The sequence below is a fragment of the Desmodus rotundus genome, chromosome 7 (genome assembly GCF_022682495.2).
Source record: "Desmodus rotundus isolate HL8 chromosome 7, HLdesRot8A.1, whole genome shotgun sequence".
Taxonomy (NCBI): domain Eukaryota; kingdom Metazoa; phylum Chordata; class Mammalia; order Chiroptera; family Phyllostomidae; genus Desmodus; species Desmodus rotundus.
Window position 1 is genome coordinate 71,674,342 of NC_071393.1, and position 144,179 is coordinate 71,818,520.

Consider the following 144,179-nt stretch of genomic DNA (forward strand, 5'->3'; position numbering starts at 1 on the left):
AAATAGACAGGGGAAGGTTGAGGATAGTATAGAAAATGTAGAAGCCAAGGATCCTATATGAGCGACACATGGACATGAACTAAATGGGGAGGAATGCTGGTCAGAGGAGGGTGCAGGGAGGAGGAGGATTAAGAGGAGAAAAAAATGGGACAACTGTAATAGCACAATCAATAAAATATAATTAAAATAAATAAATAAAATCATTAATAAAAAGAGAGACCCTAATGTAGCTATTTTTTAAAAAGCAAGCTGCCAACGTAAGCTGTTTATAGGAGATACACCCGAAACAAAATGACAAAGGGAAACTATAACTAAAGGAATGGAAAGAATATATTTCTGTTTTATAATTTAAAAAGTTACTATAGCAATATTGATCTCATTAACATAAATTTAAAGTATATGTATTAACTGAGAATAAATAAATTTTATATTTATAAAAAAGATAATATATTGAGAATTAAAATATCCATAGGTCTTTTGTATCTAAAACCTATCTTTAAACATGCAAAACATTTGCATGAGAGAGTAGAGCAACAAGGTTGAGATACATTAACACATACATAATGTTGGTGGGAAACTTTAGCAAAGTTAGGAACCAACACAAGAAAAAAAAACTGTATAGATATTTGAAAAATAACACACACTCCTTTAAACACAAACATTTGAAACATACATAGTAATTGACAAATTTTAGCTGATATGCACAGTGAACCCTGTAGTTTGTTCAATGCATCATGACGACAAAGCATTTATCTGTGGAATGCAACAAAGGAGAACCTAAAAATGTGAATTACATATGTAACTTCTTATGGTATAAAATTATATAACATCACAGAATTTAATAAATGTTAACATTTATTTATAATTGTAAAAATGACAGTTGATAAACTATAAATCAAAAAGAATATTCTTGACTTAATAAAAGTTATGAAGGAAAACCCTGGGCAATCACTATACTTAAAGCGGAGACATTACAAGTCTTCCAATTAGAGTCAGAAATGAGATCAGGATGCTTTCATCACTACTCTTACTGCATTACTATTTTTTACAAAACTAGATGCTCTAGTCCACAAGTATGATAAGAAAAAATTAGATAAAATATGAAAGGGAAGAAATGAGATTGATGTTATGTGTAAGATGTGCAATTACCTAACATAGAAAATTAAAGAGCCTCAGTTATGAACAACTAAGACTCACATGTAGTTAGGTGACTGGATATAAGATTACATATAAAAACAAATGGCTTGCCTATATTCCAAGACAAAAGTTAACCAAACACAATCAAACCAAAGCAAAATGCACTGTCGTGGCCGTGGTAATAGAGGTGATTTCAGAAACTATATTATTAAGTAAGTATGGCAAACAGAAGAAAAAATGACATGGCTTCCAAGACCATAATAACAAAATGAGATTATAATGTTTTTTTAAGAAAATATATATATTAAAGAAAACTTAGTTAACTCACTGTTGAATCATTAGCATTAGTTCATAGTTTTTGTGCTATTATTAATTTTCACAATAATACTTTAACCTGTGAGCTTTTTGTTGCTTTTAAACTAGACCACATAAACAGCCATATGTGCAAAACAGGAGTTACTATCAATTTTATTAAAATTGGGAGAATTTGTATATTCTACTGCAGTCAGAAACTTGAAGAAAATGGATTTGTTTTCAATACACTATTTTAACCCCCTTGAAATTTAGCTGGAAGTTGATTTCTATTTCTGGAGAAAAAATGCATACTACTGATCTTGTATCATCTTTATAATGAGGAGTTTCTGATATGGACTAAATATTTGTTTCCCCCAAATACATATGTTGAAATCCTAACCCCCAAGTGGTAGTATTGAAGCTGGGTCTGCTTAGGTGATTAGGTCCTGAGGGTAGAGACCTCATAAATGGCATTAATGTCCTTATAAAAGAGACCCCAGAGAGTTCTCTTGCTTATTCTACCCTGTAAAGACACAGCCAGAAGATGGCTGCTTTCTATGAACAAGGAAGCAGGTCGTCACCAGATCCCAAGCCTGACTGTGCCTTGATCTTGGCCTTTCCAGCCTCCAGGACTGTAGGAATTAAATGTCTGCTCTTGAAGCAGCCCCAATCTACAGTATTTTTGTTATTGCAGCCTGAAAAGACTAAGAGAGTTTCCACATCTTTCTTTCCAACCATCAATAACCATTTTGAATATATAACACAAATTCTACTCTATAGAGTAACAAAAATTATAAAGTACCTGGGAATAATGTGTAAAACTTTTATAGAGAAAACAATATATTTTTACTGAAGAACATAAAAGAAGATTAAGGGAAAATGCCTCTGCCATTAAGTAAATATTTTATATTTCAAAATGTCAGCTTTTCTCCAATTCAATCTGTGAATTCAATACATTCCGAAATAATATTGTGTATGTGTGTATATGTAATACATAGAAAAAAATAACTGGATAGGAATTAGAATTAAATAAGATGATTCTGGTGGACTTTAACCTTACCTTTCATAATTTAATTGTATACAGAAAGGAGATGTTCAGATAGTAAGTGTGTAATTAATTACTAATTTAAAAATGACTTGAAAGATACTTTGTCCATTGTTAACAGCATCTCTCCTTGAGCATTTTTATTTTCCTATTTTCTTTTTATCCATCCCTTTTTATAGTTCTTACAATAAACATGCAATGCTTTTATAATTACATATACCATTTTAAAATAGATATCATGACACCACGGACAATAAGAAATACTGGCACCATCAGATATACCCAGTCATATGGCTCTTTCATTACTATGGCAAAATAATAACAAATCAAAATCAAATGTGTAGTGTCCAAGATGGTAAATTTTTAATAATTTCAGTGCACACTTATGTTAGACAGATTTTTTAAAAGCATATTCCTGAGTCATTTGAAAAATTGTTGTGGTAATAGCTCAGTAAATCCAATAAGAAAATTATGACCAAGCTGTATCAAATATGAGAAATACCAGTCATATATAGAAATGTATTAATCATATTATAGAAACCACTTAAACTTGTCAAAATATTGAATATAACTTTGAAATGCTTCAAAATAAGTTCTCTTTATAGAACTCAAGTCCTGAAATATTTAGTTGTTAAAGAAAAACACAGTCCTTTAAGACTGGAGAGGGGACAGACTGATAATTTGACCCTTATTTAAAATGCTATTATTTGCTTCATTTTGTCCCTTTATATACTTATTTCAGAACTGTGGGCTTTGGCCATACTTCCTGAAAAGATTCTTATAGATAATCCAAAGGAAGCAGTGATAGTGTGGGTGCAATACACAAATTATCCAGCAAAAACCAGACAAAATTGCCACCTTACTGACACAATGAGGAGTTTCCACAAGCAGCTACTATATTTACCAAATTAGTTTTAAGAAAAACCAAAGACAATGATGGAACCTGAAAGAGGAACTCCTGGTAGTATTCTACTGGACAACATAACATGTTGAATTACCAGTTTCTATCAAAATCTTGTTTAGTAATAATTTGAAATAATTTTCTTTTGTCAGCTATAAAATTAGTCAAATATATGCAAAATATGGAATGTCAAATTATTGGAAAAACTATATTTAAGATACAGGCTTTGTTGTAAAGGAAAAAAAATGTTTAACAGAAAGGAAAAAATTAAACTGTACTTCCATAGTTGCTAGAAGTCCTTGATGCAGACATTCAAACAACTTCCCACCAGAATGTCTACAAAAAACAAAACAAAACAATAACCCTCACATCAACACCTGAATCAAACCCTAAGAGATAAATTAATGTTAGCATATAGAAGAAATTTACCCTAATGATACGACGGACAAAATAAAGAAAGCCTGCTCAGTGTGAAAAAAGAAAATATAAGAGAGCTTCCTTTATCCCTACCATCTGGCTGAGATAATAGGTAACTCTCAGAATCACTGAGCTTCTTTCTTTACTGGATCTATGTTGTTTTGTCATAACCAAAGTAGGTTTTCATCTTCCTATTCACAGCCCCAGTCTCCCAATAAAGTGCGGAGAAAGAAGCTCATAATTGTTGAGGAACTGAATGAATGACTCTGTGTTTTCTTTCAGAACAAGATAGTCATAGAAGTTGGAAAAGGACTGGTTTTGGCTCAATGTTTCTGTAAGGTGTGGCTCCAACTGAAAAAGATTTAGAACTAGAGGACCAGGGACAGCAAGTATTATTAGAGATGTGGAAATGAGCATTAGGGAGTGTCCTCCTGCAGTGGTCCATGGAGGCACACCAGAGAAACAACCACCAGACCGTGGATACTGGGAACTGTGTTCTGAGCTCCTGAACCTACCTGTTCTCCTGCCCCAGTGTTGGAAAGATTTTACCTGCACCCAAGAAGACAGTGAGTAGAGCCAAAGAACAGCCTTATACCTTGGGTGTTGACAAATAATGGGAACACAGAGGTCTTCTTTACCCTGGATAAGAAAATTAAAAGAAAACCAACAATATGGAGTCCATGAAAATACAATCATGATAAAGGAACTGTCACCCTGAAGACCCACAGATGAACTCTCTTCTGAAAAGAATCTGGTATGAAAACTAGAAGAAACTTGGAAAAAGGGCATCTAGCATCTTCAATAGCTTACAAAAGCCATGAGGAAACAAACAGCTGAAACAAAAAAACAGGATGAGATGCAAAAACAATAAATTATATCACAAGGTGATGAACTGCAAAAATACAATTAATTATAAGCCACAATGGAAGTAAATGAGAGATTGGATCAAGATGCTAAACTCTGTCACATGCCTCCCTTCTCTCCTGTCACAAGTTCCATGAGTACCACACACAAAATAAGATTTGTTTTCAAATAATTGATTTTTAACAGCACAGTAAAAAAATCTGTAAGATGGAAAAAAGACTTCTAGATTTATGAAAAATTAAACCTGAAAGAAATTATAACTCCAACACTGTATGGAAATAGATCATTATGGAGTGCTATTTGGGAGAAAGGAGTTTCAAAAGCAACAGTGAGTGGATACAAGGGGCCTTGCAATTTTCATTACAGAGAAAGTTGCATTTGTAGAAGCTAAACAAGTAGAGACCTATCCTCACCCAACCCATCCTTTGACAACACTCAACATTTATGCTCTTCTAAGTAAATACAGCAGCAGGTAGAAGCACTAGAGGCAGACACCTGTAACATTAGAAGTAACATTAAAAATCCTACACACATAAAATGTTAATAAGGCAAACAATATAAATTGTTCATAATTTTCCTTAATAATCTCAGAAAAATTCAAGACTATGTTCATAAATGGTTAAAAGTAAGCAACAGGTCATTTTTAAATGAGATTTTATTATAAAATATATTAAACATTTTCCAAAAAAGAAGGAATGATATAACCAATGCCCATGTTCCTCTCAACCACCTTACAATTACTAGCAGCTCATTGCTGCTCATATTTCATCTATACTCCCACTTATTGCTCCACACTGAGTTATTTTAAAGAAGTCTTCTGTGTGATAGCCTTTCACTTATAAATAGTTCAGGGAAATTTTTGTTAATTAAAATTTTAAGTAACAAACTAAAAAGTTCCATTGATTGGCAAAATTACCAAATGGACACAGCCAAAGATAAAACTGAGTGACCTGAGAGATGGAACTAAGAAATTCTCCAAGAACAAAGTGCAAAAACAATAAAGAGACTACAAGATTCTGTAGAAGCAGAACCTGAGACAAGGGTTCAAGAGAAGTCATTTACTAAGGAAAACACTCTTAGGAAAAACTTTCAAGGGAGGAGAGAAACAGGAAAAAGGAAGAAGCAAGAATGTGAGTTCAGCTAAGGTCTAATCTCATCCAGTTTCATGGAACACTGTATAAAAAATTGAACCAGAGTGTTTCTCACCTTGAGGCAAAGGACTGGGCTTCCATATCACCACATTGGTAGCCATTGGCTACAGGCTCTCCCTAAGCAAGTGCCAAAGGAAAGTTCTCCAAAGAAAATGGCAAGTGTGAGTTGTCAGCAGCAATTAGATAGCAGTTAGGGAATGTGCTCAACAAACCAAAGTGATTCTTGCAATCTGGGTGGGGCATTGACAACACCAGCCTCAGATGGAAAGTAAAATCTGTAAGTTAAGTGACATGGAAAATATAAAACTTTCAATATTTTCTGATAGAAGTCACATAAACATAGAAGAATAGGAGAAAATAAACAATGAAATAACAAAAGGTGAAATTCTTGATTAAAAAGATCCACCAATTGCCAAGCAGGAAAAATATTCATAATTGAACATTGTTGTTCTAAAACCTTAAAATAGCACAGTGAGAAAATTCTGTAAGTTTCCAGAGACGGAAGCAGTTAGCTACTATGGCGAAGATTAATTTTATGATTTATGCTCACCTTAAAGGACACCAAAAAGAACAGTCACCCACAAGCATGAATGAGCAGAATAAATTATAGGTTTACTAGTATGTATTGTATCTTGTAGACTGTAGAGTTGTATGTGTGTTGCTGAACTCAGTATATTGAGTTCAGTACACTGAGTGATATTAAGCTATCTATACACCAGTATGTCTCATACCTAAGGAAAGGATGGCAGCCACGATTTGAGGGGTGGGTTCCCCAGACTTTTGCATTTGATGAAGACTCACTTCTTATAGGTCTCTTTGTCAAAGGCCTGCTTGCTAGCAGATCCCTGGAGGACTGATGGAAATCAAAGCAGCTGCTCTCAGCAACTGTTGATTGCCCAATATCCTTTCTGTGCTCTGCTGCCATAACTCTATATCTACGTCCTGAGCTATATCAACTTTGCTTATGGTAATGATTCATGTAGGAAATCTAATTTCCTACATGAGCATGCAGCCCATTAACCAGACTAGTACTGATCCAATATATCTACGAAGAAAAAAAATCATGTCAGAGTCAGACATCTCACCTATCACATTGGATGTTAAAACACAATGGAGCAATAACTTTAAAATCATAAAGTAAGGCAGAGTGGTGGGGGAAAATGGACACAACTGTACTTGAACAATAATAAAAAATCATAAAGTAAAAAGATTTAACCTCTAATTTATATACAATAAACCATCATTTGAGTGTGAGGTCTAAATAAAAGTAATTATAAAGCAGGAAAAATCAGAAAAGGTGTGAAATACAAGGAACAGTATGGAATATCATAGTTTAGACTAAGCAAATGCTCACTTACAGAGTTGAAATGTAATAACTGCCAGATCCCAGGTGATCTTAACAAGAGGCTGTTATGGAGGAGTTGGGGAGGTAAAAAAAGGAAATAAATGGAAGTATGTAAGGTTTCTCTCTTGCTTTGGGGAAAGCTGTATATACTAATTCAATTTAGACTTTAAGAGAAAAACATAAATGTAAAAAGTATGTTTTAAGATGTAAGAATAACCACTATAAGAGTAGGAAAAAAGGTATGACTGTCAGTCACCAGGAAGGAAGAAATAAAATAACAAGTTCAATCAACCCCAAGAAGACACAAAAGGAAAACAAAGAACAAAAAGCAGAACAAATAGAAAACACAAAATAAACTGTCAGAGGTAAGTACAAATATATAATTATCCAATGCAAATATAACTACTAAATACCCATATTAAAAGAGACAGCATCAGAAAAATAGATATTAGGTGAAAATCTAGAAATATTTCAGAGCTACTTGACATTGTAAAATGTACAACCTCCAAAAAACAATCTAAAAATGTGTTGAAATAGGTAAAGGGAAAAAAAGATGGTTAAGATTCAAGAAGGTATATGGCAAACCCAGAGTACTGTGGGAAGTATACCTACCTTATCAGCAAACAAGAAATGAAGTAGATCTTCCTCTGAGTATTCATACCAAAAAATGAAATGAAAACACTAACTCAAAAAGATATATGTACCCCTATGTTCATTGCAGCATTATTTACAATAGCCAAGATAGGGGAACAACCAAAGTGTCCATCAATGGATGAAAAATAAAGATGATGTAATGTATGTATATACATGATGGAGTACTGCTGGGCAATAAAAAAAAAAAAAAGAAGGAAATCCTTACCATTTGTGAAAACATGGATGGATCTTGAAGATATTATGCTAAGTGAAATAAGTCAGACAGAGAAAGACAAATACCATATTATTTCACTTACATGCTGAATCTAAAAATGAAAACAAATGAACAAACCAAACAAAACAAAGCTCACTCATACAGAGAACAGATTGGTAGTTACCAGAGAAAAGGGTGGTTGGGGATAAGAAAAATGGTGAAGGAGATCAAGAGGTTCAAACTTCCAGTTATAAAGTGAATAAATCATTACATAGTAATACACAATAATATTGTGGTGCATATTTGAGAATTGTTTGGAGATTGGGTCTTGAAGTTTATCATCACAAGAAAAAATTCTTATAACTTTGTACAGCAATCAGTGGTAACTAGAATGTAGCAGTGATCATTTTACAGTGTATATAAATAACAAATCATTATGTTGTTCATCCTGAAACTAATAGAATCTTATATGTCAATTATACTTCAATAAAAAACACAATGAAAAAAGAAAATGAAATAAGCTAAAAGTGGCTAAGCATCAATGGGTGAAGTTTCCTTGCCCCTCATTGTCCTTTTTGCTTCTCTTCTCCTCCCTTTCTAAACTCATGAAGTTCTTGATTAGATATAAAGATGGAGCTATAAATAGAGATATGTAGAGAAAAATGATACATATATAGGGAGACGGAGAAGGAGTGAGGGGGGAGAGAGATTTTATTAGTATAATAATGCATTGAAATTATTTTGTGCAAAATAGTTTTATTAAGAAAAATAGTTATTTGTATTGTGTAGGTAATTCATTGTGAAGCCTGCATTGAGTGGGATTTTAAGGTGTAATAACCCCTCTCCACTTCCCAAATGGTCCTTAAATTTTTGGTAAAATATTAGAAAAAATATTTAGGGAGTTATGAAGAAGGAAATAGGAAGTGATCCAAGAGAAAAGAACTGTTAGCTTCCCAGTCACAAAAACTCTCAGTGGATGGATGTACCTGGACCAGTCTGGACACACCCACCTCTGCCCATCCCCCAACACACACACAATTTATTACATATTTATAGGCTAACTAAGAGGAGTTAGAAAATACCTAGTTTCAGGAAGTATCAAGAAATGTATAAAAAATCATTATAGGTGACAATAGGTAAAGTTAAGAAATATTTTACATCATTCTGTGGAGTATGGGAGTATGTGTGGAAGGTAGATATTAAAATATTTTTGAAATATTCTCTAAATTATTGTTAGCCTAACCAAAGTGATATAAATATCCTAAGAATTTAAATAACATTTATCAAGCATGTTTTACATTTTATCTTTAATATCATGTGAGATGTATATGTGCTATATGATATATTAAGTATTATAGATAAGAGGCAATATGCATTATTTTGAAAGACATATTGAATATATATCCCCCCAAAAAAACTAATTACTTACTAATTGTGAATTAGAATCCTTCTCATTAAAGTCCGATACTAGTACAAGGAATATTTCTATCACTGCTACTACCCAATATCATTCTTGCAGTCGTAATCACTATTATAAGAAATATAAATAATAAATATAGATATAGAAAAAGAAACTAATCATATTTTGTAAATTGTGTGACTAAGAGAATTCACTAAACATCTACTATAACTTGTAGGAACAGAGTCATTACATTGGAGGAATAAAATATTAGCATACAAAAATCAATAGTTTCCTTTAGAACAATAACTAATAAAAAAGGAGCTCCTACCCTTTACGACAGCATGGATGGAACTGCAGAGCATTATGCTAAGTGAAATAAGCCAGATGGTGAAAGACAAACATCATATGATTTCACCTATAAGTGGAACCTAATCAACAAAACAAATGAGCAAAATAGAACCAGAGACATGGAAATAAAGAACACACTGACAGTAACCAGAGGGGAGGAGGGTAGGGAACTACCAGGGAAAGAAGGGGAAGCATCAAGTCAAGGAACATGTATCAAGGGCCCAAGGACAAAGACAACGGCAGTAGTGGGAACTGAATGTGGGAGGTAGGGGGTGGGTAGGACAGGGGAGAGTAATGGGGGGAAAATGGGGACAACTGTAATTGAACAATAGTAGAAATTTTTTTTAAAATAAATAAAAATAATGAAATAACAATAAAAAGAAAATATAATAGAAAATAGAAAACCTTATTCACAGAATAAAAGCCACCTACAATAACTCTCAAATGAACCTAACAGGAAATAATCATGACCTACATAAAGAAAACTATAAAACTTGACAGACTAACTTAAAAGAAAACTAAAATAAATGGAAAGATGTACTATTCATTCCTGGATGGGAAGACCTAATTTTATAAATGTCATTTCTTCCCCATGTGAATTCAATGTTTTTGCAATTAAAATCCCAATAGTATGTTTTAAAGAATTTTTTAATTGATTCTAGAATTTACATATAGAGAAATGTTCAAAACTAGGCAAGAAAATTTTGAAAAAAAATAATACATTCATTCAAAGTTATTAAGTGTTATCCATTTTCTAGACATTGTTTTAGATTCTGAAGAAAAAACTATAAATAAATACTACAATCTAATTTTATGTCAAAACATGGCAAAATCAATTACATAGCATTCAATGATAGAAAAGGCTTAATACACTTAATATTTTTCCTATTGAGCCCTGGAGGGTGTGGCTCAGCGGACTGAGTGTCAACCTGCAAACCAAAATGTTGTGGGTTGGATTCCCAGCCAGGGCACAGGCCTGGGTTGCAGGCCAGGTCCCCAGTGGAGGGTGTGTGAGAGGCAACCGATTGATGGATCTCTTGCACATTGATGTTTCTGTCCCTCTCTTTTTCCCTCCCTTCTCCTCTCTAAAAATAAAATGTTTTTAAAATTTTTTTCCTATTGATTTTGAAGAGTTCATTTATATTAACTAGCAATAAAAAAGGGATACAAGTAATTAAAAGTCAATTCACATAGGAATCCAATAACATTTGACATGTTTTGAGCACTGTCGTGGCTGGTGTGCCTCTGTTGATTTGCGTGTCATCCTGTAAAATGAAAGGTCATGGGTCTGGTACCTGGCTGGGGTGTGTACAGAAGGCCACAAATCCACGTTTCTCTCTCACATTGATATTTCTTTCCCCTCTTTCTCCCTCCCTTCTCCTCTTTCTAAAATCAGTAAGCATGTCCTTGGGTGAGATAGATAGATATCATATATATATATATATATATATATATATATATATATATATATATATGGCACTTACCACATTAGGCACCAAGTTATGTGCATAAAGTTAACGCTATTACTACTTACATTGGAGGCAACTTAGCTTTAAGACTCATACTTTAGCTTTGCTCAAGTGATAAAGTTTGAAAATAAACTAAAAATTCATTTATTTTTAGAGCTCAAGAATTTTATCAATATGTTCTATAAAGACCATAATTATTATATGTTCAGCCAAACTATTAATGGAAAAAAATAGCTACTAAAGCAGCAGCGATCAACTATCAAGGGGATTGTGATTTAAAAAAATATATTTGAAATTGACCGGGGTACAATGTGGACATGTAAAATTTTACAGCCTTTCAGGAAAGCATTATGGCAAAGATTCTGTGAGACTTTGATGCAATGTTTCCACTTCTAAGAATTTCTCTTGAAGAAATAGTCAAAAATATAAATATAATTTTACATAGCAGGATGTGTACCTCAGTGTCATTGATAATAGCAAAATATTTGCACTCAACTAAATGATAAAAAACATTATGGCATCTTCACTAGAAAAATAACTATATAACGTATTAAAAACCAAGTTCAAAGAGAGTATTTAACCACATAGGACATGATAATTATACAACATTAATTAAAAAGAACTGGATACACAACATTTAATATATAAACTCGTTGGCAAATTTTGTATGAAAAAATACATTTACTAGTATGTATATATAAAATTATTTACATATAAACAAAATATTTATAAATAGATGGTATGTATATAAAACAATAGTTATTTATGTATTTTTAAAAGACCAAAATAATAAGAGGGATTATGAAATTAGTGAATAAATTTAGTAGAGAGGTTTCAAGAATTTTATTCTTGAAACTTTTCTATAATTCCTTAATTTTCTAAAGGTGAATATGTATTACTTGGTTAATATAAATAGATTACTATAAATAAATGAAAAATAAACTGGGTAAGAATAATCCCATTGTCTTTCAAATGGAATCCAATTAAAACTGCTAACTATACTAAAGTGGTGTTGGTAAGCCTTCACCTGCTTTTCCTAATAGAGGGAAAATGCTAATTAACTTATAGGTAATATTTAAAGTTTACTTTATGTAATATGTCAGCAGATGCAGTTAAAAGAGAAAAGTGTGTTTTATGGACCTATGGAAGGTAATAAATGTCAGACACATGTAGATACAGTTATAAGTTTATGAACACCTAGGGTAACGTGCACAAGGAAAACCTTACACAAACACCGAATGAAAAGACACGTTTTCGAAGCACAGTCAGGGGACTGTTTTTAACTCCGTGTGTAATATAGGTGAGATGGAGGGTTAAGGACAGCAGTGCCGTGGTCTGACAAAAACCTCCCTGCAAGTGTGTGGTTTGATGGGGTGTTAATTGAGTAGCAGGTGAACATAAATAGAAAGCACCAAGGGTGTGTAGGGGGGAGTCTTTCTGTTGATGAGGAAACATAAAAACACTGAGCTCTGTAATAAGAAATAAAGACAATCTGGGGTTTATTTCTCTGGCTTCATTCGAACACCACAGTATGGGCCTCTCTAGTTGAAAATGCTTGCTAGGGAATAATAATATGGCTTTTTAAATGTGTGGGTAACTATAGAAGAAGGCAGTTTCCTGCAGCTTATACAAATGTAGGGATTTGTTTCTGCTTGTTTGTTTAGAGTTAGATGCAATGTTTTGTGTGATATTTGCTGCTTCTTGACATTTTTGGCTCAGAGTGTCTCCAGACATGTAGTACAGTGGCTGGGCCACTCAGCATCTAAAGTGAAAATTCATCAGGATTTCTCAGGACAGATGCATCAAAAATATTTTTAAAAGAGTGGACAGAAACGTGAGCAGTGACTCAATCTTTCTGAAATTCAATATTTTTTTAAGAAAAGGCTTTTTTGTATATTTCATCTAGAAGGGTTCTATGAGTCTATGCAAGTAAATCCTTGACTAAGCTATTTTTAAGTTCCAATGTTAGTATTTCACTTTTTCCAGGTGATCACCATACATTACGGTGTTATGGTGTTAACACATACATTACAACCATCTTATTGAGGATTTCCCTTTCTCTGAGAACTATCTTTAGCAACCTTTAGGATGGTGAAGCACCTTTCCCACAGTTGTATAACTAATTAGTTGTTAAGCAAGTTTTGAACCCAAGAAAACTAACTCAGAAACAGAGCACAAATCCTAAATTGTTGTACTCTCTCTTTCCATTAACTCTTTCATGTTCCTGTAGAATATTCACTGAAAGAATACTTTGGTATACTAGAGAATCTTGCTATTGTAAGAGAGTCAACATACAGTCAGTAAAAGTTTACTTTCTAACATGATCTAGAGCAGTGATTCTCAAACTTGAATGTTCAGTCGAATCACCTCGGGATCTCGTTAAAATGCAGTTATTGATTCTAAAAGTCTGAGGCAGGGCCTGAGAGTCTGCATCTAACCATCTCCCAGGTGATGTCCCTGTGGCTGCTGCAGAACACTCTTTGAGAGCAAGTAGAGAGGCTTTTTTTGATGGGTGGAAGAAACAGGAGTAAAGCTCCAGTTGTTTTTCTGTGACCCTCTTTCCATTCCCTAATATCTATGAAGTCACAATCTAGTTCAGAAAATCAAACCCAACATCCTGCCTCTTTCTACTTCTATCTTATTCTTTTATAAACACAAAGAAGAAAACTGGAATGCTAATACAAACGTTAGGCTGTATCAGAATTCTGGCGGATAGCCAGTTCAGATATATATTAAGGAAAAATGATCTTGTGCCTTCTGCGTACTATTCTATGGGTTACAGACTATTTTTATAGAAGCTGTGAAGTAACACACATAATTGAATCCTACATATCGCTAAGCTCACAGGGCACAGTCACACAAACAAGCATCTCTAAAACACTGTCCTAAGAAGCATCGGAACAATTCAGCAACAACTAGAGCCACACAAAGTAAAAGGGGTACTATTTCAGGAGCCAAGATACTACCCTGAAACCTAAGACTCATCTTAGGTTTACCTTTCACACAACCACATCCTTGTAAATGCAAACGTTAACCATGCCCTGTAAATTGAACCTAACAAACAGCATCTCTTCCATCTACTACTGCCTTGGTTTAGTCCATCATCACTTCTCACTTTACCACAGTTACCTAACATGGGGAGAAGGCAGGGTTCCTGTCTACCCTATGGACCACTTCAAGACCATTCTCTATACTGTTGCCACAGAAACCTTTCTGAATTATTAATCTAGTGTCACTTCCTTGCCTTACATCCTTCACCAGCTACATATAACATTAAAGTTCTGACTTCCTGGTTCAGCACACATGGCCCTTTGTAATCTGTCTCTGAGGTTGATTCCTTCCATTACCTCACATGAACCCCTTGCTAGAGACTCACTGAGCCAGAACACAGCTCTGATATTGCATCATGTTGTTTGACACCTTCCTGCTTTCCCATGTGCTATTTTTATTTGGAAGCCCTCCCCTTTCTCTCCTGCCCTCTCCTTTCTAGCCTTCTCTCCTGCATGCCTAGCCAATTTGTGAATATTCAGTTCAAGGAGTGTGCTGGAATCATCACATTAAAATAGAGCAACTGTGTTAGGAAAAACAAGACACCATAGATTGCATCTACAATATCACTGAGTCACAGGATATACCTACAAACCCAGGATATGATTGGGAGGGGCTCAGTTACCAAAAACTATAAGACCTGTTTGGTATCAAAAACTATATGGGAGAAATTGAAGGAAAGATGGAGGAACTAGTGATAACCCTGAGAACTGGAAATCCCAATTCATTATCCGGTATTCACTGGAAAGCATGGTGGGCCTTTCTAAAAGCAGCAGTAGAAAATGGGAGAGGATTTTGAGAGTCCCAAATCAAGGGTGGGTACAAGAAGTTCAAAGTGTGGCTTGGTGATCCTAGAGAGTTTTGGGGTCTGGAGCCTATAAGCTCTCAAAACTAACAAACAAAACAACCCTTACATCACTAAACTTAGCACTAAGGAGAAGCTTATAGGATTCTGTGGGCAAAGACAAGAGGAGAAAAAAAATAAGAGTAGAACAGGAGGAACAGCTAACAAAGTGTAGATCTATTTCTTCACTGAAGTGGCAAGAGGTAGCTATCCTGGTCTACCCTACTCATGAAAGTACAGAAGTCATTTTACTTTAAAATGGACAGGAACCAGGATCACTACATAATCCCACATGAAATTAGTATAAAAATGAGAGAATAAGGAATGAAATAAATCCCTCAGATACTTAAAGTGTATCAGAAAAGTATGTCCACAAAGCAGATAAAGAACCCAATGTTTCAAATGAGCTAACAAAATTCAAGAAATGACAGACCCCATAAAGAACAACATAAATTAGAATTTGAAACTCAGAGGTGAGATCATTGGAGAAAAAGAAGATTTAAAAAGAGAGGTAAGAAAATTCAGGAAAGAATGAAAAATTTTTAAAAAACTATTTTTTCAAAGGTAAAAAAAACTCAAAAGCAAATATACACAAGATAGTATGCTTCAAGAGAAATAAAATATGAAAAAGAGGAAAGTTTTATATATAACAGAAATTAAAGAAGAGATTTTCAAAAATGTATTCAAGAGTAAGTGATGGATGTAGAAGACAGGCAAAGTTCCTATCTAAATGTAATAGTAGCCCCTGAAGAAGAAAAACAAAGCAAGGAATAGAATTAAAACTATACTTGAGGGAAATTTCTGAAATAATAAAAAATATTAATTGAAAAAGCATATCACATAACTGGGAAATCAGTTTGTCATAGCAAACACTAACATATATTTTACTAAATTATTAGACTTTAAAGAAAAAAATGAATATATATAATGATAGAAAAAAAGACCAAGTCACTTGTAAGAGAAACAAATCAGATTTTCATCAGATTTTTCAGCAAAAAATCTGTTCCACAGACATAATGATACAAGAGGAGATCCCCAAAATGGAATTTACTTATAAAACTTGTGTATTAAGTCTACATATTTAAACTTCAGTCACCTTGAAAGTACTCTCCATTTGATGCAATACACCCATCGAGACATTTTTTCCACTGTTCACAACAGTTTTGAACTTGTTGATTTTGATGCATCTTAATACTTCTGCCATTTTTTGTTTCACCTCTTTCACATTGGCAAAATGTTTCCCTCTGAGGACTTCTTTCATCCAAGGAAGCAAATAAAAAAAGTCATTTGGGGCAAGATAGGTTGAATGGGGAGGGTGGGGCATGGAGGTCATGCCACGTTTGATCAAAAACTGCTAAATGCTCAGCATGGTGTGGGCAGGTGTACTGGTAAATCCCACAGCATGAAATGGGAGAAGGCATTGAAAGAGTCTTCAAACAAAATTCACTGAAGCAAATGAAGCCTCTCACAACAATGCCCTAAGAGACTAACACTGGTAGAGGTGGGTTCCTAGAATACTCATCTAGCAGGGGAAGCCTGTTCTTCAAGGGGCCCACCTTATGGAAGATAATTCTGGTCTTTTACGGGGGTCCCCCCTCACTGATTATATTTAAGTTACTCAATAAAAAGCATGAGCAAGGATACAAACTGAACTTCATGTAGAAAAGCTGAAAAACATTATGAACATGCAAGTGCTCAAAGGATGTCATTACCTTGAACTCTTCCTGAAGAATCTATCAGTGAGTGAGCATCACACAGCAAAGTTAACTTGATAGGCCTTGAGAGGTTAGCATGAAAATATTTTTTTCTGTAGAACTACGGCTAACAGTAGTAAGAATAAAATGGCTGCATACCCTAAGCAATATCAATATGGTACAAGTATCAAAAACTGAAAAGTAAAATAAACTCAATGATTGTTTAACAGCTATTTATTGGGTCTACAAGGATATAACATCAACAATTGCTAGATGAGAAGGAGAAAAGAAGAATGAATAGGTCACTATCTGATTTCATTATTGCTCATAGTAGGAATCAATAGTCAACAGACAAAAAGGGAAAAGGGGAGGTGAATATATAAAGGTATTAGTGCAAAGGTAATCATTGAAACAAAAATACAAACCTTCCTAAATGCCAGAAGATATTTTTAAATATTTTAAATTTAGTCGTGGGGGAAAGAAAAAACTAGAGGGACATAATCAGAGAGAAAAGCTAGACTTCTTTGATTATACATTCCTTCAAAGATTTAATTTTGTAGATATTTTATATAATAAAACAAATTTAATTTACTGAAATATAAAACTTTAAAAATTAAAATAAAAGTATAAAAATGACCTAACTATAACTAGTGGAGGCCATAGTTCAAGTGACTAAAACATGGTAATTTGATTGTGCATCCTTGGTGAGATGTACCCTAAGGATTAAAAGCATAATAAAACAACAATAACAACAAAATTAAAAACAAAAAATAAAATGTTTTTGGAAATCAAATTATTAATAGACATGTTGGTATTGTTTTTCTAAAATTAAGTGATTAATAATGGGATAAGCAAATGAGAATTATATTGGTGTTATTAAAAGCAGGCTATTCAGAACTCTGGCTGGTGTAGCTCAGTGGATTGAGTGTGGGCTGTGAACCAGGGGGTCACTGGTTCGATTCCCAGTCAGGGCACATGCCTGGGTTGCAGGCCTGGTCCCCAGTGGGGCCCACATGAGAGGCAACCACACACTGATGTTTCTCTCCCTCCTTCTCCCTCCCTTCCCCTCTCTATAAAATAAATAAATAAAATCTTAAAAAAAAAAAAAGCCAGCTATTCAGAGAAAGAGAAAGGACATACTATCATAACATAGGTAAAGTTAAGTAAAAACTTTGTATTCTTGAATTTGAATTGGAAGTATCAATATGAACTCATGATTTATTTTTAAATGTATGTTTCTTAATTCTATCCTCCAAGATATCTAGAACCAATAGCAAACTCAGCTTAAATAAATGCCCCTAGGCCTCAGGGTATGGGCTCTAAATAGGATATCTCACTAACAAGAACCAGGAATCCTCAGAGAAATTGCTAATTCCAAGCCTGGGGTGGGAAGTGTTCAAGATGAGCTTTGAACCCCCGACGAACTGCAAAGCTCATAGTGAGGTCCACCAGGGAACTTACTAGGAATGTACATTCTATGTCTCACCTCAGACACACTGAATTAGAGACTCTTGGGGGGGGTCCCAGCAGTCTGAGTTTAACCAGCCTTCCGAGTGACATCGATGAATGCTGAAGTTTGAAAACCACTGGCCAGGAGCAATGAGTATCAATGGCTCTTATCATCAAAAAATGAGAAGCAAGCAGGTATCATATACCTTGTGACAGAAGTACATATTGGTACATATTGCCAACATATGCAGTAATCTTCCCCTCCACCAAAAAAATAAAATAAAATAAAAAAAGCAACCTGAGTCAGATTAAGCTCTAGTTATGAGAAATGGAGAGGAATGTGTAACATGTTAAAAAATACAGGAATGCAAATTGATAAACTCCAGACTGAGGGACATTGTCTAGGTCAAATAACAGTTTTCCAACAAAGAAATTGCAAAGGAAATACATATATGTGGAGAAAAAAAAACCTATAAATTAAAAGAGAACAATTATAATAATGTATACCTTATCTGATCTCAACTCAAATAAATAAACTGGCAAAAAAGAGAACATTTATAGTACAATTAGATCATTTTGAACACTATTCAATTATATTGTGGTTTTATTGTTGGATTTTTTTAGAGGTTGATATTATGCTTATGTCTTGGAGATACATTCAGAAATATTTACAGATAAAATAATCCTAGGGAAGTGGTGGAGAAGTGGATCAGGTAAATAAAATTGGACTAAATTAGATGGAATTGATGATTGTTAAAACAGAGTGATGTTACTTAGTGTATTATAACATTTTTCTATTTTTATATATTTGAATTTTTCAATAATAAAAACATATATCAAGCAACCTCTCTTAAAAAAAATCTTTCCTTAGCACCACTCCCAACTTGATTTAGATAATCACCATTTCCATGCTTCCCCATCACTCTGTCTTAGCTGTGATCAGTTCCTTGAGGAGAGGTCTGGGATTTACTTGCTTTTATAACCCTAAGTGGCTACTGTGGTGCCTGAACACAGTCTCTTTTTCAGTTCAGACTCCTCATGAGAAACAAAGCACATTCACATAGGGTGATTGAAGAGAGTTCAATAAAAGAATTATTTGCAAGGATGTAATCTGGGTTAAGAGAAACAACAATGGATGGCAAAGCACTTGCTCCAACGCCCCAGTGGGCACGGGGCTAGGAGATCTACCTGCAACCTAGTGATCATCATTGCTTTAGGGAAGGGCTCCTGAGAGGAGCTGCAGCCTTCTTTAGAGGAGCAGACCTAGAGTCCTACAGGGAAGTTGTTGGGGAAATAGTTAGTGCCTCAAGGTCATTCCAACATCTTGTTGGTATTTCCCACTGGTTGAGACAAGAGAGCTGGTAATGCAGTCAACAGGGAGAAGGCAGAAAGTGGATCTTGAGAGTGAGAAGCAATGTCACAGAGGCAAGAGACTTCTAATCATCCTTAAAGATTTAGAAGGTCTCCAAGTCATGATCTCAAACTATTTGGTGTGTATGCACACATAAGTAAGTGCCCACATAGGTGTGGATGTGCGTGTGTGTGTGTGTGTGTGTGGAGGGAGGGGCATTTGATGACAACTTTCTCAGATGGATTCTCTTACTTTTAGTCCACACAGCACAGATTTAGAAAAAAATCAGATCATTGTGTCAGGTTATTAAAATAGCTAAAGATATTTTGATTGATCATTTTAAAGAAACATTCTTTGTCAGTTCTGCTAGGTTTTCCTCTCTAATAAAGAAAATTATTTGGATGCATATTGTATCACCTCCAGTTGCATTTCTAAGCAATGTGCTAATATCAGACTATCAGTGTAAATACACCTGCAATTGTCAGTTAACCTCATGCTATTATTCTTACACTGCCTGCGGCAGTGTATCAGTACTGTCAGAAGAAAAAAAAATAACACAGAATAAGGCATTTCCACATTCTTTTCCACAAGCCAAGGCACAAAATGGGCTCATTATCAACATGTGGTTGCCTAGGTTCAGTTTGAATATATCTGTAGCTCTCCAGTAACTGCTCTGGACTAGTGTAATTCAGCAAATGTAAACATGTGTTCCCTCAGGAATGATAGGTTGTCAGGCAAATGAGACTTCTCCTCCCAATTCTCCCTTGAAATAACCTAATCAAGGCTGAAGATTACAGGGTACAATTCTGGAGAAAAAAATATATTATTTTTTTTTGAAAATCACAATGTTGCTTCTACCCCATCAGTTCAAGTCAATAGCCTTGTTAAATACCCAAGGCTTGAAAGTACTCATGTAAAAAAGATTATTTTCCTTGTCCTACATTCTACCCACTGGAATGAAAACAAAATCTCTAATCCTGAAAAATATATGTTTCTATGCTTTCAATGATATTTGCAACCATATCCCAAAGCACCTCTACTTAGCTGGTAACAGGGACTTGGATTTGGAATATTTAACCTATAGTACTAGCTTTGCAAATGCAAGTTTTGAAGCATCTCAACAGAGGACAATAAAAATGTCCTAGCCTTCATGTGCAAAGATGGTTTAGGTCTCTACCAGTAACATGGAGAATGTACATTTTTATTCTAGTAATGGTAATGGATTTGTATCATATGCACAGATACTTTCTCCTTGAAACTGAAGAACACTCAATTTTCTTATAATTGACTGTGGCTTTCACTCTAAATAGCCATCAAAATACACGAGAATCAAACCTATGATTTCAGCTATGCAGACCACAGAGTTCCACCAGCTAAGTTTCCTAATGCATCTGAGTCATTTTAAAAGGACTATAAAGTAGGGTAGGATGGTTAGATGAGCACAGGAGCTCGTCCAGAAGACATGTTGTTTGAGTTCTTCTACCACTTGTAAGCCCTGTGAATGTGGGCAAGCCACTAAACATCTGAATCTTAGTTGTCTTGTTTATAAACTATTTATGATCACTTCTGCATTATAACTCTGTTACAAGGATCAAATAATATAATGCATGGGAAAGAACTTTATAAATTCCTAAGTGCCGTATAAGGTAGTTAATTCACCAGCCTCTGATTTTTTAAACTGATTATTTAACATTATCTGAGATTAGGTAACAGTATTTCTACTTTTAGTTCTTTGTTCAGTTCTTTCCTTTTATCCTCCCTTCCTAGTCTCCTTTCCATTCTCCTTTAACTTAAAATATTAATTCCCAATAAAAATATCAAATCAAAGTACTGTGGAGAATATATTTTGGGAAATTACTCTCATCTACCACCTTTAAAAGTGACTCTATTTCGCCATGGCCAGGAAGCTCAGCTGCTTAGAGTATCTTCCTGATGTGCCAAGGTTGCAGGTTCCAGCTCCAGTCAGGGTGCACACAAGAATCAACCAATGAGTGCATAGATAAGTGGAACAACAAATTGATGTTTCTCCTTCCTCTCCTCTTTCTCTAAAATCAATACATTAAAAAAAAGTGAATCTATTTCTAACTCAGCCACAGGGATTGAAGCCTTAGAGACACAAATGTAAGGCCATGTCAAGAAACAGACTCAGGATTAAGGACCCAAAGAGGCTCTGGGTTAGGGACCCAAAGAGTCTGATGAAGGAAAAAAGTCCAGCCCCAAACAGCCAACAAATAGGGATGGTTTTGCCTAGAAGAGATGTGAGCCCACGGCGTTAACGAATTGGGAGAGCTCAACACTTTATGCAAAAAGATGCCAGAAAGAAGAAAAAGTCATTTTAGAATGTTTTGGTTCACTCTCAATTTCTGTGGCCAGTTGCAGTTAGCATGGAATTAAGACTGCCTAACTGCTTTATCAGGAAATGCATTTGACTAATATGGCAAGAACTAGGTTTCATTTTCTGTTTTGTTCCACAAGACTTCTTTGCTCCAAAAGAGCGAGTCATTTGTCCTATGTGGGCTTCAGGTTTTCCAACTGTAACAAACCCAGATTATTTATAAATTCTCTTCAAGCTCTGAAAGGCTGCAGTAGTCATAACTAATTTACTTCTGTTTTCACTATGTAAAACAAAGTCCACTTGCCAAAAAATAAATAGTTTTTTTAAAACAGTATAATGACTAAAATTAGTTGTTAATAGGGTTTTGAGGTGTTCCCATTTATGTGGGAAAATTTAAGGACACTGTATAAGAGCGTTCAATAAGAGTCAAAGAGATACCATTTGCAACTACCTCTTCAAGATCATCCCTTAACAGGAATTCTAACACACAATAACAGTTTTTGCCTGTTGCAACCAATCAAAATGTATTATTAGGTAACATTTTCACATAATCTCACATCAATAAATCTTTGGTATGTGGAATTTGTAACTTTCACATATAGAGAAAATTATAATCCTTGTAATATGAAAGATGGTAATTAAAAACTCCTACTGTGCCTCATTCCAGGGTTCTTGCTGGTTCTGCCACATTAGCCACAGAAGAGGAAAGCCCCTGTCCACTCTAGAAATGTCCTTCACTTAGTGTAAAACTTTAAACTGAGCCTCACACCTTCTCATCTGGAGAGGCTCTCTCTCCTCCCCATAGCATCTCTTTTCATCTTCTTTATCCTCTTTCTTCTACCCACAAAAAACTGCCAGAGTTTTCATAGTTATAAACTATTGAAGAGGTAATAGCAGATAAGAACCCTTTTTTAACTTTATTTAGATGTTATTGTAATCCTTAAAAATATTAAATTGAGATAGTGAAAAGTGAGAAGAATGAATCTAACCCGATGAAGGGGGAGATGTTAAACCAATGATTTGTCATGCATTGGGGAGTCATACATATTTTATGTTGATAAAATCAGGAGCAAGTAAGCTAATACATATGAATGCATTTAGTTAGCCATAAAGTGCTGTAAAATATACATTACTGTTAGCATTATTTTAAGCAGACAGAAAAATGGAAAGGAGACTGAAAGATTACTAAAGGAAGAGATTCTTGCTAATTGTTACTGCTGCCCCCACCACAGATGTGTTCAGGGCTAGAAGTCTATCCTTTGATGCTATAACTCCTGCTTTCTTGATCTTTTCTTTCCCCACCCACATTGTATTGATGCCTAGATAATATCAGTCTCAGCCACACACTCACTTCAATTTTTTGATTCACAGTGAATAGACTCTTATAAACTCACTGAAAGAACTTCATGTCCAGGCAAATATACAAGAAATCACATAGACACATCTTCTTTCAGCATTTGTACATAAATGGTGTTTTTAGCTCAGACTTTGCGGAGCTCTGTCAGAAAGCACAGATTTCACATTCCCCAGTTCCAGTTCCTGGAGTTCTTTAGAGGCTAAGGCTACGAATGTAAACCCTTCAGCTCTCTCTGACCCTTGGCCACAGACTTTTGCACAGCCTTGGCCATTCATCTTGCAAGTATGTATGCTTGGTCTCCATAGACACTGGTGAGAGGCTGTGTGCACAGGAAAAAATGCACCATCCCAGCTGGCTAAAAATATAGAAAATCAAAAAAACATTTGCTAGAGACAGAGGTCGAGCAGTATCACCTCCCTATGTGTAGGACAGTTCATCCATTACCCAAGATAGGAGAGCAGACTCTGCACTGGTGCTTCCTCCATTGCTATTCAGCCAACTAATTCTGCTGTAACTACTATTAAAATAAAAAATTTAAATGTTGAATGTTGGTCCCAGAAAGCTCAGCCTTTCAGAATTTTTCTTCTCTTTAAGTAGCCTTCTTGCCATGTCTGCAAACAAAGGATTAAAAGGACTCGCAGGTTCCCAGAAATCCCTCCCTAACTGCATGGACCACCTTTAAATGTTAAGAGCTATTGAATCTCTTTCTCCATAACTTGATGCTTCAAAAACACAGCCATATTGTTCTTAAGCCCAGAAAGAACACAGTCCTGCTGTTGAGAATAGTTGATGATTTTCCCCAGTTGGAGACTACTGGGATTGAGGGAGACAGGGGGGGACAAATAGAGAAAACCTCCCAGGGTTGCAACAACAAATCCATGCCCCTTGGAGGGGAGACAGTTCCAACTGTCTGAGTTCACTGTTAGGCTCTGAATAGAATTACCTACATGTCAGTCAGTCAAAGTAGTTTAAAATACCTGTGCTCCTAAAGCCAGGGTGTCATTACAGATTTAGCAGTACTAGCAGCGTTCTCTTTGTCATACAATGAAGCAATATGGCTAATTAACGCTCACTGGGGAGCCTGAAATAATGATGCCTCTTGCTTCCTAGAGCCAATTACCCCAAATATTCAGATTACCTACCTACTGTTTCACTGAAAGAAGTGTCTGGGATTTTTTTTTTTATTTAATTCAGGCATTATGTATCATGTAACGTCACATTATGTGATGTTGTGTCACAGCCTGACAGCTTACAACGACGGATATGCTGAATATATTGGGTAGTTAATACCTGCCTGAATTAACAAGACAACCAACTTTCCAAAGAAAGAAAGTCTGAGAAATATCTGCTATACCTCCTGGGATATCTGGAGGGAATACATATCTGATTCACTCAATCAACCACTGAGTGTCACTGTTGCTTCTTGTAAAGACACAGGAAAGAGTATTTGTCCGTAGAGATGGCACACACATCTACATGTAAACTACAGATGGGTTTGTAAGAATCCTTAATGGATACTCATTCATAGACATTCTACTTCAACACTGTTTAAATGATAGTAGCCATCTAGGAATTAATTATCAAAGGGCAGGATAATATAATGGAAAGGGTGCTGATGGGCTTGGGGTCAAGCAAACCAACTGAGAAACTGATATATGACCTGTATTTACTTATCCATTTCTTCAACACATATTTACTGCATACCTATTCTATAGGTTTTCTGTTAAAAGAAGATGGAACATATTCCAGCTCCATTTTCTTTCCCAAACAAGAGAAGCATGATCCTGCCTCAGGTCCTTTGCATTGGCTCATACTACTCCTTGGGATGTCTTTCCCCAAGATATCTTCATGACTCATTCCCTTACACCCTTAGAAGTTTTCCAGATGTCAGCTTCTTTAAGAGACTTTCCTGACCAACCTATTTAAAATCCATACCATTTTCTTCCTAGTATACCTGGTTCTATTTTTCTGGCATGGATGAAGAAATTCAGACAACATTGTCAGAGAAATCTCTTAGAAGAGACAACATAAAGGTAGAAAAATAAATGAGAGATACCAGCTCCAAGAAAAATGGAAAGAAAAGATGGATCACTTTCCTCCTCTGCCAACCAAGAATAAATACCACCCATCTAGTAAGGAGAAGAGTAAAAGATAGTATCTGCAAAGTACCTAGAAGTATTCAATACTTTCTAAATATTGTAATGATTCCACTTACCTATTCAAAATTTTTAGTGTTTTCTCATTTTCTTCTGAACAAAATTAAAACTTTTAGATCAATACTAGAAGTTCCATTACCCACTCTCCCAGCCCCAGTTTCCCTTTCAAGACTATTCCTTTCATCATCAAACTTTCTGAACTTCCACCAACACACACACACACTTTCTTTCATCCAGCTATATTTATTTAACTTCTTATAATACCCAAGCACCAACATCTTCTTTTGATGCTCCCCTGGGTGTCCCTCCACAGAATAGGCAGTCTCCCCTGAACAAGCCTCTCTTTAACATTCCACCATCCTGTGTGTCTTCCTCCATTATGGCACCATTGTGTCATATTGAAACTGGTAGTTTTATTACCCTTCTCCCAAGGACCACTGAGAGTACAGCTGAATCTTTTTCATCTTTCTAGCTCTTGATTTGGAACCAAGGACATAGTAGACCCACAATACATACATTTGAATCAGCAGCTGAATTCATCCAATAGATGAGCACCAACTAGATCAGTGCTTACAACATAGTTTCTTCATAATAAATGTTGACACCAAAATGATATTGAATGTAAACTGTAAATGAAAAATGAAATTAAATAAAACAGTTTACACAAACATAGCTTTTTCTCTGTCCCTTTTGAATTATTTCCTTAGGACAAGTTTCCACAACTATACCACATGCATAACACACAGGTCTCTCCCAATCTTCTTTTCCTTTCACTTCAAGCCAGCAAAATCTATGTACTTCAGTGCCTTCTTGACATCTGTTTTACTCTTAGTTTGTCTTCCAACATCTCAATATGCCACATTCTTTATAACAGCCCCCAATAATTTGCAGCAATTGCTTTAAAAACTTTATGACACATTCTCAAGACAAGATCTCAGTGGTTCAGCCAGTACTTTGAGAACAGTTTCAAGCCACTGTGGTAATCTTGTTCCCAAAACCTCATCAATGTAAGCCAACTCTGTCCAAGTGTAGTAAGAGTAAAACATAATGAAACGCTTGATTTGTTGGAGTAAATCCATTACACTACTATGCTATTAACATATAAAGACATGAATTGCTAAGAGTCAGGTTTAGAACTGGGATTTGCAAGTTTGCCTATTTCTGTTGACAGCATAATAGAAGTGTAGAAGTCATAAATAGTATTTTTGCCTTTCATAAAACTTGTTCAATCCAGCAAAAATATCTCTATGCCTTCTAGTTACTGTAAATGTAGCCTCTCACATTCTAAGGGGCTAATCAGTACATATGGAAAGTTATTCTTATTTTCATTGGCTACAGTGAAAATCTGGGACAGGCATATCCATCTTTAGTGTTGATTCTGATGAAGGTTTTCAGCTTTAAACATAGATTTCATGTAAACCCAAGAAAATTTTGCTAAATACCTTACCTCTGCATGTTAAATCAATCTGTTAAAAAATGATATTCAATATCTTTTGAGTTTCTTTGTTATTGGTTCATCAGAATTGTACTTTATTTTTTAATATCTGGTGAAATTTGCTTTTGCAAAGCTTTCTAATTACTCTTTTTAAAAAGACTAAATAGGAAATTATATTTTTCCAAGAGTAAATTAAAGGATTCAATTTAGTTCAACATTCTAAATCCAAAACATTTGAGAGATCTCACAAACTGTCACAGCATGTTTCATTGACCTTAAAGGAAGAAGATGATCCTGGGCGAGATGCAGCTAAGATTTCATCTGCAGCAGCATCTCTTCAGCACAGAAAGTAACCTGAAGATCATCCTGGCTCACTCCCAACACACTCCTTGGGCCTTTTTGTTATCTCTTGCCTTGCCTACATGTACTATACTCTCAAAAAAATGTTTGTTGAATGAAATATGAAAGCATCCAGGAAAGATATGAGGATGGGACTTTCAAATTTGTCCAGAACTTGAGAACATTTGTGTTCCTTTTGAATTGTCATCCAAGAACATCCATTGTAAAGAAGCAAGTGCCCTAGAGTAAGATTTCATCAAAACTTTCTCTCAATAGGCTTTTCCCTAAAACTATCCAAGGGCTAGTTCAAGGCACCCATGAACAAATTGGCCATGGTGCCAGAGCTCGATGTTATCCACCCATTCAACCACAAGGATTTATCCTTCTCAAAACTGTTCTGGAAACACATAATTACCCTGTCTTCCAACAGCAGAAATCAATACTAAGACTCCAATATGGCACTAGTTCCTACTAATTGACAACACTGGACTCATCCTCCAAAGAGGGGGTTGAAATTATTCCTCATTGTAAGGGAACAGAGAGGATTTGCCTTCCTTGCCTGACCTGCATTTACAAGCCTAGCATCCATGGTTACTTCATGACATACTCATCAAAACAGTATCTTTTCATTGTAATAAAAGAAGTCACTATACAGGAAAAGAAAGTGAAGCAGAGTGGGTTAATACCCATGGGACTCACTGGTCTTTCCATGTACTCCATCACTGGGAGCAGCTGCACTTATAGAATTGCGGAATTGGACTACTGAAGACTTAATTGTGGTACCAGCTAGAGAATGACAAATTACAAGCTTGATGCTAGCCTTTATGATGCCCATATGATGTAGAATATGCTCTAAATCTGTGACATGATAACTTTCCCAAAAAAACTAGAATGCACCAATTTGGGAACCAAAACGTAGAAATAGGTCTGTGATTTCTTTCATGATGACTCCTAATGAGCCACTTGCACATTTTTTTTTTTTTTTTTTTGCTGCTCGTCACCACAACTTTGTGCTTTGCTTGTTTATAGGTAGCAGTTTCTAAGGGAAGAACACTTCCACTAAAGGAGACATATAAAAATGAACTGGATGTTGACAGCGTCATTTGCATTTCTTCTTGTCACTGAACCAATAGGCAAAAGGTAATTCTAATCAAAAAGGACAAATATGACAAACCATGGGTCAAGGAAGCTTGTGTCCATATTCAAGTGATTATTTGAGGATGCCCCTAATACTTCTCTGTCCACTGGGCTGATCACTGGGCTCCAGCTATGGCAGTGGATTCCTGAACTCAAGTTCCCATGATTTTTTCTTGATTCTCAACAATCACAACTATAGCACAGGTAGTAGCTTTTCTAGCATGTCTTTTCAGCAGTCTTGCTCCAGAAGTTATTCTTCGATGCTCAGCATAGAGTCTGTTTCTCTAGTAATTGCTATAAATTTATGGTAGCTGATTCTGCATATTAAAATATTTTTGCTTAAGCTAGCTGAACTAGATTTTGGGTGTTACAACTGAATCTTAATGGAACCCAACCTACAATTAGCAAAAAGGAACCCTCTGTCTTATACAAAAGAATGTTTACTGTGGAAGGTAACACACACATGGTCTTTCAGGTTATCTTCTTTCAAACCTGATCCCTAATCCTACTTCAGTAATTTCCAACAGTAGCACCACCATTATTCTAGCAATCCAACCTAACATCTTGGTATCACCACCCTTGACTTCTTTCTTTATTTTTTCCATCTAAATCCTGTAAAATCTTCCTTTGAAAACATCCATTACCATTACTGCTCTGATCCAAATCCTCTTCACTTCACATATTATTTCTATTATCACCTTCTAACCAGTTGCCTTGTGTCCAGTATTCTCTCACCAATAAAACAAAGGCAAAATCAAGTGGAAACTCCTCATTAAAAGTAGAAAATTTAGCATTCATATTTTCCTACAACTCTTTCTAAATCCTACAAAAAAATAGAGTAAAGGAATGTTTAAGGTGGAAATCCCAACAAAGATACTGGGTTAAGAGGCAATAGCAACAAAATGTTGAAAGCCAGAAAGGAAATAGAAGGGTGGCAAATGTCAGAGAAGACATAAAAAGGCTGAATTCTTATTCAGAATTAGGGAAGCCAAAAAGCAACCTACTTAACACTGCAGAACTCTCAAAATGGTCAGCATTTCATAGTACAAATTTCCTTTCAGAGTGAGCTGAAGGTGGAGCCTGATTCGTGAGAGTTGATTTAAAATTTAGCTAAGTAAAACATTTGGTCTAGATCTCCTCCATCACTCTGCACAACTGGGCCACTGCCCTCCCTAATCCTGGAGGAGAACTGTTGTGAACGTATGTTTGTGATACTGTATTTCCTATAAGCCAGGCTTCAGTCCCCACTCAGATTATCTGACCAGGGCCTTAAGAACCGAAAGCACCAAGCTGCCTGTACAACCACCAGTCCTACAGAAGACAATGGCACCAAGAAATAACAAGGAGCCAACACAGGTGACTATTCACTCAAATTTTATTAACACAGGTTTGCTCACCTTTTATTAATGCAGATTTAATCCAAATTCATACTAACCGAGTAACAATACTAATCACTCAGAAGGAATTAGTAATAATATCACATGAAAGAATTAGGCAATAACGAAGCCAAGCCCCAGAGTCTCAGTCTTCAGGTCCAGGAAACAGTATGGTGGGTAAGGGAGCTGTCAGCATCTTGCACGGAAGAATCTCCAGAGCTAGGTAGTCAGCATGGCAGACAACTTCCTCAGTCCAGCAGTGCAGAGCCTCTGGCAGCAGATGCCAAGGAGATCAGCATGGCGTGGAGCAGCACTCTGGTGTGTGGAGCTCAGCTGTCTCAGCAATGGCCTAAAGCCTGCCTCAGTTATACCATTGAGAGTGGTGTACTCCATCCTGCTGGGTCTCTTCATAAGTGTCTTGGCACCCCTGATGGCAAGTGGAGAATTTCCCCAGGAGCCTATCTATGGGTGGTCCCACTCTACAGACACAGCTCTTCTGTTCACCTGTGCAGATATCTTAGATGTGTCTCCTTGTCAAATGTGTCTAGCGTAACTTTAGTAGTTTCCCTCTTGAACCAAAGTGTCATGGCTGACTGGCAGTCATCTTGGTTGACATGAGTCACTCCATTTTCTTTTATGTAATTTATGCTATCTTGACTAGACCAATGCCATTTTATTGGTCCTACTCTCCACAAGAACTAAAGATTTATTTCATTTAAAAAAATTTTTTGGACAAAAGAACTAACTATTTTGGCTGGGAATTCGAGGTATATCAGAAAGAAATTGGGAAGATTAAGACAGTGTATACCCTGAAGGTGGAGGCTCCTACCTTTGTCCGATCTGAGGGTGTGTCAGCCAGACTTACACAGGGACCATGAGGTCAAAAGAGTCCTCTTTTCTGAGGCCTAAGAGGAAAGACCTAGAGAAACTGAGCTCAGGTGTAACCTAACAAAGTAGCCCAGTCCGATGACCCTAAAGTGAAGATCCAGAGGATAAGCCTTGCCTAGGAGCATAGACTTAGCACTGAAATTTTGTTTTTCTCCTTCTTAAATCTGAGTCAACTGTGAAAGGATTTAAGAAAAGCCTCTAAAGGGAAAGCTGGAGACCAGGGCAAATAGGAAACGGCTATATGTGACAGCACCTTGGTGGAGAACTTCACAACTGTTATTAATACCTCCATAGGTAAGAAAAGATGTTACAGCTATGAAAGAAGAAAAGGATGTTATCTAACAAGGAAGTTTGAGAATAAATAAAAGCTTTTAGAAATTAAAAGCAAGAGAGCAGAAATGTGTTTGGGTGTGGGGAGGAAGAAAACAGTTGGAAAGATCAAAGATAAAGCCACAGGAATCTCCCAGAAAGCAGAAGAAAAGGACAAAACATGTAAAATAGGCATGAAAAAAATAAGAAAATTAAAGGAACATTCCAAATAACACAAAGACCCAAGAAGAGAGAAAATAGAAGGAGGAAGTCATTAAATACATAATTATTGCATGTTTTCCAGAAGTGAAGTTCATGTGATTCCAGTTTAAATGTGTTACCAAGGGCTTAGCACAGTGTACAAAAATAGACCCACACCAAGACATATCTCTGTGAAAATTCAAAACACCAGAGCAAATAGAAAAGCTTGGAGAAAAAAAATAGGTTCAAATAACTACATTGGAAGGATAGAAAGACAGGAAGTGGGTGTCTGAAAAATCAGGACATAGCACTATACAAGTAACATGTTATTTAGAGTAGGTAAACAAAAACAATCTGAAGTTAACAGTATGAACATGTTTTTTTTTCTCCAACAAGCAAAACAGCAGAAAGAGGTCTAGCAGATTACTGTTTTTTGTAAAATGACTTGTAGATAATTTGCCACTTTAAAGTATGCCCGTGTATAATTTTGATGAAATTAAAAACTAAATTTAAAAAAAAGAGAGAGAGAAAATCCTCTTGTACAAATCCTGCATATCCTGCTTTTGTTAAAATACCACTTTTAACATTTTGTCCCCTATTTTCAAGCTTTCAATAACTCCCACTTAGAATCATTTTGCTAACATTTAAAGTCACTGAAAATGTGATTTTATAGTTCCTTTTCTTGTTTCTGAATCATATGTTCTAGTAAAATTGGTCTTATTAACTCTTAAATGTAAGAAGGTTTGTATCTTCCATTATTCTCTCATCACAACATGAATAGCCTTTGCATTTTTCTCTTTGCTACTGACATTCAAAACATGTTATTAGCTCTCTTCTTTGAATTCCTCTGAATTTATAATTTAATGTGATTTATTACATCACTCTCTAATTCTCACATGTATTAGTTCTGCTCATTACTGCCAGGTGAATATAGACTCCTTCTGCATCCAAACAGGATTCAAAAACTACACAAATTATAAATGCCAAAGCATTGTTCATGAATCAAGAATAAATGAATGAATACATACATGCATGCAAGAAGCTGATAAACAGAAAGTAAATGTTTGACTTAAACCTGAATTTAAAAAACATGATATACATTTTTACCTTTAAAGGAAGAATATGTTACCCCTGAATTGCTTATGTATATTCCAGAGTCTTTCTTTTAGATGGAGAAGACATTCCTAAGAATGTGTAAACAACTTTCAGGGACTGTAAGTCGTAGAAAATGAGGAGTCAGCATCCAATTGAAACTTCTGAAAGCATCTTAGTCCACAGTAATGAGCCACAAAAATCTTAAAAATCTTATGACCATGAGTGATTTCTGTAATATTTTATAATTTTTTTCCTAGAATAAAATTTGCAATTGAGAAATAATTTTAAATGCCATAACAAGTCATTTTCTAACTGAGAAAGAAAATTACAAGTAAACCAAGAGACTGACAACACCCACTCATTAGAGTGCACCCAAAAGTGACTTCTGAAGGGGCTGCTTGCCAGTGTGAATAGTTCACTTAGCCTTGGTGACAAGCTGGTATCTTTTTCTTTATTATTTTCTTCCTTAGCCAAACCACAAATATCCAAGCTCAATTACATGTGTAGTCTTAGCCAATGATCATACTCCTCCACCCACAACACTCACACAAAGAAACTAAAATGTCATTCTTTCCAATGCTCTGAAATTATGTAAAACTCTCATCTGTATTTTCTGTCATCTTCAATTTGCTTTATTTTAATGTGAGGGTAAAAATTAGGCCCTTGTAGTCACCAAAATTAGCAGGAACTAGGATCAATGAATATGAAGGATGCACAAAAATAATTAAAGCAGATTGGCAAGAACGTACAGCAAGATGAAACTAACACATCCCAGCCACACACACCTTTGGTCCTGAAAGCCTGTTTCTTGTGCAGATGTGGTGCACCTCAGAGACTTGGCCCCTTGTCAACCGCTGTGTCTCTTCAGAGTCCCGTGTGAACCCCAGACCCAAATTCTTTAGTGCAAATATAATTCAATTATTTGAGAAATAATAACTACCATCTATGCTGTCTACTTTCATTGACTAAAAACTTTTCTAAGTGATGAATATTTTTTCTAATTCTTACAACTAACCTGAGAGATTATTCCACTTTGCAAATGAGGAAAATGAGACTCGGGTAAGTTCAGCCATTTCTCCAAATTTATGCAGCCTTGCTTGAGTAGAAGAGTCAGAAATTCTGCTCAGTCTGCTTTAACCCCACTCTATGTTAAAAGTATAGATAGAAAAAAGGCTTTTAAAGATTTTAAACACAATATCATACTTTATTCTCAAAACCATGAAACAATTTTTGAATGGGTTCATCAGAATTTTCATATCCATTTCACTAATAGATTGTGATTTGCCCAAAGGCAATGGTTAACTAAGATGATAGCTTACATCATTTAACTTTTAGTGAAAAACAATTGCTTCCAAAATGCTCACCACCAGAGCTTAAAGATTACTTAAATCAGCACTCTCATGACAAATGGGTAAGAAACTAAAGACTTCAGAGTAGAAAGCACGTCCTTAAGGTCACACAAAGCCAGCAATGGCCTGAATGCCAGCCAGCATCCTAACAGTCCAGTGTATTCTCCCCTGGAGGGGGCACTGCCTCCCGCTGTTTCCCCCACACTCATTCCTGCCCCCCTGATAGTGCTAACATGCAGGGTCTCTGACTAATAGGGAAATACTTCTTTTCAAGCTCAGAGGAGGAAATAGCACGACCATTTCTCCTTTTAACTTTTCACTGTGCACAGCACAACAAAGGATCGGACAGAGATTGACCGTGGCAGACCGCCACAAGGACACCGATCTGTTAAGGACAAGATCAGAAAAAGCCCAAAATATAAATATTCGGGATTTTCTGCTTCTAAGTGGTACTTCTAACATGCCACTGATGAGAAATCTACCTCTTCTCCCCGTCATCGGCCCTTCCCATGTGTCTCTCATGCCATTACCATAGTTTACCTTTCATTCTAAATTTCCAAAGCAAAAAAATATGTGCAGTATTTAACATTTTAGCTGAGGCAACTACAATCATATAAATAGAAGTTAGGGAAGGAGAAAAGAAGGTGGAACCTTTGTTCATGGTAACAACAAAACCACATCCTTCAGTGGTTTTGTTTTTACCAATTCTTTCCGTGACATCACTCCACTGTCACAGTCAGTTTAGGGATCATGGTCTTAGCTACCGGGACACAGCAAGCCCTGAGGTAAAACTCCGCAGTCCCAATAGCCAAACAGCTTAGAGTGACCTTAAGGTGGACAAAAAGAAAAAAAAAAAATGCTTCGGTCAGCCCAAACCTCCAGACGCGGCACACCAGAACTCTATTCAGTCCAACGGTTCATGTAAATTTAGTCCTGGAAGAAAGATAGATGATGCCAATCTCATGTTACCCACACAGGGAAACTGAGGCTGACAGGGGTTAACGGTTGGCCCAAGAATCACAGAGAAAGTATCAAAGCCAGGAAAAAACCCAGGTTTCTACATCCTACTAGAACCAGGATGTTATTTTAAAGAAAACTTGAGAATAGTTAGGATCCATTGCTTTTCTTTCTGAAAAATATATATGCATATATACTTATATATGTATATAAAAATATATATATATATACCAACATAGATTTTCTTTTTTTTTTCCTGCTATTCTGCAGTTTTACCAAGGTCTTCATATCTGTCTTGGGATCCTGTGGGCTTTTTAATCTGAGAATTCATGCCATTTTCTCTGTCTTCTCCTTCTGAGTATTTCATACATTTTTAAAACTGTACTCAATGTCTCTGAATCTCCCCATTTAATCATTCATTTAATCACTGGCTGCATTCCACATGCTTTCTTAGATTTCTTTTCCAGTTTATTAGCTCTCTCTTTAGGTGTGTGTCTTAAAATCATCCACTGAGATTTTAATTTCAATGGCTATATATTAAATTATAGAAAGTTATATTTGGCTCTCTTTTAAATCTGCCTGCTTATTTTCACAGTATCTTGTTTTTTAAAGAAAAATCAAGGTCTTTGTTCCTTTTCAAATTATTTTCAGCATAAATTTTATAGTTTTTCCAGATTATTCTCTTGTCAGAGGAGTTCTCTTCCAGACTATTTATAGAACTCTAATTTTCCCATATGATTTGCTTTCTAGCTCTCCCTCAGGATTCTTTTGTTTTTTCAATCCAAATAGTACATGTATAAGCACACTTGAGAGAGTTTATAAGCTTTTTTCATTAAAATGTTTATGTACACACCATTTTACATTAAAAATGAGATCACAAAACTCACTAAATTATTTTAAAAATATTTCCCACTTGCTTTATCAACTTTGTTAAAGTTGACACTAAAAAAACAAAAATATGTAACATTTACATTATTTATTTTGCATATGACTAATAGTTTTTATAGCTTGCATACAAATTGTTTGCTAAAAAGACATACAATTGGTTAATCAAAAATGAAAGAATTTGAATACTCTTTATTGTACCATTAACTAGTTTTGTGAAGGGTTGAACTAGATGCTCTCTGAGGTCCCTTGAAACTATAACACTCTATGAGATTAGGAATTACTCACTTTTATGGTACACTCAAATTGTCTAATGTCACAGAGCAATCACTAACCGAAAGGGGAAATAATAAAAGAGATAAAGAGTAAATAATAAAATGTTCACTTTTTATCTCTTTGAGGTGCTCAAAATGTTCTAGAAAACCTTACATTAATTTTAGTAGGAAAAAATATAATGAAGGGCTCACTCCAACAGCCAATCAGCATTAGCACTGAGATCAGTTTAGCAAAGGGGTGGATAGTATCGTCATTCTGTTATTATTTCACAAAGTTTAAGTAAAGCTACATGAGATCATCACTTTTGAAGCTTTTTATTGTCTTCTTTCGCATACTCTCCCCAACACTAGTTGATCAATAAATATATAACAAAAAAGCAAATACTGCATATACCTTACCACATTTGTTTCTTTTTAATTATTTTTTTATCCTCACCCTAAAACATTTTTCCATTGATTTTTAGAGAGATAGAAAGGGAGAAAGGAAGAGGGAGGGAGAAACAATGATGAAAGGGAGAAGCATCAATTAGTTGCCTCCTATATGCCCGCAACCCAGGTGAATGCCCCACCCAGGAATTGAACTTGCAAACTTTTGGCCATGGAGCAATACTCTAACCAATTGAGCCACACTGGCCCGGGCTACCCACCACTTTTAATGTAACATTCTTCATTTTGAAATACAAAACATATGAAAGTTATCATTGCTTTTTATATACATTTTTATTTAAAAAATGAAAATATTAACAATGACAAAGACATATAATGCCATTTATGATCCTGCCAATCACTCCATTATCTGCATTATTTTTGTATATTTAATAATGAACAATGTTAATCTACAGTTGACCCTTGAACAGCACAGGTTTGAATTGTGCTGGTCTGCTTAAACATAGATTTTTTTTTTTAAATAAATGTACAGTCAGCCCTCTGTATTCCTGGATTTTGCATCCACAGAATCAACCAACCACACATCACAAACAGCATTTTCCATCCACAGGTGGGAACCCACAGATGAGGAGCATTGATTGTACGCATTAGTCGAGGTCATTTTCTGTAAAGGACGCGACCATAAAAATATATGCTATTTAAATCCTACTACTCCCCATCCCAACTCCTCCAAATAATACCAAGTTAACACTAACATTCTGCACTATGTCTTAAAGTAATATATTTTATAAATGCATGATTGATTTTTTCCTTATATTTTATTAAATGATACTCTAGTTTGCCATTTACTGCTTTGGTGGTACCCTGAGAAATTGTCACTAAGAAGCACGAACTTCACAGTGTGAGGCAAATCTTTACCTTGATGTTGACTTGGAGAGAGGTCACTTATGTCAGCTCTTATTTCTTCACCTCCTGGGTGCTTGCAATACTCCAGCACTCACGTCTAATTTTGAGCTGCAATGGCTGTGGGATCTGTAAATGGCTGTGCATTTCACACTCCCCACAAAACAACTTTTCCCGAACTGATGTATGTCTTGTATATTTAGATCTTTATCAAAGTATACATTACTCACACCCTCCTCGTCTGATGACAGAAACTAAAGAAGCAGCTTATCCAAGGATCTCAGTCAGGTTCTCCTCCCCTATAATGGATACAAACACACTTGTCTGTCAGAAAAACCAGCACTCCGTGACCTTAATGCTGAGGCTCAATCAGATCAAGTCTCACTGGGTAAGTGCCAGAATCAAATATTCACATGCAGCTCAAGTACCACTTTATGGAGTTTCCCCCACATACCTCCTGCAGAAGAATGAAGGGTTAGAGAACAAAGTGGCCCACCGAAAATGAAAGTTTTTTGAAGATTAATGTTTTTTAAAAAAAATCAAATTACATATTAACTATAATGTACCTATTGTTAACATTTAAATAATGTTTTAAATTATCACCAGGAAAAAAATTGGTAATTTTTTCAAGAGTTAGTTGGTAAAATGATGTGGTCTTGAGTTTATCAGTTTAGGATAACTGGGTTGAGATAGAGCATGCTGGCACCATTCATCCAAATACTGCTTCTTCTCTGACCTTATGTCATACTGTTCTGAGATCTCAGACTCATAAATATGTGAAAACATGCAATGGTTTCCTTAATGTTTTTTTAACTATTTCAGGGAAAATCACCATAGTGTTATGCCCATAATCCTGCGAAATAGATGGCACAGTGTTTGATACTCAGTAGGAATTTAAATAGCTGTATCTTACTGGAAGGTCAGATCATATTTATTTAATTATGAATTATAATTTAGGTGGTACATTCTTTTCTACCTCCAGGAAATATTTATCAAAGGCCTTTTTTTCCAATAAAGTAAAAAACTCCCATGTATGTTCTATAATTGAAGCTAATTATGAAATTTTCATCAGGTGCAGGTGAATTAGATTTTGTAAAACTCTTAGGCCCTACATCAACATTCTTCATTCAACTTTTAAATTTCAATTTCAGTTCAACTATATTAGGTAATGTACACATTTAGAATCCTACTATACGGATGTTAATGGCAAAAGTCAGCTAAATAAGTTAATGTGTTCAGCTACTTTTTTATTATTAGGGTAATAAATATATTCATTCTCTCCAGGTTTTTATGCTTTACTATGATATCTTCCTTCCTTCACATTAACACACATGTACATAGGTGTACACACACACATGACAGGTTACTCTCTCCGTGCCAAGTCAATATGATAATAATGATAATAATAGCAGCTAACATTTATGGCATATTTACTATGAGCTTGTGATGTGTATTTTTTTACATAGATTATCTACTTAATACTTTAAACAATTCAATTTCATTGATAATATGATTTTGCAAAAGAAAACAAAATGAAGTTCTCATGGGTAGAAACAGAATTCTATCTCAAGCTCTCTAAAGCTCAAACTGTAACCTTGCTACATTGCATCCATTTGGAAGAACACACTTTCAAAGTTACCTCTCAGTGCATTCCAAATTTGAAAGGATAAAAATGATTAATGCCTGAGTGTTCTAAGCCTTTCCTCTTTCCCCTTTCCCTGCCAGTGAGTAGGATTTCTAACTCTGTTTGCTTTAGCTTCTGACTCACTTCTTCCCTTGCAGGAGTTCCTCAATCCAATTCTTCTAAACTGATCGACTCAAGGCTACATCACAGGCATTTGTGAATGAGGGAGAAGGGAGAAGGAAGGAAGAGACAGCATGAGGTTCAGAGATGAGTGCTGGAAGGCTGTCTCTAGAAATGTTGAGGAAAGAAGAAAATGAGTAACAGCGATTTATGAGGGAAGTTATTCATAAGAAATGGCTAAACTACATGGCTTCATTTTGTTCAATAAGCACAAGAAATATTATTTTGAAATTTGGTTGGGGTGACTGAGTTCTTTGGACCACTGGGATCCAACTGTGAGTGTTGATATTTTATAAGAATTTTTTCAAAAAAGAAAATTATTTACACCATCGCTTTAAACAATGGTTTAAATGACTGAGCACCGCATTGTACACACCAAGAAAATCAAGAGGCCAGTCCTCGGCGTGGTGTTCTGAGTGAGCCTGTGACGGCTGCCGCTGGGGAGAGAGCAGTGTCGCCTTCACAGCCGGGTGTTTATATTTTGAGTTTTGCCCCATCTGGGCTCAGTCATATGCCATCAACATTGTGATTGTGAAAATGTTTATTGGCCGAGCACTTTTCTAACACTTGTAATGCTAAACACTTTTCAAATTAGCATGTCTTCATGTATGCTATCATTATAAAGTACGGCATAAGGATGAATATTAATATAAGCTTTCATGCCACATATTAAAGAACTAGATTAACCTTGGTATTTTCAATAGTTGTCCAGGAATACATTTGGACCATAATAAAATGCATCGTTGAAACATTCAATAAGAGTAACTCTTTCAGTCTGGCTGTTTCTTTGTGATCTAAAACAAATTTGACCAGACTTACAGCATAGAGTATCACCCAATTCTTAACTTTTACTTTGGGTGGTAATTCTACAATGGACCTTGTAGGAAGCTTTAAACAGTTTGTTGTTGTTGTTGTTTACCATGAAATTAATTCTAGCTGAGCCGTGGATGCCCTCCCTCCTCCACCCTCTGGGCATATGTCTCTCTACGTGGAAGGCTGCTTACTGGGAACACCTGCAAGCCCTGCCTGAGCTCTCTCCTCTGATACTGTGGGAGCTCAGTCAGGGAGGAGCAGGACAAGCTGCAAGTGCCTCCAGGTGGGCAGAGATTCAAAAACGACAGACCCTTCAGTCATGACGGACCCCTCAGTCATGTTATCTCCGAGATGTGTTCTGTACCATATATCAGTTTCCCAGTGGCACTGAGCCCAAATTGCCTAAACTCAATAATTGGCTTTAATCACATTCTCTTTCCCTTCATTAGTTTCCTTCACTTCCCTGACTCATTTCCCCACTTCCCCGCAATATGTCTGGGATCACCTCTCAACTAAACCACTTGCACTCACCTATTTGTCTTAGCCTGGGTTTCAGAAGGAACCAAGATTGAGATGCTACTCATGTTATTATTTTTATAAACCAAAAGATGGTTGATTGATCATTGATTAATTGCAATTGCAGAAAGAAGATAAAGAGATTTGCAGGAGCCAGTGATGTGTCATGTAATGAAAATGATTTTAAGTATTGTTTTGTAACGGGATTAACTCAGTTTTCACTAATCAAGGAGAATATGTATTTAACTGTTTGGACTTCTGCAGGGCTGGTGAAAAATTACACACTGACACTCAAATATGTGTTACTTGGTCAGAAAAGCCTGACTGGCACAAGCCAGTGACCTCAGCACGATCTCTTTTTACCAAGTGTTTCATCCTGCTCACGAGGACGCCTCTGCGGTAGCAACAGCACCCAATGCCCCCAAACCAACGAAGCACCACGTCTTCATTTACTTACTACATGAATGTTTTCTTTTTCTTTTTTTTATGTTTTTTTATTTTTTTTAATTTATTTATTTTTATTCAGTTACAATTGTCTGCATTTTCTCCCCTTCCCTCCACCCCACCCCAGCCAGTCCCACCTCCCTCCCCCACCTCTACCCTCCCCCTTGAATCTTTGAAATGTTTCATTGCATGCATGTGAGAGCGAAAGTAGAATCCCAATGACGAAAACATTCTTCATTCAGAACACCTCCTTCTGATCTCTAGTAAAACTGACACTCAAAGGAGATGCGTGGTTTTCACTGTGGCAGCTGGCATTGCCGAACGTCATTGGGTGCCCCTGGGCACTGTGCACACACCAGCTTAGAGCCCCGACCTGGGACAGTCCCTGTGGTTCCCCTCAGAGTGCTGCTGGTCTGCGTCCCCATAATCTTCAAAAAGCCAAAAGCTTTCAAAAGTTTTGTGTGGGTAGCTGGAAATTGTATTTACAATAGTTTTTCTATATGTTGAGCATATTTCTTTGATTTACTAGTCCAGTAAAATAGAAAATATCACCCTTATGCCAAACAAAAGCAGTGTCAGTTACTAATAAAACTAGTAAGCACATCTGTATTAATCTTCACTATTCCTTATAACCGTCCTACTCTTGCCCCGACCCACTCCTCCCTGTGTTGAGTTCTGTGACAGATGGAATTGTTTAGATGATCAACAGGAGGCCTCACCACTGACCGACCCTCCCAGGGAGTGCAGTCCGCGTGTGAGCACATGCTGGGCGCCGTCCTTCCACGCAGGCCTTGACAGCTAAGAAAGACTGCAGTGGGCAGACTCCCCACGACAGCGGGAAACTGACACAAATCCACTGACACTGAAGAATGTTGCAGTAGATTTACTTGCAGTTCTGTACTTTTTATTAAACCTTAAATCCTGCTCATTTCAAGAAGCTGATTGGATTTGTAAAATGTTTTGATAATACTGCTTTAACTGCAATTTCATTATGAGGAAAGAGGTAGAATAACTCAGATTAGGTTAATAAAATATTGTCCCAAACAGAATCTTAGGGAACCACTGTAATGAACAGATAAGAATTATCTGTTTATTTTTATACAAAACACTTGTGGACACTTAAAAAATGCTCCCTCTCTTCATAAAAGTCAATTTAATTCCTGTTTACTTTGTTAATTTATATTTACAAAATAAATAAATAAGTAATAAGATCCGAAGCATTCCCTTGGGTTTTTTTTTTTGTTTGTTTGTTCAATAAAAATGTTTCTCCCTTCAGTGGCTTCTAAAATGATGAGACTTACTAAACTGAAAATTAAAGGGAATTAAAATTCCTTCTTATAGGTTTAATACTGTCCCCCTCAAATTCACAGGCTGAAGTCCTAATCCCCATTACTACAGATGTGGCTGATTTGGAATATGATATTTACAGAGGCAATCAAGTTGAAATGAGGTCATTGAGGTCAGTCCTAGTCTAATGTAACACATGTCTTTGTAAAAGAGGAAACACTGGGGACAGATCACACAGGAGTGATACATCAGTACGCCAAGGTATGTCCAAAATTGCCAGCAAACCACCAAAAGAGGGTGGCATGGGACAGATTCTCCCTCACAGTCTTCAGAAGGAACCAACCCTGGTGATACCTAGAACTGAGACTTCCAGCCTCCAGAACTGTGAGACAATAAATTACTGCCATTTAAGCCACCCAGTTCATGGGCCCTAGCAATCAATGAAGCCTCCACATAGGCTCTCCTACCTCTCTCCTCAGAGCGAACAGAAAGTGAGAACAAATACTAGCTGAGACATCTAGTGTTATTAAGCCAGTTTTATCAATGACTAACTATACAACTTTGAATATATCATTCAGTTGCTTTAGGTCTCAGTGTCTTTGAAAGATGGGTGTACCATCTAACTCTAAAAATTATAAAGTGCAAAAATCAGCACCAATTTTTTGAAGAGAGTATTTGTATATTCAATTGTGCTTCATCTGCTCTGCAGAAATACACACATACAAAATAGCTCATTGATGAGTACACATATTGCAAAAGAGGTTCTTCCCATTAAGACTAGATTAAATACAATTTTCTTCAATGGTGGGATTCCTGTCTCCTTTAAAGCTCAATTCTGTTTACTAAAATTCAATTTATGTAAACCTTTCCTAAATATCTGTTACAGTGAGTGATAAATGCATGTAGCAGTAAAATTTTTCCCATTACTTTTATAGGTAGTATTGTGCTACAGGATTAGCTATAAAATATCTATTTCCCAAGAGAATTTGGCCATGATTTTCCAGATGAGTAATGGTAGGTGCTTTAAAAAAAAAAAAGTGACGGAGACAATGGTTTCCCTGGAAAAGTTTCCCCATATCCAATCATCTTTACCATATGTGCCAATTTCACCCTCTTTTAGTCTGGGAATATTTATAATCTGAGCCCAGGGTATGGAACTAGTACTGACTCAGATATCCTGAGCCAACTTTGAAGATGGCTTGAAGTGGACCACACAACCTTTAGCTGCTACAGTTGAATGATTAAGAGAAGGACATCTGACTTAATGTAATGGATCTGCCGCTGAAATGACCAGAAGGAAGAAGTTTTTCATCTTCAATCTCAGCATCATTTGCTAAGCACTCACAGACATATATGAAGTGGGGAGAGTCATTATTTTCTTTTCAAGCTCAAAAAACAGCCTCCATTACCCCATTACAGTGAAGAAGAGACCTTGATGAGAGTGTGGAACTTTTTTTCTTTCTGAGAACTCAGTTCTCTCCTTCAAGAAATAAAAAGCAGGCCTCTTATAATATATAATCCTCATTAAAGTAAAACTGAAACCCATTTTTATTACAACTGCACATTAATTAGAACCTCTTTAAGAGGAAAAAATTAAATTTAGGTGAGTACAATCATAAAATGGTTCCTAAACGGCCAGGCAAATAAAGCCTCACTTTCTTTCTAGTTGTGACTTGTCTGGCGAAGGGCCGCATATATTTGACTCAGGTAACCACTTCAGCTAGACTGATACAGTTGTTGTTTCAGTGTTTGGCCAAATAGCCTTTTACGTTGCAATCAAGTAATAGATATGAGATTGACAAGTAAGGAAGAAAAAGAGCTTTCAGTCAACACAGACTAAAATCCATTATTGCGCTGTGCACACTGTGCCAGGGACCTGTAAACACACCTTCATTGATCCTGCAGAGAGATAGAAATGCCTTGCATGGCTCAATCAAGGCCCTTTTCACAAAGGTGAAGTGCAAACAATATTGAAGGAGCAGAAAGAGACTGACATTATAGTCAAACAGTAAATAATGGTTGAGCTTAGGAAACCTATCTATAACATTTCAAATTCCTGTCAGCTCAAATGAAATGCATAACCTCTCTCTTGCAACCTCAGAAAAATCAGGACATGGGGGCCTGTGCATTCCTCTTATCATCCTCCTCTTACCAACTGAACAAATCAATAAGGGAAAAAATCTCATTTACACTCTTGCATTTTCATACGTATTTCAGTGGATTAGCCTCTGAAAAAGATTTCGTCTGTGAAGATCAATAATTCACCCTCTTCTCCCTCCCTCAAATTGGGATCTGCTGACTTTCATATGAACAAATTTTGTTGATTATAATGTAGGAAAAAATCATAGGCAGTGGAAGCAGAATGGGTCTTCCTGCCAAATTGAAGTTTTATTGGAATTGCCCACTGCATCAATTCTAAACTTCCACTTTCATTTACGTTTAAATACTTATAATTAGGAGAAGCTATTTGGGAGCAGTAGACACCAATAAATAGTTTGTACGGATTTCTAAAAAGGTTGGCACAATGGTGGGAAGCTCAGCATGGTTTATAAACAGATTCATCTGTTATGTAAATCTCCATCCATAATCATTATTTATCCATTACGGCTAATCAGCATTCCAGAAAGGAAAACTGAAAAGAATTGGTAATGTCTTAAAAACAATTGCTCCTAAACCTGCAGATTCCTTAAATTTAGACATCAACCCACCAGACATTTAATCTTTTGTTCTTCTCTTTTAAAGGTGCCTAAGAAAAATCAATACTTCACATTTAAAAACAATGTTCTCATTTAGATAAAGAATAGGCAAATCAGAAACAAATTGGATTACCCTTTTATATCACTTATTATCTTGCCTCTTTCTTTCCCTCCTTTCCTCTCAAATATAAAATTCCAAAGAAAACAAAGTCTCATTTAACTCAGGATGAGGTATAAGCTGTGTGCCTAGTGTAGGGAACATCCACAACGTGATCTTTCCAATACCTGAGATTCATACGTGGAGAGCGTTAATGAGGTGCTAACACAGCTCAAGGTGTGATCCTTTGATGTAGGCATGTAATCAGAGTCCCAAGCAAATATCCAGCATAAGGCAATGCACAATTCTATCTTCAGGACCCCAGGAAGAACTTTATTAGAACAAAACCAAACCCCGTAATGAGGAAACCAAATCCTCACCCCAGTGTTCCATGCCTTTCCTCACATTTCAGAGCAGGGTTCAGAACTTGGTGTTTCTTTAACAAACAGAGGCTTACCGGTCTACTGCGTGTTAACCATGGTGCCGTCTGTGGTCAGCTTGTATTGGAGAGCACCAGCTAGCATGCTTGCACAAACGTAAGTTCCTCTCTGAAATGTGGGTGAATAATCTTTTTTCCAAGACCCAGGACCAATGAAAACAAACATTTACATTTCAGAATTTATACACACTCACCTGAAATTTGTGGTAAAACTGTACAAATAAATACTGTATTTATTATCCACTTTTTTCTGACTCCCTGACATTTTTCTTTTCTAGGTGAACATATTCCTACCCTTCATTCTCCTCAGCCCTTTTGGGCCAAATTTCAAAGTCCAACCATCTCCCAAGCCCTGTGGAAAAGGCTGTCCCCTCCACAGTTTCTTTCCATAATTCTTCAGCCAGAAATGTTCTCTCCTCAACAACCCATCATGACCTGTTTCTGCCTTCAACGACCTACTTACCATATCTGTTATTGAGCAAGTTTATTTTGGCTCAAGTTCACCTTCCCTATGTGGCAGGAGCTGTGTTGTATTTTCTTTTATGCCTATCCACAGCACTTAATAAGGCACCTGAAGCATAGTAATTGTAAAATTAATACCCACTGAACTGAAGCATACATGTGTGATTCAATGCTAAAACAAAAATTTAAGAGACTTTGATTTTAACTAAAGCTCTAAAGCAGTAGCTCAAAAAGATTTCTCTGAACGATTACATCAATAATAGTAGTTTTTTAAATAGGAAATAAGCAAATTCACCCTATTTGTTCTCAGATTTTCTAGCCAGAGTCTAATTCTGGATGAACCTGAACTGAACTCTGAGATTTAAAATTCTCTAATTTCAGCCATTTGTAATTTGTGATGGTTTTTATCATGACAAGACATAAATAACTCTTTACAGAAATATTTATTACCCATATGTATATATGTGTCATGGTTGAGAATCTAGCTCCATCCAAATTTGTCCTGGAGAATGGGATGCATTTCACTCACTAGTGAGGCCTAAATGATTCCAGTATCAGAGAGAGTAGGAATCCAGCAGCCAGAAACTGTGTAGAGCCTCAAAACATAAATCCTATTTCATCATTTTTCTTCTACATGCAGTATAAATAAATCTCTCATCCAACTACTGTCTCATTTCTCTCTTCCATGCCAACTTGTATGCCCTGAATGGCAACCCAGGTCTGAAACACCCAGCCAGTTTCTTTCCCTCAATCAAAAGCTATTTTAAAGACCATCTCTAAGAAGCTTATTTAATGAACTAGGTGGCCAACCACTAAAGATGATTTACGGCACCTATTTCCTGGACTAGTAATACTTAAGATCTACAAATTAAAAAGGATATAAACAGGTGATGGGTTGGTTAACTCTCTCCAGGACATAGTAAAGAGTGCGGTGACATACACTGCTCTGTCATCCAGAAGAGAGGGCACTTTGGGGTTACCTGGTGTTCCAGTTACAGACTAGGCTTCTCTGAGTAATATTAAATTAATCAAGTGTAAATTCAAAGACTAACTGGGCTTAATTTTTTGTTGGATTTTTTTTTGGGGGGGGTTCTTTCTTTTTTATTTCTCCCCAAAACTCCAAGCCTTAAGCTGTTCAGGAAACAATAGCCCCAAATAATATAAAACTTTGGCATTCATGTATTTAGTAGTCAAGGTTTCAACTATCTGTGAGAAACCCCAAAGACCCATGCCCTGCAGAAATATGTAACTTTGCTAAAGACTATAGTGTGGGAATTAATTCCCTGGCTAGCAAGTGAATCTAGCTGACTTTTCAGCAGCTTCATTTGTCTTCATGTCACTAGTTGTCTACTCTTTTTTTTTTTCCAGAATTTATAGAGCATATTTTATTTCACATTTTTGGTGTGATTTGGGGAAATAATTTTATTGCATAAAAGTTGCTCATTTCCTATATACACGTTTAACAAAAGATCTGATAAAATGTATAATCTGCCAGGAAGACATGTGTCCTAGACTCCCTTAATCCCTTAGTATGAATGCCATGGACAACATTCTCGGTCTTTTCTCCTATCTACCAGATGACTGCAAACCCTGTCTTCGGGACAAAAGCCCAGCCACAGACCTGTTCCAGACAGTTGAAACCTGACCTCCTGTCTTACTTCCTGCTAGTACCTTTTATCTGGAATTAGAAGCTGCTTCCAGTATTTCTCATATTAAACTCAATGATGTTCCCCTTAAAAACTTGCATGATAAGAGTAAAGAACTTCAACTTCTCGACACAATGGAGTAACAGAATAATAGGAGCTAGATTTATGCTCCCATCTGAAACAAGAACAGAAAAAAAAAGAGCAAAATACATAAAAGAATGGTTTTCAGACATTGTATACCAGGCAGCACAGAACAAAAGATCCAAATAAATGATGTGACCCTATGATTGTCCTAGGCTACTACTTGGATGGAATTTCCAGCCTACTACAGTGAATGAGACACAGAACTACACAGAGCCTCGCCTAGTACTCAGGAGTTTAGACAGAGCTGGGAATGTACAAAGTCCAAAGCAACTGGAGCACACAGGACAGAGTGCAAGAGAAAAGAGAGCTCCACAGATTGCATTTCAAATCTGCAGAGGGTCTTTCTCAAGTCTTCAACTGAGTACTGATTAGTAAGTATATGATATGAAGGAACTAAGTACCTAATCTGGGAAAAGATGGACCCAAACAGAAGGGAAAATCACAGAGATCACACAGAACCAGGAACAGTTCACTTCACCACAAGGCAGAGTAGCAAAACCCTGAAATCACAAGGCATCAGGTAGAGAGTACTCAAAGGGTATTGGCTCAGTACAGGACAAAATTAGCCTCAGATTGAAGGCTGTTCTGGATGGGCCTTGAAAAGCTTAAAAACAAGCCTCCAAAAAATTTTTAATAATTTGAGTAATTTAACTGCATCCCGTAACAATGTATATGACTATTTAGAGAAATACAAAAATATCTAGCACCCAACAATATAAAACTTACAATGTCTGGCATTCAATCAAAGTTTACCAGCCATACAAAAAAGCAAGATATATAACCCATAATAAACCCAAATAAATCAACACCTAACCAGAAATTGTAAATTTGCATAGCCACCATGGCAGACAATATGAAGGTCTCTAAAAAAATTAAAATTAGAGCTACCATGTGATCCAGCAATGCCACTTCTGGAAATATATCCAAAGGAAATAAAAACAGTAAACCTGCCATGTTCATAGCAGCATTTCTTATAACATCCAAGACATGGAAAGAACTTGTGTCCATCAATGGACACAAAAAACCTACCTAGAACTGACACAGATGTTAAAATGAGTAGATGAAGATATTAATATAGTTTTTATAATTATATGTAATATGTTCACAAGGGTGGAGGAAAGAATGAACATTTAAAGGAGGCATTTAAGAGAAGACAAAAATCAAACTTCAGGCAATGAAAATAACCACATATGAAATAAAAATGAATACAGTGAGTGAAATTAACAACAGGTTACATTCTGCAAAGAAAAAAATCATGAACTTGTAAAAGATATGAAAAAGGAAACAATAAAAAAGGGTAAAAGCTAAAGACAGCATTGGTAAGTTATAGAACAGCTTCAAGTGTTATTAAAGTCAGTGAAGGCCAAGATAAGGGAAAAGATAAGAAAAAAATTTTGAAGAAATAATGACCAAAATGTTTTTCTAGCTGCATTTAAGATGTTTTTCTTTATAACTTATTTTAAGAAATTTGATGATATCAAAACTCACATTTGATATCAACCAGGGTCTGAGGGAAAATACCTGGTGCAGCTGGGAAAATAGTATACTGTGCTATTGACTCACTAAACCCAAGTAGGACATGCCAAACTCCAGAGTGACCCACCCCTGGCCAGCTCAAGAATTGCCTTTCTTGTTCCAGCCCTTCCATTGAGAAATTCAAGCACAAACCTAGCATCCTTGGTGTTTAGTCCTGTAGTAAACCATTGTCAAGAAGACTTAATATCAGTGGTTCATATTGCACATAAATTCTGAATAAGCTGAAGTCTCAAATAATATCCATTTAAGAAACCCTGAGTCTTCATTTTTAAAACTCTCTGAGTAACCAAGGTTTGCTTGCCCCTTACATATATTTGAAATAATATTTAAATAAGATCCAGTGTGGTAAAATTATCATAATTACAGTAAAAAGGCAAATATTCCAGTGAATTTAGAAACACGAAGCCTCATCTTAGTATATGACTTGGGGGAAATCTGCTTGAATACAAATAAATTATTGTCTTTAGTGTAGGTTTTTCAGACACAAGGAATAGTGGCCTCCTTACTATTCCTTAAGCATCTCATGCATGCTCCGACCTCAGCAGGTTGCATGGGCCATTCTCTCTGCCTGGTTCACTCATTCATTCTTCTACTTTGTTTAAGGAAGAAGACCCTCACTTCATTCTTCATTTGATGAGGAGACTGCTCAGGGGTCACACCTTTGCAGAACCATCATATCTAAAATATTTTATATGTACTTATTCAGCTCTATGCATATTCGTTGGCCTTATGTATCTGATGGTACATGACACATCCAATTGTTTCTCTGTTATTCTAGAGCAGAGATTGGTAAAATAAGACCCATGGGCCAAATCTACAAGATGGAACAGAGGTCCTAAGTGGCTTTCAAAGCCTAAAATATTTACTATCTGATCCTTTCAGAAAGTGGTGGTTGCCACCACTGCACTGGAGTGTTAATTTCAGGGTGAGGAATTTCATCTGCTTTGTTCACTACAATTAGCTAAACTGTGCTCTCCTAAATTCATGTGTTGATGTCCTAATCCCTATAACTCAGAATGTGACTTTATTTAGAGATAAGGTCTTCAAAAATGTAAGATAAGGTCATATGGGTGGACCCTAATCCCATATGACTGATGCCCTTATAAGAAGAGAACATTTAGGCACAGTCATAGACAGAGGAAAGATCATATGAAGACAGCAAAAAGACAGCCCTCAACAGACCAGAGAGAGAAAGACCTCAGAAGAAACCAACATTGCACAAATGAGGCACTCAATATTTATTTTTGAATAAATAAATTTAGTTAAAATTAAAAATTATTTTTCTCCAAATGGCATTCTCTTTAACTCAATTCAACCATCTCTCCCTCAGAAAATCATTTTAGAACAATAAACAATTCCTCCTTTTCCATCAGGTGGGATTTTTTGACTCCTCAATTATTATTGGTGGACTAGCACTAAATTTAGAGAAAATACATTTTATTTTGACTCATCATCAAGTTACTCTGAAATACATAGGAGTTGCCTATTTACAACAATTAATTAATCTTGTCCTGTTTCCTAGGAAAGATGGGGAAGAAAGCCATTGAGAGACAAGTCTTTTTTATACTCCAGGCATTTAAATAAGTTGAAGTAGATTAAATCAAAATCATGATACACAATATATCCAAAATACCATGAGTTAGTCTTATGGCAAGAGTACTCAGCAAACCTCGGTTTTGTGTATTGCACTGTAGGGATCCCTCGGCTCATCATTAAGCACAGGTGCTTTGTGAGCTCCAGGCGGTTCCAGAACGTTTTTGTAATTGCTATGAAACCAGAGGCATGTGAAGAAATCAGAGCTTCAATACCAGATTGAATGGCTGTGGGAACGATGATATGAAATTACTTTTTCAAAAGAGTATTTCAATGCAGAGCCAAAGAGCAAGGAAAATTTACTCCTTAAAACTCAACTTGGCTAAGAGGAGAAGATACAGTTCTATAATTGACCCATTTTGAGGATACAGAAGTAAAAGTGTCACTCAACCATGGCTTTTCATCTATCTCTGCCTCTTTTTTTTAATGTTTTTATTTTTTATTTTTTTAGTCACATTACTTACTTTTTTATGTATTTTTTAACTTTTTTTTATTGTTGTTCAAGTACAGTTGTCTCCATTTCCCCCCACCACTCCCCCCGACCCTAGTCATCTCCAGTTCCCACCCTTGATCCTACCCCACTTTGGTTTTGTCCGTGTGTCCTTTATACTTGTTCCTGAAAACTTTACCCCCTCTTCCCCCCATTATCCCCTCCCACCTCCCCTCTGGTTACTGTCAGTTTGTTCTTAATTTCAATGTCTCTGGTTATATTTTGGTTGCTTGTTTGTTTTGTTGATTAGGTTCCTGTTAAAGGTGAGATCAGATGGTATTTGTCTTTCACTGCCTGGCTTATTTCACTTAGCATAATGCTCTCCAGTTCTACCCATGCTGTCGCAAAGGATAGGAGCTCCTTCTTTCTTTCTGCTTGTGTAGTATTCCATTGTGTAAATGTACCATAGTTTTTTGATCCATTCATTTACTGATGGGTGCTTAGGTTTCTTCCAGCACTTGGCTATTGTAAATTGTGCTGCTATGAACATTGGGGTGCATAGGTTCTTTTGGATTGGTGTTTCAGGATTCTTAGTATTTCACAGGTATAGAACTAACATTTCAAAAATTTATATGGAACCATAAATGACCCCAAATAACTACAATTTTGAGAAAGAACAAAGTAGGAGGGATCACAATACCTGATATCAAACTGTATTACAAGGTCACTGTAATCAAAACAGCTTAGTTCTGGCATAACAACAGACACATAGACAAATGGAACAGTATAGAGAGCCCAGAAATAAACCCAAGTTTCTATGGGCAATTAATATTCGATAAAGGAGTCAGAAGCATAAAATGGAGTTAAAATAGCCTCTTCAACAATGGTGTTGGGAGAGCTGGACAACTACATGCAAAAAAGTGAAGCTCAATCACCGCCTTACACCATACACAAAAATAAATTCAAGGTGGATAAAAGACTTAAATATCTCTGCCTCTTTTAAAATCCATAGAATTGTTTTTCAAACACTCAGGATAATTTGTTTATACTTATTAAGAAGCGGATTTTTCAAGGCAAGCCCTGCAATTTTTGTCTCCTTGTCTAACATTTATCTCACCTTCCTGAACATAGGCATAGTGCTAGGCAGCAAGTATACATTCAATCAATGAATGTCAGTTGCTCCCGTTGCCCTCAGAGGGACCCATAGCTTCTTGATACCTCTTCGCTTTCCTTAGCTATCAGTCACCTCTTGCCCTTACTTTTTCCATCAACTTAGAGTCCATGGTCCAATATGCTGCCTCACAATCTTCCTAAAGTCTCCTACCACACCAAAGATTTGTTCCACTTGCCTAGAAAACCCTCAAACTTGAATCAACTCAAATATCACCAACTCTGGTCTCCATTCACAACACTCAATGCAGCTGAATAAAAGCACAACCCAGCTACTGATTCCAATATTAACATTAGATCTTCAACCTCAGCTGGATCATCAATACCACCCGACATTCCCTGGTCAGGTGTCACTGCAGTTCTGTACAGAAGTGGTTTCAAATGTTCCCTACTCTCCTAACACTTCTAACTCCACACTAGAGAAAAGAGCAGTCCCTGAACTTTCTTTGAGCAAACCTACAGACATATCTGCAACTCTCCCTAGACTTCCTTTGTTTCCTCTTGCTGTAATGAAAGAGGGACTGTCCCTCCACCTAGTCACTGAAGCTCATTACTTTTAGTTGTCTCAGAGGCATGGTTCCGTTAACAAGCCCCTCTCTATCATCTTTATCTTCAGTCTCTCCTCTATGTCTCCTCTGGTCAGCATTTTAAACATGCTCAAATCTCTCTAGATTTAAAGTCACTGTCCCAAAGTCCCATGTCTCCTTGTGGATGTTTCAGCAAATCCCTAGCAAGAGCTGTCTACATGCTAATTTCATTTTCTAAGTTCATGTGCTCCTCAACCCACAATGCCACAGAAAGCGCTCCTGCCAATCTCACTGAGTTTGTAACTACCCTACAATTTAATGCTGTGGACATTTTAGCTCATATCCTATTGGACTATGAAGTGGCATATGGCACTGTTAACTGTTCTTGTCTTCATGAAACCTTCTTAAACTAGGCTTCTGTGATATCATTCTTTCCAGTTTTCTTTCTCCTACTATTCTGACTAGTCCTCCTCTGTCTTATTTTGGATCATTCTTCCTCTGACCATGTTTCTATTTGCATGGGTTTCCTAGGGATACCATCACAAAGTATCACAAGTATGGTTTGAAAAAACCCAAAATTTATTTTCTCACAGGTCTGGAGGTTAGAAGCCAAATATCAAGGTGTCCGCAGGGCATGCTCTTTCTGGTGGTTATAAGGGTGGACCTATCCTTGCCTCCTGGTTTCTGGTGGTTGCTGGCAATCCTAGATGCATCACTGTCATCACTGCCTCTAATACCACATGGTCTCTCCCTGTACGATTGTCTCTGTATCTCTATTTTCTTTCTATATAAGACACCAGTCATGGGGTTAGGGCCCACCCTAATTGGCTGAACTTATCCTAATGAATCACATCTACAAAGACCGTATTCCTGAACAAAATCACATTCTAAGTTCCAAGAAGACATGAATTTGGGGGAAACACTATTCACCCAATGCATGATTCTTCTCACTCTATATACTCATTGAAATGGTATCCAGCCCCATAGCTTCAATGATCTTTATCAGCTGATAATTGACAAATGCTTCTCCAGTCCAAATCTACTCTTGAACTTCAGACTCACGTATTCAACTGACTCCTAAACATGGCCACTCAGATGTTTCAGAGACATCTCAAATGCAACAGACTTCAAACTGAATTTATTTTTCCCTTCTTTAATCTTCCCCTTAATCCTCACAAACCTGTTTCACCTCCTATATTTCTATTGTAAAAAAATAAATGCATGACCATCACTCAACTGCAAACCAGAAACCTGGTATGTATTTCTAAATTAAAAATCGTATCACTTGTATGCTAAAAGTATTTCAAAGCATCTCTATTACTCTTTTGATAGAACCCAAATGCCTTATGCATTTTTTCATAATCTAGCTCCTAATGACCTTCCTAGGTTTAGATTTTACACCGTATACTCCAGTTGAACTGTCTTTAGTTCTTCAAAAATATCATGTTCTCCCTCACTTTCGGGCCTTTGCACTTGTTATTTCCTCTATCTGACATGTTCTTCACCTTTCTTTTTCACCTGGCCATCTCTCACTCATTCTCCCTCACTCAGTCACTTCTCCAGGTCATCTTTCCTGAACCCCAAGACTGGATTATGTGTCTTTCCCATGAGTTTTCATAGTAAACTTTGCTGCCCTGTGATCAAACTTACCTTAACTCTTCAATTATTTTTACCATACTGGAATATAAAATCCTCACAATGTTTATTACATTTAACCCAAAGCCCTCAATTTTGTGATTGAAAATGGTAGGTGCTCTATAAATATGTATTACATGAAAACTGCATAAATAGTAAATATGAAGTTCTGAGAAAATGAATGAAGCTCTGAACGTTATACTTATGGACTAAAGCAGATATCTTACAGACTACTTAGTAACTCACTTAACATAAATTACCTATGTGTCATTGAATAAAGGCTCCAATGTGGAAAAGGAAATATCTGCATCCTTTAGTTCCAATAACTTAACTCCCTCAATATATAGCTTACAAAACTGAAATGTTAGAGTACAAAGAATTTTTATAATCAAGCAACAAAACTTTATGCCAATATAAATAAATTATAAAAATGAGAAAAAATTAATATTTATAAGGCTTTTATCTGGAGCCCAGTCTGAAGAAGAACTTTTATAACAATGCTTTTCTCACCATGCTTTTTATTCTAATTCTTTTAACTCAGAAATGCAGTCCAGACTCACATCTCATGATCCAACAACACCATTCATTTAGTCTGAAGGGTGAAATAAAGGAGAGACATGACAGCCATCTTCAAGTAGTTTCAGCTTTGTCTTTCAAAAGAAAGAAGATTATATATATATATATACATATATATGTATATACATATATAAAGGCTTCATGTGTGTGTGTGTGTGTGTGTGTATGAAGCCTTTATCACTTCATAGGGCAGAACATAGATCAATGAATAGATATTCCAGGGAGTTAGACTTTTACTCAGTAGAGAATTCACAGCAAATATAGAACAAACTGCTTTATGATATGTTCCATATCATGAAAGATATTCAAAGAGAAGTTGCGTAGGATGAAGCAATAACAATAGTTACTATTTGCTAAGTACCTATAATGTGCCAGACACTGTGCTAGGCATTTGCATAAATATCTCATTTAACATTCACCATAACTGTGAAACCAGTGTCATTATTCCCATTTTTATAACTAGACTCAGGTTTACATAGAAAGGTCATTTGCCCAAAATCACATCATTAATAGAAAGCAGAGGTAGGATTTGAAGCCCGGTGTTTCCGAATCTAGACTCCCACACCACTACCACCACCCCAACTCTTCGCTTAAGCCCACACTCAATAGTCGAAGGAGGGGAAGGCTAAAGAAATAATCTCTAAAGCTTTCAAGCATGTTTAATACTCAACCTATTACTTCAAGATGACTAGGGCAATTCAATTATGAATGTCCCAAAGAAAGATAACCTTGTGAGCTTGAAATCTGAAGACTGAAAGGTAAATAAATACCATATTCTCTGCAACAAACATAAATCTATCAGAATCCAGCATCATAAAACTAATTCTTTGATAACTTTGTAAAAACACTGACAAAATGAGACCCATTATTTCCCATATTTTAATCACTTCTCTCTCTTTTGCGTTTCTCTACTCTTCATTTTCTTATTGTCCAGAAAAAGTAAATTTGGTTTCAGATTTCTATATGATAGGAAGATTACAAGTTGGAGAATGGATTAAACTTGAATTTGTGGTCTATTTTCAACGTATTAAAGGTAATTATTTAATCTGGAATCCACTACTGAAGCAACATGCTTCTCTAGATTATAAAAAAAGTGTGTTGGGTATTTCCCTGAGATTTGTTGGACCTCAAGGTAGGTTAGGACTCTCCTCCCCAAAAAAGCTCGGACAAAAAATAACTGATAGTAGAATTCTTCCTTTTTTCTTCTCATAGTTCTGGAGGCTAGAAGTCAAATAACAATTGGACTTTGAAAATCCAATTACATAAATATGCCCTTATTTTAGACAGAACACGGCATCCAGTCACCTTATTAACACTTCAGTTAGACTTTCCATTGACAGAGCTCCCAAGACCCCTCTATAGTCACTATTTTTAACAACCTCTCTCTTTACATTTCAATGTCTCTTTAGCCAGTGAAAAAGGAAGTATTTCTTTGTTATATTCCTTTCAATTGAAGGCATGTCCCTTCCCACTAAAAAAAAATCAGTGGATTGTTACTGACTACAAAATATTACCTGAATTTTTATGCAAAAATCCTAAGTTGGCTCTAACGTTGCCTTTATGACTCCCATTTGTGGCAGCATAGCAGACTAAGCACCCTGAGTGCCTTTCATAGATAAAACAATGAAAAGTGCTAAATCAAATGTAAAAATTAATCTTTTGATTAAATTTAGTTTAAAATTAATAAATTTTAAATTATCTTATTCCTCTAATGTATTCCTGTTTTGCAGACATAAAAACTTAAGCAAAAAGACTCACTTGGCTTAATTCTCACTGTGGATTGTGTACAAAGATAAATCCACAATGGCACTCCCTGACTTTATATCCTGCTGTATTTCCACTGAGCCAGATTTATGAAAGTAGATTTATATTCTTTCTTGCATCAAAATAAGCTCCAGTTTTTCTCAATTTATGTTATGATATTATTATGTTAATAATTTAAAAACCTATTTAGGACCAATTCTATTAAATTTATTTAGTGATTTTAGTAGTAGTAGTAGCAGTAACAGAAGTAACTAAATTGAATTGGATCTGGAAAATCTTTTGCTTGTACTTCTGGAGGGAGGCGAAGTGACACAAGCTAGGTGATAGGCACACTGGGCACTGAGAAGAGGATGACAGGGTGAGGTCCTGCTCAGGGAACCTAGATGACTTCGGTTTAAAACATAGGCTGTCAATGGGCTGAACAATAATAGAGAAGTCATTGCATGGAGGGAGAAAATGTTAAGTAAAAAAATACATAATGACAAAAAAAGACTTACAGAGGATGGAAAGCAATATTGGGGGTTAAATATGGTGAATACCTTCCAGGAAAATAAAAACATTCATTGAAAAACAATGTGGATAGTCTTACAAACATCAGGTAAATAGTCAAGTATCCTTTAATATTTCTTTCTCTTGGATAATACCAGAGCAGTTCCAAATTTTTTTAAAAAAGGAATTTTGGCACGAACAGTTTCTGTAACATGGCCTGCCCACTTAACAGGATTTAGGGTAAAAAATGTAAACCAGCTGTGATACTGAGGTTTAAGAATCATCTGTTGTCCATATTCAGTAGCTTTTCCCATGGAATTACAAAAAGAATTGCATGATGGATAGTCCACATCCTAATTATGTAATTACACACTAGAAAAGAACAGCTGAAGAGGAGTCATTTCATCCTTGTGTCCAATGTCTGATAATCTACGTCTCACATAATGGATGGAGCTCTTACCATATAGTAAACCATAATTTTATCACGAAAGAATGAAATGTTGGCTTTTTTATGGGATTAGAATATGTATGGTTAAACCAGTAGAGATAAAATTAGAATTAATCTAAAGCTTCAACCTGAACATCAACCAAATCCAAAAGAGTTATTATTAAGATTTTAATATATTTTTAGAAAAAAAAATGTTCCTGACTGAGTTCCTCTGTTCTTTTCAAGTTCCAAAGCAGGGTTATAAGAGTGTATCCCAGCAGATAAAAAGAAAGATATTAAAGGCCAATGCCAGAACTTTCCAAGTGTGAACCTAATGGAAAAATCTAAGTGCTGACTGAGCTCAGAGCAGAGAATCAACCATCTATTTTAGCAACTATTTCTGTGCCCTTGATGGCCAGAGAGGTTATGTGTGTTGTATCTCTCAGAGAAATCTTTCCTTTCCAAGTCACCAGAAAGCAGTTCTAAGTGTGGACAGTGTTATCACCGCCATTAGAGATATTCAAGAGTGGCCGAACATGAAGTCAGAAAAATAAAACCATTCACAAGTTCAGCTGCCTTAGAAAAGTGGCACAATGAAAAGTATTATGTACAAAGTGTGAGAGGAAGAGCAGATGGAGAAAAAATACAAAGGGTGCTGTCAAGCCTCACTGTGTACACCAGTAGCAGGTGACTTTTCAAGACACCTGTAGCTGATACATAGGCTGATGTTCATTCCCAATCTTTATTAAAACCACAGTGAATGAGCTCTATAGCTACCTGGGCACATAGTGAACAGAGAGGAAACAAGCCAAAATAAACAGAAGTGAAATAAGCTATGGCAAAAAACTGCCATTAATCTTACCAGGGTGAAACAGCCAGGGCCCAAGACAGAAAGAGTGCTTTTCCCTGCTCTGCTCATTTTTCCTCTTCTGTGTTTTGGCCCCTCTCCGTCATGTGGGGTGTCTGGTCAGTCGGCAATGTTCTCCTCACAAAGCCTTCGCCTTAGCTTCTCACAGCAACATGTCTTTCACTGCCACAACATGTGACATGCGTAAGCTTGGAAATGGATTTGGATTCAGTCCTGGGCCACCGATACAAACTGCAGAGAACAGCTCGCTCAACCTCTGGGGGAAAGATGCTGACTTAGAGTAATTGATAAGGTCATTCCTGCCCGAGGATCCTCTAGTGGGGGAAAGGTAGCTACTGTACTTAGCACAGAACTGGGAACATCAGTTCCAGAAAAATGGCTTTGCATTTCACATGACATGTAAGAATTATATCACTCCCTGTAGTCCACTGTATAACAAGAAGTCTGTAGCTTTCGTTCTGTAAAAATTATTAATCATTTGTGGCTGAAAAATGAATCAGTGAAGTTAACCTACATTGTCAGGTTTGATTTATCTGGAGGTAAACAACATTCTAAGAGGATTTAGTGGGCTAGTGTTCAGTGAAAGGGTATGTCCAGGTCGTGGCACAACATAGATTGAATGTCCAAACATTTAAAAGCTCCTTCATCATTGGACTGAACGTGAAAATGACAGCCATCATTTGGTGACCTTCGAATGTCCCAGCTATTTGTAACAGACTCTCAGTAGTGAATCTAACCTCCCGTCAGGCTGGGGTTAAAGAAATGCCAAGTTATTTTTCTGGATTTAAGATTAATATTGAGATGTCCTGTTATAAATATGTTGTTCTGAATAGAACATTGATTTATAATTATTTGGAGGAATATGTGAGAGAGGACAGAACAGAGAGGTGAATATTTTTTTCCTTTTCAGTTTTCTTCATTAAGTTGGAGTCTTTATACCCCACCATAAAATCTTTCTGTCAATGTAGTGATGGCTGCAACAACCACCTGTGCCAGATAAGCACCTGCCTTAAAATGCAACTTTTAGCAAAGACTTAAATTGCAAACTAGAATTCCAAGGCCCTTTGCCAAAATAAACAGACATTCTTTTTGAAGAGCGTGTTGTCTCCCAAGGAAGTTTCTCCTGGACAGTATTCTCTATTTTGACTTAATAGTAAATCTCTCTTTTTGACTCTCTAATTTTTTCTTCCTTGTCTGCTGGATCAAGATGATTTCTTCATCAAGATCTCAAACAGCAAACTGGAAGGCCCTTTTCAAATTCTAAAAATGAACTTGTCTTGATCATCATCTCACTCACATTTGAGGAGTCACTTGGCTCCCTATACACTCCTACAGCAATGGAGACTTCCAAGAGAAACTTCTGAGTGTGACAAGCCCAGCAAATGTAGAATGTCCATTTATATTTTTCAAGCTTTTATGTGTGGGGGGTGGGTCATGGACAGAGGAGTGTATTAAGGCTTATTTTATACATTGGCTCTGAAAAAGGCTAAGAAGCTTCTTCTTCCACTTCTGATGTCTTCAGGTTCCAAGGGTACACTGGTGGCCACAGAATGAGTCCAGGCTCTGGAGAGAGACCAGTTTGAATCGCTACATGGTCATAAGACGCATCAACCTACCATGCCATTTCTTTTAACCTGTTAATCAAATTAGCATTGAGAGGTGAAAATTAATTGTGACTTTTCCTAACATAAATTCTTAGAGAAACCGAAGATACCTTCATTAGTGACACAAACTTTCTGATATCTCATACTCAAATGGTTGCCAAAACACAAATGCTTTAGAAGGAAAAATGGTCAGTGGAAGCCCTAGGTAGTGTTTCTGAGAGACAAGGCAAATGCCAAGTGAGGAAATCTCATTGAATTCAGTTGTAAGGCAGACAGAAACCTTGAAGGCATGTTACAGGATTGGAGTAATCATGGTGAAGTATTCCACCATAAGACACAAACACACCAGTAGAATCTCAATAAATAGCTAACAATAAGAAAGAAATTAAAAGAGAAAACTGTCAACTTTGTGTTTCACATGGAATGGGACTAAAACCTTAAAGTATTAATGAGTCCTGTCACTTGTGATTTGCTACCTTATGACTATTAGGAGACCCTCCTCTGTGGGTCTCTTGTGTTCTTACACATCTGGCTGGGTGTCCCAAGAATGCAAGGCTCTGACTGCTGTTCACTGGGACCATTTCTTAGGCTGTGTCTGTAGCAAGCAATCTTGGAGAGATGAAGCAGTCTCTCCTCCAGGGCAAAGAGCAGGTTTGTTTATTGCCTGCTGTAAAACAGTGGGTCCCTAAACTCAACGTCCCTCAGCTGCAACAAAAACCTTGTGTGTGTGCACTGTATACCTTGCAACCTCTTGTCATTCCCCTGGGACTTGGGGGACAAAGGGAACAAGTACAAACATCATGCCACTTGCTGTGCTGTGAAAAATAAAATCCTTTGTCTCTGACTCAGGATTCTCGTTTCTCCTACAGCACCCATGAAATAGCAACAGGCTAAGTTATTAGCCCATAAGTACGTTAAAACCAAGTCCTAGACCCCAAAGCTGATGTGTTGTGTCTTCTACCTGACTGCAACTTTCTTGAGGGCAGTATTTGTGTTGGATTCCATTTTTCTATGACCCAAGCACAGTATTTTTGTGGAATAAGCACTAACAAAATTATTTGAATAGATAGTTGAAGTGGTAAAAAAATGAGAAAAATACCCAGTGACCCAACTGGGTATCAACAAATTTAATTCTTATATCTGAACTAAAGACAACACCTCACATTTAAAAAAATGATTTACACCTTCCAAATTTTTCCATATTTCTTACTTTGCACCTCAAAACACATAGGTAGGGATAGTATTATTATTCCATCAGGGCTAACAAAAGTGAGTTTGTAATATAAATCCAAGATTGTTCACCTGGTACATAGCTAAGAAAGTTCTGCAACTTAGATCTTTACTCCTCAGAGTTAGTGCTCATTCCCAAAATGAGGCATTATCCACAGTAGCTTAGTTTATCCATACGGCTTTTTCTGAAGTCTGCTGTTATGCACTAGTTAAATGTGGTAGATATAGTCTTACCAGTCTTTTCAGATATGTGTGTGTGTGGTTGTAAAGTAATATAATTTTATTATTTAATAGGTAAAACAGTGCAAATCTCAACAGCTAGCTAATAAATTCAATATTTTCTTTTGATATAAAACATAAATCCCAAAATGCAGGACCAATTAAAATTGTATAATTATTAATAGACTGATATTTTTTATTGTTGAATTTGGGAATGGGGCCAGGCTTATACCCTATTAGCACAAAAATTCTTAGTTTTAAATTCCCCAAATCCTGTTTTCCACGCTCTAAAATCAGGTGTGAACTTTTAAAGAATTGCTTTTTTTGCACTAGCTTTCCAGTTTCAAAAATCATCTTAACTTCTGATAATACATGCTATCTCATGCTAAGTGGAATAAATGGTGTAAAAGACAAGCAAAATGCACCCATGTTATAGAAATCAGAAATTACTTATATTTTCAGGTTCTTCCCAAAGAAAAACTTTAAAATACTAGTGGTTAAAGCTTTCCTCCAGCACTCTGTGTCCCACTACCCAGCACTATCTGCAGTATTTAGAATTTTTATCTGACATGTGAAAAAAAATAACCAGCATTTGAATAATTGTGTGTCTCTGTGTGCAGTGATCCAGCTGGCTGTGAAAATACTCAGTCTGACATGTCAAGATCACATTTCATAATCTCTAACTTCTATGTAATTGATAAACTCCCAAATTTTAGGACAGCAGGAATACCATACTTTCATGAGTTGTGGAGCAGGGGGAAAAGAGGAGAAAGGTCAGGGAAACTCTGCCAACAGGAGGCCACCAAATGCTCTCAATGGACCCAGTGGTGGCAGCCCATCAGTGGGCTGTTTAAAGTTCTCATTCAGTTCCAATTTGTTTTAGGAATCCCCTGCAGAAAGTCCTAAGTGACCTGAACTCACCTGTTTTTAGAAAACGCTCTCCATACAGTAATATGTACAATCAGTCAAATATCTGGTTATGTGTTTCTTTCATCATTCTTAGTTGTGTCAAACATCAAACTAAGAAATACACTATGGATTCATGTTATCTTACCCGATGTATAGACTAGAAAAAAATATTTAATAACATAAAACTGATATATGGTAGTAAATTCTCCAGAGAAAGAGAAAGAAAAAGAGAGAGAAGAAAGGGAAAAAGAGGGAAAAGGTAAAGGATTGAAGGAGTAAATAAAAGATAGAGGTTTTATTTCAACTCTTATTTGGACTATCCCCTAGTACTTGGGGAATAAAAGCAATCAGATAGTGGGCCAAATTCAATTTCAGGCTACCGCAGAATGGCTTCTAAGGTATTATCTTATATTAATAACAACATTTAACTCATATCTGAGACACAACATTTAACTGATATCTGAGATGACATAATTAACACTTGTAATTACATTGAATCAAACAAAATCCAATGGTAAGATTTTCTTAAGTGAAATAAATGTTAAAGCATCACATAAACTAGTGATTTTCAACCTTTTTCATCTCGTGGCATATAAACTAATTACTAAAATTCTACAGCACACCAAAAATATATTTTTTGCCAATCAGACAAAAAATAGATATAATTTTGATTGATTTCCAAGATGATCATGATAATAATTACCTACCCTTTTTGCTCCAAAGTGACCTTTTTAAAAACCAGGTGCCTATACTTGTATATAAGGATTTCTGGGGGCAAGAATTAATCAATCATCATACACAACCTTGTTATGCAACATGACCAGTAAGATGCAACTGTCATATGACCTATATATTTATGGTTCAAGAGAGGGCATTCACAACAATGGCTATTGTGTTGGCTTGTCACTTTGTTTTGACAATCTAAGGGAAGAGAGGTCAGTGCCCCTGACTAGGTAGACAAATACTGCATGTTTTAAAAATTATTGTGGCACACTGGTTGAAAATTGCTGGCATAAACAGTATCATCATGTAACAATGTATAGACCTCTAGAAAGGTTAAGCCTGGCCAAAAAGAAGAAGAAGAAGAAGAAGAAGAAGAAGTATTTCCTACATTAGAGAAAACTCTTCTTTAAGCATTAATTTGTCATTTACAATCTACTTAAAAGTCCACTTCTCTATTCTTAGAGAAGGATAAAGAGTTCTAAGAACATTAAATTGCATAATATGTAGCTACTCATCAACAATCTTGTATATGATAGCAAACAAGGGAGGAAGAACCAGATGAATGATGATTTTCCTCTTTCCAGGAACATAGACAAGCAGAGTTTCACATATTATCTTTCCTGTGATACTGTAGAATAGAATTGTAACTAAGCAATATGACTGCAAAGAGAGAAAAATAATGAAAATTAGTTGGTAAATTTGATGTAATTCTACTAATATCAAAAGTAAGGTAAACTCTGTTAAAGACAATGAATCCAGCATGTAACATAAATGTCCTTTTTTTGGTCTTATAAATCAGAGTTATCACCTTGGAATATTAGGTCTGTCCAGAAGGTATCCAGCCATGTAACATGAAAAATAGAGACATTTATTGAAGAAGATAAGAGAAACATTGTACATAGGACAATGGCACCTCAGTCTCCATCAAAGTAGGCACCTTGGGACCTCACACAGTTCTCCCAATCACCATCAGCTGCCCTGTCTTATTTTTCTGAATCTCATCAATCACCTGAAATCTCTTCCCTTTCAAAGGTGATTTTAGTTTGGGAAAAGCCAGAAGTCACAGAGTGCCAAATCTGGGCTGTAGAGGGGCAGAGTCACCTGGGTAATTTGATGTTTTGCCAGAAAACTCTGCTATAGACATGATGCATGAGTGGGCACATTGTTGTGATGAAGCTGCCACTCACCAATTGCCCATGGCTGTGGCTTTCCGAGTCATCCATACAGTTTCTGCTAAGGAATGGTGAAGCTTAAGATAAAATTTGATGGAGATTCGTTGCCCCACTATCTCAGTTATTTTGAATGTGACGGCCTCACAGAAAACATGCTCACTCAACAGTATCTACCGCTCCCATTGACTAGTACAAGGATGGTGTCATTGTTCACACATGTGCATTCCAGTCCACTCTCCTTGGCTGCCAGGTTACATCAATGTTGGGCAAACCATTCTAGTTACATTAACAATGGCTGGGCTTCTTCTGGATAGCCTTGTATAAATGTTAACCAAGAAACCAGAATGTATACCAGTTGTGAATCAAGATCTGAACTATAAATTATGAAAAACACAAATGAAATAAAAAGCCAGGCTTCTACTCTCAAGGAATTTATCATCTGTTTTTGTCTTTATTATCAGTCTTTGACTTCTCTGTTTAATTCTCTTCATCCTACACAGCCCTGTATGTGACTCACCCTAGCTGAGAAGTCCTCTGCTTTCTTTCTCAGAGTTCAAATAGAATCTTTTATTTCTTCAGAAACATTTAAGAAAAACTTGTTTAAGTGAATGAGGAAACACTCTCCAACTGCCATTAGCCTTTTCCAAATATTTCAGAAAACCATCCTACAACATCCTTCCCGGCTTACCTGTCCTACTTCTTGCCACTTACTATATGATCTTTGGTGAGAAAATTCTCAGGTATCCTTCTTTTTTCACCCTGCCCCAGAGGAAAAGTAGGTTTGTAGAACAGCAGCAGATTGGGGAGATCTGACCAGTCACATGTACAATACCTTCACAAGATATTTCCCCCCAGAAGTGAGTGGGATAACATGAGTTTTCCTATTCTGAGTTCTATTCGGAATCTAAGTGTACTGCTTAGTGTGTGCCGTTAAATATCCATTCTCAGGATAAACACCACACCAATGGGGATTATGATGACGTCTCATTTTTAAACCAAATATTTGCATTGTTTCAAGTCTCATGTATGACTAGAGTAAAAAGTGCTTTAGGACTCATGAGCTCTCTATTTCCTATGGCATGAGCAAATGAAACACATAATAGGTGCCCAGTAACAACATGAACCAATGAATAAACACACGGACTATTTGACTGCCTCTGTGTTCCCTTTTAAGATGTCAAGTTTGACCAGCAAACACAGTACAAGCTTTTGTAGACTTGTAACAAACTGATTAAAAGTAATGGGCACTTCTCAAAAATATAACAATAGTGTGTCAAAAATATTTATTAAAAGTTTTCATTAACGTATTTCTTTCCAGCACTCCTGAAAATTAAACAGTGCTTTAATGATAAATAAAATCAAAGTCCACAACTCCGTTTCCTAGATTTCACAATTAATAGAACAAAAAATAACACTAATTTCTGTAGGATGAGAATTGACACTTAAAAACATTCCACATTATTGATAAATTCATGGTTCATTTTCACAAATGGAGTTTGTTTCAATTCTCAGCTGTTGGATGATGATTTGACTTGGAGCAAAGGCAGCGTAAGTGGGTAACAGCTGAGATGCGCTTGTGTGAGTGGGGCTTCGAGATCCATTGCAGGGTTTCCAAGAGTGTGAATTACAATTCCAATGATATCAGAAGCAACTAATTCTGTTCTTTAGAAGTGCAGACATGAAAGAAGTTCGAGGTTTTATGATTTCAAGCTTTAATTGAGGGGTAGGTTGTAATTCATTTTCATCCCTGAGTGAGTGGTAAAAACATACACAGCAGGTAATTCACACCACCTCAAAAACTGTCGGTGCAGTAAGAAGACTAATCAGGGTAAGCTTCCAGTAGCAAATTATCAGCTACAAATTAAAACCTTGCTTCATGCTTGCTAAAAGCAACCTTCCTCTTCACCAACACACACATGTAAATATTGGTAACTGTTAGACTGCAGCCAGATGGAAAGATTAGAGATCCTACCCACCTGCATTGAAGAGAAACTTGGAAAGGTGTGAAATAAACTAGACTTCAAACAGTGGAAAATTGTTGGTTTAAAAATAAAAGTTGATAGTAATCCCAGGTGATGTGTTTATTCTGAGGATGGAAATGTAACGTCACACAAAAAGTAGTAAACTTAGATTCCGAATAGAGTTTGAAACAGTTCGCATTAAGTCCCTCTGGGTAAACATCTTCTTGAATTGCATTTCTCTAAGTAAGTACAAAGGACTGCTGACAACAATAAGAATTAATTAAATTCCTGATGGTAATTAATCTCAAAGAAACAGAAAAGGATGATAAGATAAGAAATTCTTTGATTTTTCTGGCTTTAAGCCACATCCTCAATGCAACTTGAAGGTCTATTTTTAAGCATTTAACCTTCTCTGTGATTTTTGCTTAGAGGATGTTGAAAGCTACAAAGTGGCAATGATAATACATAAAGAGCTCAAAATGGCTGCAAATATCAGATAAACATATACTCTGTATGCATAATTATGTTCTTGGCTTGAATTACCATCATTGCAACTTTTGGACTGTGGATCCAGTTTCAGTTCCATCTTTCCCCCAACAAAGCTGTTACAAGAGCAATATAGACAAAGAATAAAAATATTGCACTTTTTTAGGGCTAACTTTCTAACACCACAAATTTGGGCTCTTTTAATTCAGAAAATCAAAAGGAGAAAAACACCTTGTTATGAATTAGCCAAAGCCAACTTATCTGGGAAAAAACACCACCACCATTTTTAGAGCTAGGTGGCCCCACAGCAAACCTGTGACCTGCCCAGCACTTAGTTTTTCCATCCTGTCTCTCTCTTTAAAGGGCTCCAAAGAACTCTTTCTGGGAAACCAGATAAATTGCTCATGGGTTGCTGAGCTGATTTCCTGAATGTCAAATTTCAAGCCTAAAGTAAATATAAACACTATCATTGAAATCTCTGGAGGGGCTGAAGGAGGTGGAGAGGAAGGGCTTAAAAATGGAAATCTTAGAACAGCCCCGTGTATGGCCGCAACACCCTCACTCTAATGACCAGCCAGCAAATCTCCCTTCAGATTCAGAGCATTTTGATATATGCTGGGCTTTGCTCAGCAAATGTGTACATAGTCCTGAGTTCATCTGTATGACAAACCATTTCCTAGGACTCCACCTTGAGAATCCCTTCTAGGCAAGCACGTACTGATACATTTCTGGCTGGCTTCATCATAGAAATTTAGCCGTGTGTCTGTGTGTGAGTGTGTGTTCAGCTGAACTCATCAATATCTATTCATTTGAGACAAAACTATCATAAATGAGGAAGGGTCAGGAAGTCTTAGCTTTTTTTAAAACAGAGCTCTGTTTAACTCTTTAAGCCCTGGCTCTTTGCCCACAGTTACGCTTAAAGAACCCAGTATTTTCTAAGCACTTCCACTAAGTAGGGCAGCATGCTCTGCTGACAGAATCTCCCTGGGAAATTGGATATTTGTCAGAAGATTATGTCCGAAATCTTATCAGATTTGCAATCCCAATTTTCTCCTCCAAAGGAATTTGAGGCAGGTGGGTATCCCACCGTGACGTGTGCATGGTGGCTTCTGTGAAGTCCAACTGCCAAGCTTGGGCTTGGACTCCACTGAAAGCAGAAAACAAAACAAACCTGGGATGTTCGCCGTCCTCATTTAAAGGTCCCTGAACGTTTCTCAGAAGAGTTAAGTGATACACGATTCTCATTAAGTCACTAAGATAACTGTTTGCTGTGTTACTCAGTAGATGAAACACAAAACTGTTCTTTAAGAATCAGTTAAATTGCTTGAAGGAACAACAAATTCATACATCGGCTCATTCTTTATGTTCTAAAGTGCAATTTACAGGGCTAAACAAAAGTAAATGTCATACCTTTAATTTTGTAAAAACTTATGTACAAGTCTATTATGCCAAATAATCACATAACAGCGAACAGCTACCTCTCTGCTCAGTGGGGTGCCATTTTATAGACTTTAAAATTCACTGAGTTCAAGCAGCTTTCATTCTAAATAATACATGTACTAAATATGTCACATTAAAAGTGCTTTTGGCATGTAAATGATCCGTTTTCTCATAGAAATGCTTTTAAAAGAATCTGAGCTTTTTTTTTTTTTTTTTTTGGAAATTCTAAGTGCATTGAATTTCATTGTCCTACAGAACCACGCAGAGTTGAGCACAGTGAACTGCGGGGACAAGCCAGTCGTTGTCAACCTGTGTACTTATGTATTATTTGCACTGTCAGAAATATACAGAGTTCTATTTGCTTCAACATTATTTTCTGCTCCAATCCTGGAAAAATTTTCTCTTTCACTCTCTATTTTTCCCCCCTGGAACTAAGTGTTCATAGGCAGTTCCAGGTCTAAAAAGTTAGTGATTTACTGTTAAAACATAAGGCATGTGGATGAACAAGTCTCTTGTGTATTCATTTAATTCTTCAAACTCTCTGTTGTTTCTTCTGTTCTTTAAGGATGAACAATAAAGCTGATGTTTTATGGGTGATTTAAGGTGCTTACCCACCAAAAAACTAACTCAAAATTCTTGTGCATAATATGAATAAAATTGAAAGCATAATCTCTCACTCTTGAAGATTCATTATACTGCTGCCTAGAGAGGAGCCTTCCCAGCTGCACGTATAGCCTACTAAGGGAGAGAGCCTTCCAGAACTTCTGGACTGATTATTCCTTCTTCCGCCTTTGTAATACAATGTAGCAGGATCTGATGATATCAGCTATCTTCTGCTTTTAGAGATTTGTTGTTCTTACTTAATAACATAAAGCAATGTGAATGCAGCTTCATGTTCATTATGCAGTTTGCGGAAGTTATTTTTCATAGACTACTTAGTTTTAGAGTTCTCCTAGAATTTTAACTTTGCCATCTCTTCCCCATATCAAGGGGGGAAAATGCCTCAATAAGTAACTCTGAAATGCTATGTATAAAAAGCCTGAAATCAATTAGAAGCAAAGGAGTTGGTTTTATGGTAGGATGAATAAAAATATAACCATAAAGTGTACAAGTAAGAGTTTAGAATATGACTGGGATGGCCAGTTTTAGCAAATAAAAATGTAAGACACCCAGTCAATTTAAATTTCAGGTGAACGACAAATAATATTTTAGCGTAAGCCCCATGCAATATTTGAACATGTGTATTCTACAAAAGTATTCACTGTTTATCTGAAGTTCAAATTTAACAAGACATCCTATAATTCATTTGGCAACTCTAAATATGAACCTAGTTAAAAAGTCTAACTTAAATAATGCAATATAAGCCTTTTACATAAACATAGCTATTTATTCTGTGATTTAGGCAAGGGTTATCCACTACATCTACACATCCAACCCACTCTGAGACCAGTGCATATTTTTTACTTTTAGGAAAATGTTCCTAAAAAACAGGTTCAAATGTTTTAATTTAATATAATTAGCTGAGAATGCAGACAGGAATATTCAGTAAGATAAAAGTTGCCTTTTATTTGTTCAACTAAAATCTGAAATATTTCAAGTTTTGTCTGTGTTGTGGATATCAAAATTATTTGTGTCCTTAATTTCTTCATTTCATCACTTAAATATGTTTATACGAAAACTTGTTTCCTCTAAATGTGTGACTGGATTTCAATTTCTTGTTTAAATCAAGTATTCTTAACAAGAATTGCTTTTAGGAAGAGGGCTTACATTTACTGAGCATCTATTATGAGCCAAGTGCTTTAATTTTTTAACTTAATCATCACATGGACCCTAAAAGCTAAAAACCAATTATTATCGCCATTTACAAAGTTAGCACAAGTTACAGAGCTAGTATGGGTAGTGAGTAGTATGATTTGTAGCCAAGTGTAATTGAATGGCAAAGTCTATACTCTTTCCACTGCAAAAGGCTGCCTTTTCAGCCTCAGCAGAGTTGGCTGAAACTTACTCTTTTACAAGAGAAGATTGGATTTTGGAAAACCAAGATGGTAAAATCAGGATATGAGTCTTACATCAGTTCAACCCTGTTAGGAGGAACACTTTCTTTTCCTCTAGTTGTTCTTTCAGCATACTGAAAGTGGGCCAGCTAATGAAAAAATTTTCTATAGTCAGGTCCTTGGAATGAGAACATTTCTTCCTACATTTTTTCTGCCCTTTAGATTCATTTCCACACCATAGAATAGTAAGAATTTAATACCCGTGGAGCCCAATTTTGAAAGGAAAGTCTTTAAACACGTCTACATTAAGCCTGTAACTCATGCATAAGCCCCAGAAGCTACTTCTTTGGATCAGTCCCCTCTACAACCTCTGGGAATTATTCATTAGCATTCACAGTGCGAAAAATGTGTGAGTAACACCACTGCATTTTGCAAAATGCAATTTTTGGCAGGTTGACTAAAATCTTGGCAAACATTACCATTTTCCCAAAATGTATTTGCATATAGGCTTACTGAGTTTTATTACTCTAACTGGACTCTCTCCAAATTCTCCCCATCCCCAAACTTAAATAAAGCACTTCAGTAAAGGTTTCTTATAAATTAAAAAGCACTATTAAGAACAGGTGGAAACGTGAAACTAGCACTTTATATATTATAAAAGAAAAGCCCTAAAACACCAGAGGCATTTATTTATTGTGTTTCTAAATCTGCCTTTATACTTCATAAACTAGGAGTGTTTAACAGGTTACCAGAAAGAAAACCTTCCCAGAGAGTGATTGAAGGCGTTCTAAGAGGAGTATACAAATCCTAAGAAAGTTGTGCAGGAGATTAAAAAAATAGAGGCTCTACAATTTTTCCTTTAATATCACCATCAATCATTTAAAGATTATGGGCTAATACACACAATCCACAAAATTCATCTGAACATATATAATATAATTAATATAATATAATAAATGTAATATACAAATATTACATATATATTCAGTTTGTTATGCCACTAAGTAAACAGATGCACAAAGGAAACATTGACAAAGAGATAAATTTGCTCTTTCTCAACTATATTTACAAATGCAAACAGAACTGAAATAGAATGAAGAGACTTTAAAAAGATGATTCCAAGTCTTTTCATACAAATCTTTTGATAGTGTGGAGAGAAACAAAGAAGAAAGTCCGCCAGGATCCCAGTTTTGTTTCTCCCTCTCTGATGCTATCACAGCAGCCACCCTGGCAAGGACAGCATTTGAGCAACGTAGAGAACATTTCAGAAGCTGAATTGGATTGACGGTGCTGCTGACCTTATGGAAGGCAATGTCACAGCTATGTGTCTGAATATTTTAATTGCACAAAACAACTTTCTTTTGATATAATTTCCAGATCCATTGTGAAATGATGGAAATCTTTTTCTTTGAATAATTTTTCTTACAAAGCAGTTTTGCTAAGAGATAACAGTAGAGAATCTTTGGATTTGAAGTAATTTTGTGTGGTTTTTTTGAGCAAAAACTATACTGCTTTATAATTTGTCTTTTGAAAATATTGTCTAATTTTTTTAAATAGGCTCCTGCATAAATGTTTTCCATAATTCATTGTCTTCATTTAAAGACTCTGAGCAGGTTTATGTTTTTTAATTAAGAAAGGTAGGTATAATAATATATTTAGTATATTCTACAATGTGGATAATAATTTAAGCATAAGAAATCATGAATTTTAAGGGAGATTTTTTTTTTTTTTGCATTTCCAAATGGCTAAGTTGCTGTCGATCCCAAAAGTATCAATAGATTTGCCCTTTGAAGAAAGGGGTATGTGTACTCATAAATAAAAGTTCTATGTATAGTGTTTGTATATAAATAGAGCCTTTGTAGCCAAGAAAAAAAATAAAATGGCCTGTGGCATTAAGAACTTTGAAAACTGATATAATTTGTTTTTGTGCCACACTAAAACTATTCTAATGTATACTATCATGGTTACCAAAACCTCAGCTCTATTATTGCAAAATGCATTGCCCTTCATGAACAAGCACAGTATTTATTAAGCCATAGAATCAACATAAACTACAGCAAGAGAGACTCAAGTTAGATCTAAAGGAAAATCTCCTGACAGCATGGTTATCAGTAGGTTACTAAAGAAGTTTATAAACGTTTACCTGTAGGAAAATTTTTGTCTGGGTACCACCGAGCGGGCAATCTTATCTTTAAACTTGATGATGACCCACATTTCTTCATTAAGTTTCTTTTAAGCATATAATTCAGAAATTGTTGGGCGATAGCAATAGAAAGGAGGTATGCAAAAGATTTACCTTTTATTCCCAAGAAACACGTGGAGAGCTTAATGTCAAAAATTTTTTCACATACTTCAAAACAATAACATTTTTCACCTGATTCTACTTGATGTGCCAAAAAAATTCAAACAGAAAATAATCCTGCAACATTATTTTTTCCTTTCCTCCCTTTGAATATTTAGAAAATAATTGGTGAACCCTGAGAAACCTTCCAGGTTTTCACGAACTTATCGATAACCCACTTCTGGTTAACTAAATTACCATGTTTTTGGACCATAAGACGCACCTAGGTTTTAGAGGAGGAAAATAGAAAAAAAAAACCGCTCCACCACTGTGCCCCACCCCACAGCAAGCCAGGTAAACTACATTTGGACTATAATATGCACCCCCATTTTCCTCCCAAATTGGGGGGGCAGGAAATACAGTAGGTGCTTAAGGAAAAAGGAATGCCCACCAATTTCCAGTACTTAAGTGAATTTAAAACGTGAACTTTGTCACCTTATAGAGGATTTCAGGTCCTATTTAAGATCAAGTGCCTTTTCATTTTGAATATTACATCAGGACCATCACTGGTGTAATATTAATGGTGTAGAAAGAAATACTAAGATTTCAATGGCCCCACAGATATGAAAGCAGTAGGAACCCGAGCAAGAGCAAAAGCAAAGTGGGCATGCACTTCGAGGAAAGGCAATGTAGTGACGTGGCTGCATCCTTCCCAAGTTGTGTGGCCTTCAACATCTTATTTCATTTCACTGAGGTTCAATTTTCTAGTTAATTAAAAAGAATGTTAGAAGTTTCTGTTCTTCTTGTTTATAATTTTGTGTTTTAAAGAATTTAGTAAGAAAGTTAAGTATAGCAGGTACTCAGAAAATGTTGTTTCATTCGGTGTCACGTTGTTGTCATTTTGATGGGATGCTGTAAGACCTTAACTGGTTTATATCAATTAACCTAGGGAAAACTGGTTTTGTTATACGTCCCTTTGCTTCAAATTGCAGAACATATTGATGGCTTCAAGAGAGGACTTACTGTCAATATCTGCCCTTCATCTATAATTTGGGAATTTTCTAAACACCAAACTTTTGTTTGTAACTCACTTGGTGTCAGCACAGATCAGAGCTGACATGCATGTGCACACTTCACCGCAGGGGCATTACTAGGACCGTGGGTGCTGCCCAGAGACCACTGGAGCTCTTGGCGTTGTATAAGACATACGCTCAGTATTCGGTCTCCAAAACCCAAAAGCTGTGATTCTAAAATACATCTTGCCCCAAGGAATGTACATGCAGGGACTGTGGGTCCACGTGGCTATTAATCAACCTTTTTTTTTTTTCTTTCCTTGGCCTTTTAGGAAAATAAAATATTGAAGTCAAAGTTAAGTAACTGGTTTGAGTGGCTCGACCTAAATTCACTTAGGTCATCTGTTAAGTTCTTCATTTCAAAAGCCTTTATCATGATCAGTTATAAGGGTGGAAAAGAATAAAGTTGCTCACAAAGTATACTTACAGAGGTCTGAAAATCCAAACAGTCTAAATAAATGTTGGGCTCTGTGCCAAAAAAATTACAAGTTGTTGTAGCGGTAACGCCGGCTAGTCGTTAGCGCACACTGCTACGCTTGTCTGGGAAGAAGAAGAGCAAGGCCTGTCAAAGACAATCTCACTTCGAGTCTGACTGCAAGAGGACTTGTATTTACTTATTCACTTAAAGTCCATATCAACAAAAAGCCCTGGTCATGGACTTTTCTCCCAAAGTGCTGTTAAGGATGAATGATTATGTTTAAAGAATGGTATTAATAGCAGTAATGTCCCCATCTGTCCGGTCCTGAATAGGCTTTACCCAACTAGACAATTCCTACTTTTTAGCTAATAAGAATAACAGTACTTGGCTTGAGACAAAACACAAACCAAGGGAGGGATTAGACACTTCAGTCCCTGAGGTTGTACAACAAAGGGCAGGAGTTGCATCTCCCGAGTCCTGGCCTCATTCTTGCATTGATGATTATGTTCAGCCTCTCTATACCCCTTCTCTGCACCGCTTCATTTCTTATTCTCAACTCTTGTGTCATGAGCACCTGCCAAGTTTCTGCAAAATTCCTTTTGGATGAATTTTCAGGCAGTTTCCTAAGTATCTCCCTTTTGTGATAAGGACTCTGCAATGTATTTCAGGTGAGGCATTTAAAATCCCACTCATAATTGTTTGAAATCTTCCCTCATTCAAGCTGTCAGAGTCTGACAGCCCTGGTTCTGTTGTTATGCACTATTAAATGGGAGCTGCTCTCCAGCCTAGGGGTACCTCTCTTTTCAGTGGTGGGAAAATGGGCAAAGCTTATTGGGGATCCTTGGGGAAGGTGACACCATATAAATGGGAGTTTCAGCAAGAGGAATGAAAATAATAAGTCCCTTTCTGAAAGCTCAGACCGACAAAATTTTTAAATGTGTTGACAATGTTGCATCTTGATGCTTCCATTTCTATTTCTGAGTTTCAAAATAACTTTAAAGCATGTAATTTTATAGGTCAGAATATGAGAAAGGCACACAATGTATTAGTGTTTTAAGTTTGGGGTTTTCTTTAAAAGCCATTAAACAGTGAATGTCTTGAAGACAATAAATATTTTCTGCATTTAGGTCAAGGTGAAAGGCAGATGCAATGGCTTTTCCATCTGATTTCTATTTTTGATAAATACCGTAACGATTCTGCTGCAAGATTCAGAGGTCGTTAGAAAGCAGCATTACTAATCTAGATGGAAACAAATTTCAACCTGGGCCAGTCATATATCTTAAAGCTCGTAAACACATTGCAGCCAATTACCTTGATAAGCTTTACATGATAAGAGCAATTACAAAATATCTGGAAGAATTGATGTGCTGGAGGTAATTATTTTAATTTTTTCACACCTAGATACTGAGTCAGAATATGAGATGTATATATTTCAGTCAGCAGTTCTTTCTTCTGGAGATATATATTAATTTGTTTTCTCACTCAGTAAATAAACATATTAGTTGTATTTTTTAGATATTGTGCTAAAAGTGGGTACTATAGGACATACCAAAAAGTAAGTACCAACTCTATGCTAAAGAGTATGCACTCTAGTAGAAGAGATGAAGCTTATACATAAATAATGGTAACACAGCACAAAATGGAGTAAGTACTGTAAGAGGTGTACCAACTTCCCTTACATGTGGCCATTTGAAATGAAGAGAGCATTTCCAGTGAGAAAAAGCTCTGGAAAAATGTCAAATTGAAGCTAGATCCTCACCTTGGATAAGGGTAGCAGGGGGTAGGGAAAGAAGGCACCCTTGAGAGAAAGAAAGCAGTCCAGGCTGAGAGATGGTGTTGAAGACAAGAAGACTGGCAAGCATGGCACACACACAGGAAACACTGACAGCACAGTGTGGGCCAAAGGGAGAGAGTATACCAGTGAGGGCAGGGGAAGAAAGCTGGGAAGGCTGGCCCAGAGCCAGGTCATTCATGGGGGAAGCTTGGCAAAGAGGAAAGCTGAGGAGGTTGAACTTTATTAATAAGCACTGAACTTTAAGGTTTTGGAGAATAAAATAGCATGCAGGTATGAAGCTTAATTGGTCAGCAGTATGATGAATAGGTGGGAAAGGTGAAAGAACTGAGGCAGGAGAACCAGCGAGGCAGCCAGTGGAGGTGAGAACTAATGAAGGGATGAACTAAAGCAGAGGCAATAGGAGTGGATGGTGCAGTGGGTTTTAGAGTCTGCAACCTAAGAGTGGTGGTAGGCTGGGCAGAGAAAAGGGGTAGTGGAAAGGGAGATGCCGAAGACAAAATGCACGTGTGAGAAAATGTTGAGGAATGTCAAGTGAGGGTGAAGGCAGGGCACAGAGAGAGTAGACTGGGTTTCACAAGTACAATAGGAGTGCTGGCAACCAGCTAAGATTGAGGACAGGGAGCACAATCAGGGATTGGACAGAGAAGGAAAAAAGTTTAGAATGACCAATATGGAGAATAGATTGACCAATTAGGAAAACAATGTGCGGATTGTCAGGTGATTGAATATGCCTCATTCAAAAGCAGCATGAAGTTGCTAAAAACCATTAAGAAAAGTGCGTAAACAGGCTGTGGTAGATTAGGAATTAAAAAAAACTTTGTGGAGTAAATATAGACAGTTTCACTTAAAGCAGTAACACCCTGAAAGTCAAAAAATTAGAAAACAATTTAATCTTTTGGTATAAATGAAGTTAATTTTTATGTGAATATTTTCTTATTAAATAAGCAGTCAATGTGTATGTATATAAAATACATACACACTTCATATTATATTATTATATGTGTATGTATAAAATAGAGCAAGCTTTGCTTCACTGTTAAGTGACGTATTAAGTGACTCTTGTACACAATATACATTTTCTTTCTACATAAAACTCCCTCTTCACAAGTGAAGAGCATGGCCAGTGCACAGCAGTGATGATGCATTTATGAAAAGTTCTCTGAAACCACCTGCTCAAAATGAGGTATGGAAGGGAAACGTCTTCCTCCTCTTCATAGAGTTGGACGTTAATGAAACTCCTTTTGGCCTAGTGATTCCACTTCTGGGAATGTATCCTAAGAATCCTGAAACACCAATTCAAAAGAATATAAACAAGCACCCCTATGTTCATAGCAGCATTATTGACAATGGCCAAGATCTGGAAACAGTGTCAGAGACCATCAGGAGATGAGTGGATACAAAAGTGGTGGTACATTTACACAGTGGAATACTACACAGCAGCACACAAGGGGGAACTCTTACCTTTGAGACAGCATAGATGGACCTGGAGACTATTATGCTAAGTGAAATAAGCCAGTCAGTGAAAGATGTACATATACCATATGATCTCAATTATATGTAGAATCTAGTGAACAAAATAAACTGATGAACAAAATAAAATCAGAGGCATAGAATCACGGAATAGACTGACAGCTGTGAGAGGGGAGGGGGGACTGGTTATAAGAAAGTGAAGGGATTAACCAAAGAACATATAGGCATGACATATATGGACAATGGTGGGGGGATTGCCTGAGGGAGTGTGAGAGTAGGGGATTTGGGTGGAGGGAGGAATGGGGTGGATGAGACAACTGTAATAGTATAAACAATAAAATATTTTTTAAAATTCTTCTGCCTTTCTCTGGGAAGTAAAAGATTAGCTTAGAAGATCTGGGCTGCTCAAACCCTGCGCATTTCCAAGGTCTGCAGGCCTGGCTTTTGCTTCCCAAGGCTAGGTAAGCTTCCAGGTTGGAAACACTGCAAGTGTTGCACATGACCTTGCTAGGAGAATTCCACACCAGTTACATGGCCTCACTGGCACAGAACAACTGGAAGCTTGCTCCTAGTTCCTCCTGAGCTCTGCCCTATGCACCTTTTTCCTTTGCTAATTCTAATCTGTATTCTTTCACTATAATAAACTGTAACTGAGTATAACCAGTCTCTGAGTTCTGTGAGTCCTTCTAGTGAAACCATGAACCTGGCAGTGGTCTTACGGAGCCCCAACACACTCTAACACTTTTCATTCCACCTCCTTAATTTGGTTTTTCATCACAGCACCTAACACTACTGAAATTATTCAATTACATTGTGCATTAGAATATGCCTTATCATATTGTACATATTTTTCATATTATATCAATAGTACTCTCTTCCTGTGTCCCCTCCCCCCCACATACACAATTAAATGTAGATTTCCTTGTCCTTTTCATTGTTAATCTCTAGCACTCACAACAGTACCTAGCACATAATAGGTATTCTTGTAAGTATTTGAGGAATGAATGAAACAGAAATATATTATTAGATCGCAAAAGAAAAAGCATTATCTAGTTTACCTAGCATCATCTCTATGGCCAAATAGACCTCCACAATAGAAAAAAGTAAACCTCAGTCGCCTAACAACTTTTAGCTTGGCTGTCAGCACCTGTGGCAATTATCAGTGTACTTGATTTTCCTATTCCTGCAAGGAAAAGCCCATCCAAAGTGCTTAGGTTAAACAGAATGGGGAATGAATAGGATTAAACAAATGGCCAAAATAATTATTAAATAATTAATTAAAATGTGAGTAAAATCCCTGTTAAAAGAATAAGCCAATGAGTTAATAATTCTCCCCAGGATTCTATTATGTAGAGTTATTATAATTTCTCTCCTTCACTTGGTGAACCTCCAGTTATTGTTCAAGACCCAGCTGGAAGCTTGACCCTTCCTACCTCACTGTGGGGTCTTTTACAGCTCTTCCAAAACGTGCTTCCCTCAGTGCTCCCAAAGAGCTCCTTACATCTCACCTGACCACAAGTCACATCGTATGCACAAGGTGTGTGTTTACCTGTCCCCCTAATGTACAAGAGTCTGAGATCATCATGGTGAGGATAGTATTTAATTGATGGTTCTGGTCTGCTAGAATTCTCCTATGTCCTGGCACACAGAAGGAACTCACTAAATGTTAAATGCATAAATGAGCTAATGAATGAATAAGTAAAAGAACAGATGAATACACACAGATGTTGGGCTTAAGAAGACAATCACTAGGTAAGAGAAATTATACACAGCTCTGTTTGCAAGGTCCTTAAAAAAATTCTTCCTCTTAAGAGATTTAATGAGCAAATGTTGAAGCAAATTTAACCTATGAGAAGTCTGCATTTTTCTAGGCACCAAACCCTCATAGGACTGATATTGTGAGGGTGAATAATAACATATATTGTCTATTCCCTGGTACATGGAAGGGTAATAACAGAAAATACTCGGGTTAGCTACCATTTATAAAGCTATAGTTATCTTTCTCAAAGATATCTGGATTTTTAAATTAGGTTCTTACACCTGAAAAAACAAAAAAAAAATAGTACCCTATTTTCAAAAAATCAGAATTAACTTTTGTTATTATGTATAGTCTGAACCCAAGTAAAATTGTCAGGATGGTGGCTAGGGAGTCCAGCAGTACTAAAAATAAGAGTCAACTTCAAAATATGCAGGGATTAATCTACCAACCATCAAATCTAGGGTACCTTTACTTTCTGAAGTAGTCTTTCTAGAAGGGTTGTTTGAAAAAGGTAGTCATTTCTCTCAACCAATATTTATGAAGCATCTACATGGGAGATGCTTTGTACTAAGCTCCGTGAGGGCAACAGAGATAAATAAGCCAGGGTCACGTCTCTCAAGGAATTTTCCATAAAGCAATTTTTTTCAGATGTCAAAAAGGGAGGAACACAATCACTACACAAAGAAATAAGATAGCCTGGAACAGAGAATCACACACTAACTCTTGTTTTAGTTGTAAAAGCTATGCTCAAAGTGATTTATTTGTGAGACTCTCATTTCCATCTGAATTCCTGCTTTGAGAACCAAAGATCATTTCATGGGGAAAACCATGCACAGATATCATGTTCTCTCTAGTTTCCATCCCCCCATTATCACCAGATGATAGAAGCAGGATTTAAAAAAAAAAAAAAGAATGTGTGTCATTTATAACCCAAGTGAGCTCACCTCTGAATTGTAGTGGGGTCTTAAAAGAAGGCTGTCATGGGAAAGACAGTAAACTGGAGAGAGCTGGCTGTGGCTACTGAAACCGACAAAGCTGCAGAACGGGCCCCTGAAGGTCATGGCACAAGATTCTCCTAGCGGCAGTTCTATCCACCCCAGCTGAAGTTGAGAGTGTAGCTACAGGGAGCGGCCTGCGGACTCTAGCAGGAAGAGATGGGAGTAACACCTGAAATGTAGTATGTGTTTGCTATACCCATAGAAGTGCAGAAAAACTTAATCTTCAAAAGCATGCTCTAAAAATTGTATTTAATGGATGATAAAATGGACTTTTAGAAGTCAACTATTTTACCTAAGGTCATGTAAGTAGGAAATGGAAAGAAGTAGGAAATCATCCTCTTTGATTCTGTAACCTGTACTTCCGCCGAAGATGGAGACTTAGATGAGGGGTCAGAAACTCAAATGGGCTGATTTGCAAGGCCAGAACTCCAGTTCCGACTGATTCATAAGGTGGAAACCTTGTCACAATGGCAAGTATGGAAAAGCCAGAGAAAAACATGTTATTCACTGGGCATAAATATCTAGAACCTGTAAATTTAGGGCAAAAAAAAAAAAAAAAAGAACAATTTTAATTCCCCAGAAGTAAGTTCCAATGAAAACAGGAATAAAGGAGATAAAACTGAATACAGCATAGTATGAAAAATATTTTCCTTTAGTTGTTTAACACTGAAAAACCAGAAGTAAATACAGACTTTATCTCCTCTTTTAAACATCTTTAAAAATTAGATTCTCTTATGGAATGGTTCAGCAAAACCTATGTGGCGAAAGAGAACAGACAGGGGAGCCAATTAAGGTGCGAAACCCTGGAAATCAGTAATCTCATCAAGCTGATGAGAAGTCAAAAGAGAGACTGAACACACACACACAAGAAAACCATTAGCTTTCATTGAATCCAAGATGCTATCATAAGTCTTCATAAAGAAGCTAAATTTATAAACTGGCTTTTTTTTACCTCTTTCTTAGAAAAAAATGATAAAAGATGCACAGAGAAAAGGTATAAATATTACACAGTGGAATTTTAGTTTTAGTCCCTGTTAAACAACCACTGAGCTTTGCAAAATGGCTTCGGTTCCCAACATACTTTTCATCCACCACCTCACTTAAATCTGGGGAGAAAAAGCTACCATTTCGCCACTAGATGGCGCTGTCACAAATTGGGATAGACAGTACTCTGGGAACCCTAAACTTACAACAATTTAGAGAAAAGGCAATAAAGATTAAATATACACCAAAATACAATAAACATTAGAGTGATTCAGAGAACGGTACAACAAACAAACAAAATATACTGAAATAGTACTGTCCCACGGGGACATACATTACTAGAGATTCTATTTTATGACTAGATTCTCTCTAAATACACTAAGATATAATATCACTTGTTCAACATTTTTTGGGTCCCAATATTTTTCCTTCAAGTTATTGAAAGTCAATATTTAACAAACACATTTTCTGCCAACTTTTAACATGTTATCATCCTCTGAAGAAACAAGTCTAGAAGTAATTTGTCTTTTTGGCAATATTTATCAGGATTTTGACACAAAACCTGAATTATTATTGAAAGTAAATAGGAAATCAAGGACTCAGATGTCTTGAATTTTTTCAGGTGCTCTCAAGGTTAACATGTACTCTGTGGCAATGAGAAGGCGGATAAATAAAGGCTATCTGGTGTCACATAATCTGTAATATTTCCTATAACTGTGACTATTTCTTAAATAAAAAATTTCAGCTGACAAACTTAATTTCCCCTTTGGGTTTTGTTTATACATTGGCATCTCTGGTGTCACATAAATGAACACAAAACTAGGGACTCCAGGTCTTACTACTTCACTTTTTGACACTTGATCTGTCATTTACAGCTGTGAACTTACCATAAGATCTTTACATCATAAAAAATTATATATACATTACATACACACACATAAACACACATATATACACATACACATATACATATATGTCCACTAAAAAAATCTCAACTTGGGGAAGAAAAAAATATGGAACTAATAGAATTCCAGTCAGGAAGTTTCTGAAACACCTACTGGGACAACATGGAAGACAGCAAGTTCCATCTTCACACAGCTGGCTGTGTTTGAAAGAACCACAGGAAATGAAGCAGCTTCCAACCTGTCAGGCATTTCCAAAAGGCAAATGGAGCAAGCCCTTGCGGATTGAGGAATCTCATTTGAGGTGGCACAGCAAAGCTGAAACCTGGCTTTGGCCCAACAGCTTCAGCCTTGGGTGAATGGGTATGTATGTGTGTACGTACGTATGTGAGTATATAAAAAAGACACAGGGAGAGCCAATAGATGTGATATGAACTCCACAGACATTCTGGTCTAAATTTAAACAGGAAATAAAGTTAGGTCATTGTTGGTCAGGGCAAAGGTGACAATCACAATAATTTTGCAAAACACACTCAAATGAGGAAACAGAGGGTGACGAGGATGGACAGTCTACCAAAACAATCCAAAAAAATTGTTTGTAATAAACATCCCAGGCCCAGAGAAAGGCTGTGAAACCTAGAAAAAATGTTTCCATCCTTTAGCTACGCCTTTGTTATGGAGGTCTGGACTGTAATTAGGACTCTTCTGAACCGAAGGTGAGCAGGGCTATTTGTGAGCATCTGCTTCTGTTCTAGGGGAAATGGCCCGGTCAGTCACTGAGAGTCTGACTTCTTCCAGAGCGTTACCATTTCTCCACAGTTGTTTGTTCTGAGAATACAGATGGACCAAGGAAAATGTGAAACCCCACAGAAGCATTCCTTTCACAATGAGCCTCTACACTGAAGCATATAATATTTGACAGCCTTTTGTGAGTAGCAGAGTCCATGGATTTTTTTTTTCTCCGGCAGTGATATCCTTTCACCTCATTATAAAATATAACCTGTCAAAGCTAAATTGAGGAGTTTTTTCAATGGGGCTGGAAAACTCATCTTTAATTACTGTATAGGAGAGTGCTTCTGAATTATCAACTATGCAGAAAAAGGCTGAAAGGCAATCTGATCACTGTAAGAAACAGATACTCCTTGATAAAAAAGCCATGTTGTGGAGTTTTCCGTTTCTCAGGTGGTGGTGCTTTGATACAGGTGGCTTTGAAATCCACGTGAGATGAACAACAAAAAGAAGCACTTTCACTGGTCTAGGAGTGCTGTGTGCACACTTCCCTGTCCGTGCATAGATTGCTTCCAAGGATTTTGTTAGGTCACCAGTCTTATATTGTAAATACCTAGATGTGCATTCCAAGACAATTTCTAATGGAGTTTTCCTTATATCAGCTTACTGTATTGGTTACTACTATAAATTGTGACAGACCTGGTTCCAAACTCAAGCTCTGCCACTAACCAGCTGATGACCTTTGCAATTTCTACCTCTCTCAAACTTCAGTTATCTTTCTTATCTGCAAAAGAAAGAGAATCATCACATCTACATCATATAACTTTTAAGATTAATAAGATAATGAAAGTGAAGGGTTTAGCAAAGTACTTAGCATATTATAGCCATTCAATAAATGGTAGCTATTATTACTAAAAATATTCAGCACTGAACTTTGATGGTTTTGGCTGCAAATGAAAATTACATTGTCAGTGCCGGACTGAGTATTAGATAGAAGGGCATAGGATGAAGAAAACCTCAGGTGTATAACTTTCAGATGCATAGACAGAACAGTGGTTATAAAGGAGCCAAACGAATACACCCTTGAACATCTGACCTACTGAGTCTTATTTTACTCTAAAGTCACTTTCTTTGTTTTTTTTAAAGATTTTTTAAAAATATCTTTTAAATTTATTTTTAGAGACAGAGGAAGGGAGGGAGAAAGAGAGGGAGAGAAACATCAATCCACTGCATCTCTCACACCCCCAGCTGGGGACCTGGCCTACAACTCAGGCATATGTCCTGACCAGGACTGAACCAGAGACCTTTTGGTTCACAGGCTGGTGCTCAATCCACTGAGCCACACACCAGCCAGGGCATGAGTTCTAGTTTAATTAATGTTCTCTCAAAGTCAATATCCCCAGTCAATCAAAAAAAAAAAAAAGTTTCCCATGGACAAATGACTCTGGGCAATACCACATATATCTCAACCTTGGAAATTCACAGGGCACGTTAGCATATTAAGGGCTTTAAGAAGTCCAGCAGTGGAGAAACCATCTTTACTCCGACTGACACAGATCCCCTAAACCTACCTGATGGTGCAACTTTCTTTTTCATCTGATGACTACTGATGCACCATTAATTTATTGAGTACTATTACATGCCAGCCACAGTGCCAAGCATTCTACATGTATTAACTCATTAAATCACAATAAACACACTTGAGATAGGTACCATTATTAATTCTATTTATATGTCCAGGATTACTCAGCTAGTAGCTGACAGCAGGATTCAAACCCCAGCACTAACACCAGAGTCCCATTCTGAACCAACACTTTATACCTCTTCTCACAATGTTACAAATAACAGAAAACTAAGCAGAACTAACTGGGCCAATAAAACAGTCCCCTTTAACTAAAAAGCAGTGTGATCTTTAGGCTCTGGAGGTAGGAATTCCAGTCTCTGAACCCACTCACCTCAGCCTCGCTCCCTGCGTCGGCTTTGTCCTCACGTGGGCTGACTTGCCTCATGGTGGCCTCTCCCACGGAGTCCTCATCTACCTCCAAAGAGCAGAGGAAGCTGCCTCTCCCCAACCATCAGAAACAACTGCTGGTTTCTTGTGATTAAGTCACAAGCCCTCGTGAGCCAGGGAAATGTGGTGTGCTTCAGGTTTGGTTCTTCAGCTGATCAGGGTGTGGTAGACCAGCTGAGGCCAATCAGGGCCCATTGCTGAAGCTGAGAGGAAGACCAATTCCAGGCAAACCACATAACAGGAAAATAGGCTCCTTCTAGGAAAGAGAAAGGGGAAATGGAGTTCTCTAGTTTGTGCTTTGAATAATAGGATTCTCATTGAAATTTGATACAAGTGTTTGTGGAATACACTTTCTAAGATACCACTCCATGTTTTTAAAAATTCCTTAGCCCCCTGATGTCCAATAAAAAAAAAAAAGAGGGAAATCAAAAGGGAATTAAGGAAACTAAAATCATTGAAGAAAGACAACATACTGAAGCTGTAACTTTGCCCTGACAATTTTGGATCTTCTATTCATCAATTCTGATGGTACCTAGAATAGAAATGGACTATAGAACTACTTTGACAAATTTGGGGGGGAAAATCCGAAGCAGAACAGGCTTACTAAACTTTTCCTTGGCCAAATAGAAATGTCTATGAAATCTATTTATATAAAAATAATTAAGGATGTTCCTTAGAGCTTATGGCAATATAGAGAATAAAAGTAAAGTCACCAGCCCCTTGCCTGTACTCCCCATTCCCTTTCCCAGAGGTTGCCAGTCTGGTACATATATTCCTAAGCTTTCCAAACTTTCTCTACCTTCACATATGCACATGTAAAAATATACTTTTGTGACATAAATGGGAACATGTCATTCCTTTGTTTTCTCATTCAAATGTACACTAAATAACTCTTCATCAGTACAAAGAGAATTTTATCATTACAAAGAGAACTTCATTCTTTTTAACTGCTCTATAGGATGTCACAGTATGGGTGAACCATCAGTTAAGTTTTTCCACTGTTCACTGACATTTAATAGTTTCTAATATTTTACTTAAAAAAAAAAGCTCAAACGGCCTTTGCTGCACATGCTACTTTGTACACATGTAACCCACCAGTGAAATTGCTTGTTTAAAAGGGTTTGAGCACTTTAAATTTTGATAGAATTTGTCAAAATGGCTGTTCCAATTTACACACTCATCAACAGCATCTGAGAGTACCTGTTTCCCCACTGGATATTAGCAGCCGGTTTGCATTCAGTTTCAAAGAGTAATCAGCGGGACTCTGGTTGACTCTGTGATGGAAGTGGCTCCCTGAGAGCTCTAAGAATGTATCATTAGACACAAAAGAAAACAATTACTTGATGCGAACCCACTCTGTGATTGGTATTACAATAATAAAGGAAACCCTCTTGATTGAACAGCTACTTACCTTAGACTTTAAAGACATTAACCACCTGCTTTACAGTGTTTTTAAAAGGTCAATAAAGGTCACTTATCCCCATTTTGCAGATGCAAATTTTGAAGCATGAAAAAAGTAAGTAAAAGTTTCTATTAGGCTGTGTACAAGAATAGACAAGAACCCAGATTTTTTGAGTCCCCACTTCTTCATTTCCTGGTGATGAGGCAGCCTTTAAATTCAGAAACAAAATACTGACCCCTTGAACCTAGGCAAAGTCCAGCTACTTGCATTAAAAACACATTTCTGCTTTAACTTCCGCTTCACTGCACAACGTTTTAAAAATACACTGCAGTCCATCCCAACGAACCTTCAAATTCAGTTCCTAGACACATGGTAGCTTCTGTTCTCCTCAGCAAAGACTAGTAGTATTCTTCTACTGCCTGACCCTGGTGATCCAAAGGGAAATGAGCAGAAAATAAGGTGTCATCTGAAGAACTCAATATTTACTTTTCTCTATGCACATGAATAGAATTATGGAAAAATTCACAGGCTTGTGAACTTGAAATCTCTGTACAGTAGGCAGCAGGGACATTGGCAACTTACTCAGAGCATTTATGAGATCATCACTTTGAGCTTGGCCCCTAATATATGTCCCAGAAGGAAACCATGTGGGCTTCAATGCATGTCCTGTTCCCTTGAAGAGAAGTCACAACTTACCCAAACACACTTGTTCACAGACAATCTAAGTGAAATATCCAGACTGATGACAGCTGGCCCAGGAAACACAAGAACACCCCGTCACATCTGGGAGCAAGTTACTTGCAAACTTTGAGGTGAGTACTTGGTTGTTTTTTACATTTCAATCTCAGGTCAGTGAATTGTAATGGCATCAATAGAAATTTAAAGCAGTTGGAATGACAAAGTGGCTTTCCAGGCCAGAAATGACCTTTTTTCTTAAAGTATTTAGTAATACTTAGATAGTTTAAGAGTAAATGTCAGTAATCTTATTTTCTACAAAGACTCTCTGGTCTCCCTCCTACCTTCTTCAGCACCTGACTTGGAGGCACAGTGCTATCCACCCTGATCCAGGCTTCCCCAGCCTCCAGTATTCCTTCTATAGTTTTGACACATTTGTCACAACAGCTAAGGTTTGGGAAGACAGGTGAAACAATTTCATGAGGCTTGTTATGACTCACACGGCCCTTGTGTAGTCCTCTTAACATCCTTTGTTCCCATCCTCCCAATAAAACATGAGCACCAGCCGTTTCCCTTGCACAGTGTGAGCCAGAAAGCCTGGAGCCTCTGAGCTCCAGTTCCAGTCTACAAATCATTAAAGCAGATGATATTGTTCTGTACATCACGCCTTTCATGCCAACTTCTAAATGAGGGTGAAAGACTACAGTGATGACAATGATCTATCACTGTAACCTCTTTTCATAAAGATACCCCTTTGAATGAAAATACCTCTTCCAATAAATTTAGAGAGAATGTTGAGGTCTCGGTACCATGTGGAGAGGGGCTTGGAAGTATAGCTGAGAAGGAAGGGGATGACCAGGGAAAATGAAGTGGGGCAGAGAACAAGGACAATAAAAAATATATATTTGGTTTTCTGAGCATATTTATCCTGCTGTTCTGTCTCCTACTAAGATCTATAGATCTGCTGTTCCTTAGAAGTTGTCTGATAACTCCAACTGTTTTCTCCAGTTTAAATAGCTCAAACTGATGGGTCCTGAGTTAGGATGGGAACATCTGTGCTTCAATGTGTCTATAGGAGACAAGCATAATGACAACTTGTATTTTCAGAGGGTCTTTCTCTCAAAGATCAAGGTATTTTATAGGTTTGATCTAATTATTCCTCCACAACATCCATGGCATCTGGAAGAAAGCAGGGGACAGAGCAGTGAGTTTTATGGGGGTGGGAGTAAAAATACTATCATTACCTTTTGCCTGGGGAAAATAAAACACAAAAATGTTCATTAAAATGCCCTAAGTCAAGATTTTTTTTTAAATTTTAGCTGCTCTGCCCTTTTATTCAAATAAAAACTGATGCTAAACAATAACACAAATAGTAAAAACAAACCCCTCCCTTTTAGCTTAAACTGTCTCAAGGCTCTGCCCACCTGATTTTTTCTCTACCACACCCTGTCTTCACAAACTCCACAGAGCTCAGGATTTTTTAATAATCACTTTTCTAGATGAGGCAACAAAGAATCTTCCAGCATAGAATATGAACCACTCTCTAAAATTGTACCCCAAACAAGCAACACAAACTCTTAAGGATGACAAAGAGCCAGCCTCTGTTGCTACAAGGGAGAGGTGCAAAGCGTGTCCTCCAGAGACTTTCCTATGTGCAGTGTAGCAAATCCTTGCAACATGTTCTCCTTTGGGGAAAAATAGGCTCCGGTTACCCGAGGCATTCTCAAAACTCAGACCGACCTCATCGACGTGACTCACTATTACCATCTCTTCTATCGTTATCACAGACTCTAAGGACACACATTTTTCCAAAGAGCATCTGCAAACACCATTTTTAGACTTTCACATTAGACAGGCAGAAGCCCCACCCTTCCTGTAATGTTTGCCTCTTCTCAGGATACGAGGGCAGTGTTGGTGGTAACAGCAAGTACATGTGTGCAGGTGAGGGGATATGAGCTAAAATATAGTCCTATAGATCTGTTGTGACCAAGCAGAAAATATCTTTCTGTGAAAACTAGTGGTGTGACTGACTGGACCAGATCTCAAGGAATCCACATCCCCTCTTGGTGCCAAGGAAAGATTTGTGCCCTAGAATGAAAGCAATGAGGCAAATATGTGTCCAATTCTGTGGAAAAACAATCGAAGTGTCTTCCTCATGTGTTTTTTTTCCGCCCTACAGAATGCATGTTTAGCCATATCTTACATGTCTTCTCCACCCAGAGTGACCTCCAAATGTGTGCTTAAAAAATACACCAAAACATTAAGGGTAAAGTTAGCTTATGTTTTTGTCTGTTGCTGTTCCTACCAATGCTAAAATTTTTTTAAAGTTCTTCATTGGTAATAATGCCTCATTTTTCCATGATTTTTGGTAGGAAATTCAACATGCCTTGTAGTCCATGGGTAATGCTCCATCTTAAACTAAGCCTGTCACCAGTAGACAAAAGTAGAGGCAAAAGAAGAGATACTGCATAGAAAGGAAAGCAAGAGATCAAGTGGGAGAATATTCGAAAAGAAACTGAGTGTGGAGAAAAGGATGAGAAGAAGGAGAAAGAAGTGTTTTTGGAAGGATCAAGTGCCCAGGAATGTTACCATGACATCGGGGGAGCCTAGCCAGTAAGTGGTTACAGATCACCAATCAGATGTTGAAAAAGGAGACTACTCTTCTATATCTACACTTCTATACAAAAGAATTAGGGAGATTATGCTATTTTCACAGAATGTTGTCATTATAAAATAATAATATTTTTTAAATTAAAGGAAAATAGACTTCCGTAGCCCTGAGGTTATCGTTAGCATTTGTCCTGAGGTTATTGATTAAGTAATTTTTCTTCATGCCATTTCGGCTCCTCAAACCCACAGCAGGTCCGTAATAGAATTGGGATTGAAATCCATTCAGTAGTAGATTATTACTAGATCTTGAGGGCTTTTTAATTCTCCTAACAATTAATTAGTGGTCTGTAACTAGGGTAGGCAACCCTGACACAGTGGGGACACTGCCTGACTGTTATCAGCTCTGGTAGTCTGTATGTTCTTGTATATCCAGCTCCTATACTGCCTGACACAGGAGATCTGAGTAGGCCATTGTATTAGGGTTCTCCAGTGAAACAGAACCAATAGGATATATTATAATTATATAGCGAATCTCCTTATATCTCTATATATTTTATACACACATAATATGAAATATATACACATATGCATATCAAACATACAGATACAGGTCTAAAGAGATTCATTATAAGGAATCGGCTTGCATGATTATGGAGACGGAGAAGTCCAATGATCTGCTGTGTGCGAGCTGAAGACACAGAAAAACGAGTGGTGTAATTCTAAGAATGTGTGGGCCAGTGGTCTAAATCCCAATCCAAGGACAGAAGAAGACTGATGTTCAGCTGAAGCAATCAGTCAAAGAAGCAAATTCTCCTTCTCTCCTTTTTTCTCCCTTCAAAGAACAGGAGGATGTCAATCTCATTGGGTAGAATGATCTGCTTTACTCAGTCTACCAACTCAAATGCTAACCTCATCCCGAAACCCTAATTGGCACACCAAGAAATAATGTTTAGCCAGATAGCTGGACACCCTGTAATCCAGTTAATTTCTCCAGTTAATTTTATTAACATAAAGTTAACCATCTCAGTCAGTTTTTCACCATCCACAAGGGTGGACAGATTAGTAACTGCTTCACTTACACCCAGTCCTCAATGTTTATATGTAGCACTACACCATGGTCAAAGACTTCTGACCAGGCTAGCTGGGATGATCTGACTTGATGCACAGAGCAGTGATTGAAAGAAAGGTCAGGGGCCACTCCTCAAAAGGCTCGGCTGTTATTTTGAATTTCATGGGCTTCTTTCTAGAATAATACCATTACCTAATCAAAGAACTGTCAAAATATCTGCACCATAGATCTTATATAGCCTCTATCTTACATGATAGAGGCTTTGAAATAGAATTATAAAACTTCATGTTTTATATAATTCATTTTATATATAATTCATGTCTGTGGTCATAGAAGATAATAATAGTTGAAGTGAGTGTTGGATTCTACATGTTTGGATTGGGAAATTCCTTGTCTGCACAGATTTTTCGATAGGTTGGTTTTCCAATAAAATGTTGTGGCAGAGCGCTGCAGGTCAGCAGGTACAGCTACTAGACACAGAGCATGGAACATCAGGTCACAGACAAGGAGCAGTATTCAAGAAAATCACAAATTCAGAGAAGCCACTCAAGGGCAATGATAAATTGGTGGCAGGCATTTTAAAGAATGCATTGAAAAGGAAGCAAAACTTTGGAAATGAAGTCAATTTAGACTTTAAAGTTAATAAAGTGAACTTTGAGCAATTTCCAACTATAAAGTTAAGAAATTTCTTAATTAACATTAACAGCCATGATTCAAGGAAATAATTATTTTTATAGAATAGCATAAAAAACAGGATCATATGTTGAGAAAGAATTCAGGGCAACAAAAACAGATAAATACCAGAATGGATGCATTTTCCTTACGATCACTCAGTTAAGCATTTCACTGATTCTTAAAGAAGTAAAGTTAGTGATTGGTATAGAGTCCAGATGTAGAAAACTTATGATTTGCATATCTGCATTCATGAAGAAATCAACTCTATGCTAAGTGGAGTGCAATTTCCATTTGATAATGTATGTTTAATCATTCTCAAACTTTTTATTTTCATTATAAAAACTCAGGATAAGGACCCTTTCTTTTTCTTGTCTTTCCTTCTCAAGCATCTTAATTTATCAACCCATAAATGCCAGGGGATTGATCTTTATGCCTCTTCTAACATACGTGCAATGCTTATGGGTTATCTCAATAACTCCTATATTTGTTTCCCCAATGTGACATACACAGAAAAGTACTCCCAGATCCCCTTTGAAGGTAGGACTTCCTATGCCAAACTGTAGATAACCTTTAGCATATGCCTCAGTTACAGACACCCACTCCACCGAGATTATGACCTTCCCAGAACAGCCTACCTCTGGTAACTGAAGTAAAAGTGTAAAAGCTAGCCTTTCCAGTCCTTTGTGAGATAATCTTAATGGGCTCTATTTTCTTGAGAGCTTTCCACTGGATTGACCAAAGCCATGTCAGGTTCACATCAAAGTTTGACTTCTCACTCTGCTCAATGATGCTTAATCTTTAATAAATATTTTGCACCCAAAATTCCATCTCAGAGTCTGCTTCCAGAAAAAAGCAAGCATAATTCTCTTTATGACACGTATCTTCAACTTAGAGATCAATTAATAGAGATAACTAATAAAAGCTAATATTCATAAAAAGCAAAGTATAGAGAATACATAAGCCATGATTAAGAATCTTAAGAAAAAATAAAACAGAAGAATTATATCAAAAATGTTTAAGTATTAAAGTTATTGCAATAATTAATATATTTTAAGAAATAAAGAATTTAAAGTATGAATAATGAACTAAAAATGATCAGAAATAATCATATTTGGAAAAGAACTAAATGGAACTTACAAAAAACAAAACTAAATAAAATTTTAAAAGCTCAGTAAATAAGCTAATCTATATAGTTGAAGAGAGATTTAGAGAACTAGAATATAAAAACAAAAAAACAAATGATTATACAGCATAAAGGTAAAAAAAGGAAAACAAAAAAAAGAGAAAAAATTCTATAGAATAAAGTCAGAATGTCTAATATATATTTAGTTTTTTAGGAGAGATTTTTTTTTTAATGGGGAAAGTACAGTACTTAATGAGACTGTCCTAAGAATTCCCTAGAGCTGATTAATAACAAAAAACCCCATTTTGAAGTAGAATGTGAATAACAACGAGGACATATTAAAGGAAATGTAGACAAAAGGCATACAACTGTAATTGAATAACAATAAAAAAATTTTAAAAAATAAAGGAAATGTATACCTAGCCTAATAGTTTTGAAACTGCCAGACAAAAGCTAAAGATAAAATCCTAAAAGTAATCAGACAGAAAATGAGGATTACAAGTGAATGAATGATAAGACAGATAAGATGGATACCTGGCTTCTTAAATTAAAAAGGAAAGCAGGAACAAAATAAAATGGGAAACACCTTTGAAGAATTTAGAGAAAAACCCAACAACCCAGAGCTCGGTACCAGTGAAACTTTCGTTGAAAAATGAGAGCAAAATGAAACTAAGAGTGCTTAGCACCAATATGTTCTCAGTAAAGACATTTCTAAAGGTTTCCTTCATACTTTATCTGTGTCTATGAGTTTTTGTGGGTTTTTTTGCTTAATCCCTTCACTTTTTTCACCCAGCCCCCTAACTCCCCTCCCCTTGAAACCTATGCAATTTTATTAACCAGTGTTACCCCAATAAATTCAATAATTTTAAAAAAGTTAAAAAAAATAAAAGGTCACTTTCAGTAAGAAGCACTAGGATGTCAGAACAGTTTGGAATGTGAGAAGTAATGACAGCACAGAAGGTTGTAAATATGTCACTGGATATTAGTAAAAAAGGACTGAATAAAATACTAATAATGTCTAACAGTTTTTTTAATAAAGAAAAAACTGAAATACAAAACAAAATAGTATGTAAGTCAGAAGGATGATTAAAGTTTTCTAAGCTGCTTTGTACTGTTTGGGATCAGGGCACAGATATAACTTCACTTTATATGGTAATAAGTACGCATGCTTTAATTTCTAGAATTACCCCTAAGAGACTCTATTCAGTAAACAGAGTACATAACACCCAAACTTATAGAAAGGCAAAAAGAAAAAAAATTCAGTCCAAAAGAATATAAGAAGGGAAACCACAGAAGAAACAGAAAAAGTAAGAAAAATACAAAATAAGATGGTAAAAATTCATTCATTCAGATCATTAATCCATATAAATATGTGAACTATGTTCTTCAATTAAAAGAATAAGATTGTCAGAGTACCGTTAGAAAACTTATAAGAGTTATGACTGAAATATACAGGTATAGAAATATGGAAAGGTAGATGATTGAAAAATACACCCCAAGAAAATACGAACCAAAAGGCATTGTGCAAATGTGATGTCATAATATGAAAACACACTTTCAAGCAGAAAGCCTTGCTTGTCAAAGCGTCACTACATAACAATGTAAGGGCCTCTTTATTAAAAAGAGACTAAAGTTCTAAACATTTATGCATAAAATAACTTCAAAATATTTTAAGATGAGAGCAAAAACTAATGAAATTAAAAATAGAAATATAGTAAAAAAGATTTTAAAAATCCAAGCACTGGCTTTTTGAAAAACATAAAATTGACAAATCTTTAGCAAGAGAGATTATGAAGAGAGGAGCACAGATAATCAATAATATGAATGAAACAGTAGATGTGATTAGAAATTCAGCAGATAGTAGGTAAAAACCAGAATATTAAAAATCAGTTTCTACCAGTAAATATAAAAAATTAAACAACATAAACAAGTACATATAAAAATATGCTTCAAAGAAACTCTGAAAACAGAAAAAAACATAATTATATAAACAAAGAAATGGAAACATCTTGAAATAAATTAGGCCTAGATTATTTTATGATAAAGCTCTGCAAAATATTCAAACAACAGATCATTTTAATCTTATACCAACTCTTTCATAAAAGAAAAGGAGGGCACATTTCCCAAATTGTTTTATTATACCAGTATACCAGTATATCTCTGATATCAAAACCAGATAAAAATAACATGAAAAGTGTAAAAAGAAAGTTACAAGCCAACTCAATGATGACATGGATGTAACAGTAACAAAACAACACATAAGTATGAACAACATACTACATCATGACCAATTTGGATTTATTCAAGTAAAGAATAGTTGTTTAAACATTATAAAAAGTTACTCAGAAGAACCAATATGGACACGTAGGTAGACACACTGCACCTCCTCGCACAACCAGAACTGACAGAAAATCGAACAGCAAGGAAGTCCGACACGAAGGAGATAAAAAATAAACATTCATCCAAACCGGTAGGAGGGGCAGAGACGGGCAGCCAGGGCAGAGAGGACTCGCGTGGCTGTGGCGGGACCGAGACTGGCAGAGTGTGGGACCAACGGGGCAGGCAGTCTGACCACTAGTAGACCCTGCAGCCCCACATTCTTGCATAGATAAACCCGGACGAACAGCGGGGAGCGAAGCAGACCATGTAACCCAGGGCTCCAGTGCGGGGGAAATAAAGCCTCAAACCTCTGAGTGAAAACACCCGTCAGTTCCCTTTTCTCTGCATCCTCTCCAACATTTGTTTGTGGATTTGTTTATGTTGGCCACTCTGACTGGTGTGAGATGGTACCTCATTGTGGTTTTAATTTGCATCTCCCTGATGGCTAGTGATGCTGAGCATCTTTTCATATGTCTTTGGGCCCTCTGTATGTCTTCCTTGGAGAGGTGTCTGTTCAAGTCCTTTGCCCATTTTTTAATTGGGTTGTCTTCCTGGAGTGGAGTCGTGTGAGTTCTTTATATATTTTGGAGATCAAGCTCTTGTCTGAGGTATCATTGGCAAATATGTTTTCCCATACTGTTGGTTCTCTTTGTAATTTGGTGCTGTTTTCTTTAGCCATGCAGAAGCTTTTTATTTGGTGAGGCCACTGTGGAAAACAGTATGGACTTTCCTCAGAAAACTAAAAATGGAACTGCCCTTTGACCCAGCAATTCCGCTGCTGGGATTAAACCCTAAGAACCCTGAAATACCAATCCAAAAGAACCTGTGCACCCCAATGTTCATAGCAGCACAATTTACAATAGCCAAGTACTGGAAGCAATCTAAGTGCCCATCAGCAAACGAGTGGATCCAAAAACTATGGTATATTTACACAATGGAATTCTACGCAGCAGAGAGAAAGAAGTAGCTTATACCCTTTGCAACAACATGGATGGAACTGGAGAGCATTATGCTAAGTGAAATAAGCCAGGTGGTGAGGGACAAATACCATATGATCTCACCTTTAACTGGAACATAAGCAATAGAAGAAAAAAGCAAGCAAAATATAACATTGAAGACATTGAAGTTAAGAACACTCTAACAATAGCCAGGGGGGAATGGGGAGGGGACAGTGGGGAGAGCGGTTTACAGGAACTACTATAAAGGACACATGGACAAAATCAAGGGGGATGGTGGGGGTGGGGGAGGGAGGTGGGTTTGGCTGGGGTGGGGTGGAGGGATGGGGAGAAAAGGCATACAACTGTAATTGAATAACAATAAAAATTTAAAAATTTAAAAATTTAAAAAAAGAAAACACCCGTCGGGGTTGGAGCAGCAGCGAGATAAACTCCCAGCCTCACAGGAGAGTTCATTGGAGAGACCCACAGGGGCCTAGAGCATGCACAAGCCCACCCACTCAGGAACCAGCACCAGAGGGGCTCAATTTGATTGTGGGTAGCAGAGGGAGTGACTAAAATCCAGCAGAGAGTGGAGCAGGCGCCATTGCTCCCTCTCGGCCCCTCCCCCATGTACAGCATCACAGCACAGAGACCTGCATTACCCCGCCCCGGGGAACACCTAAAGCTTCGCCCCTTTAAGTAACAGAAGCACCAAGACCAAAACAAATGGCCCAAATGAAAGAACACTTCAAAGCTCCAGAAATAATTCAACTAAGCAGCGAACAGATAGCCAACCTATCAGATGCACAGTTCAAAACACTGGTAATCAAGAAGCTCACAGAATTGGTTGAATTTGGTCGAAAACTAGATGAAAAAATGAAGGCTATGCTGAGACAAAGGAAAATGTACAGGGAACCAATAGTAAGATGAAGGAAACTGGGACTCAAATCAACGGTGTGGACCAGAAGGAAGAAAGAAACATCCAACCAGAAAAGAACGAAGAAACAAGAATTCGGAAAAATGAGGAGAGGCTTAGGAACCTCCAGGACATCTTGAAACGTTCCAACATCCAAATTATAGGGGTGCCAGAAGGAGAAGAGGAAGAACAAACAATTGAAAACTTATTTGAACAAATAATGAAGGAGAACTTCCCTCATCTGGCAAAGGAAATAGACTTCCAGGAAGTCCAGGAAGCTCAGAGAGTCCCAAAGAAGCTGGACCCAAGGAGGAACACACCAAGGCACATCATCATTACATTAGCCAAGATGAAAGAGAAGGAGAGAATCTTAGAAGCAGCAAGAGAAAAGGAGGCAGTTACCTACAAAGGGGTTCCCATAAGACCGTCAGCTGATTTCTCCAAAGAGACCTTACAGGCAAGAAGGGGCTGGAAAGAAGTATTCCAAGTCGTGAAAGGCAAGGACCTACATCCAAGATTACTGTATCCAGCAAAGCTATCATTTAGAATGGAAGGGAAGATAAAGTGCTTTTCAGATAAGGTCAAGTTCAAGGACTTCATCCTCACCAAGCCCTTATTCTATGAAATGTTAAAGGGAGTTACCTAGAAAAAGAAGATCAAAAATAGGAACAGTAAAAATGACAGCAAACTCAGTTATTAACAACCTCACCTAAACCAGAAACAAAAGCAAACTAAGCAAACAACTAGAACAAGAACAGAACCACAGAAATGGAGATCACATGGAGGGTTATCAACAGGGGAGTGGGGGGGGAAGAGGGGGGGGAAGGTACAGAGAATAAGTAGCATAAATGATAGGTGGAAAATAGACAGGGGGAGGGTAAGAATAGTGTAGGAAATGTAGCAGCCAAAGAACTTATGAGTATGACCTATGGACATGAACTATAGGGGGGGAATGTGGGAGGGAGGGGGTGGCAGGATGGAGTTGAGTGAAGGGGGGGAAATGGGACAACTGTAATAGCATAATCAATAAATATATTAAAAAATAATAAAAAATCAAAAAATAAAATAAAATAAAATTGAAGGAGAAATAAATAGCCTCCCAGACCAAAAAAAAAATTTTTTTAAATCAGTTATTCAAATTCATCACTATCAGTATTTAAAATGCAAAAATTTCCACAAATACATAAGAAAATATGTGTCTGAACAAAACTGGGACAAAGAAAAAGGAGAGACATTCACATATGAAGAAATCAAATAGTATTAAAAGCATATAAAACGTTGCTCAACTTTTTAGAAACCAAGTAAATGAAAAGTGAAACTAATTTCATAGCTACTGTATTAACAAAATTTAATAGTTAGACAATACCAAATTTCTGCCAGAAAAAGTTCTTATACAAACTAACAGGGTCAGAAATTCACTCAAATATTATAGAAAATAACTTTCATTATCTTGTAAAGTTTAAGATGAGTATACCCAATTCAATGTACTATACATACCTTAGAAAAAAAACACTTGAGCATGTACTCAGAAACCTGTGTAAAAATATTTATAAACACTGTTTGGAACAGAAAATACTGAAAACTACTCAAATGTTCATGTTCACCAATAGGTGTATTAGGAATTTCCAGAGAAACAGAACCCATAGCGTGTAGACAGATAGATAGACAGACAGACAGACAGACAGCATTATAAAAAACGGGCTCATGTGATTATGGAGACCGAGAAATCCCAGGATCTACTCCAGGTAAGCCAGAGACCCAGGAGAGCTGATGGAACAGTTCTGATCCAAGTCTGAAGATCTGAGAATCCAGACAGCTGGTAATTTCCAATCTGAATGATGACAGGCTAGAAAACCAAGAAAAGCCAATTTTTCAGCTCAAGTCCAAAGGCACAAAAAGACATGCCGCAGCTCATCAGACGTGCAAAAGGAATTCCTTCTTACTCACACTTTTTGTTCTGCTCAGGTGTTGCATTGATTGGATGAGCCCCCACCCCCACCTTAGAGAGGGCAATCTGCTTTACTCAGCCAATTCAAATGCTAACACCATCCAGAAACACCCTCACAAACACTTTCAGCATAAGGTTTGACTGAATATCTGGACACCCTATGGCTCAGTCAAATTGACACATAAAACTAACTATCACAATAGGAAAATGTATAAATGTTGGTTCTTCTTTGTACAATGAAATTAGTGAACTATGCTTACATGATACACTATGAAATCTTACAGACACAATTTCAAGTGGAAAAAAAGGAGAAATCTGCACATTATTTATAGTAGCCAAGACATGGAAACAACCTAAGTGTCCACCAATGGATGAATGGATAAAGAAGTTATGATATAAATATATACATATATTTCCTTCCTTTACATGGCTGACTAAAATACACAATGGGATATTCATCAACTATAAAAAAGAAGGAAATCTTGCCATTTGTGACAACATGGATGTATCTTAAAGGAATTACGCTAAGTGAAATAAGTGAGAAAAAGAAAGACAGATATTGTGTGATTTCACTTATAGATGGAATATAAAAAAGCCAAACTCATAGAAATAAAGAGTAAAACAACAGTTGCCAGGGACTTGGGCAGGGCCAGGGGCCTGGGGAAATGGGAATATGCTGGTCAGAGGGCACAGGCTGCCAGTCAGGACATGGGCCAGTCCTGGGGGTCTGGTGCACGGCACGGCGACTAGAGTTAACAGCACTATATTGCATGTCTGAAAGTTGCTAAGAAAGTAAATTTTAAATGTTCTCACCACACAGAAAATATGTTAATTATGTGAAGTGATGGAGGTGTTAACTAACCTTATTGTAGTAATCATTTCACGATACATATGTATATGAAATCATCATATACACACTTCAAATTTACTCAATGTCAATCGTATCTCAGTAAAGCTGGAGGGAAAGGAAGTTGCCCAGGATACACACTGCTTGAAGATTTTTAGATGGAGTTCAAAACTATGACTATACAATACTTTTAAAAGGGTATTTACAAACACCGTAGTGACAAAGAAAAATAGTAAGTGCTACTCACAAAATTCAAGATGGTGGTCATCTTGGGGGAGAGACAGTTCTCAAAAAAATGTTATCTAGAGACAGCATGTAAAGCATTTCAAAGGTGTTATTGATGTTTTATTTTTTAGGATGGATGTGAGTACACTGGCACTATTCTTTATACCTTACATATAGAGTTATACATACATATATATATATATATGCACAGTAAGTTCTAATTACTCATTATGGTTTTGTTCTATAAAGCCACTGAAAATGCCAAATTAGCAAACACTGAACCATTGCTCCAAGGGGATATACAGAGTACAACTACTGCGAGCCTGCAATCACATTTTTACCAACCCATCAGTGAATAACCTCGTTTCTTATGTTTATGTTTAAAGACACTGTATTTAATATATATTGTGGCTTCATTAGCATTGAACTCATGGCCAACAGCACTATAATTCATGCATGAACAGATCTTCTCTAACACACATATTTTGTCTGCAAGGCACATTACAGCCTCCTCACAATCAGGAACCCTGAAAAACACATCAGCACCACACTTAGAGCTATTTTTAACACTGAAATCACCAACAAAGAGCACAAAAATGTGAGATACGTGGTACTAAACAGGCTGCAGAAAGGACACTTCTTAACATCATGGGAGCCGAAACAAGAAGGCAGAGCCTCGACTTGCTGGATCTCATCTGGGGACATGCTTGTGAGGTGACTCAGATTTTTCACTGTTCCGTACGTGTGTGCAAATGACGGAAAGTGCCGTGAATATGAGCTTGAGCTTACAGAAACATTTTAGTGAATAGGTAAATTTCCAGTCTTTGAAGTTTCAAATAAGGAGAGTTAACTCTGTACACAACATACAAACACTGTTATGTATATTAGATATTTAATAATTTTTAAATGGAAAGGAAAAACACTCTTAGAACTCCTGTAGCTCAAAGATACAACTGGATCAAATGCATCTACCCATGTAATAAAAAGGCCTTAATCTTCCACCCCCCAACTAAAACTACCCAAGTATCTCAGAGGGCTTTCTAGAAGTAATGAGAATGCTGCTTCCTTAGGTTCTCTATGAGCCCTTGGCAGCCCACTGTGCCGGCCGCATCTCTCAGAGGTTCACCTGTGCTGCCTTCAAGGACCTTCAGGGCAGCTTCACCACTGCTGCCACCTAACATGAGAAAGCCAATGACCATGGCTAGTGGGTTGTTTCTGGGTTCACCCCGAAGCATCTTGTCCTCCAGGAGTAAGTGGGTATCATTCATAGGTATAAGAAAGAAACTTCTCCACAACTGCATTCCTAACTTGGCTGCCTAGGCTCTCAACACTGCCCCTGAGGAGAGTCCTACAAAACTCTGCTAAAGGGGGACTTCACCTACTGCCTCTAACACTCTTCATTGGGCTCAACATCAGTCCAGTAAATTCAGTGGAGGCACGACTTCATCTTTCCCACCTCTAGGCACCTACCTCCACAAAACTCATCTCTCCTTCTCATCTACTACAAATAGAGATGACAAGTACAGAAAAATATCAGGAGAAAGAAGGTAGGTTATTATCTACATCTGGCAACTGACAGCTTGTTAGAGTTCATCAGAGGAAATCTCAGCTTTCTAACCTACTGAAGAATTTTGTTGGTGGAGTTCCCTTAAACACTCCTAATTAAAACCTTCTTTTTTTCATAGTGTTGAAATAAATTGGAAATAAATTGGCCATATATTTTCCATTTTTCTTCCCCATTGAATGCATATACAAGTTCTACAACTCAAAATGTGGAAAGAGAAAATACATTTTTCTGGAAAGATGGAAACTCTGATGATCACCTGATGAGCAGATTTCATCAACGATTTTCCACTTCTAAGCTGAAATGGGAATATGTATTCAAACATTTACTTTAACTCTCAATAAAAAAATAAATAAATAGAAATAAAAGTAAACAAGTTTAGTGATATACCAAGGGAACATAGATTCCTAAAGTACTAGATATTTACCTTAAATTTAATAATAACTATTTATGTGTCATTTAATTTTGTGCCTCTGCCAGAACTGAATAAATGTGGTTGATCATCTTTTCTGGAAACAGTTATCATACCCCCAGCATATGAGGTCTGTCTAGAAAAAATCCAGCCTTTGTTAATGTAAGAACATTTTCCATGACATGATGTAACCTGGAAGCCAAGGAGAGTGGACTGGAATGTGCATGCATGAACAATGATGACTTCACTTTACTAGTGAGTGGGAGCAGTAGACACTAGTGAGTGAGCATGTGGACTATGTGGCCATCACATTCAAAATGACCGAGTGAATAGAGCAACGAATCTGCATCAAATTTTGTATTAAGCTTGAACATTCCTCTGAGGAAACTATTCGGATAATTCAGAAGGCTTTTGGGGATGATGCAAAGAGTGATTGGCAGCTTCGTCATGACAATGCATCGCTCATGCATCACATCTCATTTGGGTTTTTTTTGGTGAAACATCAAATCACCCAGGGGACTCAGCCCCCCTATAGCCCAGATATAGTACCCTGTGACTTCCAGCTTTTCCCAAAACTAAAATCACCTTTGAAAGGAAAGAGATTTCAGACCATCGATGAGATTCAGGAAAATACTGCAGGGCAGCTGATGACAATTCTAACAAAGGATTTTGCAGAGTGTTTTCAACAGTGGGAAAGACTCTAGGAGAACTATGTAAGGTCCCAAGGTGCTTACTTTGAACGGGACTGAGGTGTCATTGTCTTGTGCACAATGTTTCTCGTATCTTGTATCTTCTTTAATAAATGTCTGTACTTTTCATGTTACATGACTGGATCCTTTCTGGGCAGACCTCATATGTATCTTTCTTCTACATGGGAGTCAGTCACATAAATCATATTTCAATAAGGACATATGCAAATCAGATAATCACTGATCATGATAAATTTTAACTACTCTCAAAGTTCTTGAACTTACTGCAACTTAGCTAATTGGCATAAAATGTGATTAAGGTTACTAGAATTTAAATATTTCAGGTTTTCTTTCTAAGCATTATACATTAAATCCAGATGATCTTTTTCAGTGATGAAAATACAATTATTTAGACTTGATGATAGGACATATTCTATCATTTAGAGTTGTCCTTATAACCAATTTTTTAGCTTAAAATACAATAATCTCTGTGTTTGATAATAATCTATTGGTTTGTATTTTTTGATGCCCCTTCAAATCCTACACAGTTTCTTTATATCTGTTTCTCTGATCTTTCCAAATTCCAAGATCCTGAATGTCTTGCAAACACAACAATGAAATAGCATAGATAACTAGCAAAACTATGCTTCAAAGGAATCAAATAAAACTTTTATTGGTTGGTGTTTTCCCCTACTCAAAGGAAAAATTATATCCTTGATTAATATATGTTTGGTTTGTCTTTTATGCTATACTTGGTGGCAAGAACAGAGTTTCAAAAGTCTAAGAGAAAGATTCCTGACAATCCCTTACATAGTAAGAACTATAGTGAAATATTCAATGATAATGCATGTATATTCTCCAGCCTTAGGCAATAACAATGAGATGTCATTATTCTAAGATATGTGGACTATGAAACTTAGATAAATTTAACATTATGAATATATAACTTCATAGGTGTAGTATACTGATTTTTTTCACTGATAGACACTTCCCTTCAAAATATTCTAGTTTCTATATCCATATTTTGTTTTAAATCCATACCACCTTTAGTAAACCCCAGATTATTCTTTGAAAAATTTCTTCTCTACCTCTTTCTCTTCCTAACAGTGTCATTCTGGGTGCACTTGCTTATGGCCAAAATAAAGCGGTCTCAAAGTTCTAAACATAATTCTACAATTCCTCTTCATTTATTTTACCCTAATGTCCAATATTATTAATATTTCATCCTGCCAGAATATGTAATTTTATAACTGTCTTAAATCCTCTTGGCATTAAGACAAAGGGAAAAGGCAAACACACATATACAGAGTCCTGTTTATGACACTGATAAGTAGATCTGATTTCCTTTGGTTCTGCAGTGGAGATATTCACTCATCAGGCACTTGGCCAATTAGTCAGTGACTTTTTTATGCTAGACATAGCAACATAAAAATGAAGACCCTCATTTCTGTCACTGTAGGTTTACAACCCAGAAATGTAAAACACACATCTAAACAAATATACTTAATGAGTTATTCCAATGATTAAAATACTCATAGATGTAAGTAGGCACAAAAGACTGAGTGATCAATTCCCCATTGGAGTGTTAGGTTGAAGAAAGTTGATTTAGATGAAAAGTGTTTAGGAAAGGCTATGTACAAGAGGTTATAAACTAGAGTGTTTGGGGAAATGTGCAGCAATCTCCTAAGACAGGAACTTAGGAGTAAAAGGGGTGATTTTGAAAGGAAAACCTAGGAGGCAGCTGAGATCATGGCAGCCCTTGTCTGTCACAACCAGAGTTGAAACTTTGTCCCATGGGCAAAGGAGACCACGGAAAGAAACAAGGAAGTAACATGATCGGCTAGTTGTATATCATGAACATACAGCAGCCATGGAGACTGGACACAGGCAGAGAGAGTTGTTTGAAAAGTACTGCAAGAGTCCTAACAACAGATTTTGCTGTAAAAGTGCTCCAATTCCCACTGAAAGTATAAAGTAGGGCCAGACAAAAAATATCACATGAACAGAGTCCCTCTAGACCATTTAATGTGTGTTCTGTGTTTGAAATGAAATTGGGCCCTTGATTGCCGCAGCTGGGACCTAATTGGGGCTTAATCTGGGCTCACGACAGGGTGGGGTGAAAGGGAGCACAGAGACAATTTGCTCAGAACTATTCTCCACAGGAACTCAATTTTGCGAGTGTTGTAAACAAACTCTTTGAAAAGGTCTAAAATTTATAAATAAATGACATTAAAAATAGATATTGAGTTATCCAAGCATTTCTTTGAGTTTCTCTAGGCCTCAAAAGTGTCTGTCTAAAATCCTTTGCAGTTTAGAAGGGCGAAGTCATCACTGAGATGGAAAAATTTCCCCAAACAAAGGGCATGAAGGGTCACCAGGACCTAGCTTTATTCCAGAACTCTGATCCATTAGCATTTAAAACTTTCTAATTCTCAGGACCCCAATGAAAAAATCATAGCTGCTGTTGATATTAAACAAATTCTCTTGTCCCTTAGATTCCTCAGCTCTCCTTATATTAAACCAGCAAATGAAGAAATGGAGTAAATAGTTACTTTGGCATAAAACATAGGAAGGAAGAGCTAAAAAGTAATTTCTCCGCTCCTGAAGAGATCTGGGCAACCCAATCAGCCCAGAAAACAGTGAGAGTACAACAGAAGAGGTTTTGTTCTCCGTGATATGGTTTCACCCCAGAACTTACATTAATTTCTCCATGACTTATTTGTGCCTGGTTGTCTTGGGGCAGTGTGTCCACTACCTGCAATATGCATATTCGTGTGCTAGTGCAAATGTATTAACTCAAAAATATTCTACAGAGTATAAAACTGTAACCACACAGATATAAACCAGGAATGACAGCAGGCAATGGCATACCCAAGCTGAGAGTTGTGCATTATTTTCCTTAAGAGAAAGGTTATACTCAAGGAAGATTCTCTATAACTTCCTTTTGAATGATGGTTAAAAACATTTATAAAGCCAAATTAAACTTGCACAAGTGACTCAGTGGTTTTCATCCCCACAGATATGTTTTGCCTTCATTCTCAAAGTTGGTTGTTGATTGTCAGTCATTTAAACCCAATGAGCAAAAACATAAACAGTCCTTGCTTCGAAGACCAAGTCTAGTTTATCTTCATTTGTCTCCCATCCAGGATTTTGTACAAAAGAGCAAGATCTTATCATTGTAAGGTTTTGTAAAATCCTTTAATAGCATCTATAAAAATGTTAAATGGGACAAATAACTTTCAGAAATAGCAGCATGAAAGCAATAAGATATATAAGAACAAAAATATTTATTATCATTGGTAATGGTCTGAAATTAGAAATAATTTAAATATCCTTCTACAGAGAAGTACATAAATATACAAGGTCTGACGGGAAAAGTCCAGCCATGATTAACATAACAAGGACAGTTTGCACAACATTGCTGCAACCCGGCAGCCAAAGAGAATGGGTTGGAATGCGAATGTATGAACAATGATAATTTCATTGTACTAGTGAGTGGAGGTGGTGGACACCATTGAGTGGGCATGTGTACTGTGTGGCCATTACATTAAAAATGACTGAGCAATTACAGCAATGAATCTGCGTCAAATGTTGCATTAAGCTTGAACATTCCTCCATGGAAACTACTCAGATGATTCAGAAGGCCACAGCTATGGGCAACTGGTGATTGGCAGCTTCATCATGACGATGTGCCCACTCATGCATCATGTCTTATGCAGGGGTTTTTGGAAAAACATCAAATCACCCAGGTGACTCACACCCCTTACAACCTAGATTTGATACCATGTGACTTCTGGCTTTTCCCAAAACTAAAATCACCTTTGAAAGGGAAGAGATTTCAGACCATCTATGAGATTTAAGAAGATACAACAGGGCAGCTCATGGCGATTGGGAGAACTGTGTGAGGTCCCAAGGTGCCTACTTTGAAGGGGACTGAGGTTTCATTGTCCTACATGCAATGTTTTTTGTATCTTGTATCATCTTCAATAAATGTCTCTATTTTTCATATTACGTGGCTGGATACCTTCTGGACAGGCTTCGTAAACTCATGTATCGGGTATGATCTATATACATAAGCCTGGAAAAATGCCTATGATATTTCCTTAAGTAAATTAAAGCAAATTATAAAACAATACATGATTAAAAAATGGGCAAAAGACTTGAAAAGCCACTTCTCCAAGGAAGACATACAGAGGGCCCAGAGACATATGAAAAGATGCTCAGCATCACTAGCCATCAGAGAGATGCAAATTAAAACCACAATGAGGTACCACCTCACATGGGTCAGAATGGCCAACATAAACAAATGAACAAACAAATGTTGGAGAGGATGTGGAGAAAAGGGAACCTTAGTGCACTGTGGGTGGGAATGCAGACTGGTGCAGCCACTGTGGAAAACAGTATGTAATTTCCTCAGAAACTAAAAATGGAACTGCCTTTTGACCCAGCAATTCCACTGGTTCAAATCCTGTGAACCCTGAAACACCAATCCAAAAGAACCTATGCACCCCAATGTTCATAGCAGCACAATTTACAATAGCCAAGTGCTGGAAGCAATCTAAGTGCCCATCAGCAAATGAGTGGATCAAAAAACTATGGTATATTTACACTATGGAATACTATGCAGTAGACAGAAAGAAGGAGCTCCTACCCTTTGCAACAGCATGGATGGACGTGGAGAACATTATGCTAAGTGAAATAAGCCAGGCAGTAAGAGACAAATACCATATGAGCTCACCTTTAACTGGAACATAATCAACAAAAGAAAAAAGCAAGCAAAATATAACCAGAGGCATTGAAATTAAGAAGAATCTGACAGTAACCAGAGGGGAGGTAGGAGGGGAGGTGGGAGGGGATAATGAGGGGAAGGGTTTTCAGGAACAACTACAAAGGACACATGGACAGAACCAACTGGGGGCTGGAAGCAAGGGAGGGAGGTGGATTTGGCTGGCGTGGGAGAGAGTGGTAAGAGGTAAATGCAGACAACTGTAATTGAACAACAATAAAATAATAATTATAAAAACAGTGAGTGTAGATTAATCTCATTTTTATTTAAAAAATCTATTAGTACTGGATAACTCTAACGGTTGATGTATGAAACTCAGGCTTTTATTTTATTAAGTTCTATACTGTTTGACATATTTTTAAAAATAAGAAAGTACTATTCTTGTACTCTAAAAACAACAAAAACATGGCTATCAGAGAGAGAAACAAGATGGTGGCGTAGGTAGACACACTGCGCCTCCTCACACAACCAGAACTGACAGAAAATCGAACAGCAAGGAAGTCTGACAACAAGTAGATAAAAAAGAAACATACATCCAGACCGGTAGGAGGGGCGGAGACGGGCACAGGGGAGGAGAGGACTCGCGTGGCCGTGGTGGGACCGAGACTGGCAGAGTGTGGGATGAACGGGGCAGGCAGTCTGACCACTAGCAGACCCTGCGGCCCCACATTCACGCACAGATAAACTGGGTCAAACGGCAGGGAGGGAAGCAGACCGCGTAATCCAGGGCTCCAGTGCTGGGAAATAAAGCCTCAAACCTCTGAGTGAAAATACCAGTAGGGGTTGGGGCGGCAGCAGGAGAAACTCCCAGCCTCACAGGAGGGGTTGTTGGAGACCCACAGGGGCCTAGAGTGTGCACAAGCCCACCCACTCTGGAACCAGTACAAGAGGGGACCAATTTGATTGTGGGTAGCAGAGGGAGTGACTAAAATCCAGCAGAGAGTGGACCAAATGCCATTGCTCCCTCTCGGTCCCCCCCCCCCCCCACCTACAGCATCACAGCACAGAGACCAGCACTACCCCGCCCCAGGGAACACCTAAAGCTCTGCCCCTTTAAGTAACAGAAGCACCAAGACCAAAAAAAAATGGCCCAAATGAAAGAACACTTCAAAGCTCCAGAAATAATTCAACTAAGCAGCGAACAGATAGCCAACCTATCAGATGCACAGTTCAAAACACTGGTAATCAAGAAGCTCACAGAATTGGTTGAATTTGGTCGAAAACTAGATGAAAAAATGAAGGCTATGCTGAGACAAAGGAAAATGTACAGGGAACCAATAGTAAGACGAAGGAAACTGGGACTCAAATCAACGGTGTGGACCAGAAGGAAGAAAGAAACATCCAACCAGAAAAGAATGAAGAAACAAGAATTCGGAAAAATGAGGAGAGGCTTAGGAACCTCCAGGACATCTTGAAACGTTCCAACATCCAAATTATAGGGGTGCCAGAAGGAGAAGAGGAAGAACAAACAATTGAAAACTTATTTGAACAAATAATGAAGGAGAACTTCCCTCATCTGGCAAAGGAAATAGACTTCCAGGAAGTCCAGGAAGCTCAGAGAGTCCCAAAGAAGCTGGACCCAAGGAGGAACACACCAAGGCACATCATCATTACATTAGCCAAGATGAAAGAGAAGGAGAGAATCTTAGAAGCAGCAAGAGAAAAGGAGGCAGTTACCTACAAAGGGGTTCCCATAAGACCGTCAGCTGATTTCTCCAAAGAGACCTTACAGGCAAGAAGGGGCTGGAAAGAAGTATTCCAAGTCGTGAAAGGCAAGGACCTACATCCAAGATTACTGTATCCAGCAAAGCTATCATTTAGAATGGAAGGGAAGATAAAGTGCTTCTCAGATAAGGTCAAGTTCAAGGACTTCATCCTCACCAAGCCCTTATTCTATGAAATGTTAAAGGGAGTTACCTAAGAAAAAGAAGATCAAAAATAGGAACAGTAAAAATGACAGCAAACTCACAGTTATTAACAACCACACCTAAACCAGAAACAAAAGCAAACTAAGCAAACAACTAGAACAGGAACAGAACCACAGAAATGGAGCTCACATGGAGGGTTATCAACAGGGGAGTGGGAGGGGGAGAGGGGGGAAAGGTACAGAGAATAAGTAGCATAGATCATAGGTGGAAAATAGACAGGGGAAGGGTAAGAATAGTGTAGGAAATGTAGAAGCCAAAGAACTTATAAGTATGACCCATGGACATGAACTATAGGGGGGGAATGTGGGAGGGAGGGGGTGTGCAGGATGGAGTGGAGTGAGGGAGGGAATGGGACAACTGTAATAGCATAATCAATAAACGTATTAAAAAAACATGGCTATCAAATTTAACTTCAGCATCTAAGAAATATATCCCCTGAACACAAAATGTCCCTGGCATTATTTAGGTGTTTTGATTAATTTATCTCTGGGAATTCCAGCTAATCCAAATCAAAATTTCTGATGACACTTGGGGATATTATATCACATAAGCAGGACTTCACAAATAATTTGCATATATTTCTGTGAACTAAAAATATTAACTTTCACACAGCTCTAGTAGCAAACAAAGTCAATGGAATTTAAGATCTTCCTTAGGCATGGTTGGAATCCCTTTATAATTCCACCAGCTCCCACTCATCCCCTTTTATAAATGGATATCCCAGGAATGCAGAACAGGTTGTAACTTCTGAAGGAGGTGGACAGGAAGTGTAGATAACTGCAAACATATGTTCAGAATGGCCCAGGATATTTAGGCATTTTATCATGAGAATCATTTTTAAAGCAAACATTTTCTCTACCTTTTGTGTGTGTGCCAGCACACTTACCAAAAACTGAAAGGATTCTCTCAATTTCACAGTCAACTGGATTTGCCTATATTGTTGACTAAAAAAATAACCTTGGAAATATAGTAAGTTTCACCTATAAGGAATGAGAGGTTAGTTCATATAGCTGCCTCATAAAGTTCAGCTATATGAATCAGGAAAAAATTAATTGATTTCTAAGTGAGAAAATCTGCAGAATTAAACATTATCTGGATGTAATGTAGAAATTTTTACCATTTATTATATTACATAAAATATATTTGAAGAATTACAAAATGTGTTTTTTCAGAAACATAAATCAGTACATGTCAAAAAGCAAAGAAAAGTCTTACTTCCTCTCCATTTCCAAAATCATCATTGCTAGAGTCATAAATGTCGTGTTCTAAGTAAAAATCCTTAACTTATTTCAAAAGTAGAAAGATCAAGAGTAAAGAAGAAGGAGAAAAAGTGCCTATCACAAGGAAAACTGTAGTACATAGGAACTAGTTGGAACTCTGAAAAGAGATTATAAAATAAACCCACAATACTATGTTTCTCCTGCCCCTTTACATTCTAATATTTTTTTGTCTTCTTAAGACTATACCCACCACCCCCTAGCAATCACCACATTGTTGTCCACACCCATGAGACCTTAAAAAAAAAGACTATACAAACATGCAATAATGTTTGCAGGTAATATAAAAAAAAGTACAATAAAGATTAAATTTTGCCCTGGCTGGTGTAGCTCAGTGGATTGAGCACGAGCCTGTAAAACAAAGGATCACGGGTTCGATTCTCAGTCAGGGCACATGCCTGGGTTGCGGGCCAGGTCCCTAGTAGGGGGAACGTGAGAGGCAACCACACATTGATGTTTCTCTCCCTCTTTCCCCTTCCCTTCCCCTCTATCTAAAAATAAGTAAGTAATCTTTAAATAAAATGAAACTTTAAAAAAAAGATTAAATTTTTAAAAAGACTATACAAATCATACAATGATGTTTGCAGGTAAGTGCCAAAACCTTAGCAATCACCAAATGTTTTACAGACCCCAATTTCCATTATACCTACAGTAAGCGCAAAGGGCATATTGTATTCTACCCTCAAAAGCTTACTATAAATTGTCTTGGGGACCTGTCAATCTGAATATTTGCTGAGCTGTAGTAAATAATCACTCAGTTTAAGACTATCACCTGGAAATTGATACTCACTTAAAAGTATGGAACAGAAACACATATCCAATTTATTTTGCCTTTAATTTTTTTATTGTTTTTTAATCATATATCCATTTTTAAAGAGATTAATTTAATGTTAAGAAAGTCAGAATTCCATTTGTTAAGCACATAAGTCTACAAACCGGTGAATTGCTATTGATTGGTAACTTAGACAGAAACATCATTTTACACTGAAAACACTAATAGAGTGGGGTGCTACCAGAAATCAAGGACAAAAAGGCTTCAAAGAAACCACCATCAAGTCCAACTCTTTTGGTAACTGAAGTCCAGAAATGTATTTGATTTAACTTTTTGGAGCCCTACAAAATAGTTTCTCAGAAATACATATTGCAGCAAGTGATTTCTTTTAAGATTATATCTTTGGCCCTGGATGGTGTGGCTCAGTGCATTGAGCACTGACCTACAAACCAAGAGGTCACTGGTTTTATTCCCAGTCAGAGCACATGCCTAGGTAGTGGGCCAGGCCCCTGGTTGGGGGTATGCAAGAGGCAACCAATCAGTATTTCTCTCCCTCCCTTCCCCTTTCTCTAAAAATAAATAAATAAATAAATTTTTTAAAAGATTATATTTTTGACATTGTTCTGGAAATTTAGCCGCCTTTATAGTTAGACTCAACTATGCTAGCAAAAACACACACGTTAAGCCCTGAAGTCTTCTCATAATATCTTTAACATATTGGACTACTTACTAGAGGGCTTTAGAAATTTGGGTCTGAAACTGTCTAGGGCTGGAGGAAAAACAGTTGAGATCAAATGTTTATAAATGGCCATTAAAACCATCAGTGTATTTGGGGCAATCTGGTAGAAGTAAATTGAGTGAAAAGCAAGTCAAGCTTCAGATCACAACCTCCAAATTTTTTTTGATCACTTAAGAAATCAATTTTAAAAGAAGGATGCACCATCCATATATGTATGTACTTTTAAATTATACTTTTTTTTAGCTAATTTCTTAATTCTCTTGAATTCAGTACAAATTTTATAGGATTATAGTTAGGATTAAATAACCTAGCATAGGCCTAATGCATAGCAAGCTTCCAATAAATGCTATTTACACACACACATATAATAATGTACATACATCATATGTAAACTATACTAATACAATCTGTTCATAATGAAACACACATAAGTAAAAATTTGGAAAAGACAAGCTAAAAAATATAAATAGAATTTTCTAATATGCTTTTTTCATATTCTTGTAAATTATCTTGTAGAAACCACGGAATACATTCACTCCAATTTGGAAATCATTCCTTCAGAGAATTCCTACATTGAGGGCCAAGCTAACAACAGAGGACCAAGACTTGGTGGTATGTTGGAATCAGCTTGCATCAGTTGAAGAAAAATAATTGTTCACATATCTTCTCAAATCTGCATTTCGTGATGATGTCACGTTAGTAACTTGAAATGGCCTGTGGTGAGAGTTTTACACCACTGAAACCAGAAAACATTATACATCAGAGCTTTTTTCCCCCTCTAGTGAGAGAGTTGTTAGACATTCACAAGCAAATTGCTGTCAGCATTTCAGGAGTAGGAAAAGAACAAGGAGAAAGTATTGCGGAGTCAGAAGGTCAGAATTGTCAGAAGGTGTATAGGTGTCATTGAATTTGACATTTAGGTCATTAGTGATTTTTGAAAAAAGAGTTCCTGTGAAGTGGCTGTGTAGAACCAGAAAACAGTCGGTTTAGGCAGTGAATGAAAATCTGGAAGAAGACAATGAAGGAAATGAGTAGAATCAAGCCACAGCCTGTGAAGCAAGCTGTACTATGGAAATAGGGGTAGAAAGAAGGCAAAAGGTCAAAGTTGAAGCAGAGAGTAGAACAGGGTTTGAGTGAAACCAAGAAGAAAAGCAGTTGGAGTCAGCCTGGTTATTGTGGCTCAGTGGGTTGAGCACCAAACTATGAACAAAAAGACCACCAGTTCAATTCCCTGTCAGGGCACACTCCTGGGTTATGGGCCAAGTCCCCACTTGTGGGCATACGAGATGCAACTGATCAGTGTTTCTCTCACACATTGATCTTTCTCTCCCTCTTTCTCCTTCCCTTCTCCTCTCAAAACTGAGGGATGGAGAGGTGGTGTGTTGGTGTGCAGATGGCGAAGTGTAATCACGTTCTCTGGGAGAAGATTACAGGAGGACAAGAGGACCAGTCAGAGGGCAGAGGCTGAGCCAAGCAAGCGAAAATGGGAAAACACTGTAGAAGTGCAAACACTGTAAAGGGACTCAAAGAATGGAAAATGGAAAAGCTGGTAGAAAAACCACCTGAATTACAGATTTCTACCTGGTTACAATTAGGTAAAAGACATATATAATATTCTAAAGCATTTGTTTCTACACTTTTAAAGAGGCTAGAGCTTCATCAAAAACAATGATGCTTAATACTCTGAATATGGTGACCTACCCATTACTCCCACATGGTTAGGTCCTATTTTATTTTGTCAAGGGGAAACTATTACTCTGACCAGGTTATTTTTGAACACCAAGTTCAAACATTCGATAGCAAACAACACTGAAAACTGCACGTATCATTTGTGTGCTTAGCACTCACAAATTCCCTCTACCTGAGAGACCACTGACAGCACGGGCAGAATATTGCGCCGATGCCTTTGTAACCGGGACAAAATCACCCTGCACAAATACATCTGCCACTTATGGTCAAAGACAAGTCTTTAATTAATTTGGTTTATAGTTTTGTTTTCTTTTTTCATTGCTTTTCTTAGCTTAATGTTCACTTTCCATGCCCATAAAAAGGAACAGGTAAAGGCCAGGTGAAAAATAAACTTCCACAGGCAATATTTGCAGAGTGGTTTCTGGTAAACAGTCAAACTCACAAGGCTCTTAAATCATCATTTATTTGCACCTGTCTTTGAACATGGGTCTTTGTGCTGCCATAAGCAATTCTTAATTTCCATCAATAACCTTTCATTTCAAGCATGGCCAGTTTGCGTTATGAGTGTGAGAGCTGAGAATCGTCCTTTTTTGGAAGCTGGAAATTGAGGACTATAACATAGGAGGATAATTTAAAGATTGGACTAAACTCACCTATCACAGACCAAGTGGGGCCGGTCTGTCAGCTGGGTTAGTGTGGGTCATCTCACTAGGGAGGAGAGCACTCAAGTCCAATGGAATTGTTACTAGGAAAACTTACAAAGATGTAACTTGTCCACCTGGAGTGGTTTTTGCCCTGGATCACATGTATATGTTTGATTTATGCTGTCAATTATTCATCTAGAGTTAATTAAACACCCTGAGAAATACCTTTTAAATGCTCAGTAAAACAAGAAGTACCCTGCTGCCTTCTAGGGAGAAACCATACCCAGCTTCCAAACTGTTACAACTCCAGATAAGATATGAAGTATGTAAAAAAGTAGGAAGAAAATGTTAGGTCTGAATTTCTTGCAAGGAGCTAGAAGAAATTCAGATTTGTCAGAAGCAATAAGAAATGGCCTTGAAATTGTGTTCAGTTGGGTCTAGAGACAGCACACATTGGTTGGATGCCTCTGTGACTTTAGTAATGGATATCACCTAGGAGACTCAGTACTGCTTGGACCATGGTAGGTGTTCAAGACATACTTTTTGAATTACAGTCTAACTCGCTAGTTGAATCAGACATCAGAAATATTGCCCTTCAGAACTCTGACTGGAAACAGAGGTCAAAAATTATACTCAAAATGGAGAATATACCAATTACTACCAAGAAATATCAAGAGGTATAGTAGTAGAACTATCATTTGATTAAAAATGAGTCAATACTAATTTTCATTATGCTATGGTCTGAATGGTTGTATCCCTCACAAAATCTTATCTCAAAATTCTTATGTCATTACCCCAAAGGCAATGGTATTAGCATTTAGGGCCTTTGGGGTGATTAGGTCCTGAGGGTAGAACCCTCGGGAATGAGATTAGTTCTAGAGATCCCAGAGAGCTCCCTGGCCCCTCCCACCATGTGAGGCTACAGCAAAGTCTGTGACAGGAAGAAAGACCTCACCCAACTATGCTGGCACCCGGATCTTCCAGCCTCAAGAACTGTGAGCAATAAATTTCTACTGTTTATAAGCCACTCAGTCTGTGGTGTTTTGTTATAGCAGCCCAAATGAACTGACACAGCAGTATAAGTCACGTGATAAAGCAAACAAAGGATTTTGTGGTTTATTGTTTTAACCTTTCCAGTTATGGTAAGCATGATACATTTCTTGTTTCCCTTTAAGAGGAACAAAAACAATTACATGGCACTATATTACTTTCCATTCTACACGGTCACATATTAATCATTTTGCATTCTTTAAATCACATGCTGGTTTTCAATAGAGAAATGAAAAAGACTAGAAACAGGTTCTCTCTTTCATTTGTTACTGAAATGAGTTTGCTTCGATGCTGTTTAGCATAAGTGGTAGGTTTAACCAGTAGGATCAAGACTCTGCCAAGAACAGTTAAATGACTTTACATGGCAGCTAAATAGAGGCTCCTTCAGGATGTGTGGGGAAGGGGGAGGGAGTTTAATTCTGCAGCACATTGTGCTCAGAGGTTCCAAAAATTATCCTACCACAGTTTTTGGCAAAAGCATCTTAACATCTAACCCTATTAGCTTCATTAACAAATTAATAAAATTTGGTTCATAAATGTTTTTTCACTTTGTAATTTGATGGAGTCAGTCCCTTCTAAACCACTGGTGCTACTAATGGTTTAGAGACTGTCCTTTTGGGACTGGGGCAAATCATACAAGAACATGTCCTACAGAGCAGCAGGGACAAGATCCACTGGAATATATTCGAACTGGGTAAATTCAGGAGGGATAATATGTAACCAAAAGGCCTGAAGCAGGTTGAAAGAATGATAGAAGGAACACCTGCATTATCACCTGTGAAGAACTTCATAGTCATGAAGACAACTGAGGAAAAATCCAAAGCAGAAAACAAGTCGTGCTGTCCAAGGCTGAGGAAATAGAGACCAGACGTGTGTGCACACAGAGAAATGGGCAGGGTAAAGGAATCAGATCTAAGGCCAGGAATTGGGAACTCCGTAAGGAACTGAAGTTTCCTCTGATGTATGGCCAGTGCAGAAAGCAGATAGAGTAAGACAAAAACCCTAAACCACTAAAACTTTACTCCTCAAAGCCCTGTGCCATCTTACCCAGTAGATGGCTATGGCAGGTTTTGAAGTTTGTCTGATTTGAGACGTTGGGACTCTCAGATCTTAATTTTCTATCTTTATTGCTAATTCTGTTTAGAGTTTAAAATAAATAAAATCACTAATCAACTGAGGTTTACACCTTACTTTTAAATCTGTTCTATATATGTATAAATATATTTTGATGGATGTAAGCAGAAAGGGGTAAGAAATGTGCATTGACTAATACAGCAAAAAGAGAAATTGCATCTGTATCTCTTAGGTTTTATTCTGCACTGTTTCTAATACATTTTAATACTTTGATTATAATCTGCAATTTCATATCTGGGATGGGAGATCATGTCAAGATGTATCAGTAAAGCCCATCTAATCATTATTTTATTTGCTATTACTAAGCCATTTTCATGATGTTTCATTGTGTTTTTCTATCTGAAGAAATAATTTGAACACTGTAAAAATATAAATTCTGTAGCAAAGTACAACTTATAGATTTTTTGATAGGATACTTTATCATAAGTAGCCAAATCCAAAAAAGCTTATTTTGCCAAACATTTTTTCAATTTTCTAAAGATCACAGACGCAGGGCAATTGATCATTTTGGCTCATCATCTTCACTCCTCCTTTTCCCTGAAGATGAGGTAAAGAAGATTACCAAGAGGTACAGGAATACTGTGGCTTTGATACCATCATGGAAGGAGTCATACTTGGGAAATCCAACAAGAATGGGTATTTTAATAGGCTTGGGGTAGGAGAGGAGCAGAACCTAAAGAATTCTGAACATTAAGGAATCAAGATAAGAAACAGTGAGACAATAGACTAACCCAGAATTCTCTTCTGGGTGGCAACCAAAGTTGCATCCTGAGTTGAACCAAAGGAAAGCTGGGAACAAGGAGCAACAGTCAGCCCTCGTGCTTTTGCCCCTCTCTCAAAGCTGAACCACACTTGAGTTTCATGAATCACTACTTTTATCTCCTTGTTATTTCCTTAACTTTTAACACTAGCCTTGCTTTCCCAGTCCGCAAAATTCATTTGCAAATATCAATCCCAGAATTAACCCAAAAACAGAAAAGCAATTAAGAAGTATTTTTGTATTTAACTAAAACTGGATGAGTAAATTAGAACTGCACTGAAAAATTTGAAAAAAGATACTGTTTACCCTAGTCATTGTACACTATGAGATATTTAGGAAGGGGATTTATAACCAGCTACCAAAGAGTTACTTTATCATCACTTTTGTTTGCTAAAAAAACATAGACTTTGTTACCACAAATATTTTTCTAGTCCTGTACTCCTCCAGTTTCAAATCTTCTTACATGGTATCCTTACTTACCAGCTCAGGAAATATAGAACAAGAGCTTGACAAGCTGTGTTTCTTAGATTTCTTTAGAATCAGTTGTCAGAACTTGCCATTGTTGAGCCAGCCTCACCTGCCCAAACACCAGTTTAAAAAAACTCACAGCACCAGAAACAAAAGGAATTTCAACCATGTGTTAAATAAGCCCAGAAAATGGCAGAGACCGACATCTATTGTTGCTTCATCTCATCAGATACTGAAATGTTATTATGAGCCTTCAGTCTGGCTTTCCATGTGCATGTCTGAGTGTCAGGGGTGGAGAGGAACTGGGTAGAAGCAAGGGGAGCCCATACTCCTTGAAACAGATGCTTACCTAATGCTGTGTTCTTACATTCACCATTCTTGCTCAGCCTGGCGTATACATGAAAAAATAAAATAAAATAAAATGCCAGAACTTCTTTTGCTATCAGGTACTCCAGAAGAAATGTAAATTAGTGTCTGACATAAAGTTATGAAGAATTAATTAAAGTCATTAATGCTAACACATTATTCACAAAATGTAACACTTTTCCGAAGTAGAAACTCAACCAATACAATGCAATAAATCAAACATGATTCAGTATGAAAAGAGACCCATTTCTAGTTCACTTTAAAGGGATTTGGGATAAGGCAACAGAACAGGTTTACTGTTTAACACATTTTTCACATTTTTTCACTAAAAATAGATAAAATGTCTAATTTCAGGCTCAGAACAGAATGTGTTTAATGCAATTTCCTTGAAAATTGCTCTTTCTTGTGCACCTCTGAATATGTATTCAATGTGAATTAATTACCGCTGGTTCCTTAGCTTATATTTTAGTCACTGCAAAAAATGAAACCTGTCCCCTTTGTCTCTTCACTAAAGGAGGGGAGGTGGTGCCTGTGTCATTAGCAGGTGTATGGCCCCAGAATCAATGTGACATTCAGAAGGTTTTTCTGTTAAACTGGGTTACATAGAACCATTATGTCTTATGTGATTACATCTGAGATCTGCAATAACATTTTCTCAGTTTCTTTTGTTTTTCCTGTTAACATTTTCATTTCAGTGTTGCTGATAATTTTCTATTATCTCTGCCTTCTTTATGTTTCTCATGTATTTCCCTTTCAGATAGTCTTGTTGAATTAACTGAAGAATAAAACTATATAATAGTATAGTCTTATTATAAGCAGAAGAAAATGAAAATGATCTGATGAGATAAATCACTGAAGGTTAATAGCTTTTTAAAAATCAATCTTCCTTCAAAGGAAAAGACTAAATAGCTTAGTGGATGAAATGCTAGCCTCTCACCTCTGAGACCATAGTTCAAGTCTAAACTGTGAAACCTTAAGCAACATGTTTACTGGGCAGAGATCAGTCTCTAGTGGACAAAAATCTGCACTGCATGAGAGGGAGGCTGCCGCGGGGGCCCCAGCCCCAGACCCTGTAGCATCCCCCAATCAGTGGGATTGATGTACTTGCAGTCCATCTTGTTCCTTCAGAAACATTCTGGATGGGAGCTAACATCGCTGTCAGGAAACTGTGGGAGTATTTTTAGAGGAACCTCCTCAAATAGAGTCAGTGGTGCGAAGTCACTAGAGATTTGCAATTCTTTTTTTTTTATTGTTATTCAATTACAGTTGTATGCCTTTTCTCCCCTTCCCTCCCTCCCACCCCAGCTGAACCCACCTCCCTCCCCCACCCCCACCATCCTCCCTGATTTTGTCCATGTGCCCTTTATAATAGTTCCTGCAATCCCCTCTTCCCACTGTCCCCACCCCACTCCCCCCTGGCCACTGCTAGACTGTTCCCCCCCTCAATGTCTCTGGTTGTATTTTGTTTGCTTTTTTCTTTTGTTGATTATGTTCCAGTTAAAGGTGAGATCATATGGTATTTGTCCCTCACTGCCTGGCTTATTTCACTTAGCATAATGCTCTCCAGTTTCATCCATGCTGTTGTAAAGGGTATAAGCTCCTTCTTTCTCTCTGCTGTGTAGAATTCCATTGTGTAAATATACCATAGTTTTTGGATCCACTCGTTTGCTGATGGGCACTTAGGTTGCTTCCAGTACTTATACCCTAAGAACCCTGAAACACCAATCCAAAAGAACCTGTGCACCCCAATGTTCATAGCAGCACAATTTACAATAGCCAAGTACTGGAGATTTGCAATTCTTTTTTTTTTTTTTTTTTTTTTTTTTTTTTTTTTTAAATATATTTATTGATTATGCTATTACAGTTGTCCCATTTCCCCCCCCACTCCACTCCATCCTGCCCACCCCCCTCCCTCCCACATTCCCCCCCTATAGTTCATGTCCATAGGTCATACTTATAAGTTCTTTGGCTTCTACATTTCCTACACTATTTTTACCCTCCCCCTGTCTATTTTCCACCTATCATCTATGCTACTTATTCTCTGTACCTTTCCCCCTCTCTCCCCCTCCCACTCCCTTAATGACAACCCTCATGTTCTAGTTGTTTGCCTAGTTTGCTCTCGTTTTTGTTTTATGTGTGGCCGTTAATAACTGCGAGTTTGCTGTCATTTTTACTGTTCCTATTTTTGATCTTCTTTTTCTTAGGTAACTCCCTTTAACATTTCATATAATAAGGGCTTGGTGATGATGAGCTTCTTTAACTTGACCTTATCTGAGAAGCACTTTATCTTCCCTTCCATTCTAAGTGATAGCTTTGCTGGATACAGTAATCTTGGATGTAGGTCCTTGCATTTAATCTTGGGTAATGTAATTATGATGTGCCTTGGCGTGTTCCTCCTTGGGTCCAGCTTCTTTGGGACTCTCTGAGCTTCCTGGACTTCCTGGAAGTCTATTTCCTTTGCCAGATGAGGGAAGTTCTCCTTCATTATTTGTTCAAATAAGTTTTCAATTTTTTGTTCTTCCTCTTCTCCTTCTGGCACCCCTATAATTCGGATGTTGGAACGTTTCGAGGTGTCCTGGAGGTTCCTAAGCCTCTCCTCATTTTTCCAAGTTCTTGTTTCTTCATTCTTTTCTGGTTGGATGTTTGTTTCTTCCTTCTGGTCCACACCATTGATTTGAGTCCCAGTTTCCTTCTCATCACTATTGGTTCCCTGTACATTTTCCTTTGTTTCTCTTAGCATAGGCTTCATTTTTTCATCTGTTTTTCGAATAGATTCAACCAAGTCTGTGAGCATATTGATAACCAGTGCTTTGAACTGTGCATCCGATAGGTTGGCTATCTCTTCGTCGCTTAGTTGTATTTTTTCTGGAGCTTTGAAGTGTTCTGTCATTTGGGCCATTTTTTTTTTTTTTTTTTTGTCTTGGCGCGTCTGTTACTTTAAGGGGCGGAGCCTTAGGTGTTCACCAGGGCGGGGTAATGCTGGTCGCTGCGCTGTGACGCTGTACGAGGGGGAGGGGCCGAGTGGGAGCAATGGCGCCGGCCTCAATTCTGACCCATCAGTTGCTACCCGAGTAACCTGATCTTGCCTTCCTGTAAACTGTGACACCTGCTTCTCTCAATTAATTAACTAGGACAAACAGCACTGATCATTTAGCTATTCCAGACTAGCTAAGAATTTACCAGAGTCACTCAGGTAGAAGGGAAACTTCAATAATTAAATTTCAATGCATCCAAATAAAACGTAGAGGCATAAACATGTATACTCCTAAAATATGTGTAGTCATGTTTTAACAGATACAAGTTGGACCATTCATTTATTGCCATGAGAAACTGTGTCCAAAACGCAGGCCCGACTGCCTGCCACTGCGAAAATCAATACTTGAGGGGCAGGTGCTGATGTAAAGGAAAGTGGTTTATTTGCAGATGCTGGCCATCTGGAAGATGGGGGACTCATGTCTCAAAGCCCATCTCCTGGAAGATGGGGGACACATGTCATAAAGCCCATCTCCACCTCTCATTGGAAGCAGAGGTTTCTTATTAGGAGGGAGAAGGGAACAGAACTAAGAGATTAAGGGAGGCGGTTGCAAAGTTCCCTACATACAGACTACTAGCACAGTCCACTTCAGTAAGGCAAGTGATGGCCCCGTGTGCCTCATCCTGGATTCACATCATCCTAGCTTCCTGTCAGCCGGGCTTCATGGATGAAGGTCAGCAAATCTCCCGGAGCTGAGATTCCTGAATGTTGGGGATCCGCATCTTTTGAAACTAGTTCCTATGATTCATACACAAATACGTTGTTCATCTATAAGGCACATGTTAGTCAGAGTGAGCACTTAACGAAACAATGCCAAGAGAATGATGGGGTGGGTTACAATTTCCCACTGTTACATAATCATCCATTGCTGGCTATTTAAGGGGCTTCTTTGTGTTCACTCTTCAGTAATGTGTTTTCCAGTTTACATCCTTCAATAACATATTGCAATGCATTTTGAGCCTCCAAAAGAAATATCTAAATTGTTTACAAAACACACACCACAAATAGCTGTTATTTAGGAGACTGTACTCAGCTCAATTTTATGGGCAAAGATGTTTATATCAAATAATCCTACCGTAGTGTCCAACTAAAATCAGCACTTTATTTCACAGATTCATTGTGAGATATGTTTCTCTGTGCTTTTTATGCATTGTGCAATAGCCCACTTGAAAGTGGAAGCAATGTCTAATTTAGAACCATTTGGACAGAAGATGGTGTCTGCATACAATTGAAATGCATAAGAAAAGTTTAAGAGTAGAATCATATTGAAATGTTGATGCATCCATGACATTTCCATATTCCTCCAAAATAATTTATTAATGACTGTTGTTTACTGCTAATTCAAACCACCTGCAATCTCTTTGTTATGATTAAAGCCAGCTTTCTCCCCCCCAGGCTGATAGATGGCTCTGTAATTTTGGAGGAAATATGCTAAAGGTCATGAGTTAATACATCGTCTTGTACTTTCTCTTCCCATCTTTGCTTTCCCAAATGGGAGGAAAGCTGTGTTGTATTATTTCCATGTCTCTGTAATGTCCATTCAAAATGAAATTAGAGAGTGCATTAGAAGGAGAGTATCTGTGTGTACACACAGCAAAATCCACACATATTCTGTATAGTCTATTACTAAAATTATACAATTGCCTTTTGAGAAATTTCATACAAAATAATCTTTCCTTAATAATATATGAATATCACTGTCTGGATCAAGTATTATTATCCCTTTTAAAATTAAACTACCCACAAAACATGCATTTACTTTCTGCTATACAAAATGCTAATAATGCTTTTAGAATGGTCTTTAAAAAGTCTAATTATATCATTTAAAAACTGAAAGACCAAAGGGCAAGCTAAATTCTCCTAACATAAATCAGACTTTTTTTTTATTTCAATGACTTTAAAAACCTCAAATGCAGTAATTTTAATAGCAATGAAAGAATGAATAAGTCATAACTCCGCCTGATCACATAACTGTCTATAACTGTTATTAAATGCTCCAAAATAAGTGAACTCATTATGTTTCTGCACTGCTTTTAGCTAATCTAAGATTCTGCTCACTTAATCATGCAGAAAAGGCTTCAGTGCAGTTTTAGACCCTCAGCAAGGTCACTTTGATGCCTTTTTGCTGTTCTCTCCTGATCATTTAAGAACAGCACTTTGACCTGAAACTGGTGTTATCTCACGTGAGCTTGAGTGTTCGACCCCCACAAAGCTGCATTTTAGACATACATTTGCACAGCCTATTGTCATATTTGCTGCAAACCGAGCTAGGTTCACTTTTCAACAAAGAAGGAAACGCCAATCAGAATTTGTAAATGCCATTTGCCCAGTGAAACTCCCTCTCATGATACCTACAGAGACATAATGTGTGCTTTTTAAAAACACACTCTGCTTCTGTGAACACTTTATTAAGTTATAATTGGCTTTAAAGGTATGGTGAGTAAGTATTTTTTACTATGTGTTTTTGTCAGACCGTATATAAACTTAATATGCAAAGGCAATTCTTTTGGACATAGGTTGAGGTTTTTCACGTAGTTAATTCAAGGAGGTCATAAGATAAAGAGTGTGATGCTGACCTTGGTCAGTTCTGGTTCTTTGCCAATGAAACAAATGCCAATTTCAAACTTGCATAATAATCCTTCATACCTGGTAAGAATTATTATGAAAATGAGTGTTCTAGGAAGGGTCCTAACAGCTATTCTGGAACCTGGAGGCCGTGTTTCTTACTGAGAAACAAAATGAATCTGCGTGTGAAGACACCCAAATGGAGAAGTCATCAGTGTCCCACAAGGAAAGAGGGCAGCCAAAAGCAAAATGGAAACAAGAAAAGGCCCATATGATAAGATGTTAGAGAGAGAGAGAGGGAGAGAGAGAGAGAAGGAGAAGAAGGCAAGAGGAAGAAGAGGAGGACAAACAACAAGAAGGAAAAGGGAAAAGCCAATGGGAGATTATTAAGATCCAAACAAGAACCTTTTAAAAGGATGATTCACCTCTGGAAAACAGGCAAATCAAAGAGAATTGTGGTATCAGGTGAAATCTCCCTGGAGGTTCCCAAAATGGAAAAAACAATCTTTGGATCTTGGACTTGAGGCCTGGTGCCGGACTGGATGGCTTCCTCGGAGCTGTTTCCTGGCGCCTGACTTCCGGAGGCAAACACTTCAGTTCGGTACGCTCACACCACCTAAAAGATCTAGGGCAGGACTCAGCTCACATTCCCAGTCCTGACCTTTTGAATGATCATTTCCCAAACCAGAAACCTGGAAACTGAATTCCAATCCTGAACCTTACTCACGGCATATTTGACATCTTTTCTGTGTCTGTGTGAAGAGTATACTCAAATGCATATGGAGTAAGTAAGTACTGAGACACAGCAAGTATGGCATAACTAGGTTCCACTCACTTCCAAAGTCAGGTGTATAGAATCTGTTAACAATGCCCGCTTTCTATTTTTGCTTAAGTTTGTGTTCACTTGAGTTTGGATTAGTACATGGTCATAGGATCACAGTGTCTGACACATCTAATTCTATACAGCACATGTATTAACCAACCACCATGAGTAACTGATGCACTGTGTAAGGCGTGAGGGTGCAACAATAGCAACAGAAATAAGGGTGTCCCTGCCCTTACATAATACAAAATACACTAAAAGCAAGAGTAATCCTCTGAGAATCACAACAGCAATGTCCTTTTGTTGGTTCATCTACTGATACCCACTGGCGAACTGCAATTAAATTCTGGGCTCTAGAGTATTATGCTAAGTGAAATAAGCCAGTCAGAAAAAGACAAATACCATATGATTTCACTTATATGTGGAACCTAAAGAACAATGAAAACAAAGAAAACAGAAACAGACTCATAGACATAGAACAGACTCATGGTTGCCATAGGGGAGGCGTGTGTGGGGACTAGGTGAAAAAGGTGAGAAGATTGGTAGTTACAAAATAGTCACAGAGTAGTCACAGGGATGTAAAGTGCAGCACAGGTAATATGGTCAATAATATAATAAGTATGCATGATGCCAGTTGGGTGCTGGAAATATCAGAGGGGAACACTTTGTAAAGTATATAATTGTCTAACCACTATGCCATGCACCTGAAACTAATACATAATAATGTTGAATGTAAACTGCAATTGAAAAAAATAATTTAAAGAAATAAAACATTGATAGCATCCTGGAAAAATAATTGTGGTACAGACCACATAGAGGTAGCACAGACCCTATAAGTTAAGGGCTCAGTCCTCCATAAACTGCTTTACCTCAGACACCAGCAATGTTTTTAGGGATCCAGACAGTCAGAAGTCTTACCAAGCGGCTATAAAGCCCCCATTCCCATAACTCTCTCATATTTAATAATTCATTAGAATGACTCATAGAGCCCAGGAATGTACTACACTTAGGATACAATTTTGTCATCAAGAATATAGATCAAGGTCATCTAAAGGAAGCAACAAATAGGATGAGGTCTGGGAGGATCCTGAATGTAGAGCCCTCAGGTCCTCTCCCTATAGAATGAGGACATGTCACCCAACAGACACATTGATATGTTCACCAACCGGCAAGCTCCACTGAGCTTTGTTGTCGGGAGTTTTCCATCCTATAGTGGGATTGCATTTTATAGGCATGATCAGTTTACTCACTGGCCAATGATTGAATTAAATCTCCAGCTCCCTTCCCCAGAGAGTAGGTGGTCTGGCTGATTGAAAGTGGCTCAAAGTTCCAATCCTCTAATCATAGAGCTGGTCTTTCCAGCATGACCAACCTCCATCCTAAAGCTATCCGGGGGTCCATGAGGAGTCATCTCATCAGAATAAACTATTATATGTGATCCAAGGGGCTCATGAATAACAAAGATACTCTATTACTCAGGAAATTCCAAGGACTTAGAGTCTTTATCCTAGAAGTCAGAAATAAAAGCCAGTCAAATTCTTAATTATACCAGAGTTTTTTTTGTTCAACACTAATGAATTTATACAGCATCTACTTGTCCAGGAATCTTTGTAGACAATAAAGGAAATGTCTTAATGTCTTTGACGTGATCTGTGCTCACTAAGAACTCATAGCCCATTTGGGAAGGTAAGTCACACACAAGTGGTAACAAGAAGGGTTACTCAGAAAGACAGTTCTCTTTTCTTATTCATGAAACAGTTGCAAGCAAATCAGAAATAGCAGTCAGGCGGATAATCTAAAAAACTTCTCAAGTTTCTTGGAGAAAGTTTCTACACAGTATCTCTATGACTACAACAACTTTGCATACCCAGTACTTGCATCAACAGCCAAGACTTAGATGTGTCTTTAAATCTTCAAGGCCATTTTGTTGGCCTCTGTGCACCCCAGTCTTACCTGCTCCCACCGTGTCCTCACAGTGCCCCCTCGACTGCAACGTCCCTAATCTCTGTCACCATGGTTTATCCTTCCTGACCTACTTATGCTTTGAAATTGACCTTAATCAACAAATATTTCTTGAAAACTTAACAGATAAAGAGATATTTTTTCATTTATACATCAAAGTTTTTCTCTTCTGAAGACCATACTCTCTGGGACATGCTAAAAAGCCAGTAGCTGAGCTATAATATTGTTACAATATTAACAGCCCATTCTGATTTCATGTGGTCAGTACCAAACTAGTTTTGCCTTACTTTTTAATTTTTAAAATAATTTCTTTCACTTATAGTTCACATTCAATATTATTTTGTGTTAGTTTCGGATGTACAGCACAGGGGTTAGACAATCATGTACTTTACACAGTGTTTCCCCCTGACATTTCCAGTACCCACCTGGTACTGGAAGTGTCGCCATCTAAGGTCTTCAAGTGCCCTAAATCAGGGTTTCTCAAGGTTTTGTGGAACCTGGGTATTCAATGAGGTGTTTCTTGAACAAAGGGATTTTATTATCAAAAAAGTTTGGAAAATATAACATGCCTATATGTCTCTGTAAGATAAGTATTATCTTACAGTATTATCTTAAGTATTATATGTCTCTGTAAGATAAGTATTTCAAAATGCATGTTCACCTACTTAACCCAGATGACTGCTCTCTGGCAACACACCTACTCAGTGTGTCAGAAAGCCTGCTGCATTTGAAAAGAATTTTACCCCATCTGTCAGGTCATTGAAGGAAGTATATTGGAAAGTCAATATTCTAAATTCAACCATATAAAAATAATAAATCACAATATAAATATGAGGTATTATTATTATTCCTTGAAAGGAAGTCCCAAGTATGATTAACTAGCAATTAAACTACTGTCCAGAAATAGCCTGTCTGATATACCAGGATAAACCCATTCATGAAGCGTTATTATTATTACTACTAGAAGTGTCTTTTTATAAACCATAAAATGTCTATAGTTAGCAGAAAAATATAGTTGAGGAGAAAAAAATAGTACATATATACACCCACCCTGTATTTGGTCCTTTCCATTTCTTCAAATACATCTTCTATTTGCATCAATTAAATCTGTAGCTTGGGATGTATCAAATATGTCTGCTTAGTTCAATTGGAAATACAGCAAAGCCTCAGACATAGACCTTTCCCTCAAGGAGCTCATAGTATAGGGGAGGAAAAGAGACCTAGGTACAGATAATGTCCACACAGTATGACACAGGATGCTTTAGAGATCAGAACAAAGGAAAGAAAGTGAAGGAAGAGTAACAGTTTGTATAAAGAAATCAGCATGAACAAAGACCCGGAGGGGAGACACGGTTAGACCACTGTAGCGACCTGCCTTAGAGGCATTGGTGGTTGACAGCGAAAAGGGAGGAGGCTGTGTGTCACTTCAGGAGGAGCTTACACGTCATGCTAAAGAATTACTTCTCTGTTTTCTAGGGCTGCTTCTGCAAATGTGCATGCAGTGGTCCTCTGGAAATTAGAAAGAAGACACAATTTCTGATTATATTTATTTATATTTTGTGCTTTCAAATTCCTGTTTATTTATTTTTAAAGCACTTAATACATAGACTTTATATGTGAAGATATTTTGCTAATAAATAAATATACATATATTGGAGTGGGAGAATTCTTGAACTTTTTCCTTTACTGATGGGCATGTGATCAAATAAATTGAAGACCATTTTCTCAGCCATATGGAGCTTATGACAAGTTTTAAATATTGGAGTCAATTCACATATAGAGTTTTAATATGGGAGTCAAATTCACATTTTTGATAGATCAAAGATTATTTTATGGATTCACTGGAATCTTTTTAATCTACTATTTGTTATGAAAAAAATTTAGTGTAAAGGGGTTGTATACTTAGCTTCTACCTGCTCTGTACATGTCCTCAATACCATCAGTGGAGAGAACTTTCCAAATACAGACAATATTTTGTAATTCCCTTGTTTAAATCATTCAATAAATCCTCATTGTCTCTAGTAGAAAGTCCAGACTGCTCAGAAGTATCATGCTGCCTCTCATCTCTGAGCTCGTGCACTTGCCATACTTTAGGATGCACAGGATTAGGCTATTCTGTGTCTGCCTCCAGCCCTTATTCAGGCCCTGATTATGGGCTGAGTTCCTGAAAGAGAAGACTAACAGTAATGATCAGGTGTTTAGTTCCACGTCCACAGTCCTTAGCCCCCACTCTCACAGGCACGGGAAGCCCACAGCCCAAGGGGAGAACAGTTAGGAAAATACATAGGGCCCTTGTGAAGCTCTGAGTGGGGACATTCATACCAACAGAGAATGTACAGACCCTCACTGGGCTCTAAACTGGCCCAACTGCCTGGCCAGCAATGGCAGAAGCAGGCCCTCTTATGCTTTGGAAAAACAGCCCTCTATTCAGGTCTATCTCCGGTAGCTGATCCATTTGTTAGGACTCTTACTCTGTTTTCCTGTCTTGGGTGTCTTCTCTTGAGATAACTTGGTGGACTGTCTGATGAGCAGCTGCTTGGGCATTTGGGCCCAGCTGTTGAGTCTGAGATATAGGAACTCTGATCAGAACAAGCAAGAAGTCTCAAGTGGCCATTTCAAGGTTTTCCCTAAACAGTGATAGACCTTAACAGTTGGTATTTACTTTGACAGCCCCCCTCCCATGGCATCTTAATAACTTACAAAGGTGAACTTCTATTTATTTTCTGTATATTCTAACCCCACTGTCTTTTTTCATTATCAAATGATCTCTAATTTTACACTTAATTCATATCAATAAACAATATTTCCACAATCTAACCAAGCAAGTACTGAACGTACAACAGGGTTTCCTTTATGCTGAGAGTGTTCTTGAAGTGGGTGGAAAGTCACTGTAGAAACCATTCTATACAAGCAGCATTTTCCAGTAATAAAATCCCTGCAGAGCCTTTGAGACTACTCAGATCTCCCTCCCTCTCTCTCTCTCTCTCTGTCTGTCTCTGTCTGTCTGTCTGTCTCTCTCTCTCCTTTGAGGGTGGGGATATTCTTTAACAGAAAACCCCCTACAGTCCTTCAGCTGCCATACAGCACCCTAGGTTTGGGTCTTCTCTCCCCAGCACTTACTCTTCACCAGTTCACACATATCCCTCCCACAGCGGACAAAAGGCTCTGGAAAGTAAGGGTCTCCCTCATGTGTCACAGAGAGGGTGCTCAGGGAATGGTGGGTGATTGAGTAGCCAGCCCAGTCTGAAGATGTTAATGGTTGCTGACAAAAACAAATGTCTTCCATTATTAAACAGTTCTCTGACATAAACCACCAAGGCAATAGAGAACAACAGGTAAGGTGCTTTCAGTCATTATAAAACAGGAAAAGGGATGAAAACCACTTGGCAAGCTATTTTCCCCAAACTATACCCCAAGCATTTCCCTCACTGCTCCCCACCACCCCTGCCAATGTAAATCCATATGAGCAAGGTACTTGGAGAGATTCAAAGGGACTAAGGTACCAAAGGATCAGGACCTGACTGGCTGATGTGTTCAGAAAGCATTTTTTAAAATACTATAGGTGCACGTAGGCCTCCCCAAAACGGACTTTAGTAAATGCGTCATCTGTAGCTAGACCACTGTTCTCTGAGTCGTATCATCTGTCTTTAGATCAGTGGTTCTCAAAGTGTGGTCCCTGCAACAGCAGCAACAGTGTCAGTTGAAAACTTATTAGAAGTAGAAACATGAACTGTGAAGCTCCCCCTCAGACCTACTGAATCAGATACTCTGGGGCAGGGGGTACCCAGCAACCGGTGCTTTAACACACCCTCCAGGTGATACACACGAACACCTACATTCTAGAGAGAAAACGACCTCTCTGACCTGCTTTCAGCCACCTGAAGGCACCACTTGTTAGGCCTGATCGTTCACTCAAAACTGTCTTACTGAAACACCTTGCCCATTCTCATAGCATGTTTGCTTTGGGTGCCACAGGTGCTTGAATACAAAGTGCAAATGAGTTACATTGAGAAATAAACCTAAAAAAAGGAAATGACCCAAACGGAGACCATCTGCCCCTGCAGCCACCCCCACATGGTAAACACACAGGCTGCTGTTGGCAAGACAGGTTTTCTCTCATGGCAGCACCACGCGTGGTACCCAAACAGTACGACTGTGTGTTCAAACACAGACGCTCCCAATGACCAAAGGCACAGATGATATAAATTTACATAGTGATATGTTTGAAATACATATGTTGAGCTTAAAATAATTGATCTTGGTAAAAAAATATTAAGATGCCTACAGAAAGGATTCAAGGATATAATGATATTAATACCATCTGTGCAATAGCCATTGCAAATGAATCAGCAACACATTCTTTAATCCTATAATAGATGCTCCTGAACAACACTGTAATTTCCATGAAAATACTCTTGAAATTTACTGTCATATTTTAAATACATTAATTCCTTATCGTTTTCTCCTGTGTTTTTTCATCCTTTTTTCTGGGAGGTACTAAAACCAGGAATCATGTTTTTCAGATAATTTTCATCTCTTTAAAGTGCACTGTTGGGCTGTATATGTTTTTCTAAGTATATTACCATTACTGATATATTTCATTATTTTGCTCAATATTCTACTAAATATTGTTTATCTTTAAAATGACACATGCAAAAAAGTTGCTATTCCCCAATGTATTTTGAGCCCAAATCATTTCACAGATCAAATGCATTCAACTCTCAGCTCATTGCTTGTATTTTCTGTATCTATTGAGAATTACTACAAGGCTTTGCAGTTTCACCCCTGAAAAACTGTTCAAAGAATGAGATGCTAAAGGGCTTAATTTTTTTCTCTCTAAAAAGGATTCTAGGCCCTTGGAGAGCAGGCACTAAACAAGGGACAAACACTGTGAACAGAGAATTTAAATGACTATTAAAGATACATGAAAATAGGTGAAATTAATCTATGCTATTCGAAGCCAAGCTCACATTGCCCTTGGCAGAGGCTAGGTAGTGACTAGAATGGAACAAGAGTGGGCGTTGTGGGTGCTGGTAATGTTCTTTCTCTTGACATGGGTGAGGGTCTCACAGTTGTGCAGTTTGTAAAAATCAGCGCTATGCCTTGTGCACTTTTCTGACATATAATATTTCAATGACCTCAGTATTCAATAAAAATAGTTAATGATCCTTTAGTAAAAGTTAAAAATAATGAAGGTACAGGCATACTTAGTTAGCTCTATTTTAATATTGAAACCAGCCTCTGATAAATCATGTTCTTCCATGAAATATACATAACAACACATATGACCAGAGGTGAGACAGGGGGTCACTTAATTTGTACAAAAAATAAAAGAAAAAAATAAACTAGCAAACATTGGCAGAGGCAATCATGTATTCCTTCTTTTAGCAAAAGCCCCCTGAGTATTCACTCCGCATCTGGCTATTTTCTGGGTGACAGGAGTACAGAGGAATAAGTCCCTGTTTGGTAGCATACATTCTATTGGTGGAGGCCAGGAATCAGGAGATACCCCTGAGGTGAGAGAGGGATGAGTGCTGGGAAGAAAAGTAAGGAAGGGTAAGGAAGCAGAGAGAAGCGCTGGGTCTAAGGATGATCACATTAGGCCATGAAGCCTCTCAAAGAGAAGGTGACATTTGAACAGAGATTTGAATGAAGTTTGGGAGCAAGCCATCCATTGATCTGCAGAAAAGTATTCAGGCACAGGAAGCAAATGCAAAGGCTCAGATGCTTCTCGAGTTGCTGGAACTTTCACAATGGCTAGAATGGCTAAAGCCAAGTGGGCTGGGTACATGGTAGTTGGTGAGCAGCCAAATCAAACAGCCAGTGGACAGCATCATGAAAAGCTTGGATTTTATTTTGAGAGTGCTAGGAAGCCATTGGAGAATTTTGAGCAGGGGAGAAGCATGATGTGATTAAAAGACAGAAGTTTCGATTCTGCTCCCAGACTGCAATGGTGTACAATTAAGGTTTAAAGTGTACCTAATTGTGCTATATAAATCCTGTGATTTGATCTGATTTGTTTCTTGTCATTTGACCATTTTCAGTTACTTTGGTGAAAGAGCAGCAGAATGCTTTTGAGTCTTGAGTTCAAATGTGATCCCTGCCAATGCCTAAATTTTTAACCTTGAGTCCAGTTGTTAACCTTATCAACCAAAGGTACTTAGTGCATGTTTTTAAGATGATAAGAAATCCAGAAGGAAGAAAGAAACTTAGAAAACATGGTCTTTGTTGCCAAGCATTATCCTACAGCAAGAGAGATGGTCACAGAAATCCCCAGAAAGCATCTAAGCTATTTTAGTCTGTTTGGGCTACTATCACAAAATACCACAGACTGGATAGCTAGCTAATGGACAACAGCAATTTATTTCTGATAGTTTGAAGGGTGGGAAGTCCAAGGTCAAGGCACCACATTGACTACATTGACTGTTCCACCTTCCTGTTTCATAACTGGTCCTCACATGGTAGAGGGGGAGAGGGAGCTCTGTGGGGTCTCTTTTACAAGAACACTAATCCCGCTGATAAGGCCCCACTAACATCATGTAAGCACCCCCCAAAGGCCCCGACTTCTAATACTTTGGGGGTTAGGGTTTCAGCATCTGAATGTTGCAGGGACACAGACATTCAGATCATAGCAAAGGCCAATTCACCGTTGCCTGAGACCTGCAGCACAAAGCTATATTTTATTCACTGGAAAAATAAAGAGTTTGGGGAAAAGAGAGTTTTTATTTTAGCTTCTAGAAACAAATTCTGTTTAGAAAATAAAAATCTTATCCTGAAAAATTGGTAGTAATCAGAGCCTTTCACTAGGAGAATGATCAAATAAGTTATGGAATTTATCCCTAACTTGTCTTTTTAACCACAAAGTTAAAAGAACAAAGTAGATCTAGTGAACTGGTAAAAGCAAGTTGCAGAGCTATATAAACAATATAAAACTATATAAGTAAAAATCATTCTATATGCATCTAAAAAACTCTGAAAAAAGTCCATGATCTTTTCACCTTTTCATCTTTTATACTTCTACACTGTTTAAATACTTTTCAACTAACATGTATCTAAAACAAAAAATTCTTAAACATTTTAAAGTATATTCTCGAGAAAATCGAGGTCTGTATAACTGGAGTCAAGAATATAAATCAATTGAAATAAAAAACAGTATTTTAATATTCATTGAACAGATATGTGTCAGGCATTATGCCAACTGCTTTATATGCATAATCTCATTTATTCTTCGTAATACTACTCTAAAGTAGATACTATTTTATAGTATCTACTATAAAACTGAGCCATGGGACAATAACTTGTCCAGAGTCACATACAGAGCCTAAGTACTATCTACTCCATCTGCTCACAAAGAAATTCTTTAACCATAACTGCTTCCAGACATAATGGAGATAAAGCTAACTTTAGAGGATTAATACCTTTGCAAATTCTATGCTGTGCCTAACCTACTGGCAAATCTGTACCTATATTGCTGACAATGATTGATTCTTTTTAGGTATTAGTATAAATTGTAATCTGAAATTTTACCACTAAAATTACTATCACCTTAAATTGTAACTCTACAGAAGGTAAGAATCTTGAATAATAAAAATAGGACTGGAGACTTGGAAACAAAGAACAAACTGGCAGTGATGAGAGGGGAGGCAGGAGGGGAGTAACGGGGGAAAGAAGGGGAAAGGGCAAGCCAAGGAACATGAATAGACGACTCATGGGCATGGACAATGGGGGCAGATTGGCTGTGGGAGTGAGGGGAGCGGGGCAGGGGTGAGCAGTGGGGAAAAAGATGGGACAACTGTAACTGAACAACAATAAAACAAATAAATAAGTGAAAGAATTATATATAATAAAGACAGATTTAAATGTTTCACATAATTGTAATGTTGGTGAAATAAGATTTCCTATTAAAAACTGCTGATTAAATTAATACATGCAACTTATAATTTTTAGTTTATATTACAATTCAACAATTTTACCAAACTAGTGTAATCTTTGTTTTAAATTGGCTATTTACTTGTCATTTAAAACTTGTCATTATGTCTTTCTGTTCTATGACAGGTCTTAGAATATTTTACTACATTTGAAAAAACAAAATACCTTTGGTGAGCTTAGTCATTCGGTTAATCTTTATAAACAAAATGTTGGCCAGAAAAACTTTTCAAATAGGCACATTTTCTATATTTTTAAGAAATTTTCATACAGTGTGGTACGGGACATAGAGAGAAAATGTCTGAGATGAAAAGGAAAGTTAACATTTACGTCTGAAAACTGTTTCCTTGCCGTGCTGCTTGACAGTGATGTAGATAATTTTATCCCCTAGTGAGGTTTACAATTTTCAGAACTAGTAGTTATGTTGATCTCATCGGAACCAAGTGAAAAAGAGCAGACATTACTAAAATATCTTGCTGAAGATGGAAATAATCTATATGGCAAGTGGGTTCCATTTTTTATCAGGAGTTTTTTTACTCTGGAGAGTCCCTCTGTAGCAGCTGAATGGGTTCCTAGAATCCTCTCTACAAGTGTAAATCCCATTTTTTTTCCTACTTGTCAAAATCTTTCCCTTGATTATCCCAGACATTGGTTGGGCCACGGTTAGCTGGCCGGGAGGAAGGTGATGGGCCGTGGCCCTGTGTTGTATGTTAGATATTGTGTTACATAGGAAATCCATTTTGTCTATGTGTGCCTGTGTTCCAACAAAGAAATTTAGCCCTAAATCTTACACTTTAAAAGTGGATTTCATACACATTGACATTATTACATTTAACATTGAGTCCAACCTATTAAAAAAAAACACTTTGGAGTTTCAAGGGAACAGTGAGCCCCCATTTAACTTTCACTGTTTCATTCTTGCATCACCCAGTTCAGCTGCCACCTTCACGTGAGAGTCAGGAGAGACATCACAGTCTCCGCACTTTCAGTGCATCCTTATTGCACTCAGTGACAGTGCCTAACTTGGTTACAATGTACTCCAGTTGACCTAGTTGTCCATCAGTGTCTATTTGCCTATCAGTTACTAATTAATTAGTTCATGTTTCTCCTAATTAATGTATACAAAAATCTTCTGCATCCTTTTTACATTGTTAAATGAAACATCTTGGAGCATCTTCACATGAGTGAGGAGTGAGTAAGTGAGTGAGTACATACTGCCAAGCAAATATTCTGCCAGTATTTTCCACCATAGTAATCAGTTATCTGAGCATCAGCAACTGCATCCTCTCACTTACATAACAGATCCCTTCTTACATTTGTTTTTATTCCCCATGTTCTAAAATTTTGAACGGATGCCGCAGCATCCTTGCTGGGTTCACACCAGTATGTTTCTAGACTGCTTCAGTTTCTGTCTGAGAAGGACACTTGGCCACCTCTCTCAAACCTTCCTTCCCTTTTCCTTTTCAGACCTTCCCTTCCTTAGCCCCTGGACCAGACTCGCTGGACACTTGTGTAATTGTTCCCCCTGGAGGGACCCAGATCACTTTTAAGCCAGAAATAACTTTTCATTATTTTTTAATTAAGTGTATCAATCTCCATGTAAAATCAAAGGGTAATATTGGTGGCCTGACGTCGTGGCTCTACCCTGGGAGGTACAAAGCAGGGCTGCTCTGTTAGCTTCCCGGCATTCACAAACTGCAACTAGGCTGACAACAGCCACATGTGACTACTGAATACTTGAATGTGGCTGGAACAACCAAGAGACTCAATTTTCAATTTTCTTTAACTTGAAGTTTAAATGCCCACACGTAGCTAGCAGCTACCAGATGTGACAGTACAGACATAAGTCCTTTCATCATTCCAGAATGTGACACCTTGGAAATTCCAATTCAGCAGGTCTAGCCTTTGACCCTAGATTCTATATTTTTAGAAACTCCTTGGCTTCTTCTAGAGTAGAAACAGATTTGAGAATTATGGAATTATGTGGTACAGAAGCATAAGCAGAATTGAAAGAAACTGGAAAGGCAAGTTGGAAATGAGGTGTCAGAATTGTGTTTGTGCTGAGGACAGCAGGGCCAGATCCAGACAGAAGGTATAGTCTCCCAAAGTAGTCCCAAGTAGTGTAGCCACATTCAGAGGAGCCATGGTTTTTAATAGGCACACGAAAAGCACAGAGTGAAGAAAAATAAGGCCAAGGAGAGGATCCCAGCATCTAAACTCTCCTGAAGCAGGGGAGAGTCAGATGCAAGGATGGGATGAATCATGAGGTTCAGTGCTAGGTCTCTGTCAGATGAAGCACCCATGTTATCAGATGCTTTGCTTACAGGGGTAGAAGCAGCAAGTTGAATGAGCCATGAAAGAAAGGCCACAGGAAAAGGAAAAAGAGATTTTAAGTAAAATAGAAAACTATATATATGGCTTTCATACCCATCAAGTTAATCCTGTCATTGGAGTTTTCCTCTCATTTCGTGTGTATATGAAAACCTCTAGCAATTGTCTGACGTGCCTCTTTAGCAATGAGAGACAATTGTTTATCCCCCTTAGCCTTACAACTTAGCCATGTGGGTTCCCTAGCTATACAGAGCATCAACTGAATATCTGTTATTTCAACTTCTAATTTTTATTCCACATCTGCTGAGTTTCAATATAAAGATCTATCTTTGAACCCAACAAAAAGGTATATATAGTGATAACAAGTCATTGCTTTGCATTATTACCATGTATAAAAATAACAGCTATCCTAAAAGGCCATAATACCCTTGACCCACTGGGCACTTCTCTGACCTCTCTCTTTCTACATCTCTTCTTCTCCCCAAATGTGATAGCTGTAGGTGATTCGAGACATAAAACTGGGAGCTGCCAAGGTCCACTGTTTCCAGTGTGGATAGTAGTGCTTAAATGTGTCTATTTGTCTGTCAGTTACTAAATAATAGTAAATGCCTGTATCAGGATGAAGTATTAGTGTCTTCACAATACGCTCCTGTTAGCAGATATAAATAAAAAATTGCAGGAGTGGAAAGTGTCTTTTGAGCTAGTAATGAATTACCCATCTAGCTCAGTGCCTAGTACAGGGTATATGCTCAAAAGTATTTGATAGATGAGTGAGTAAATGAATGAGTTTACTCCCAAAAGAATTGATTAGTTGTTATCAACCAAGATATATAACCCAGAATCTCATGGGAGCCTATTTTTGTTGATTAAAATATGCACACTCAAATCTCTGAGATTCTCATGCATCTTGAAGAATGGAGGAAGGTGCGAGTTGAGTTAGGGTTAACAAGGGCATCACATGTATTGTGATAATCTTCCCGGGTCACTCTATGCCCTGCTCTCTCCACCCCTCCTCCTGTTGAAAACCACAGTCATACACCATAACTAAACTGATATGTAGTAGTAGTGGTAACCATAGCAATAATATCACTCATAAAATTTGAACTTACTTATTATGATAATGTCTTATATTTATAGATTTGCAAAAGACCTTTATGTATATATCATCTCCCTAGAGGCTCATAAAAGCTCCAATGACAGGATTAATGTAATGGGTATGAAAACTGATAATGTTTGTGTTTCCACTGGAACTTGAACTTGTAATGCATGTGAAAAACATGAGAAAAATGGAAGATTCGGTTACTGGGAAAAAACACATTTAAGGTAAGGGATTTAAAAAAACCTTAAATATTATCATAATACAATTATAGTATTTTTGCTACTTCTATCATTGCTAACAATCTTTGCTGTTTAGAATTACTGACTTTGTCCTCTCAGTGAAAATATTCTTGAATTAGGTGTTGAGAAATAAATTCTAATCTTTATTCTGCCACTTACTATATGGAGCTATAAGAAGTAATACAATTCATCTCTTTGAGTCAAAGTAATAAGATTCTCCATCTAAAAACTAAAATGTTTAATTCAATCAACATCTCTGAGCCCCAATTTCCTGATATTTGAAATGGGAACAATTATATACCCACCTACCCACCCTCAAATATTATTGGCATGATCAAATTCAGTAGAAGCCATAAAATTAAATGCATTTTTATCCTGTTTGAATTCAAATAAATGTGCCCAGCCAAAATTTGGCACCAGAACAATTTAAATTTATTGGTGTTTTCATTTACTGTTCCCTAGTATGACTGTGAAGAAGGCACAGGAATCCAGGACTCAGCTACAGAGAGAGAAAACCAACCACTTGGCCTTTCCAAATTGTGGTAGTCTCTAATGCGCTTTCCTAAGAGATTTTTATGGGTAATTTTGACTCCTTCTGATAGTTTGCTCACTCACTGGCTTTGGCACCAAACAATATGTATGGTAAAAATCCCATGTTGATGGCATATCTTCTGTTAATAACCTTGATATTTTGTTGCCTTTATTGTTCTTCATCTATTTTTCAATCATAGACTCTTTGAGAGCCTCTCCACACAAACAGGCAAAATCACATGTGCACAAAGTGTGTACACCATTCCACGAGGGTTGTGAGTCTACTGAAGTCCACACTAAGCATCCCCTAACTTACAGGAAGCCACCCTTAGTTGTGTCCACAGTCAAAACTTCTACTGATGACACACTTGGAGTTGTTAACTGTAATTCCAAGTATAAAAGCAAGGGATTGCCCAGGTAATTCTTCTAATCAAGGCATTGCTTGCTGTCTCCTAAGTAACGCTCCAATGTCACTAGTGATCTTTTCCAGAGGAGTACACACATCGATCTCTGGTGTTTATTCATTATCAGGCAAGTGACAACACAGCTTTATTTCATTTTTCCCTTCTGATGCCATAGCATAAACTATCTTTTAACTCTGACACATTTATCCATTCAGGAGACACTATGAAAAACAGTTGAGGATCACCTGGCCATCCATCACCTTGGACTCCTCAGGCCAAATGGGGGTGTCTGTCTCATTTATTAGTCAGGACAACAAGGGTGAACCCAGTGGGACAAGGCAATAATGGAAAATCCAAGCTATTCAATAGCGAAATATGATGTTCTGCATCAACAGACTATGTCAGGAGCCTTTCTGCACAGGGTCACAGATGTCCAAGTTAAAATAAAAGAGGCACCATATGAGAACTGAGATCTAAGCTCATGTTCATCTCAATGTGATAAACAATGGCACAGTCCAATGCAAATACAGCCCTAACATGCAGCCTTGTGACTGTGCCCGATCCGTACAAAAACTGGAACGTATCTACGCCTGCCCTGTCTCTCACCTTGTTAAAGTCCCTACTAACTTCTCCCAAATCTGTTCTTCACTACCCTGAAACAGGTCATGAAATTCCACATTATCTTTAATCTTTACCCATTTCTTTGGTAGCTTTAACTATGATGAGACCTCCAGAAGGAAGGGTCTGAGAAAACAGGTATGGAAGGATACACAGAGGGGCAACTGGTCCTAGTATAAATGATCTCCACATTCCAGTACTTATAAGAGAAATGAATGCACCACTTAGAAGTCCATTTGGAAATGCACTGAGGTCAGTCTATTAATAAAGTCCTCTACTTAAGAGGGGCCACCTGATGACTACTACTTGCCTTTTCAATGCCTGAAAGCTCATTGACATTACACTATCCAATTCAATAAAAAAGAATTCTCAACTAGTTTAGCAAGTCGCTTTTGCAAGACAAACGGACAGTTGGTTAACTTTGAAATCTACCTGCATCTGAAATATAGGTAATCCTTGAAACCATGTGCAGGAAGAAAGCTTTTGATAAAATCACAATTAATTTTCTCCCCTGAAATACACAGTAGTCAGAAGCTGCTTTTTAATCATCACTCTTTCTCTAGTTTATATGAATACCAATGAATTGTGCAGTACTCTTATAAAAAACATTTAGAAGGAAAACTCATCACCGGTTGCACATTACTTTTTATAAATGTCATTCTACATTTGTACCAGCAATGTAGCAATCTATGCAAACCAGATTTGAATGGGTAGCAAAGCAGAGTATTTACAAACACCTTGGACACTTTGGCATTCACACTCTTTCTTCCTGCCACAGTGAATTTGAATTGGAATCCACAGCTGCTGTCAGATCCAGACACAAGTGCATCCTTCAGCGGCCGCCCCCTACCAAGAACCCCAGGCAAAATCTGCCCATTTTTTATCCACGTCTCCTACCCTGTAGCTCACAATTAGTATTTTCAGTGGAAAAGGAAAAGCAAAGAATACCAGAATTACAGTTTCTTCCCCATTACTGATAGGTATGAGAAGTGTCAGAAGCACCAACTGAACCAACTCTATCCTGAAAATGCTTTTGCACCTCTCTTGAACTAGTAACACTTGTACCCCAACCACCAGAAGCATCATTATAGTTTACAATATATCACCAACAGAACTCATCAGGAGTTACTGCATTTCAACGATTAGAACAACATCTCTCCTTCCCCGTCAGGCCTATCACTAGACTCCCAAAGCCCATGATTTCACATTATAGTTCCACAGATGTTCTTTAAGAGCTACAAAATAAAATAAAAGTCTGTGTTCTGTTTTCTCTCCTACCCAGAAATCATGAAATTATTTGTCCTTATGAGTGAGAGATTAGAACATTACATTATTCATCCTGTATCTCCTGTACCTATTTTAATCTAAACTTGAGTGTGTTCAGGGAGAGTTTTAATAACTATGTTTTCAGAACAACCCATTATTATAGGGATTTTAATATCTCTTGTTGCCCATTTTTCTACTGGTAACAGGTAGCACTAGAGCTGTATGCACCAAAGTAGGATTTAATGAAACCTAATGTTCATCCAAATGAATCTCTCATGGCTAAATAGGTAATACTGAAACACAAATATTTTTGTGTTTGGAGCAGATTCTCTAGAGAAAGGCACAGTCAATGTGAGTTATGAGTGACAGTTTCTTAAAGGTTAATATCTTCTCTAATCTGTTTCCATAGCAGAAAGGAAAAATGCTGTATTAAGCATTGGGTATGCTTTGGGGATTACAGAAACAACTTCAACTATTATGTATATGCTAAACCATAGGGAAAACAAGGAATGCTACACATACATTTTATTTCATAAAACATAGAAGTGCCTTAAATATATTTTCCTTTTTTATTAAAAAAGTTCCTTAGATATGTATGAGTGTGTATATGTGTGTGCAAAAAAAGAAGAGAAATGAAAACCCCCTTTAATACTGGACCAGGAACTATGATTGTCACGTCAGGTAATGAAACCATTAAATGCACAGTATTAAGAAGAGACAAGATGCAATTAGCCAAGAAATTACTCTGATCTCAGTGACATTTTCAGAAAATCATAATACAATATACATCGGAGGATGTGATTGACAGCCTAATCCAGTTTTGATGGGACGTAGTCCACATACTGTGAGTAACGCAGTGCATGTCCAGATAAAGCCCACAGCTGTGCGTCTCTGATATGTCCTTACAGTCTTGTCACCCAGGAAATTCCTCAGGTTTAAAAGATGATGAAAGTATCACCCATTAATGACAGGATCATCTCCTGCCCTGAAATAAAATGTACTAATCCCTTTTGCTAGGTCTATGAATTCCTAATATAAATTATATAAACTCTAGTAATTCATCTCTGTTAGCACAGTTGTGTTTGGAAATTGTACGGCAGTCTTTGCCCTATTTGAAATGCTAGATGAAAGCAAGACATGTTCGTTTAAGCCTCAGCATCAAGTAATTTAAAAGAGGGGACAGAATAACTTCTAGATAATGAGAACTACAGATGTAAAAGAAGGGAAGTTTAAAAGTTCTAAGGTGACTTGACGGATTTATGTTTCATCTTTGCAAAGAGGCCAGAAATACAAATGTACAATTTTTTAATTATGCATAGGTCTTAATTTGAGTGGCTAAATAAGTGATATCAAACAACTATGACTAACAAATAATTATACAGAATTAACAATTATTAATCAGAGACCTTAGAATTTTCAAATAAACAGTATTAATGAACACCTAAAGCAAAGTGATTTTCATCAGTGTTATAATAGCATGTGACTCTGTTAGGGATGTCCCAGCCCAGACATAGATATTCTACATTATGGACAATGAGCACCCATCTTTGTACAAATAAATACACAGCAAAAAGGGCAAACGAAGGGCAACTGGTATTTCAAAATCTATGGTTATTTCACAGAAGCAAAGCACCTAACATGTAGTGATGGTATTTTCAATGTATTTATAATCTGGTTAATATTACTTGAATTATATTTCCTAATGTTTATTTTTTATTTTAAAATTTGGATACCAAACGTTACTTTATCTATCAGAGTCATTATTGAAGGAAAAGTACAGACTGACTAAATTTGCTTTTTAAACTGTGACGGAATACATACCTCAGGACATGACTAAATAGCAGTCAGATTTTTTTAATCCTCACCTGAAGATATGTTTATTGATCTTAAAGAGAGGAAGGGGGAGAGAGAGAGAGAGAAAGAGAGAGGAACATCGATCAGTTGCCTCTCGTATGCACCCAACCAGGGATTAAACCTGCAACCTTTCTGGTGTACAGGACAATGCTCCAGCCAACCAAGCCACCCACCCAGGGCTAGTCAGATTCTTTTCTTAATAAATACACTAGATTTCATCAATGGGGAGAATAATTAAATGGTAAAGAGACTACCATTACTCAAAATATGCTCTTTGGAAATGCCTTTAGGACAACTGGCTGATCACATAAATCGCTCCTGTAGTCATATTTTACTTTTAATAACAATCAATACTTTCGATCTCTATCTGCTTTATCAACTCTCTTTCAAATGACATTGTTCTGTTCTGCAAACCCAAAGCTGTCTTCAATTGTTAAAGATTTACCATCGCTGATATTCTTTAGTGAATTTGGATAGCACCACTATTCATAAAAGCCCAAAGTAGACAGAATCTAAATGTCTATCAACTGATGAACTGATAAACAAAATTTGCTATATCCATCCATACAATGGAATATGACTCGGCAGTAAAAAGTAGTCAGCTACTGATAAATGCTACAACATGGATACATCTCAACAACATTATGCTAAGTGAAAAAGGCAAGACACACACAAACACAAAAAGAAACAATATCAAATTATTCTGTTTATATGAGATGACCAGAAAAGAAAAATCTACAGTAGCAGAAAGCAAATCAGAGGTTGCTGGTGGCTAGGGGTGGGAACAGGGATTGATTCCAAATGGGTATAAGGTTTCTTTTTGAGGTGATAGAAATGTTTTCAAATTAGATTGTATTGTGATGGTGGTTGAACATCTCTGTAAATTGACTAACACTGATTGAATTGTACACTTAAAATGGCTGAACTTTATGGCACGTAAACTATACTTCAATACAGCTCTTTTAAAAAGAGAGAAAAGATTAAATGAGATATAGTTTAAAAAAAAACCAAGAACTGTTTGGAACAGAATGCAACTGTGAAGAGGGCCTTTGAGAGACTAGCATTACTAACGTCCACCAAGGTGCTTGTCTATGGGAATGATATTAATTTAAAATAACAGTAATTATGTCTTCGTCAGCCCTCACGCGCATCGCCACAAGGATTGCCTTGAACAGCTTACTAACGGCCACTATTGCCTTGGAAATGAGGCAAATAGTGAGTCTCAATCAAATAAAAAATGAGTCTCAATCAAAGAAAATGGACAATTTCCAAATAAACTGACAATCAGATGGCCGATTTAAAAAGAAAAGGAAAGACAGTTGTTTTTCACCCATAGCCTGTCCATCTGGCCATAAAACTTTTGCAGAAATCATTATCACACAGACCCTTCCATCCATAAAAATGTATCTCCACAAAGCCCACCCCTGATTTCAGAGCTCACAGTATTCCCTATTTCGAGGGTCCTATACGAAACAGAGCAAGGAGAACCAATTCTTCAGTGTCAGCCTAGCTAAGGGAATTGCAGTCAAACCCACTGTCACAAGATCCAAGCTAACAACATACATAAATTCCCGGCACTTCCAGCCATTAAAGACACTCCACATGCATGATGGGTTTCATCGGAATTCAAGCCCCTCAAACTTCTGTAAGTTGCAGCAAACTTGAAATTTAAGCTAACTTACATTTTATGGGAGGAAAGGGAAAAGGGAAATGACCTATTTTATGTTAGTGACTTGAAATGTGTAACTATGCGCACAATAGTGCCAGGCCATAAAGTAGAAGCAAATCCACTTTAAAAGTCGCCTTCAAAGAGGGGGTTGGGGGGAATGGTTATGCCACTTGTGACTCAGTTTTGCAAAATGCTGCAACTTCACTGCTCTAAATGCCTTCAAATTTATTCAAGATGGGCGGAACTGTGGGCGTTAACATGC